Genomic DNA, 144179 nt, shown 5'->3' with positions numbered 1-144179 from the left:
GATACGATCTGATTTATGTCTTAAAAGATCACATTGACTGCTCTGTGCAAAGGGCTTTGGGGCGGGGGCAGGAACTGGGAAGCCACTTAAAAAACAGGAACTGGGAAGTCACTTAAAAAACATTATAGCCCTGGCAAGAGAAGATGGTGGCAGGGACTAGGTGACAGCAGTGGCAGTGGTAAGGAGTGATCAGGCTCAAGATCTATTTTGAATGTAAAGCTGACAGAATTTGCTAATGGATCAGTTGTGGGGTATGAAAGGAAGAAAGAAATCAAGGATGGTCCTAGGAGTTGTGCTTGAGCAACTAGGTGTATAATTGTGCCTCAGAGATGGAAAAGGTATGGAGAACAGCTGGTTTGGAGAAAGGGAGGAGGATTCAGGGTTCTGTTTTGGACATGTTAGGTTTAAGATGCCTATTGGAAATCCAAGTGGAAATGGCTATCAGGCAATTCGATACATGATTTGGGAGCTAAAGACAGATGTTGGATTGAAGTCATAAATTTGAGGGTCATCACCATGTATAGATGAGACAATGAAATTCATAGAAGGGGGAGAGAGAGAGAGAGAGAGTGCACAGGAGAGAGACAATTGAGTTGAACCAAAAATTCTGGAGCACTTCTACACTTATACGTCAGGAGAAGTGGATGAGCCAGCATTGGAGATTAAAAAAGAGTAGCAAAATAGAAAAAACACCAGGAAAAAAGGAAGGCATTGAAGCCAAGCGAATGTTTCAAGAACTGGTCAATGGACAAATATGAGAAATGCCATTGCATTTAGCAGAATGGAGGCAGCCTTGGCAAGTGTTGATTCTTTGAAGTGGTGGAGAAAGAAACCTGATAGGAGTGGTTTGAAAAGAGAAGAGGAAGTAATGACAGCAAATACAGACAACTCGTTCAAGCAGCTTTGCTGTGAAAGGGAGCAGTGAAATAGGCAGATATTGAAGGGAACAAGGAATGAAAGGGAAGGAGCGTTAAAATGGGCGGTATTGTCATGCTTGAGTGTCAGAGGGAATGAGCCAAAGAGAAGGGAGTGGGGAGATAATTATAGAAATGTGGTCCTTGAGTGGAGGAAAGGACATGGGACCAGAGCAAAATCAGAACGTCAAGAGAGTGATTCTGGATTTCCAGTTAATAACTCTAATAGCATCTTGATCAGTTAGTGGAAAAAATAATTATAACTGCATGTGCAATTTTAGTTCTGCATGATAAAAGCACCTTTCATGTATTATCTCACTGAATCCTCACATCAGCCTTATGAGGTCACTACTATTATTATCCCGATTTTACAGATGAGAAGATACACTCGATGAGATTAAATAAGTTGCCAAGGTCACAGAACTAGTAAGTGGTAAATTACTGTTAACTTGTGGTAAACTTATTAACATTGGTAAACTACAGTACTGTTAACAGCGGCATGAACAAGGTGTTATGCAGGAAGGTAAATGAGGCCACAAGCAATAGAAGAGGTCAAAAGAAGATGAGTGGTCAAGGGTGAAAGTTAAACTCATCCACCCAGGGCTTTTATTTATGGTTTTTTTTTTTTCTTTCATAGTCTGGTGTTCATCAGTTGCCACATTCATTCTATAAAGAAGTCCCTTCTTTGGTTATCGTCGTTCTAACCAGGTGCTCTAAATGAATATGAATGCTAACTAATAAGGATCCCATAAAAATTTCAAGCGAATTTATTTACATACATATTATTTTAAAAAATTTTTTCTCTTCTCACCATCAGTTCTGAAACATGCAAGAAATATAATTGTCCAAAAACTCAGATTCTATCAAAATCTAGACTTGTCCCACCCTAAACAGGACATCTGGTCATTGTATTAAAACAGTCCCTTTTTACAGGCAGAAGGAAACAGACAACCAAATCATCCTGTAGACATGACTGCAATGTTTTCTATCAAATCTTTAAGAAAGACCACTAGGGCTTCCCTGGTGGCACAATGGTTAAGAATCCGCCTGCGAATGCAGGGGACAAGGGTTTGAGCCCTGGTCTGGGAAGATCCCATATGCTACGGAGCAACTAAGCCCGTGCGCCACAACTACTGAAGCCCGCGCTCCTAGAGCCTGTGCTCTGCAACAAGAGAAGCCACTGCAGTGAGAAGCCCGCGCACCGCAATGAAGAGTAGCCCCCGCTCGCAGCGACTACAGAAAGCCCGAATGCAGCAAGGAAGACCCAATGCAGCCAAATATAAATAAATAAAATAAATCTATTTAAAAAAAAAAGAAAGACCACTAAATTCTGACGAAGTATTTTCAGGGAGGCAACCGGACTAGGCCAAACTGACCAGATCCAAAGGTGATGAAATGAAATTTTGTTTCTAGCCTTGCAACTCCACTGGATATCTGCCTTGATATACTTTTTAAAAGAGTGCTTCAAGAAAAAACTGTCATCAATTAGGGTTTTATAAAAAAAAATAAGGTCCAGAAAAATACGTTATTTTTTTTCTTCTCACTTCCCACACGCCAGCTAAAACCACTTCTTCCCTTTATTCAAAGATGTCTTCAAATATATCCTCTCCAGAAAAAGAAAGCTGCTAAACCATTACCTTCTGTATAATCTCACTTATATTTCTTTTTTCCTCCATATTCACTGATACATCCTTTAGATGAATTAGTTTATATCTTGTCACAAAAAGCTATAAACTGTTCTTTGTAGCATTTCTTTCTTTTCTTTCTTTTATAAATTTATTTATTTATTTTTGGCTGCATTGGGTCTTCGTTGCTATACGCAGGCTTTCTCTAGTTGCGGTGAGCGAGACTACTCTTCATTGTGGTGTACGGCTTCTTATTCTGGTGGCTTCTCTTGTTGCGGAGCACGGGCTCTAGGCACGTGGGCTTCAGTAGTTGTGGCACTCGGGCTCAGTAATTGTGGCACACAGGCTTAGTTGCTCCACGGCATGTGGGATCTTCCCGGATGAGGGCTCGAACTTCCCCAGGGAAGTCCTCTTTGTAGCACTTCTTGTTTTTTGTTTGTTTGCAGGTGTATGTGTTTGTGTTTGTGTTTGGGGGGTACTCATCCTTCCTTCTTCACTCTTAAAAATACATCCTCGGGCTTCCGTCGTGGCGCAGTGGTTGAGAGTCCGCCTGCCAATGCAGGGGACACGGGTTCGTGCCCCGGTCCGGGAAGATCCCACATGCCGTGGAGCGGCTGGGCCCGTGAGCCATGGCCACTGAGCCTGCGCGTCCGGAGCCTGTGCTCCGCAATGGGAGAGGCCACAACAGTAAGAGGCCCGCGTACCACAAAAAAAATAAATAAATAAATCCTCTCCTACTTTTCAGTTTATCTGTAGGTATATATACATATATGTATATGTATATATACCCATTCAGTCATTGAATAATTGTGTGTTGTGTATTGTTTGTAGACACTGTTTTGGATGTGTGACATATGGTAGTGAAGAAAATAGGTAAAGTCTGCCCTCAGAAATCTTACAGCTCAGTAGGATTAATAGGCAAAAATAAAATATCATAAAGAAGTAGATATATAGTATAATGTCTAATATGTGTAATTAGATATACAGTATTGTGATAAGTACTGTATTAAAAAATAAATCTGGGCAAAGGCAGTGTAATATTGTATTTAAAAACAGCAGATAAGAGACTATAGGACTATATAGAATATGACACTGGAATTAAACTGTTTTTTTTTTTTTTTTTTTTTTTTTGCGGTACACGGGCCTCTCACTGTTGTGGCCTCTTCCGTTGCAGAGCACAGGCTCCGGATGTGCAGGCTCAGCGGCCATGGCTCACAGGCCCAGCCGCTCCGCGGCACGTGGGATCATTCCCGGACCGGCGGACGAACCCGTGTCCCCTGCATCGGCAGGCGGACTCTCAACAACTGCGGCACCAGGGAAGCCCTAAACTGGGTTTTAAACCTGGCTCTGATACTTATGAGCTCTGTGACCTTAGGGAAGTTACATAATCACTTGTGTGACGCAATTTACACCTGTCCATCTGTAAAGAGGGAATGTACAATGTATACCTGTAAAGAGGGAATAATAATAGCACCTACCTCAAAAGGTTGTTGTAAGGATTAAATGATTTAAAATATGGAAAACATAAACCAAAAAATATGGAAAACAGAGATATGTCTGGGATATAGTAAATACAATCAATGTAAGTTATTAATATTATTAAGAGGACTAGGGAGTAATGAGAGGTACTATTTCAGGGAGAACGTTTTCAGAGAAGACCGATGTGAGGAGGTGAATGGAATGAAGGAGAATCTCCTGTGATATCTGGAGAAAGAACCTATCAGGCAGAAGGAAAAGCAAGTGCAAAGAACAGCTAGGAGTTTGGTGTGGTTTGAGCAGAGCAAGTGGGTAACAGTTGAAAGAAATGAGGAGGGAGTCAGGGGCCAGATGAGCTAGGGCCTCGTAGGCACAGAAGAACTTCAGTGTTGCTCTAATGGTGGCGAGAAGCCATCAGAGGACTTCCAGCAGAGGGAGACCACAACCAAATGTTTAGAAGGACCATCCTAGCTGCTACGTGGAGATGAAGTTACAGAAGGGAAAACAGCTGGTGGTGAGACATTTACCGGCATGTCACTGCACAGCATTCAAGATATATTAGTAAGCAGAAAAAAGCAAGGTATAGGACAGAGTGCATGGTATATTTCTGTTTGCATAAAAAGAAGAAAAGTATATATGTGTGTGTTTGTGTATATGTACAAACATATTTATATATACACATGCATTTCACTTATATATGCAAACATTTTATACATATAATATATATATAATCTAAGTAATTGTATGTGTGTTTTTTGTGTGTACTTACCCTATCTTGGGAAGGCTATGTAAGAAACTGGTAACCATGATTGCCTTTGCACATGACCTTAGCCAAAAGGCCAAGAATCATTCATGGTTGCTTTTGAAGATGGGAACTAGGTAACGTGAATAAAAAAGAGACTGACTCCTGCACTTTTTGAATTTTGTTCCATGTGAAGGTACTATTTAGAAATAGATAAAGAAACTTAAACGCTAAAAGGGAAGAAAAGAATCAGAATCATTTTACCCAGATGTTTAAAAATGGAACCAGAGGTGAGAGATAAAGCAGCAAACAAAGATACTGAAATGTATTGGATGCTTGGGAGGAAAAAACACAAATGTCACCACCAAAGATACTAGTATATGTATACTTGAAACAAGACAAAAATAAAATGTTTTCCTGTTGCCTTTTTTGCTTCAATGACTATTTGACTAGTGTCTGTCAATCACACTTTATTTCCTTGATTTTATAGGATTTTTCTACTGTCTCCTAGCAGTAAATATCCTGTGGAGAAGTCTGAAGCTAGCCTCAATTGTTTTTCCCTTTTTTACATCATTTTTTTCAACCTGTCTCTTCAAAAGTTTATTTTTCTTTGAAGTCAAATAAATTTATTACAATGTATCTTGTTATAGATGCAACACATCCATTTTTTTCTGTCACCCTGTTAGGATAGGCTAAACTATTATGATAGATCCCAAATGAAATGGTTCTAACAAAATAGAAGTTTATTTCTTCCTAGGGTAACAGTCTACTACAGGTATTCCAGATCACAGGACAGCTCTTCCCCACACTTATGGCTGAGCCATATGCCCAGCTCTTTGAAAAAAGGGGAGAACTATATACCCTGTGATGTACAATATATCCTTGTAGCAACATCTGAAATTTTTATTTTCTTTTCACTTCTTTTTTTTTAATATTTATTTATTTGGCTGCGTCAGGTCTTAGTTGTGGCACACGGGATCTTTTGTTGCAGCGTGTGGGCCCTCTAGCTGTGGTGCGCTGGCTCTAGAGCACACAGGCTTAGTTGCCCTGTGGCACGTGGAAACTTAGTTCCCCAACCAGGAATCCAACCCAGGTCCCCTGCATTGGAAGGCGGATTCTTAACCATTGCACCACCAGGAAAGTCCCTTCTTTTCACTTCTCCCTGGGCCCTGCTGTCTCATGTTTCATCAACGTGAAGAAAAATGTGTCTTCATGTTTTTATCTTATCTCCCCTGAACTCACATATTTCTGCTTTGTGCCCTTGTTTTTTTGTTTTTGTTTTTTTTTTTTTGCGGTATGTGGGCCTCTCGCCGCTGCGGCCCCTCCCGTCGCAGAGCACAGGCTCCGGACACTTAGGCCCAGCAGCCATGGTCCACGGGCCCAGCCGCTCCGCGGCATGTGGGATCCTCCCGGACTGGGGCACGAACCCATGTCCCCTGCATCGGCAGGCGGACTCCCAACCACCGCGCCACCAGGGAAGCCCTGTGTTCTTGTTTTATACTCATGAATTTTATAGAGATAACTTTTTAAAACTTAATTCATGGCAATTTGTTTAGTCTCAATTTTTTCCTGCTCCATGGTGAGAATTCTTCATCTGCCATTTGTTTTGCCTTGTTTTCCCCCCTCATTCTTTCTTATCTCTTTTTATAGTTCCTACAGTAGTTGTTTTTTTTTATATTTGCTTATTCAACTTTATATAAGTTAAGTTCCCCCCAGACTACTTATTTACTGGAGTTTTGTGGGAGAGAGTCCAGGATTGCATTCAAGATCAGTAGAAACTGTCCTCATAACACAGGGTTATGTGTGTGAGTCAGTCCCTTTAGGTTTTTCCTTTCTGCAGCCTACTTGAGGTCAGCACCAAAGGGATGTCACAATGCATCTTTCTCCCTCACTCTCCTCCCTCAACAATAGACTGCTTCCTGAAAAACATGATTAGTCTGTGATATTTCTTGCTCAAATCCACTTCCTCAATTTTTTCTCGGTACTAAACTGAGTCCAGAGAAGTTCCCACCACCAGAACTTCATTTCATTGTTGCAGCAGAGGGATTATTGATTTTTATCTTAAGCTATGCACTTTATTATTTTTTTCATAAATTTATTTATTTATTTATTATTTACATTTGGCTGAGTTGGGTCTTCGTTGCTGTGCGCAGGCTTTCTCTAGTTGTGGCAAGCGGGGGCTACTCTTCATTGTGGTGCACAGGCTTCTCATTGCGGTGGCTTCTCTTGCTGTGGAGCACAGGCTCTAGGTGCGCGGGCTCAGCAGTTGTGGTGCACGGGCTTAGTTGCTCCGCGGCATGTGGGATCTTCCTGGAACAGGGCTCAAACCCGTGTCCCCTGCTTTGGCAGGTGAATTCTTAACCACTGCACCACCAGGGAAGTCCTATGCACTTTACTTTAGAGTCATGGGTTCTGCTGTCTTTTTCTCAGATTTGCAGCTCTGGGCTCCATTCTTCTCTGTGTCTCTGTTCAACCCTTGCCACTTTTGGCAATCCTTCTTCCTATTCTAGCTTCAGATGCCTTCCCATTTCATTAGATATGGAGTTGGCATTACTGTTTCTCACCCTCTGTTACTTATTGGTGGTTTCTAAAAGAAGAGGCAGCAAAACCCCAACTTTTGTCATATTAATACCTGGATACCTTTAGAAGATAATTTTATATTAACTCTGCCTGGCATTTAGTAGGCCCTTTCAGTCCAAGTCCCTCTTTAGTTCTGAGAAATGTTCTTTCCTTATTTCTTTGATAATTTCCTCCCTTTTATTCTCACAGTCCTATACCTACAGTTTTAGTTATATTTATCCTCTATGATTCTTAATACTACTTTTCTTTCTCCTTCCTTCCTTCCCTACTTCCTTCCTTCCTTCTCTCCCTCCTTCCTTCCTTCTCCCCTTCCTTCCTTCCTTCCTTCTTTTCTTTCTTTCCCTTCCTTCCTTCCTTCCTTCCTTCCTTTCTTTCTTTCTTTCTTTCTTTCTTTCTTTCTTTCTTTCTTTCTTTCTTTCTTTCTTTCTGGAATACCATTTTCAAAGAATCTTTCAACTCAGTTTTCTAACTCAATGGCATATTCAGACCAACTTTTGGGTTTAGCAATTATAGTTTTAAATTTCCATAACTTCTGATTGTGTTTCATAGGAATTGTCTCTTCTTTGAAGGTAATATGCTTTCAGGTAACTCTGAGGATATTAACTACTTTTAATCTGTTTCCATTAACTCTATATTTTTTAGCATGAGCTAGTTCCGTATGTTGAATTTGGTGCTCTCTTTCATGCTGTTGATTCCCCCGAAGAGGTTGACTGGTTCTTAGTTTTCTACTCCTACTTGTAGGTGCAAGTCTAGACTAAACTTTATTCATAGTTGGAATGCATTTCCTCACTTCAAGTGAGAACTCTTGTTTACCTGGCAGTGAATGCATGTTTTAATTATAGGAATCTGCCTCATGGGATTGTGGAAGGACAGGGTTCCTATGCAGGTAAACTTCTCTTCTTAGCATGGGTTCCCTGACCCTCCAGGCATTGTCCTTTCACTCTAATCTTAGCTTACTCTGGAGCAGTGGTATGTTGGTAAATGTTTAACAACCAGCTCTGGGGTGGAGGGAGTGATAAATAACTACTTCAGAAAACTGTACCCGTGACTCTTATCTGAGTCCATACCACAGAGCCAGCTGCTGTGGCAACAACTCCAGGAGTTGGCGAGTTGGTAGAGTTTTATGGGTCTGGCTCAACTGTTTTTCTCTTTTGTTAACTGCTCGAGTACGCTGTTACCTGTAAGTGTTTTAGTTTCTTCTGCTCTGCTAGATTTTTCTGTCAATCAATCTCATTTCTTTTATTCTTTTTGAAAATTTCTTGCTATATTGATCTGCTGGAAGCACACTTTTTGGTTTTGCTGTCCTTCTTTGAATTTATTTTTCTATTTCTTTGCCATTTCAGTGAGAATTGGAGAAGGAAAGGCAAAGCAGAAGTCCTTCTAGTTCATGGCTTCACTTGTTTTCATCAGAAGTCACTTCCTCTTTTTTTTAAAAAAAAGAAATTTATTTAATTATTTATTTATGGCTGCATTGGGTCTTCGTTGCTGCACGCGGGCTTTCTCTAGTCGTGACGAGCGGGGGGCTACTCTTTGTTGCGGTGCGCGGGCTTCTCATTGCGGTGGCTTCTCGTTGCAGAGCACAGGCTCTAGGCGCATGGGCTTCAGTAGTTGTGGCACGTGGGCTCAGTAGTTGTGGCTCGCGGGCTCTAGAGCGCAGGCTCAGTAGTTGTGGCACACACACTTAGTTGTTCTGCGGCATGCGGGATCTTCATGGGCCAGGGCTCAAACCCATGTCCCCTGCATTGGCAGGCGGATTCTTAACCACTGTGCCACCAGGGAAGTCCCAGAAGTCATTCCTCTTATATCTCAGCGGTTGATCCTCCTCCTACGACCAGTAGTTTTCCTACAAGCTCACTGTCCCCAGTGATGGTTTGACTAACCAGGGCCACTGGCTCTCAGAGATCCCTGCAGAAACTTGGCTATCTGATTGAGGTTGTCTGCCTTTCCACCCGGGCTCCAACTGGGGAGCACGCTGCTCTGTTCATGGAGGCCATTCATACTGGCCGGAGAGGAGCAGCCCAGCAGGTGCCCTGTCTCTGAGGTGGAGAACAGCGAGTGGCCTGGGGTGAAAGGTGTCTTTCTCAAGTGGCCAGAAGCAGAAGGATCCAGGTCAAGTGACAGGGTTGCCAAGATTTATTCAGAAAGTAGGTGAAGGTGCTCGGCCCTAGATCTCTTCCATGTGACTCTTTGGTTGATGACACTTAGACCTCAACACTTGGAAGTCCCCCTCTGGCCAGGAGCAACTTTTACTTCACCCTGGAAACATGGACAGGTGGGCACAGAGCAGAGTCCCAGAATCCTCTGTAGGTTAACTATGTGGCAGGTACCTTTCTGAGCCTTTACATAAGTTAACTCCTTTAATCTTCATGACAATCTTCTAAAATATGTATTATTATTATCCTCAGTTTACAGATGAAGAAACTGAGACACAGAAAGTTCACACAGTCAGTAAGGGGTTGAGGCAGGATTTAAATCCAAGAAGTCTTATGATAGCTGTGATAAGTCAGCAGAGGTGGCAGCTTCCCGGTAGGTGTGTAGCTAGGTATGCAGTTGGCTTCCTTTCTAATGAAAAACTCCCAAAGCACTGTAAAACAATCAGGTAGCAGCAGTTCCCAGGTCATTCCCAAGTGGGCAGGGTCATCTGTGGGTTCAGTAGACTATGTACCAGGTCACATTAAAGAATCAGGTTTACAGCAAACTTACTTCCTTGTGATTGAATGCATGTTACAAACACGGGCAAAAGAATATCTCCCATCCCGCATGTTCTTATAACTTTGACACTCTTCCCAATGAGAGGTGGTATCTGTTTCCTTCACCTGAATCTGGGCAAGATTGCGACTACAGTGAAAATAATGTTATGTGACTTTTGTGGTGAGGTCATAAAAAGCTGTACGACGTCTATCTGATTCTCTTGGGACACTTGATCTTGAAACCCAACCACCATGCTGTGAAGAAGGCCATGGCCCATGGGAGAGGTCCAGAGAGCCAGGAATGAGGCCCAAAGAACACATTCCCAGCTGGCTTCCAGTCAACAGTTAGAACCAACTCACCAGTCATTTGAATGACACATCTTGCAAGTAGATCCTTCAGACCCCAAGAAGCCACCCCAGCCAATGAAATGCCCAGCAGAGATGTGCTTCCCTTCTAAGCCCTGCCCTAACTGCAGATTCACGTGCAAAAGAAAGTATTGTTGTTGTTTTAAGCCACTGCGTTTTGGAGTGATTGATTTGTTATGGAGTAATAGATACATTCCTGGATAATACCTGCTTGTCTCCATAAAATCCAAAGCTTCAGTCTCACAGGTGGTGCTTATACCAAAGGCTCTGGTGGTGATCAGATTTCTTCCACAACTTCTGCCAAATTGTTGAGTTGTTTCAGGAGAAGGAGAACATAAAGAGTATATTTATAATCTTCCCCTGACTTCATTTTTTACTTTTAAATCTCTAATCTCTTTAGAATACATTTTAGTTTAAGGCATGATACAGGGATCTAACAATTTTTACAAGTCATCACACAACTGCATATTACATTTTCCATCATTTTGTTATTGATTTAAAACATCACCTTTATCATAATTTGGGACCCCAAAGGCAATATTATCAAGGCAAAGGTGAGCAAGAAATAAACCTGCTGGAAAGAATGAGATAGCAAGGAACCTTGTGAATTTTGACCTACACAGTGGATGAAGAGGGCAAATCTCTGCTAAAAATTCATAACCACAAGCTGGCACTTACATGAATTTGTAGCCACGCTACCTTAAAAAACAAACAAACAAACAAACACCTGAAGCAGAGAACTTATTTCAGTGGCCCTGGGTTACTTACATGCCAAATAAGTAACAGAGGCAAACAAAAACCCTCTCCTGGGGACAATAATTTCAACCCATGCCTCAAGAATTTCCACAAATAAAATTCCAAAAAGAATAAATGCTGGAGAGGGTGTGGAAAAATGGAACCCTCCTACACTGTTGGTGGGAATGTAAATTGGTACAGCCACTATGGAGAACAGTATGGCGGTTCCTTAAAAAGCTAAAAATAGAACTACCATATGATCCAGCAATCCCAACGCTGGGCATATACCCGGAGGAAACCATAATCCAGAAATATACATGCATCCCAATGTTCATTGCAACACTATTTAAAATAACCAGGACATGGAAGCAACTTAAATGTCCATCAACAGAGGAATGGATAAAGAAGATGTGATACATATATAAAATGGAATATTAGTCAGCCATAACAAGGAACAAAATAATGCCATTTGCAGCAACATGGATGGACATAGAGATTGTCATACTGAGTGAAGTAAGTCAGACACAGAAAGACAAATATCATATAATATTGCTTATATGTGGTATCTTAAAAAAGGATACAAATGAACTTATTTACAAAACAGAAGTAGAGTCACCAATGTAGAAAACAAACTTATGGTTACCAGGGGATAAGCAGGGGGAGGAGGGATAAATTGGGAGATTGGGACTGACAAGTATGCACTACTATATATAAGATGAATAACTGATGAGGACCTGCTGTATAGCACAGGGAACTCTACTCAATGCTCTGTAATGGTGTATATGGGAAAAGAATCTAAAAGAGTGTATATATGTATATGTATAGCTGATTCACTTTGCTGTACACCTGAAACTAACACAACATTGTAAATCAACTATACTCCAATAAAAATTTAAAAAAAATTCCAAGGAATCTGAGAGTTAATTTAAAAATCACAAAACACAAGGAAACCAGGCACCATAAGTGAAAGAGATACCAGAATCAGACACACAACAAATTCAGATATTGAAATTATCAGACACAGAGTATGAATAACTAAGTTGAACATATTTAAAGAAAAAAAAGAGAGAGTAACGAGCAAAGAATTAGAGACTATAAAATGATGAGATCTGAAAAAGAATCAACTAGAACTTTTAGTTTACTTTAATAAAACAATTAAAACTTAAAACTCAATGGAGAAATAAATGGCAGATTAGTCAGAACTAAAGACAGAATTAGTGAGTTGGGGGATAGTAAGAAAGAAAAGAGTCTCTGAGGACAGTGAGGAAGAGATAAAAATAGCTAAAGGATAAAAGATAACAGAGTGAATTCTAACAAACTGTTTAATGGTAGTTCCAGAAGTAGATAAGAGATTAGATAAGTAGATAAGAAAAGATTCACACACACACACACACACACACAAGAATGAAAGAAAAGAAAAAGGAAAAGAGATGATTCACTATTTTAAAAGAGAATGGATAAAAATTATTAATGGGGCTTCTCTGGTGGTGCAGTGGTTGAGAGTCCGCCTGCCGATGCAGGGGACGCGGGTTCGTGCCCCGGTCCGGAAAGATCCCACACGCTGAGCCTGTGTGTCCCGAGCCTGTGCTCCTCAATGGGAGAAGCCACAACAGTGAGAGGCCCTCGTACAGCAAAAAAAAAAAAAAAAAAAAATATTAATGACATAAGCCTTCAGACCTAGCAATCCATTGTATCCCAAGTAAGATAAATTTAAAATATTTCCACACTCAGATTCATCATGGTGAAATATGCACCAAAGACAAAAAAATTTTTTAATACACACACACACAAAGAAAAAAAGCAGCTAGACTAAACACTGAATTCTCAATAGCAACAATATAAAGCTCAAGAGACAGGGATAGTATCTTCAATGTGCTGAGTGAAAATAAATGTCAACCTGAAATTATCTACCCAGCCAAAATAACTTTCAAGAAAGGAAGCAAAATTAGGAGATTTTTTTTTTTTTTTGGACAAGTAAAAATAGATTTTACTACAACAGACCCTTCCTAAGGAAATTCTAAAGTCTGTACTTACGTAAAGAATGACTTTAGGGCTTCCCTGGTGGTGCAGTGGTTGAGAGTCCGCCTGCCGATGCAGGGGACACGGGTTCGTGCCCCGGTCCGGGAAGATCCCACATGCCGCGGAGCGGCTGGGCCCGTGAGCCATGGCCGCTGAGCCTGCATGTCCGGAGCCTGTGCTCCGCAACGGGAGAGTGCACAACAGTGAGAGGCCCGCGTACCGCAAAAAAAAAAAAAAAAAAAAAAGAATAACTTTAGACAGAAAATTCGAGATACGAACTAAAATGATAAGGAAAGATAATATAAGGATAATATGATATATGGACAAATCTAAACAAAAGTCAAATATATAAAATAAATATAATGTGTATTTTATGGAGAAAAAAAGCTAAAACACTATTCAATAATGGGACATAAGTGGGAGAGGGTGGTGATCAGAGTTAAAACATTCTAGGGTCTAGGGATTGTTCCGAACAAACTGATTAAATATCATTGAGTGGGGCTTCCCTGGTGGCGTAGTGGTTAAGAATCCACCTGCCAAGACGGGGGACATGGGTTCGAGACCTGGTCTGGGAAGATCCCACATGCCACGGAGCAACTAAGCCTGTGTGCCACAACTACTGAGCCTGTGCTCTAGAGCCCGTGAGCCACAACTACTGAAGCCTGCGCGCCTAGTGCCTTTGCTCCACAACAAGAGAAGCCACCACAATGAGAAGTTTGTGCACCGCAACGAAGAGTAGCCCCCACTCACCGCAAATAGAGAAAGCCTGCGCGCAGTAGCAAAGACCCAACGCATCCAAAAAAAAAAAAAAAAAAACTGTGAGTGACATGTTAGGTATGCATGTTAAATAGCTGAAGTCACCATAAAATACTAAAATTAAAGGATGTAACTGGGACTTCGCTGGTGGTCCAGTGGTAAAGAATCCGCCTTCAAATGTAGGGGACCTGGGTTTGATCCCTGGTCAGGGAACTAAGATCCCACATGCCGCAAGGCAACTAAGCCTGCATGCCACAACTACTGAGCTCTCACACCTCAACTAGAGAGCCCACGTGCTACAAACTACAGAGCCCACGCGCTCTGGAGCCCACACGCCACAATTAGAGAGAAGCCCACATGCCGCAAGGGAAGATGCCGCATGCCACAACCAAGATCCCACGTGCCGCAACTAAGACCCGACGCAGCCAAAATAATAAAGAAAAAATTTTAAACAATAATAAAGGATACAACTTTCAAATTAATAGAGAAAAAGGGATTAAAGAAAGAAGAAAAATGTTCAATCAATTTGAAAAAAAAAGGTCAAGGAGAGAGAAAAAAGAGAAAAGAAAGGGAACACTGCGGGGAAAGATAGAAAGTAGAGATGAATCTGTACATAACTCTTTGGGTTTAAAGACAAAAATTGTCAGACTGGATTTTAAAAGCAAATCCAATTATGCTTTCTAACTGCTATTTTTAAGTGACATACATAAAGATAAGGAAAAACAAAAAAAAAGATGGAAAATACACCAGACAATACAAACAAAAAGAAAGCTAGTGTAATGAATATATTTATTTTAATTGACTTAATAATTTATTGCAATGATAAAAATTTAATTCCCTGAGATATGATCATGACCTATACTTTATATGTACCTAACAACCTATCTTTAAAGTATATAAAGCAAATATTGACAGAGCTACAAAGCGAAATAGGAAAACCCACAATCATAGAGAGAGATTTTAACTTACCTCTCTCAAAAATGGAAAGATCAAGCAGTAGGCCCAATGGATCCATGAACCCACCTGGAGTTCCCTTCGAAGACTCTACATTGGAATAAACATACTTGAGAGTAGTTAAAGAAGCCCCAGTGGATTGTCTGAATGCCAGGACTATGGCTTCTTGCTTCCTTCCTTTAAGTTTAGTGAGATTCTTCCTGTGGACCCTATGGAAGCATCTCCCCTCTGGGAAACAAGATCTCTAGATCCACAGAGCCTAAGACTGTGGGCAGCAGGAAGCACAGATTTCCAGGTGGTCGCTGGGAGTGATGGTGTGTGTGGCTGCTCCCCTGGCTTCTGCTCTGTTGGGGCATCCGTCTCAGCAATTGCTGGATGGGGCATTGACCATCGGCCAAGGGCAAGGCTCCAGAGAAGAATGCAGCTGTGGGCTGTTCTCAGCCTACCTTTCGTCAGCTGGGGGAGGGCTGATTGGCTTTGAAAAGAGGATCTGCATGGGCACCAATAGAGTCGGCTATACTGACTGACTGCTGAGTAGAGCTTCAGGAGAGAAGGTTTAGTCCACTTTACCAGCTTAAGTACTCCAACATGCTGAGGTACTGGCTGGCTGACAGTAAGGGAACATGGAATGAGCAGAGGAGGAAAGATGTTATACATATCAACTAGCGCCCTAACAAGTTGAAGAAAAAAAAAATAGAGCAGGCTTCCCTGGTGGCGCAGTGGTTGACAGTCCGCCTGCCAATGCAGGGGACACGGGTTTGTGCCCCGGTCCGGGAAGATCCCACATGCCGCAGAGCGGCTGGGCCCGTGAGCCATGGCCGCTGAGCCTGCGCGTCCGGAGCCTGTGCTCCTAAACGGGAGAGGCCACAGCAGTGAAAGGCCGGTGTACAGAAAAAAAAAAAAAAAAAAAAAAAAAAATTAGAGCAGCCACCCTTGTTCTCTTCCTTGCGTTGTTATTAGTATATTGTGTATAGTAACCAATTTTCTTTCCCCCCACTCCCTTTCTGCTGTTAATCAGTACAAATTAGTGAAGATAATTTTAAAATTTGTTTCTTAGGGTATAAGATATCAAAGGTACAGGCGATAGCAAAAATTTTTTTAAAATCTGTTCGGAAATCCAATTGGGTTTTTTGTTTGCTCTAATTCTTTGAGCCCATCTCTGAAGCAAATAAATGCTTGCTGAGGCTTTAAACCCTCAGCTTTAAAGGATGGGGGAGGGGAGGTGGGGAGGAAGGTGGCAGAAGAGAGGAGAAAAGAAAAACTTATGCTTAATATTACCAAATTTTAACTTGACACATATTATAAAATCAAAAAAATTTTAAATGCATTGATTCACATTGATATAAAAGAATAAATAATGGGAAAGAGAAACTCTTCCTTGTAATACAATGCCAACTAAAAAGATGTTGAAAAACACATTTTGGCAATCCACATAGTAATAATTGACTTAGGCAAGAATAATCAATAAATGCTAAAACTAGTGGGTGAAAGTTTAATGAGAAACATGATTTGCATAATTTCAAATATCAGTCCACAAGATACTTATTAATTGCAAAGGGGAAATTAGTAACTTTACATCTGAGAAATGTGGTAGATAGCACCTTAAGAGATCCAAGTTGACATCACTCATAACAGTACAAATTGGCATAATATGTCTCCTAATATTACAGTATTTCTGTCAAAAATGAATATTTCTGAATCTAACAGGAAGAAAAAAGATGAACCCAAATGGTGGAACATGATATAAAATAATGGGTTTATCATATTCAAAAATGTCAGTGTTATGAAAGACATTGGGGAATCTTACCAGATTAAAAGAGAAAAAGGGGGGCTTCCCTGGTGGTGCAGTGGTTAAGAATCTTCCTACCAGTGCAGGGCACACAGGTTTGAGCCCTGGTCTGGGAAGATCCCACATGCCGTGGAGCAACTAAGCCCGTGTGCCACAGCTACTAAGCCTGCGCTCTAGAGCCCACAAGCCACAGCTACCGAAGCCCGCGTGCCTAGAGCCCGTGCTCCGCAACAAGAGAAGCCACCGCGATGAGAAACCCATGCACTGAAACGAAGAGTATCCCCCGCTCGCCATAAATAGGGAAAGCCTGCACGCAGCAACGAAGACCCGATGCAGCCATAAATAAATAAATAAAATTTACTAAAAAAGAAAAAGGAATGTCACCTGAGTACAATGAGTAATATGGGAATTTTCTTTTGTTATAAGTTACATTATCAGGATAACTAGTCAAATTTGAATAAGGATGCAAATTAGATCGAAATTTTGATCATTTTCCTGTGGTCATGTAGAATATTTTAGGACATACATACTAAAGGATTTATGGATAAAAGTGCATCTGTTACTTACACTCAAATGGTTCAAGGGTAAAAAAGGAGTATTAGTTACCTACTTCTTTGGCCAAATTACCCCAAAACTTAGAGACTTAACAATATTTACCCATTAATATTTATCCAGGCGCATATTTTATGTTCACACAAAAACCTGTATGTGACAGTTTACTCATAAAGTTTAGGAGTGTTAGCCATAATTTCCAAAAACTGGAAACAACCAAGATGTTCTTCAACAAGTGGAAAAATAAATATACTGCAGTATCCCCATACAATGGAATACTACTTAGCAATGAAAATTAGTAAGCCATTGATTTGTACAATATGGATGAATGTTAAAAGCATTTTGCTAAGTGAAAGAGGTCAGACTCAAAAGGCTATATACTCTATGATTCCATTCATATGGTATTATTGAAAAGGCAAAACTATAGGGATGGAAAACAGATCAGTGGTTGCCAAAGCTTGGAGGAAGGGAGAGTAGTTGACTACAAAGCAGCTGCATGGGGAAATGTTTTAGGGTGATGGAACTGTTCTGTGTGGTTTGGGGGCAATGGAGAAATGAGTTGTTACATTTGTCAAAATCCATAGAACTTTCACTGTATGCAGATTTAAAAAATGAACCAGGATGCTGGGGAAGATGGGAATCAAAGACTGAAATGCAGGTTGAGACAAGTGACTCAAACTGTATTACAAGTGTATGACATAACCTCCCTGAACGGGTTGGAGGCAAAGGAGCTGACCTAAGTAACTTTGGAAAACGGTTTTATGACTGAATGCTGTATATAAACATTGGACTGTAGTAAGTTGTTTCTCACAGTGGTACGGGCTAGTAATTCCAAAACTACTGTACATGTTTACTAGAGTTGAACAAACAAGTAAAGCCATTGAAGATAACGGGAGCCAGGCTTATTACTTTCAGAGAAAGAAGTTATAAAGAATCAAGGCAAGAGCAGGAGGGAGGACGAGAATGAATTCAAGTTGGAGATATCATCATGATATCCTGACATTAACTTGATGGTAAGTTATCATGAAGACATCTACAACTCCACTATTTTTCTATACTGATACAGAAGTAAATACAGACATGTGGTTATAGGTGGGTTAGTATACATGCATTTATTTCTTTGCTCTGTCCACTGAGAGGATGTAGGAACAGTAACACGCCAGTAGCAGTTAGCACAACCAGCACCCAGCTCTTAGTTTTTAAATGCCATTCTCCAGTAAAAGGAACCAGGTCTCCTTGGAGAAATAGCTGATTCTAGGCCTGGGGCAGGAAATAAACAAGATGAGCCCAGAGTATCACTTATGGACAGAAAGTAAGTGCTAAAGATAAAAATAAAAAAGGATCGGGGCATGTTAAGAGTACACAGAAACCAACTTGAAAGTGTTCCCAATGGTCAAAGCTGAAAGAACTTGAGCCACAAAACAGTGATAGTATTAACCCAAAGGATAAAACAAATATCCACGAGTTCGTACTGATATAAATAATTAAATATATACATACATACATACATAGAGAAGGGTCACATCTTCCTTAGAGAGAAATTCCAAATAATACATGTAGATAACGTCCCCTTCTGGGAGGTGAGGTTTAATTCCTTTCCTCTTGAGTGTGGGCTGGACTCAGTGACTCACTTCCAAAGAATGGAATATGGAAAGAGAAAAATAGTAACTTGACTACAGAGAAACTGGCTGATATCACCTTAACAAAGAGATCAAAGTTAACATCTCTATAGTGATGTCATGTTGATATCAAGTATTCCTTGATATGATGCAGTGAGAAGGATACTTCACCTTTGTAGAAGTCTTCAAAAAAAAATCCACAACCCCAGTTCAATAATGGGAAAACATCGGACAATTCAAAATTGAGAAGTATTCTCCAAAGCGCCTGACCAATCTACTTTAAAATTTTCCATGTAGAGACAAATGAGGAAAGACTGAGAAACTGTCAAAGACGGGAGGAGACTCAGGAGACATGATGACTAAACAAGTGTGATACAAAAAATGAAAATGCAGACAGGACAGGAAAAGATTTATAGGTTAGATTGGGGGAGTGAGGAGAGGCCCTAGTGGGGAGGTGATACCCACCCTAAAATATGAATGACCAAATGGCACCAGCCATGTGAGTAAAAAGGGAAAAACAGTTCAAACTCAGGGAACAGAGTGTGCAAAGACCTTAAGGCTTTCCTCACTTTCTGTGTTTGGGGAACAAAGGGCCAGGGTGGCAGGAGCTTGGAGAGAAAGTTAAAGGTGAGCTAGGAGGTGTAGGAAGGGGCAGAAGACAACACAGAAACCTGTGAAGTTTTGATTTGGCCCAAAAGAATTATAGGAAGAAAAAAGTTTTTAATATGGTAAGTACTTCTTCAGTATTGGGCCAGGCTAGTTATTCAGTGTGGGAGAGGACCTTGGTATCACAGGGAACAAAAACATCTAAAAGGTAGGGAAAGTTCTTATGTACATTTGAGTTTATGCAAGCTCTTTTATGTTTCCTAAGAAGATAAGTGCTTTCTGAGACATCTGTGGGTCTTCCTAAACTACATAATAAAAATATTTTTACTGGGATACTAATTAGATGTTAAATACAAAGGTGCAGGAATTTAAGTTTCAGCCAAATGGCATAAGAAATAGAATTTGTTGTAGGAAGTTTGTTCAAGTAATAGTAAATGAACTTTATTAATATAATCCACCTGCAACTATTTAAGTTATGAGTGACTTCTTGTAGATAGAAAAATTTCAAATGTCCATCTCCCTTTCACCAGATTTGCAAATGAGATCAAATAGTAGCTGTAGAAGATTAGAAAAAATAAACACTATAAAGTAACACTTTCTTCCGGCAATATAACTGGAATAGCAATTCCCATGAAGAAGCCAGAGATGTCCCAGCACAGAACCCTGGCCCAGCAAAAGACCTGAGAGGTAGGGGTTGTTAAATAACTCTTTTTGGCTGGATGTCCAGGGGCACTTAAGGAGCTCCTGTCTTTATTGATCTTCTGTAATTTGGGGTCATGATGATCATTCCTTTGGTCGAGTAAATTACAAGACTTAACCAAATTAGATGATGGGGTAAGGACTGGTGGCACCTTGTTCCTTCATGAACCCTGAGTGGTGGGCTGGCTATCCCTCATTTCTTTCCCACCTCCACTCTATAGGCCAGGTTAGGAAGTGGGGAGATGCTCTTCACACTGTGCAGTCATAGCTCCTGTCCTTGGGACTCTATGTTGTGGCATAGCAAACCCTACAATGTGTCAGGAACAAGTGACCATAAACAGATATATTACATCAGGCCTTTGGACAACAAGTGCCTGAATCAGTGTGGGACTTTATCTCTTACCTAAAAATGAGTGTCAGTACAGTATTTTTGTTAAAAGCATGGGCTCTGGAGCCAGTGACATGTTCAACTATTTGAGTTTAAATCCTGGTTCCACTACATATAACTTTAGTTTCCTTCTCTATGAACGGGAATAATAAAACAGCTGACTTCATAGACTGTCAAGAAAATGAAATGAGTTAATATACATAAAGCACTTAAACATTGTCCTCATTCATTCAGTCATTCATTCAACAAATATTGTTGATCATCTACTTTTGTTTCAGGGATTGTTCAGGGCGCTGAAGACATTCAAGCAAAAAAAATATACAGAAGCCCCTGCTCTCTTGTGACGCTTGCATGTTAACTATTCAGTTCTTAATGTCATAAGGGAACTTCAGGTTCCCAAGAACTCTCTAGGTCCTTGCTAACTCAAAGTAAGGTCCATAAACAAGCTGCAAGGCATCACCGGGGAACCTGTTAGAAATACACAAACTTAGGCCCCATCTAGACTTACTGAATCAGCATCTTAATTTTATCAAGACTGGCAGGTGACATGTATGCACGTTAAAATTTGAGATGTCCTGCCTAGATCACAATCCCTGTCCTTGGACTCAGGGAAACATTTCTTGAAGATATTTTTGTGTTCGAAGGGAGAATGGCATTAACAATTTTCAAGATTATTTTCATGTAAAAATTTCACGTTAATTGAGGTGAGCTTAAGGGGTGGAAATTTTCTCCATATATATATACATACATATATATATATGTATATATATATTTATGTTTTATGTTCTTACAAAATACTGTACTAATATTCTAGGATTAATATAGGTCAATGGCTCCATCTAGTGGAAATATTTTGAATTTATACATTGTTGGGTATCGTTTAAGGTAGTCCTAAAAGGATTTCAGGAAAACTAAAATTTGTTTTAAGAAGCTTAAAGAAAATGTGCATGACTACAGTTGACAAAAGGAATGAGGCTTAACAAAACAGAAATGCTTGTAAAATCCTAGCAGACATGGAAGAAAGGCCTAGTAACTATCAATTCCTTCCTTTTCACATATAAAGAGTGGGCCTTTGGGGAATTCCCTGGTGCAGTGCTTAGGACTCTGCACTTTCACTGCCGAGGGCCTCGGTTCAATCCCTGGTCGAGGAACTAAGAGCCTGCAAGCCGTGCAGCGTGGCCAAAAAAAAAAAAAAAAGAGTGGGCTTTTCAGCACAAGGTAAATTTTTCAAAGATAAGGAAATACGTGTTAAGAAGACATCTTATATATACTTTTCTATTTGGGAAAATGTGCCTTCAAAGTGAAAATGTAAAAACAAAGTACTTAGAGAAGTTTATCAATAAAGATGCCAGGTGAATATAGACGTATATTACTTTGCCTTGCAGGAAGTATTGGATATCTCAGAAGTTGAACAAGAAAAGCTCTCATGGATTTTTAGTCCCTAAGTATGTTGGATTGAAATGAACTTGAGCTAACACATCTATAGTGTTACCATAAAGTTGACTGATTTGATTATAAAAGATGAACTTGCTGGAAAAATAAAAATAAAGGGAGGTCAGTATGCCGGTATATGGTTACCAGATAAGTCTTCTCTGGTGCTATGAAATTATGTGTGAAATATACATGAGTATACATTCATGTACCATTTAAGGAAAAAAATGTACCCACCACCCGAACTCTTCATCATTGCACCCTCAGCTTTCTTTTCAAGTTGTAACCATCTTAATTTACACACTTCTGTGTGCATCTCTATGTATTTTTTAGTTTTATCTGTTTTTGAATTTTATATAAATGGTTTCACTGTATTTTACTGTAACTGGCTTCTTTTGCTGAGAACTATTTTAAAAATTCATCCATCCTTGGGACATTTGGATTATTCCTTTTTATTCTTTGCTATTACAATGCTCATATGAAGATTCTTGTGTGTTTTCTGGCACACATAAGAAGTTGTTCCAAGGTATATACCCAGTAGTATAATTGCTGACTCAGCGTATACAAGTGTTCAACTTTACTAGGTAATGGCAAACTAGTTTCCAAACTAGTTTTACTAAATCAGAGTTGTAAGAGTTCCTGTTCCTCTATCATGCATCTGTAACAATTGGTATTTTGTTTTTGTGAATTTAGTGACCGTGAAAAGATATGTAGTATCTTTTCGTTTATGAGCTATCATATTGGTTAAGTACTTAGGGGATGATTTATAGGTCAAAGAATGCATATTATTTATAATTTTGATGTTTCGAAATTGCCCTTCATATTGTACTAATTTACACTCCTACTAGCAGTGTATGAATTCTGGTTGCCATGTTCCCTAGGTGTGTCACGAAGCCTTTCTGACCTTTGTCAATGTGAAAGCAATCTAAGTGTAAATTTTCTGTGAACTCAATAGTCTTTGCCTATTTTTCTATTAGGTTGTCTGACTGACTTACAGCTCTTTATAATTTACAGAAATTAATCATTTTCTGTAAAAGGAGCTGCAAAATTTCCCCTAAGTTTTTACTTTGTCATGAAGAATTTTTAGGCTTTTTAAACCAATCTTTTCTTTCATGACTTTCAGGGTTTGTGTCATTCCTAGAAATGCCTTCTCCACACTAAGATTATATATAAAAAAGAAACTTTAAGGTTTCATATTGTACTTTAATTTAGAGCCATCTAGAGTTTTTGGTACACAGTATGAGGTTGAGATAGGAACCCATTTTTTTTTAAATTAAAACAAATGTCTACCCAGTTTTCCCAACACTTGTAAAATAATCCATCTTTTTTCACTTAAGTGCCATATACCAGTTTCATGTGAAGCATTTCGATGTTACCAGACTCAGTTCTTTTGAGTTGCCTATGTATGAATCAGTAGTTTTCACTCCTGTAGCCATAATTAAAAAACAAAAACAAATCCCAACAACCTGATTGGGACCCTCCGTCATTACTACCTTCTTTCACAATTTTTCTGGCTTCTCTGACTTTTTCATATGAACCCTATAATAATCTTTGAAGCTGTTGCCAGTCTTTGGGGATATTTTAAATTTAGACACTACACACTGGTAATCATTTAGGGAAGTAATCTATCCACTCTCGCCTGTTCACTTCTCACAAGCTTCCACATTTCTTGAACAACCCAGTTTTTAGAAAACTACAAAGCTACTTAAAGTGGTCTTGACGAAAAGGGAAGCCTATGGTCTCTCAACCCTTCTGGAGGGATGGAGACGATAGCTCTCATTCTGATTCTACAGCCATAGAAGTCTGCCAAAACAACCTCCAGGTTGCTAAATGCAAAGTAAATTCTGTCTTACTTGTTCTATACATCAGAACACCATGCTTTAGTTTTCTTTCCTCAAGCCTTAATTGTTGGAATTTCATGTTTAGTCCTTGCATCTTTCATTTTTCCTGTTCTCAATGGTGTTATTCAGTTTCATGGTTTAAAGCACATTTACACCCTTCCGATTTTCCATCCGCAGCCAGACGATCTTCCCTGAACTCCAAGTGCCTACTCCACATTTCTTTAGATGGCTCAACCCAAATGTCAGATTTTTCATATTCCAGTTAACATTTCCATTCTTCTAGCTGCTCAGCCCAAAAACCTTAACAGCCATCTTTGGTTTCTTTCCTCAAACCCATTTCTAGGATGTGAGCAAATCTAGATTCCTCCTTTAAAACATATCCAGATAATCCTACAATGGTCCTTTAACTTTACTCAAGGGCAAAACTGACATTCCAAACATTTTACTGTCTCAGGACATTCGTCCTTATTGTTCCCTTTACCTGAAATAGTCGCCCCCAGACGTCCATAGATTTGTTCCAAGTTTTTGCTCAAACGACACCCCCTCAGACCTTCCTCTATGTCCACTCACCCCATTTAAAATAACAAGTCTCTTCATCACCTCCCATCTCACTGGCACTCGCCACCATGTAGCACACTATGTTACTTATCTGCCTTGCTATAATAGAATGGAAGCTCCGTAAGATTAAGGAATTGTGCCTGTGACATAAAACTCGGATATCTATTAAATATGTAATGTGAAAGTATGATTTTTGTATATAAAATTCCCTAAATACAAAGTTAGAAAATCATGCTATTTAAATCACAATTTACAGCACACATGGTAATACCCATTGAAGTTACTGCTGGGTATGAAAATTAGTATAACTTTCTATGAAAGGAAATTGTAGTATAACCATCTCCTTTTGACATTGGCAATTCCAGAGAAATCGCTGCAGATGTATGCAAACATTTAAGCATGGGGCATTCATCATAACTTTATTTCTAGGAGTAAAAAATGAGAAATAATTTCTGAATGTCCAACAGTAAGACGGCTGTGTAAACTGTTCACAGAACGCGGCATAGCTATCATGTACCTTAACAGGCAAATTTAGATACTAAAAACAATGCACAAATTTACTATTCATATGTGCACAGAAACATCAAGTTATTCTATCACTGGGCAGTTGTATTAAATCCATTTAAAACTGTTCACTTGTCTTTCTTGAATTGTTTAATGAAGCTCTTCAAAAGGTAACATAAAGCTAGAAAAGGAATACATAAAATTTAAACTGTCAGAGCAAGATGGCTATAATATGCACAGAAATGAATTAGATCAGTAACTGGCACAAAAACTTTAAGGTTCTTAGTGTAAGAATTTTTCCGGTATCACTTTTGCCAATGATTTAGATTCTGTTGAATTTCTAAACTGTAACTTGCAAATTGTGTTGAACTGAACACTGGAGATCTATGCGGATGTTTCGGGAGTTTCTTTTACGCCAACACAAGACTGAGACTAAGGACAAGATGACAGTCGCTGCTTCTGTATTCACCATAGCAATGTTAAGTTCAAGCTCAGAGCTGTGGAATTCAACTGCTGTTAATAGTTTTCCAATCATTCCTAAACAATCACATGTAATGCTAATGACTGGAGTCAGGTTGATTATGAACTCACAAGATTAAAAACACCAGTCTGTTCAAAAATAGGTATAAAGTGAAAACATCTTAAAAGTCTGTACTTTAATTTCATTAAAATGTTAAAGACTTACAAAAGATTTTTAGCTACAGGCACATTCTAAGATTGCTGCAGCAAATCAGAATCATGAATAACTAATGATTAGGCTGGTTTTGATTATCTTCTTCCACAACCTAGATCCTAAACCCTGGAATCTTAAACTATTTCTTGATGACGTGCTTCAGAACATGATACTCAGGTGTCATTTTCCCCCTCCTCTCCAACCCAAGTGAGGTATCCCAAATGTTCTCATGTGCAGGTAACGAAAGGGAAAAAAACCCCAAGTCTCATTTCCCTTGAAAGTTTTCTGGGTTGCACTAATCTCAGGCACTTTCCTTGTTGTAAATCCCCCACCCCCCCAAAAAAGAGTACTTGACAGTTCTGCACACACTTCCTCTGAAGTATATTAATACATTTAATTTTAATTAGTAACATGCAACTATAATAATGGATTACAACCTGAAGAGGAAACTACTACTTTTGTAAATATTTCCAAAATTACAAGTCTTATTTTTTTGAAGGATGACCAGAAAGCCTTAATAGGCCACAGGTTCATACACATTCATGCAATCTACCCTTTCAATGTTTTATTCATGACTTCACTTAGTTTTAACTCCTTTTTTTGCAGAGCAGTATCTTTTTCCTCTCACCAGAAGCTGAACCTAGAATCAACTGTTTAGAAATACATAACAGGATTAAAATGTGGGGAAAACAGGTTTTTTTTTTTTTACTACACTATACAACTAAGAAAATACTCAATTAAAAAAAACAGATGATGTCAAACAAGAGTCCACTAAAGTGTAAGCTAAAAAACCCTCTCAAAACAAACAAACAATAAAACAAAACAAAGAACAAGACAACAAGACGACCTATCTGGACCCAAAATGGGATGGGGGAACAGGGGGGAAGAAAGCTCATTTCCTTCCATTAAAAATCAGAGTGAAACATCTATAGTTAAACAACTTTATTAACATAGTCAAGCAGTGATTAACATTCACATCTATTATGTCACATCATACAAATGTAAATACAAAATTACTACAGTACAATATATATTCTCTGCATGATCCAAAATATTTGGTGGCCCCAAAAAACTCTCTTTAAAATTCAGCAGCTTATCAAAAATTAAAACCGTATTCTATTTAAAATGAAGATCTGTTAGCACAGAGTTTGACTTCAAGAAATATCAATTTAGTACAGTTTGAGAAGTTGCAGGAGGATGTTTGAAGGACACATTCTAACATAGTGTGGCAGGTACAGGAAACATCAGATTTAAAGCTTTTAAGCATAACTCATACAACCTAAGTTGTCAGCAGAAAGATCCAGTTATTTATAACTAAAGCTAAAACTACTAAATTATTGCACCCAATATTAACATGAATATTAAGTGTAAAACTGTTTTATAATATGAAGTCATCAACCACGTTTAAACATCTCTTCTCACAGATGATAATCTATTAAGCAAAATTACTTACACAGTATTGCCTTATTATTATCTCCATAAAATTCATCCAATCTTAATTTGGTTATATATCCACAGAGGAAAAACAACAATGAAGCAATATGGGGAAAGTACAGCAGAACCCCTTTATGAGGCTGGTATTAGGAGGGAACCAACACTGCCTTATAGGCTAACCATGTTACAGTAAGCTTTTAGGAAGATAACTGAACTTGCAAAATAGCTAACTGTGAATAATACCAAGCCATAGTTAAGGGGATTCTATAGTAGATGAACAAAAATTGTAATAAACGGGAAAATCCTATTTTCCTAATTAGTGATATAATGCTTGGCAAATAGATTTGGTTTGACTTTAAAATGTACAAGAGGTGAAAAAAATAATCACCATTTTAACTTCCCTCAAAATCATGCATACATTAAAAAAAAATAAAAACAATACATTCTGGGATACAAATCACAATAAACAGTTGCTATAATTTAAATGTATACCTTAAAATTAATAAGCATAATAATTAGGCATAAAGATAAAGAATCCTCTACATATAATACCAATGGGGGAAGATCTATATAAGACTGAAAAAATTAGTCACAAGTCACCTGGAAAGTGTACAAGTGAATGAAACTTTCACGTAAAATTGAATTTTTAAGAGGCATTAGAAATATCTCCATATTTAATACAGTATGACTAGGTACTAAGTAGGTATGCAATGCTCTTGCATGGTATTATTACTAGATAATATTGTTACACAGCTCTTTATTGATCTGATTTTTAATCTAGATTTTAGGCCCTTAATCTGAAGACCACAGTTTTCATCAAGATTTCAATGCCTACATTTCAGTAACAGTACTAGTAGCGACAGTTAAATGTTTTCCCCCCTGTATTACTCGCAAAAATAATTCAATAAGCAAAGCTGTGTGTAAAGTACTACTAAAGGAAGGACTTAAATTGCAGTTATGCACGATACACTCTTCTCTTGGGAAGAATGTTTTTGCACCGTTATCTGTTAATACATTCAATATGAATAATATAGGTTAACTATATGAAGCAAAAAATCCCACTTTTTTCTTTATGGCAAAGGATTTAAATTAAATTTAGACTAAAAGGTTTAAGACATAGTTTAATTCTGGCATTTCAGCTATGCAGGGTAATTTAATATATGACAGAAAAAATTTCCACTTTCCTATCTTAAGAGTTTGGAGAAAAGGAGAACCAAATTGAATTCTCGCCAGGAAGGACTTATACCACCACAGTCTGCAAGAATTAAGGATTGGAAAATCAGACTAAATGGAAAGATTCTTCATGAAATACACTAAAAAAAACAAAGACTGTAAGTATGATGACTCTTTATAAGCATATGTCACCAAAGCAAGAAGGATACAAGAGTATTCACCTGAGATAAAACTTGTATCTGAATATTTAATAACTGAGTAGACAAAGCATTTCAATAGAGGAAAGTCAGTTGAAATTATTTTAAAATATACATCTGATCCTATTTTACAATATATGCAATTTAAGCAATTCAGGTCAATGAAAAAGTCTTAACAAAAAAAATCACAGTGTTTATCAATATGTTAATTACAAAATGTATGCTACTTATTTTGTTTTTAAGATGTAATGGCTTGGTTAAGTGTTTTAAAATCTATTCTTCTGAAATCCAACCTACATAACAAAATCAAGTAGCAGTATAATGTAAAGCATCAGAACTGGCTCTTAAAGATTATTTACATGTTGATTATTTGGAAAATAACCAACCAAAAAATATAAAAAAGTGATTTCTTTTTTACACAGTATGAAGTTATTAAAGAGATTAGACAATACAAAAAGCAAAATTCTTTCCTGAATAAATGAATATCTGTGGCACTAAGTTCACTTACTAATGGACTGTAACACGGAACTGCTAAACATGCATTTAAATTATATTAAATACACTTTCTGTTTCCAACTTAGGTTGATCAGCAGCTTTTGTTCTGTTAGAATCCTTCAAAGAGAGAAGCTCAAACAGGAAAAAGAAGGCATATATAAAACAGTAAACACTGACCTCCTGAGGTTCCTACAACATAAAAATATTCAAGTAGAAAATCTACATCACTTAGCAGCGGCTATTTCTGTAGTTGGGCACACTAACAGCACTTTAGTGTGTAAGGAGCAGATGAAGTAAGCCGTGCTTTTAAGCATGCCAAGAGGCAGAAACACTGGAATGTAACAAAGACAAACTCACAATTTCATAGACATTCAGTCAACATTCAAAACTACTAAGACTACACCACAAGAATTAAGTTGCTTTATATATATATCCCATGATGTATTAAGTTTTATCAGAATGCTAAATCAGAGCTTACCTCAAAAGATAACTTAAATGGCTTCTGCAAATTCCTATGTTATACTATGTATCTGAAATATAATTCGGAAGAAACTATAACCTCAAGGGGGAAAAAACCCCCAAAAAACCCAACCCCATCTCAGGCTGTCAGTCATATTTATTTATATTTTGCATTTTAAAATTATATTTCCTTTTAATTTAAAAACACGTTAAGTGACTACAAAAGGGCACATTCTTATGTTACATATCTGCTTAATTAGAAATTAATTTTTCAATCCAATAGGTAACAACAATGCTTTTCAGTCAATAGAGAATTGGCAATCACAGGTCCAGATAATTTTACTGAAGGTTGTTTTTGTACGTTCATTTTAAAGTGTCCAGGAGAATTCTGAATTTAAATTTCTTTCAATTTAAAATGTTTACTACTTATTCCAGAATATTAAAATATCTCCCATATTAAATTCTAAAATGTTTTGGAAAACTACAGTATATCACTAGAATTTAAGGATAAAACAGCCACCGTAATCAGGTTTTAAAGACTAACTAGGAAGCAAATTTTGAGCTCCCAGTGAGGCAATGGTACTAGAAAGCAAAATGCTACATACCCTTTGGATCCAACTTACAATTTTAAAAAAACTGTACAGTAAAAATATGATTTAATTTCAGGCTCTACAGACTGAAATTTGCAAAGCCAAAGTAGAGGAAAGAAGGTGAAAGAACATGTTAAAAAAAAAAAACACACACACACACAACAAAAACCTTTCTGCATGCTACCATGCATCTGAAATTTTTTGAAATGGTATTCATAAATTCACACACATACAGCTCAAACTTCAGTGCAATGGCTGTATCATTCAACACCTTTAGAGGAACAGAACCATGCAAAGAGGAGCAACTGCTTACAAAAACGGTTATTCAGTATTTATTCTGCAATGCGAAGGTGACGAACTAAAATATAAAAAGGTTGTTATGGCTTAACATTTCTGTTGCAGATTAAATATGCAGCATTGAAAAATGGAAAGGTGTGGCTTCATCTCTGACCAGCAGAGCTAAAAAGAAAAATCTCTCCATTTTCCTTCATCATCATGGGATACACTGTTCAGGCAATCCAAATTAATAAAGACTTGCACTTTCATATGGACACAAGATCAAGTGTACCAGTTAGGTTTTCACATTCACAGTATATAAGAAAATACACATGGAAGGAAAAGTAAAGGGTTAACTTAACAAGGATTTATTCACAGGAATACATGTAAGTAGAGAAAAATAACAGAAAAGCTAAACAAATGAAATGAAGAGGATCCAAACCAACTTTCACTCTGTAGCTTTTTACTTGCACCCTGTGTGCATATATCTAGGGCACAGAGGGCCACCAACATGCGCCAATACAGTGTAGGAACCCTGCATTACATCCATTAACTTAAACATATCTTTAAGATCATGCTTTGAACAAAAAAAGAAAGCTTAGAAGGCAATATGTTGAGTGGGAATAAACATTGAAATATAGCAATCATGTCTTCAACTTCTACAATTGTCTTTATGTGCCAACTAACATTTATGCAGCCTCTTACAGATCCTTTACCATGTAATTTAAGTTTTAGAAGTTTTGATAAAATCACTAGTAGTATATAACCATGCAGAAAGCACATCACACTGACAGCACAGAGGCAAAGATTTTGCACAGGTATATCAGCTTTCCACATTGTGCAGGTTACACACAATACAATATCAATCTTATTCCTAACAGATCCTAAAAAAGATATTTCAAGGCCTAGCTGTAAACTACAGTACTTTATATCTATATTCTTAATAAAAATAAAATCCACAAATCTTAAAAAGGAATTTTAAATGCAGGGCTATATTGAACTGGTAAACTGCAACACAAACTGGCGCAACAGAGGTAACTGAATACCAATCTCACTCTATGTGATGCAAGCATGCTACTCTCCCACTAATTTAAAGTACTTTCAATCACTATGAGCCAGAATGCATGCCTGAACCTTAAACTGCACTTTAAAAATAACATCTTGGCCTAGAAATTAAATCTAATGAAGTACAACCATCAAATTATATCCACTACATTAATGTCTTAATGCAAAATCAAGATGTCAATCTTTAGTTTGATATGTCCAACCCCATTTATTCCTCCCTCCCTGCCCACCCCACAAAGGTAAAAGGAGTGACTCATTTGGCATTTCACAGGGTGCTTCATTGTTTATATTTGTTTTGTTTTATTTCCAACTTTTTGGGGTACCTTAAATTGTAACTTCCAAGAACCTGCTTCTACTATTATGGGTAGGCAAGCTGATTTTAACTCTTATTAGCTTTCATTTGTGTAGTTCTTCATCAGCATGCAAAAACAAGTCCCCATCAATGTGGGAAATTTTATAAAAACCTTTAAATAAAAAAAAAAAAAAAAAAAAACCCTCAAAACTTACTGTCTTCTAATCCTCATTCTTAGGTTTCCTTTATTGTGCGCTATAGAATTTTTCCTCTTTCTCATCCCTATGCATCATTTATATGGTTCTTGTTTTGGTACAATTCCCCATAATATTCCAGAATGTACTGTTTTGTGAGTAGATTGAATAGCTTTTTCTTTTTTTTTTTTTGCTTCTTCACATCCAGTGCAGAGTTGTAATTGGAGACAGATTTCCACCCACAAAGGCTCCAGATGTTAAAACGTTTCCCAACAGCGACTTAATACAGTGACGGCAACACCTCCCTCCCGCCCCTCCCAGTAGGGTTGGGATTGTACTGTATTCCCTACTGGTTTACCCTTCCCCCCTGTAAAGGGTAACATTTTCCCTGGGTGCAGAGGCTCCCTCATAGTCTCCAAGACTGAAGGACCTGTAAGAAAACAAAAACAATTTTATACGTAAAACTGTTTTTCTTTTAAAGCCAGTGGAACACAAAATTAATCAAGTAGCAATGCCATCTCTACCTAAAGAAAATGAGAAACTGTACAAATTGCCTATGATCACACTTGTCAATGAGAACCATGTTGCTCCCTTCTCCTGCAGCTCTCAACTGTCACCTGCATCAGATACGAAAAGTGACGCCTAGCTGGGGACATGCACAGAGAGGTGTGCAGCGCTTTATACAGATGAAATATAGATGAAATATGCCTTGTAGATTGCCATCAGTCTAATTACCTATCCTCATTCACACAATGGGTCCCGATGGGAGCTGATTATTTCTTATATAACAAGTGGCCTTGCTTTCGTCAAAATTAAGTTAGCACTTTCTTTAGGACAATCACTTTCCTTAGTGAGAATTAAAACATTATCATTTTGGCCAGTATTCCCAATGTTAAGCAAAAAGAAAGAGCGTGACTTATTTTACTCAGTCATGTCCTATACTCTCAGGCCTCTTGATTTTCCTGATAAAGACTTTTTCAATGCTAGCACAGTTTTAATTACGAGAAGATTAAGAAATAAAGGTAGATTACTGGGAGACTGTAACTAGTACCTGATAGTTGTCCTTTCACAACAAAACTTTTAACTACTCCTGCGAAACTTTGGACATTTATGAAGGTCACCACAGTTAATTCATAGCTGGTGAAATGACACAGACCACATAGGGTTTATTAATCAGATTTATTAACCCGAAAGTGCTCAAGACTCAGCCCACTGTTGAATAATTTAGCCCTTGATGCTAAAAGTTATTTCTCATCTACTGCATTCTCATGATTTAACGTAAAGTGAATCAAGCACTTCTCTAAAATGCTAAAGCCACAAGACAGCCATAAGGACTCAAGACCACCGTGGGACAACACACACAAAGGGCTCTGAGATATTCCAGAGGCTGCAAGCCCATTTCTACTGCCCTTTTAGGCTAGTCAACTTAGATGTTGAAATCTTTCCAGGTTTAAAATCTAGCTCAGAGTAAAGAAGCAAGCATGCAAACAGAAACTCCAACATACAAGGTAATTCAAGTAACTTCATGCCTTCTCAACACACACTGAGTACACTCTCTGACCCTCCAGTTGAACAGGTCTCAGTTCATGTCCAAAAACTAATGAAGTGCGTCCTGGCTCACTGTACTAACCCATATTACTGATATTTATTGAGCCAACTTAGTGTATTAGGCAATATACGAAGTCCTGGCACCACATATAGAATCGTATTTAATCCTCAAAATAACCTAATGAGGAAACTAAGGCTAAAAGACCAGAACTGTTAGTTTGACTTAAGTCAGAAAAACTCAAAGACAAGAGTGCAGGTGGACTTACCCCTCTACCACCCCAAACCAAAAAAGAATCTTCCAGTGATCTTTTAAAAACACCGTGCTGGGAACGAGGAAGGTGCTCAATAAAATATGAAGAATAAATATTAAATATTCCTATTTACTGAGACCAAATCCAGTTCCAATTCTACTTGGGTTTTCCCTAAAGCTCACAACATAGGAAGTCCTTGATATATAAGAAACTATAAATTCATGCTTTAAAAATGAATCTCTACCCTGTCACAGTGAATGTCAGTGACCTCTTAAAGGGCAAAAATTAAAAAAAGGATTGGTTGAAGAAATGGTAATCCAACTAGTACACCACCTTGGATTTCCTTCTACCTAGGATTCAAAGTGGAACCATGTATTTTATCTTGCTTGCTGGCTCATCAATCAATCAGTCTCCAGCCTTCATGTAAGTAATTTTAAGTCAAATATAACATGATACTGTTTTACTCAACCTCTGTGGAAAACAAATAGCTTTTATTCTATTCAGTAGTTTTAGACTGAAGTCCTAACTTAAGTTTCTTCATCCTGGAAAATTCCAAATTTCTTACAACTTACCCCTAATTATGGGACTGCAGCTTAAGTGTACGACGTTAAACACCATAAAAAGCTGCAAGACGCTCTTTTAAGGGAAGCGGAAACTGGTCAGAGAAACGCCTCCAATTTTCATCCCCAACTTGATTTTTAAATCCATGAAGGATCTGCAAAAAAGTAAAAAATCATTATCAATAACAAAAGAGAAACTCTCATATCTGCGTAGCTTCTGAAATCAAACACTACTGATTTTATTATTCTAAAATTTTACCCCTATTAAAGTAGTTATTCTCAAACTTCGTTGAATTCTACACCTTTCCATGTCTTGCCTAAAATCACCTCATAGAATATGCTGCACTTTGCTTTGAGAAGGTTAGAATTCAGCAAGTGTCCTAGTAACAGAAGTACTGTAAGCAATCTGACATAGTAGTAATGAAAAGCAAGCAAAAAGGTATAGCATTCACCCAAGGGATTAAAAATTTTATGCCTTATTAAGTTTATTCAAATTGAAAATATACAAAGCTTTGGGGGTTCATAGTTGCAACTATATAGTTCACTAATTTTAATATTAGGTAATTCAAATGTGTAGCAGCATTTTATTTCTTATTTTGTTATGGCTGAGGGCTGACTGGAGTTAACCACAAGGGGCATTACTAAAACAAACACACAGGTTTAATCCTTGCTGTGACCAGTTAGATTTACTTTGTTCAATAGATTATATTATACTCCAATCTTAGTCAGCCATCTTTGAAAATACATGCTATTTTGCATAGGTGGGATAACAGGACTTCATGAATCAGTGGTAGTGCTTGAGAAAATATTTTTAAAATACATGCTCTATTGATACAAAGTCACTACTGTATATTAAGAAAAGATCAAGTCAACTTCTTTATTACCAAGAACAAAAGTTATATAGTCTACCAGTACTGATTTGAAGAGTCTAAGTTTCATATGAAATAAAAACATAATTTAAATTTCCCAACTAAGTAACAGTCACATGATGTGCATCATAAAGACTTTTTAGTTACCTTACAGAACATGTCTCGCAGATCATCTTTTGGATTAATCCATGATGCAACAGCATCACAAAAAAATATAAAATCCTATAACAAGCAAGAAATACATCTTCAATTGATACTGTATTTGTCAAACACAACAAAAGCTACATGTAAACTTCAGAATATATATCAACAGAATCCTAGGTAAAAAAAAAACCAACTTTTTAAAACAGCTATAATAAGGAATTAAAGTAATTTCTTAATGGTTGTCCCTGTTACTCTACCATCAAGGAACCTCTAACTTATTCAGTTTATACCGGAATTTAGTGCTACAGGAAAACCCAAATGAACTTGTTGGCCAACCCAGTATTTAATCTTACATTACAAAACCCCAGTCTAGTAAATGTGTAGCATCAGCAAGGACTGAAAGCATCAAAGAAGCACCAGTTTAAAAAATCTTCATTTATGGAATTATATAAATTCAATAATTTTACAGTTCTGATTGGCCTAGAAATAATTCAAAGCTAGTTAAGTATATACCAAACAAGTTTGACTTAAAGCATAGGAATTCATATATCTAAATTTCAAGATCCACCTCCAGATAGAAATGTAAATGAAATGATAAGTTAGAAGAAAAATTATGTAGTTACAAACAGCACCCAGCCCAACCCAACTCAAACAAACAAAAAAACCCCCCAATGCTCAGCCTATTATTTAAAAGATAATCACGTTATTCTGACTAAAAGAACAAGGTGATGACAGGTATATGCTTGAAATACTTCATTTAAGTATTTTTCAAGTTCGACTATCTTACTGAAACAACAGTTCAACATACAACATACAAGATACTGCTGATGTACAACTACTTTAAATTTTACTATTAAATTCAGAAAACCTCATTAATTTCAAAAAAAAATCACTAATACTAAAATATGTGCATAAAACACATATTCAAGCAAATAAAATACCACGTGCCCAAAGTTTATGGTTTATTCAAATTATGATTCCTGTGTCTTCTGAATATCAAAGTCTGATGTTAAAAATTTAAATTATATATACATGTAGAATTTGTGATTAAAAATTTAAACATAAATAAAACTTCATACATTTTCTTTTAACCACACCCAAATAAAGTATGTGAAAAGTAGAAATTTATACCAACTTTTTAGTAGAGATTTCATGACCACACGTGTTACTGTCACTGTCTTAAATGTTAATGCAAAAGGAAAAACAACAATAACAAAAAAAAAAACCGCTGTATGAAAATGCTCCTTCTTAATATGGTATATACCACATCAGATACCTCTAAAACGTATTAAAGGGGACACAAAGTTCTTAAGTATTGGAAAAAACCCGGAAACTCAATGCCAGGAGGTTATTTTGCAACTAGGGACCATCTTTTAAGACAGTAATGGCTTGTTTTAATAGTAAGTTATTAATGTTATACAAATCTAAAATGAGCCAAAAGATTTTTTTCCAGTTCTACTTCATATGTTTTCAATGCCTATCACCTACATCAATTTTGAATTTTCTAAGCTGGTATTTCACAATGTTTCTAAACCTGAATTAACAAACAACACAGTAATCAACGTAAGATAGGAAGTATCAAAAGGTCTCAGTTAAAAAATGTTCAAAGCACCTATCCCTTGAAAGTGAAAGTTTATTTTCTGGAAAACCCCTCCCATACTTTCTTTTCCTTACAATTTATCTGTTGAGGAACCTGGGACATTTAACCTATAGCCCCACAGCCTGCATTTTGTTGATTTCATACATATGGTGTAAATCAACACATCCTTTGATGCTTTGTGTGTCAGCTGGATCCAGAGGTTTGATCAGATTCACGTTTAGTACTGCTGCCAAATAATTTTTTAAAGGCTAAAGACATCTAAATATAGTATGAAATAGCGTAAGAAATGAAATTAAGGATGAATAAATCACTAAATCATAAACTCTCAAAAGTTAAAGCAGTTTCAATGGTTGATTCAGTATTCTATTTTATTCACTACCGAGTTTCTGATCTAAGTAACAGAAAGAGTATCCTACTATTTGATCACCCTCTGAAGTGTAGAGAGCCTCAAACTCAGCAAATTGATATTCACAGTTTTAGGAAGCATTTACAAAGTAAATAAATGACGTTTGAATGTGAATGAAAGAAGCTTTGGCTTAATTCAAGTCAAGAATATAACTTTTATTCTCCCAATCTGCTGTTATTATATGTCAGGACCAAAAAAACATTTAGGAAATAAAAATAGGCATCATCATTTCAAGATGTTAGGAAATACACATTTAAAACATAATTTGTTTCAGTATCTTCAGTAAAAATAGGTAATATTTTTAATAATTATAGTTTAAACTTTAAAGTTTCATAATTTAGAACATTAAAAGTTAAATCCTTTTGAACATCTTACTTGGATTACTCCACTGGGATTCACACTGATCATGGTACAAATCCCACGAAATGCTGAATCCTTTTCCTCATTGTCCCTTATGTTTCTCAGAGAGGTGCACCTATTAAATTATAGAATTGAGTTTAGCATTTAAGTAAAAAGCAGGTTCAACTACAATACTAATGGACAGTATTTAATGGAATAAGCACCAGAGTAGAGATAATGTTTATATTCAAAGAATTTTCATAAAGCTTAAGTTTCTCACACTTACTATATTATGCTGGGCCCATCTAATCTCAATATAGTGAAAACCTTGAAATTCACAATTCTTACTAATAAATTGCATCTAACTAATAACAACTGATTTTAATTTCTCATTTAAACTATTAATGAGCTTGATCCAAGAGTAAATTACCCATTTTTAAAACTGTATTATGACTTGTATTCCATTAAACACTACTAAAAATGTCTTGATTTGAAAGACTGTCAATCGAAAGAAGCAGAACATAGGATATACTGCCACAGTAGAAACTATTATTATACAACTTATGATGTAGATGTTTAATTTTTACATTAACAAGCAAATAAGATTTTTATACATAACAAATTTAAACATGTATTTCTTAATGCAATCCAAGTTTTCAAATTAATTCTAAAAAAGAAACAATGCAAAAACCTAAATTTATAGAATTTGCATGCATCTTTATTTTACTGGTGGATATTTAAATGCTTTTTATGTATAATCAAGCTTTTTAACACAGCAAGCATGTGACAATCTTATCCCATGCATCAATTAGTCGTTAGCCACAACATAAAATAAATATGACGATGCTACTGAAAAACCTCACAAACCTGATAGGACAAGATTAGTCACATGGTTGGCAATGATAAAGGATTGTGATTTTTGTAACCAACTGAAAATATATCTAAAAGTGAGATAGAAAGAGAAAGAAAGAGTGAAGAAAAATGAATTAAAAAAAAAGATTGAATAATACACACCAGGGTCTTATAAACTGCTGTAGCATGGGGGCCACCTCTTGAGGACAAACGTAACCAAGACGACCAATTGTTATTGCTAAGGTAACGCAATCACGGTTATACACCACCAAACGCCAACCAAGACATGAGCAAATGAGGGGGAAGGAGAAAAAATAAAGAAAAAACAACAAATAACTCAGAAACAGAAACCAACAGAATTTGTGTATGATAATAAACATAAGATTTCACCAGTGCTGTTTATTACCACCCCCTATAATAAGGGGCAGCAACATATATGGCATACTCTTGGAAAAAGGAAAACAAAAGGAATTAAAAAAACTTTAAAGATTGAGAGAACACCAAAAACCGTGATGAACTGCTTTTCTCGCTCAATCGTCAAGATATTCTGTTAATAAAACGATGAGCGATTAAACAGATGGATTTAGATTCTTCCTTCAAAGCCAGTTGAAATTTCAGTTTAACAATGAAATCTAGGTTTTCTCCCCCAAGAAATACTAGTAAATGTAAATTATTACATTTCTGAATTGTCTATTCAAACACATTTCTCAGAAGTTAACAGTTAAAAGCTTTCTCACTTCTTTACGTAGCTTTCTATGTGATTTCCATTCTTTGAAAATTATCTAGGAATCTGATCAAAATTTTGGTATAATTTTGGTTTGTTTGCCAGCATTTCCAAAACAAGCCAGTGGACCATTTGTTGCCTGATATCAAAATCAACTATTAAATTTTAGGTGTTGTGGTACATACTGAATAAATGGATTGGAAAATTGCTGTGCTATGTCAAATCCCGTTCCAAAAAAAAAACCTCTGATGGTGATGATGATAACAACTCAAACAGTCCACTAATTTCAAACCCTGTTTGACAAAAAGGAAATTTAGACAGTCCACTGTAATGACATGTGACATGTGGACCAAAGGAACAAATATTCTGTCCTTGCTATAAAATGCACAGCACATGATAATAGATAATAAAACATACTGATTACATGCTAATATTTTATTTTTAAAAATTTGAAGTGGGAATTAATCAAACATATATTCACCATCAAAATTCAGTTAAGTCCTTAAATTTACAAAGAGTTAAAAACAGGTGCAACTCAGAACTGCATTCTGCAATTCAAAGGTACATTACATATAAATACATTTATACACAACGGGAAAAAAAAAAAACAAACAGAAAACAAACCATGAGGTGCTTTAATGGTGTTCTCTCAAAAACTTACAGGTTAACCTTTCATAAAAAAAGGGTGGGGGGGTAAAGAAAAATGTTTAAGGATTACTTGAAGCAAACTACACAGATAATACTAAAATCCAGCAGATTCATATGAAGCAAGAGAAAGAAAACCTATGTTCAAAAGACACAAACTATGCAACATTCTCATTAAACAGGCAAGTATGAACAACCCAATGAAACATGCGATAAAGCAGATGATGGTCCATTGAAAAAGTTCAGTGTAGGATATACTAATTAGAAAAAAAGCAAGTAACTGCATATACTAAGGAATTGGCTTTATGAAATATTAAGATAATGGTAATTAAGTTGCTAAAATACACAGATATTACCCACTAACAATGATTTTATTTTAATAATTATCCACCCCCCTCCTTTGGGGATGGAATAAAAGAAACATTTTCTGCAGTCACTTGTGATAAGAATAATACAGTGAATCCCAAGTGTGTTTCTTAATCATATCAATTCAATCCATCAACTTGAAGGGCATTATCAACTACCTTTTGATTTACTTAGGGTAGATTCATACTTAGAATATATTCTTATATATAAAGCCAATTTGTTCAAGGAACTATAACAAATTCACCACCTGATATCCCACAAGAAACTTTAATATACATTACACTCAACATTTATTTGCAGTTATGCATTCACATTTAAAAATAAATAGGAAGTTTCTTAAGGTTCAACAGTAATTTGATAATGGCCAAGTGTTCCAAATCTGAATGTCATGTATAGGTACTGCATTCTAAAGAGATAAAAACCTGACAAGATTTCATAACCATCCTATACATAGCTTTTTATACTTTTCAGCAAGAAAATCTAATTCACTTCATGATATAAACAGTACCCATACAGCCAAACAGCCATATAACTGTTTCATAATTAAAAGATTTCCTTCCATACCAATAATCACATTAATTATCACATTAGGATATAATAAACTTTCTATAATTAAAAAATGTAAAATTAAAATACCTTTGAAGATAAATTTTTATTTAGAAAAACTTATTTGTTTCTTTGTCCAGTATATTGGTAAGGCATTCACTGACTATGAATATACTACTGGAATTGTCTTAGTATATAAAGAAAAAGATGTGCCTGGTTGAAAACAAAATTTACATTTTAAAAAATCAGGGAGGGGTGGAAAGAAATCACCCTGAAATGTGTTTTATAGTATGGAAGGTACTCTTTAATATAAACATGCTCTCTATAAATGCAAAAGAGAAACAAGCCTCCTGAATAAAAATCCCACAAGATACTGCTTTAAGTTCCCAATCTGAAGAAGAATATACAACAAAATACAAAATACATATGCCATTATTAACGAACTAGCCACTACAATGCAATCTATTTTTGGCTACATTTTTACAAATTAAAAAAAAAAAATTACTCCCCAGCTGCCAGGTATTCTCTGAATTAATGTAAAAGTAAAATTCATATCATTCAATAGTTATTTTAGTTGGGGCCCATTTTAGGGAGTATTAAAACACTATAACAGGGGAGAAAGTGGTTTTTTTTTTTTGAAAGTTTCTGAAAACTGGCTGTGGAATGAAGCTAAAACAGTACATTTCATTACTGAGAATACAAATTAGCTGTTAATTAATAAGCTGGGTTTCTAAAGCTAGCTTTGCTTTAGTTTCTCTACACATCTTAATGTAAAATTAAAAGGCAAATAATTTTCTCTTCACCGTAACAGTTCAGTCATATGGTACCTGTATTCTCTAACAACGTCTTTGGTGTGTTGGGTCTGTTAATGATTTCTACAAGCTGGTGCAACACCATAGGAATATAAGGCTGCATCTCTATACCTAGATCATTCCCAAAAGAGAAAACAAAAAAGAAAAATTTCACTGTTAAAATATCAATGTAAAATATTTTTGCCCCCTTTACTGTGATATAATATTCATATATATAATGCTCATTATAAAATATTAAATTATCAAAAATTTATGTTTTTAAAGGGGAAAAAAATCTTACCCATTTGAATGGAGATTTCTCCAATTGCCCATGTAGCATTATTGCAGACTGAAATGAACTCTGGATTTAGGTTGGTTCCCAATATTGGCATGAAATCAGCTAGAAAAAAAAAGTTTTTAAAAACTATGTAGTAAACTTCTCAATAGCAGTGTTTTGTGCTTTAAAGGAAATCTACCAGATGGAAACTGAAATCTAGGCAAGAAACAGCCTTTAAAAAAAAAAAAAGCTGTTGGTAATAATTATCTTAAGAAACTGAAGGAAGCAATATCTGGCCACTGAACGTTCATGTGAAATGTATCAGGAAGCCCAAGTTTTGGTTTTAAGTATCATTAAAAAGAGCTGGTCAGAGTAATCTCTCTTGTCATCAGACTGAGGAAATTTAAAATAAAGTGAGGAAAACACGATACAATAGAACTTTCTTCAAAGCTGGTTTTTCACACTCAGAAAAAAAATTTAAATCAATGATTTTGGCTTTTACAGTAACTTTTATCCTAGTGCTCAGATTGTGGTCTCTAAATATCACTTTCCATTTAAAAGGAAAAAGGGCTATCAGAGAAATGTCCCATCGCAGGCTAAGGGCAGGAAATGCACAAAACAAGCCTGGACTATTTTTTCATACCAGAAAAGACTCTGGACCCAAGTTGGTAAAGCTCCTGTTGCCAGCGGTAGGACAATTTGAGCATCATGAGCTCATACTGACAACTCTAACAAACACAAACTAAACTCTGAAACATAATATAGATACCTATGGAAGATGCTGGAAATCAATTATTATTTTGAAAACTGGTAAATAAAGAGAAAGAATCAAGTAATTATCCTGCCTCTTCTCCTATATGATTTGTACCTCAGGGCAATAATTTATTGATATGGGAAATGTCTCTATATATGCATTCTCACTACTAAACGAAGAATCAGAATATCATCTTTTAACCCCTAATAAACCAGTCGATCTCACAGTTTCTCAATCTCAGCAATACTGATAATCTGGGTCAGATTATTTTATTGTGGCGGGGGGCTGTCTCATGTGTTGTAGGATGTTTTGCAACATCCTTCGCCTCTACCCACTAGACACCAGTAACACACCCCCAGTGTTAAAATGTCTCCAGACATTGCCAAATCGCTCCAGTTGAGAAACACTAACCTGGAATATAATCATCATGGTTGGTAACATTAAAAACAGGGAGACAACTAGAAACACTGTACCTCCTGAAGAAGGTACATGATCTATAAAGTCATAAAATAAAAAAAGAAATGTAATCTTTCATACAAGTTTAAACTCATAAAAACTAAATCAGGTGGGCCTTCCCTGGTGGCGCAGTGGTTGAGAGTCCGCCTGCCGATGCAGGGGACGTGGGTTCGTGCCCCAGTCCGGGAAGATCCCACATGCCGCGGAGCGGCTGGGCCCGTGAGCCATGGCCGCTGAGCCTGCTCATCCGGAGCCTGTGCTCCGCAATGGGAGAGGCCACAACAGTGAGAGGCCCACGTACCGCAAAAAAAAAAAAAAAAAAAAAACTCACATCACAGCAATAGAAAATATTCTTACCTATACAAGGCTTAACATGCTGAAAGCAAGCTTTTGTCAGATCACCTAACAGGGCGAAGGAACTCTGTCGAACCTCTGGCATTTTATCCTGCAAGAAAGAAGAAGAAATTAACCCCAATGTGACACAGAGAACCAGGTTTCAATTCATTTCAATTTAATAAGTCTCACCTGCATGCACTGATACATTAGTGTTAGAATGTTACTTCGGGCTACTAGCTGCTCAATGTTGCCTCCAAGTCCTTCAGCCAGGCCACTGAGTAAGTCAAGAGCCACGATCATAAAATCTTTATCTGGAGCCTCATACTGATCTGGTTGAGCATTGTTCAGCTGAAATTAAGACAAAATTTTTTGAAAACTTACTTTGAATCAATTATTGAAAAAGTTTGTATACATTATGCCTATCCTTAGAAAAATGTTTGATGCCAAGAAGGGAGAGAGAGAAAAATTTTAAAAAATACCATTGCTTGTGCAAGAGTCTTCTGTACTAGGTTTACACAACGCTGATACACAGGTTCACAGTATGGAAGGAAGCCAGACTGCAGGGCTGTGGCAACTGAAGATAGGCACTAGAAAAGGATAACGCAGATGTGTAAAACTTCTAGGTATAATTGAGATTATGATAAACGCTTCAAAGTGTACTCAATAAGATTCCGGTCACTTATGAGCCTGTTCTACTAGTCTATAGCATAGCAGGTTTACCTTTTCAAACCTCTCCTTTGGATGCCATTCATTGCTGTTAAGTTTACTAGCTGGTCAGGGGAGGTTTCCTCAAAAAAATGTAAAGGTTTCTTTAATGAACATTATCTTTCAGGAACAGATTTAAGTATTCTGTATTCCTATTTTTTCCTCAAATGTAAGAGAGACATTTATTTATCCTCCCATCCTGGTCAATACAGTGGGTGGACTTTACTGGGCACATTCTGAGCCCCTGCCTGGAAGTAAATATATCTAGTCATAATAATAATTCTTGTTTTGTTGGGCCCAGGATTAGCCATTGCTCTGTCACAGAAGTTTTTACTTTGCTGGTTAGGGACAATCCATGGCAGAAGTGGTGACCCCTGAAATGACAGGGGGACAAGAATGACTGAACTGGCTCTACCAATATCAATTCATCTAGGTTTAAGTTACCACATGTGAGAATGTATTCAGTTATTTGAAGAGCATATAAATTTTGGGGGGTTAAAAAAAGCATTTAAATACACAAGAAAACAAAACTTCAAACTAGACAGAAAAGGTATAAAGTGAAGTCCCTCCCATCAGAGTCCCAATGCTACTTCACATGAGTATATGTATGTATTAACAATAGATAATAGATAAAAGAATTTATGTCGATTATGACATGGCTATATATCCATATAAAGAAATAGTTAAATAGAGATGGACATATATATGCTGATATGGAAAGATCTCCAAGCTAATTCACTATCAAATAAGTAGAGCAGGCTAGAAAACATACACAATTCAATCCATTGTCTACTTAAAAAAAAAAAAAGCATAACATCCATTACATTTTTTCTGTTTCACAGTATTTCTGTGAAAACAGAAAATTTTAGATGTACCATAATTAAAGTTACGGCATGTTACATATTTATTCAGCATTTTAACAGAAATGGTTCAGAATGTAAATTAACACTTACCGCATATACCCATTTTAGATTTGAACACGTGTTTTTTGATGAAACACAGATTAACTAAATGTTACCAGCTTAGCATACCTCAAGTAAAGGGAAGAGATCTTTATCTTCATCCTTTAACATGTTCCATTTCTGGATCAGTGGAGGCATTAGCATCTGAATATATTCCTAATTACAATGATGAAAAACACATAAAGCTCCACTACCATATGTAAACTAGTCCATTTTGAGTGTATGAAAATTAAAATCCATTTACAGTAATTGTGTAAAATTATTACTGAAAGAATTTTAAGACTCATTCTTTGAATTTTTTTTTTAGTCCTGGGGCCTGTGACATGTAATGACTCCTGCTGAGTAGGTTATAAATGACAAGTAAACTTATTAAAGACATTTGCAGAAAAAAATTCATAATCATTTAAATGTGCTTACTAAAACGGAAGAATTCACGCAACCAAGTCAATAAACATAGTAATCATGTAAACAGGAGCACAGATTCTACATGGTCTAATCTAAGATATTAGGAATCCCCCCACCAAACAAAACCAAAACCACCAACATCAAAGCAAACCCACAAACAAGTGTCCTGCACCAAGTTTTAAGTATGAACACAGACATTTTCTTATGATGTTTCAGAGAGTAATCATAAACATGAAATCTGTTCTTCAGCAGGGAATTTCGAGCTATATTAAAATTCTAATATTATTTAAATCGTATTTAAACAAATCAAATTCCACCCATCTCTTCTATTCTTAACAGTACTAGAGACAGAGTCTGGCTTCCTAGCCACACTTCTGTACCACTATTTAGCATTTTAACCTATTACCCTAATTTTTAACTATTTTACCTTAGTGTATTCCTCATACTTGTAAGTTCCAGTGAGAAAACACAGATGTCTAGATGTGGTACTCTAAAGCTAGTGTTTATTAAATGAGACACAAAACTACTTGGAATTAAGTAAAAGTTGAAATCCAGAGTATAAAACCTTTATCCTCTTTCCTTTAGTCCCTCTAAAAAGTGTTGGTGCATTCATGTCATATGCTCCTGTAATCTTCACACCCTGCACATATTTATTTTTTAAAATACTACTTAAAAGGTGAATACACTTGCTGTCTTTTTCAGCTCTACATTCTTAAAGCAGCAAACACTAAGTGTTCACATCACCCCAAACATGTTAATTTTCAAATATGTTAACCTTTTGATTGTAACTATACTTTATATTTAATTTTTTCGTAACAGTTCATCATAGGTACTTACAGGTTTGTTTAAGTGATGTCCTACTGAATCTGCTAATGTTCCTATGGCATCATAAAGAATGAGCAGGTTTTTATGCTGGTATTTACTAAATGCAAAGACCAAGGTATCAAGTATATAAGCAAGGTAAGGAACAAGTTCTGTACAAGCCTCCTCTTCCAGGGTAGCAAAGGCACTATAATTTAAAAAAAGAGAGAGATCACTGTTGTACAAAAGAAACAGTTTACAATAGAGATAGGAATCTAAGTCTACAGTTTATAGAATACCTATTACACTTTACATGCATGTTTGCCTACCGTACCACACCAGATGCTTATTTTTAACCAGTTCTTTCCCATTCCTTATGCTGTCACTTACGGGCATTTGCTTAACTACAATGGTAAAATCTAAAACTACTGTTGGTTCATTCAACAATTTATTTGCTGTTTACTATTTATTTAGTGACTGAGTGCTGGGAACATAGCAATGAACAAAACAATGTCCCCATTCTCGGGGGGTTTACATTCTAGTGATGTTCCAGATTAATGAAATCAGAATTGAAACTGTTAAATGGTAGGAACATTTTTTAACACTTAGGGTCTTTGAGATGTATGAGAACATAGCAGTGTGACGATCTCTCAAATGTTTCTCTCAGTGGGAGGGGGAAATGGGGTGCTGGAGGTCAAAGGGCACAAATTTTCAGTTATAAGAATAAATTCTAAGTGGCGGGGTTGGTGGGGGTAGTGGGATGAATTCGGAGATTGGGATTGACATATACAATCCTAATATGTATAAAATAGATAACTAATAAGAACCTGCTGTATAAAAAAAATTCAAAAAAAAAGAAAAAAAGGAATAAATTCTAAGGATCTAATGTACAGCATGGTGACTATAGTTAACACAGCACTGTATACTTGAAAGTTGCTGAGTACATCTTAAGCATTCTCACAGAAAAAAGAGTTACCCATGTTCTATAGGATCTTGATTTTGGTAACTGTTCTACCATGCTTACGTATATCAAAATCAACATGTGGTACACTTCAAGTATATGCAATTATTTTTGTCAATTATTCCTCAGTAAAGTTTAAAATTTTCTCTAGGCTCCACACTATACATTAGAATGCACAGTGCATTTGTTATTATACATTTGTTTATTTGAAGCTTATTTTTTAGGACAAATATACAAGAAATGAACAAACTCCAGGGCCTCAGGGCAATTACTTCAATTTATACCTAAATGTGTCTCGACTTTAAGGTGTATCTGGCCCTTCGTTTGTAAAATTAAGGTTATTTTCTTCTGTTTTAGCCAGGTAAGAATTTCCTAAAATGACAGGCTTAAGCCATTTGTTAACTGAAGTCTTATTCATTAACACTGAGCTATATCTATTTCCTTCATGGCACCTTCCACAAATTATAATTATATAGTTGTTCAGTATACCCTACTAGCCTGTAAATTTTAAGACGCAGAGAATGTAAGCTCGGCATTTAATATATGCCTAACAATTAGTAGAGAACTAAAAAAAAAACTTGCTGAATGAATAATCTACAGGAAACCAAGCATAATTGGTATCCTCCCCCCGCTTGAAAAAAAACTGAGTGCTATTAATTACCAAAGCTCCCTTGTTTAACTTTCTTTCACATTATTACGAATTAGGACTCTTCCAGACATTTTTGCTTCAGATCTGGTAAAGTCCAGCTACACTGAAATTTACTTTCCTCTCTTTCAACAGCTATTTCTTCTTATTAACAAAGTCAACAGTAAAAGCAATTTTATTTGAAAAGTTAAGAACTATAAACATTAGGTGGCAAGGCTTTTTAGAACATGAAGGTTTGTTCCAGAAAACGGAAATGCTGGTAGTAATGAAACTAACTGCTGATCTGATGTAAAAACAGAGACAGCCCCAAATGCAACTGATAGAGTGGCTACTGGAGTTGAATCACCATGTGGCAACTTGTTATCACAGTTGACCTGTCGACTAATAATGTCACTCTGCTCAAACTTTTTTATTCCTTCAAGAGTAGGACCCTTGCCACTTCCACTCCAGATATCTGTGTGGGAATTAGGGTGAAAGATGATGCCACTGTTAAAGCCACTAAGGAAAAAAAAATGTGAAGAAACAGTAAATATGGATGTCTAGGTAGAGTCTCATTTGGATTTATAAAACCATCAGGTCAAAGATACAGATAACAAAGAATGTCTCACCTGCAGGCAGCTTCTTGTACTCTTTTGTTGCTATCCAGGATACGCTTTAGCAGTTCCGTCATTAATGGCTTCAGGTACGTGTCTGGGGGCTGGCTGACTACCCAGTGTGCATAGCGGCTAAGAGTCCAGCACGTTATGGAACGCACAAGAGCCTTTTTATCAGAGAGGCACTGAATAAGGTGAGGAATGAGCTCAGGTAGGTACGGAATCATGCCCTGCATGCAACCTAGGAATAAAAACCACAGAACTATTTCAGGAAGTGCTGAAATTTGGTTAAAACAAAATTATTTCAGTTGAATACTAAACGGATACGTGCATCCATGAAACATATTCAGATCATCTCCATTCCAATAAATATACTGCAATAATCTGTTCCAAAATTATTTTAAAGAAATAACTGAAATGAGCGCTAACTGCTCTTTAAGTATCTTTCAGTAGGGTTAGGAAAGCTCATTTTACTTCTGCTACAGAAATTATGGCTTTCAAAAATGCCTGTAAAATGCTTCAATTTCTTGCAGATAGATGTTTACAGCTAGGACAGAATAATGATCCTTTATAGAGGATGATGACACGACTTACGTTTCTTACACTTACCTATAGAAGTTATTTTTCTAGCAACAGGGATGCTTCTGACATCAGAATCCTCTCATTTTGTTCTCTCTTTTTTTTTCTGTTCTCTTTATTATAACAAAAGCATTTGCAAAATATCTGGCTGGGGTTATAAGTAAGTCTATGGTTGTTTACTAATAATTAACTAGCTCAAAGTAAAAACTTATCCTAAGATGGCTTTTAGACTCAAATATCGTTTTTAAGGTTAATGTGGATCATAGTCTCACCTACTTCAATAGTCTTATTAGCAACACAAGACAGCAAAGTACGTAAACAGTTTCTGCTTATAGAGTAACAAGTCCTTAAAGTAGCCTAGTCACATTAGCACCTATTGAGGACTTTACAGTTCAAGTTTGATTTAGACTTACCTTCAGCAATTGCTCCTAAAACCAATATGCCTGATTCTTTAACAACCCATTCATGATGAAAAAGTAATTCTTTCAAAAGGGGCAAAATATGTGGCAAAAGCTCATCACGATACACATTTGCAAGAACATCTAGGGCAGCCGCAGAACATTTTCCTAAGGAAATATTTAATTCAAAGACATTACATTAACTTCCATTATCATTTATAGTTATATATCTATAAATCTATCTGTATCTATATACAGATAAAATTTGTTGTATGTACAACACTTTATTTTTACCTCTACAAAGTTTGAAGATATTTAATCCTGTATACGACTGCCCCCTTTTTTTTTTTTTAAATAAAGCGGTTACGTTGGCCAGAAATAACACCTTACTCATCAAAAGGGTCTTAGTTATACTTAGTTATACTTACTGTATGGTAGACCCATTCATATGAATATTATACTGCCAGGAAACAGAATGAAATATTTATGTACTGACACAGAATGAGTTGCATGATATATGGAAAAGAATCAGCAGAGTACATATGATCTGATTTCACTTCTAGAACATCAGCCTTCCCTCCTAAAAAGAAGACATAGGCCTACCTCAGATATTGCAGGTTCAGTTCTAGACCACCAAAACAAAGCGAGTCAATTGAACTTTTTGGTTTCCTAGTGCATATAAAAGTTATGTTCACACTATGCTGTAGTCTAGTGAAGTGTGTAATAGCTTTATGTCTATAAACCATGTACATACCTTAACTAAAATATACTTTATAGCTAAAAAATGCTAACCATTATCTGAGCCTTTGAAAAACTGTAATCTTTCTGTGGAGGGTCTGGCCTTGATGTTGGTGGTGGCTGACTGATCAGGGTGGTGGCTGCTGAAGGCTGGGGTGGCTATGAGCAGTTTCTTAAATAAGACGACAGTGAAGTTCGCTGCATGGACTGACTCTTCCTCTCGTGAACGATTTCTCTGTAGCACGCAGTGCTGTTTGACAGCATTTTACCCAGGAGAACTTCTTTCAAAATTGGAATCAATCCTCTCAAACACTCCTGCTGCTTCATCAACCAACACTATGTAATAGTCTAAATCCTCAGTTGTCATTTCAACAATCTTCACAGCATCTTCACCAGGAGTAGATTCCATCTCAAGAAAAAGCAGTTTCTTTGCTCACCCATAAGAAGCAACTCCTCATCCATTAAAGTTTTCTCATGAGACGCAGCAATGCAGTCACAGCTTCAGGCTCCACTTCTAATTCTAGTTCTTTTGCTATTTCCACAACATCTGCAGTTACCTTCTCCACTGAAATCTTGAACCCCCTAAGAAGAATCAACTTCTTCCAAACTCCTGTTAATGTAATGCTGATATTCTGATCTCTTTCCATGAATCACAAATGTTTTTAATGGCATCTAGAATGGTGAATCCCTTCCAGAAGGTTTTCAATTTACTTTGCCCAGATACTTCAGAGGAATCACTACCTATGGCAACTATAGCCTTACAAAGTGTATTTCTGAAATTACTCCTTGATCCATGGACTGTAGAATCAATGCTGTGTTAGCAGATGTGAAAAAAACATGAACCTCATTGTACATCTCCACCTGAGCTCTTGGGTAGCCAGGTACTTTGTCGATGAGTAGTAATATTTTTAAAGAAATCATCTTTTCTGAGCAGTAGGTGTCAAGAGTAGGCTTAAAATATGCAGTAAACCTTGTCATAAACAAATGTGCTATCATCCAGGCTTTCTTGTTCCATTTACAGAGCACAGAGTAGATTTAGTGTAATTCTCAAGGACTCTAGGATTTTCGGGATGGTAGATGAGCACTGGCTTCAACTTAAAGTCACCAGCTCCATCAGCCCCTAACAAGAATCAGCCTGCCCTTTGAAGCCAGGCACTGACTTCTACTCTCTAGCTATGAAAGTCTTCGATGGCATCTTCTTCCAACAGAAGGCTCTTTTGTCTACATTGAAAATCTGTTGTTTTGTGCAGTCACCTTCATTAATTATCTTAGATCTTCTGGATAACCTGCTGCAGCTTCTACATCAGCATTTGCTGCTTTACCCTGCATTATGTTATGGAGATATAAAGACTTTTTTCCTTAAACCTCAAGAACCAACCTCTTCTTCTGCAGCTTCCTCTCCTCTCTCAGCTTTCAGAGAACTGAAGAGAGTTCGGGCTTTGCTCTGGACTAGGTTTGGCTTAAGGGAATGTTGTGGCTGGTTAACCACAAAAACTTTCTCCTTATCAGCATTCAAGCTGTTTTGCTTGTTTTGTTTTTGTGTGTTCACTGGAGTAGCACTTTTAACTTCCTTCAAGAACTTTTCTTTTGCTCACAACTTGGCTAACTGGCGCAAGAGGGCTGGCTTCTGGCCTACCGCAGTTTCTACATGCCTTCCTCACTAAGCTTAATCATTTCTTTTAATTAATTAGTTGACTGATTTTTTGGCTGCGATGGGTCTTTGTTGCTGCGTGCAGGCTTTCTCTAGTTGCGGTGAGCAGGGGCTACTTCACTGTGGTGTGCAGGCTTCTCATCGTGGTGGCTTCTCTTGTTGCGGAGCATGGGCTCTAGGTGCACAGGCTTCAGTAGCTGGAGTTCGCGGGCTTCAAGTCCCAGCTTAATCATTTCTAACTCTTGATTTAAAGTGAGAGACGTGGGGCGTCCCTGACGGTGCAATGGTTAAGAATCCGCCTGCTAATGCAGGGGACGCGGGTTCAAGCCCTGGTCTGGGAAGATCCCACATGCCGCAGAGCAACTAAGCCCGTGTGCCACAACTACAGAGCCTGCACTCTAGAGCCCGCGAGCCACAACTACTGAGCCTGCATGCTGCAATTACTGAGGCCCACATGCCTAGAGCCCGTGCTCCGCAACAAGAGAAGCCACCGCAATGAGAAGCCCGCGCACTGCAACGAAGAGTAGCCCCCGCTCACCACAACCAGAGAAAAGCCTGCGCCCAGCAACAAAGACCCAACGCAGCCAAAAACAAAATAAAGTGAGAGACATGCAACTAACTCTTCCTTTCACTTGAACACTTAGAGGCCACTGAAGGGTTATTAATTGGTCTAATTTCAATATTGTTGTATCTCAGAGAACAGGGACACTGAAGGAGAGGGAGAGAGATGCGGAACGGCTGTGAGTGGAGCAGTCAGAACACACACATTTACTAATTAGTAAGTTTGCCATCTTATATGAGCATGGTTCACACAGCCCCAAAACGATTACAACAGTAACATCAAAGATCACTCATCACAGATTGCCCTAACAAATATAATAACAAAAAAGCTTGCAATATTCCAAGAATTATCAAAATGTGACAGTGTCACAAAGTGAGTAAATGCTGTTGGAAAAATAGCGCCAACAGACTTGATCAGTGCAGGGATGCTACGAACCTTCAGTTTATAAAAAATGCAGTTATCTATGAAGTGCAAGAAAGCGAAGCGAAACAAAAGCTGGTTAAGCCCGTATACCCGTTTTTCTGTATCTGCATAGAAAAACTTCTGGAAGAACATAATGATGGGTGGGATGTGAAAAGGAAGTATTCCCCCCCCCCCAATTCAACACACATTATTACTTTTGCAGTTATCTACATTAAATCTTAATGCATGCTCCCCACCAACCTTAAAGTAGGAATACACTGGGAAGTAATTCTGTGGTAGTAATGAAGACCTTGGGTTCTCTTGTTGTGTGAGATTTGGGTTCCAAAACTACATGTGCCACCAGTACTAGCTAAGCTAACCATAGGGAGTTTCTCTTTTTGCAGTATCTTTACCTACCCAAGGCTGTTGGAAAGATTAAATGTGAAAGGCATACAAAGTCCTTGGCCTAGCGCTGGGCACGTTAGTCACTCTAAGGAACCGTTAGTTATAGGAAACTAAATGGGCAGTAATCAGCATAATTCCAAATAATTTACAGAGTTCAGGCTGATGATTCATGTCCTTAATTGCTCTATCGGTTAGTTACTAGAAATCTCAACCCTCTGAATCACAGCGTGGTTCTTAACTGGGGGTGATTTTGTGTCCCAAGGAACACTGGGCAATGTCTCAAGACACTGCTGGTTGTCACAGTTTTGTGTGTGTTCTCCCCCCACCTCCTGCGCTACTGCCATTTACTGGGCAGAGATCAGGGCTGCTGCTCAAAATCCTATAATGGACAGGATGATCCCACAACAAAGAATTACATGGCCCAAAACGTGAAATGTGCTGTGAACTAGAGCAGCAAGATTTAAAAACCAGCACGCAAGCAAAAGCAAAACACAGGTGTCTAGATTCTCCCCAAAGTTATCTAATTAGTATGTGGCCCAGAATGCAGGCTTAATATATGATGTGGATTTGCAAGTAAGGTTGAAAACCAAGATTTTAAAAAGCATATTTGTAAGTCTGAATATGACAAAAGCAATTTATATAATTTTGGAAAACTGCATGATAATCAATATTCATGCAAATTATCACACAAAAAAATAAGTTTATGTTAGGAAAACAGGAAAAGTTGTTTTCTATGGTCAATGTTTCTATTTCACAGTATCAAACAAAATATATACCCCTTTGAGAAATGACAGTGTGAGATAAAGTCTTTTTAAGGAATAAAATGACAAGTAAATGAAGAGCAGACCCATCAGGAAAATACAAAAACAAACCCACAATAAGATTATCACTTCACATCCAGAATGGCTATAACAGAAAGAGACAACCAAAAAGTATTGACAAGCATGTGGAGAACCTGGAGCCCTAAGACACTGCTGGGGGGAATGTAAATGGTGGAGCCACTTTAAAAAACAGCCTGGTAGTACCTCAAAAGGTTAAACATAAAGTTACCATATGACTCAGTAATCCTACTCCTGGGTATATACCCAAGAGAATTGAAAACTTACGTTTACACATCAAACTTTACATAACTTCACAGCATCATTACTCACAATAGCCAAAGGGGGGAAACAAAATGTCCATCAAATGATGAACAGATAAGTCAGTCACAAAGGACCACTTTTTGTATAATTCCATTTGTAGGAAATGTCCAGAACAGTTCCTAGAGACACAATATAGATTGGTCGGTGCTTAAGGCTAGCGAACTGGAAGAAAATGGGAGTGACTACTAATGGGTACAGGGTTTCTTTTCGGGGTGATAAAAATGTTCCAAAATTTACTGTGGTGATGGTTGCACAACTCTGTGAATACACTAAAAGCCACTCAACTGTAACCTTTTGTATGGTATGTGAACTGTATGCAATGAGGGCACTGTATGGTATGTGAATTATTTCTCAACAAAACTGTTAGCAAAGCAAGCGACTGTGCTTCTCCCTCTCTGACTTACTTAGATTCCAGTCAGAAATTGTATCATCATCATCAATTTCATCGTCATCATCATCTTCCTCTTCAATTCCATCTTCATCATGCTGCTGAGCCACTGTCCTTGATCGATGAAAACGTGGCCTTATGTCCTGTTCACTATCAGGAATTGTTTCATCTTCTTCAACATCACCCTGTATATTTTTTTTAAAGGAAAATTTGGTTATATTCATTATAAGCTAATATGTATATCAGTGAAAGAATGAGAATATTCAGATGGGGTTATGCATATTATTTTGAAATACAGTTGACTCTTGAACTATATGGGTTGGAACTGTGCGGGTTCACTAACATGCAGATTTTTTTCCAATAAATGAAGTCTTAACACTACTACATAATCCATGGTTGGCTGAATCTGCAGATATGGAACCATGGACACGGAGGGCCAATGTAAAGTTATACAGGGATTTTTGACTGAGCTGAAGGTCAATGCTGCTAACATCCCATTTTCAAGGGTCAACTGTATACCTCTTCATTAAGAACCACTCCCCTGGGGAGAAAATATTTCTTTGTGAAGGGGAGAACAGGCTATCACATAACCCATGTTAGATATCAGGCACTTTCAAACCACATTATATGGTTTCCCACCAGCTGGTATAATCTAGAGTATCTGAATCAAGATCAGAACGTATTTAACATATTTTAAAATAAACTCCGAACAATCTGAATTAACAGGAAATGGATGCGAACTCTATTAGTGTCACCGTCTAGTTAGTTCCAATTAAGCTAGAATCTATTACCACCCAAATTCATTATCTTTGAACTCCATAGCATACTATATAACAGAAAGCCTATTTACATAGGGCCTACTCTGAATAAATGTTCTGTTAGTCAAATCCAAAGATCTACTAAGTCAATAAAAATAATCTTCCCTATTCATCAGGAAATAGTTTCCTTACCTTAAGTAGGATGATATCTATATCTGAGTACTTCATGCCATTCACTAACACAGGAATCAACCTATAAAGAAATGAATTCGTGAAACAAAGATCTAAAGATCTCAAAGTCTTAACAACCTCATGAATACTAATAATACCAATACAACAACCACCACTGCTAATATTGCCTTATAGCATGTTCTTTGTCTGCCCTTCTCAGATGATGAATACTCCCAATATATATCTCAGGCCTTTTAAATACTCATGCATGGGATCTACTGGATGGAATCTTAGTGGGGATAAGATAGCTTACTTATCAAGAGTGCTTAGAAATAAAAACAATAATTTTTTTTTCAATTTTTCCCCTAAGAATTTATCTCAAATATATGAACAAATATTCCCAATTTTTAAAGACCAATGTTCCCTGATGCAAGAACAAGAACAATGGAAACAATCTAAATTTCCATCATTAAGGGCTTGGTTAAAAATAAATTACAGTTGGGAATTCCCTGGCAGTCCAGCAGTTACAACTCTGCACTTTCACTGCTAGGGCCCTGCAGTGTTCAATCCCTGGTCGGGGAACTAAGATCCTGCAAGGATCTTATTTTTGGATGCAGCATGGCCAAAAACAAACAAACAAACAAATTAAGTAAAGTTGAAAAAACAAAAAGCCCTCTACGTGTAAAACACATAAAGCATATTTCCATTTAAGATAAAAATGATGAGAGATTCCTAGCCACAGCAATCAGAGAAGAAAAAAAAAATAAAGGAATCCAAAATGGAAAAGAAGTAAAGCTGTCACTGTTTGCAGACGACATGACACTCTACATAGAAAATCCTAAAGATGCTACTAGAAAACTACTAGAGCTCATCAATGAATCTGGGTAAAGTTGCAGTATACAAAATTAATACACAGAGCTCTCTTGCATTCCTATACACTAACAGTGAAAGATCAGAAAGAAATTAAACAAACAATCCCACTTACCATCGCATCAAAAAGAATAAAATACCTAGCAATAAACCTACCTAAGGAGGCAAAAGACCTGTACTCAGAAAACTATAAGATACGGACGAAAGAAATCAAAGATGACACAAACAGATGGAGATATATATATACCATGTTCTTGGACTGGAAGAATCACTAGTGTCAAAATGACTATACTATCCAAAGCAATCTACAGATTCAATGCAGTCCCTATCAAATTACCAATAACATTTTTCACAGAACTAGAATGAACACTTTTACAATTCGTATGGAAACACAAAAGACCCCAAACAGCCAAAGCAATCTTGAGAAAAGAAAAATGGAACTGGAGGAATCACGCTCTCTGACTTCAGACTATGCTACAATGCTACAGTAATAAAAACAGTATGGTACTGGCACAAATACAGAAAAATAAATCAAAGGAACAGGATAGAAAGTCCAGAGATAAAACCACACACCTGTGGTCACCTAATTCATGACAAAGGAGGCAAGAATATACAATGGAGAAAAGATACTCTCTTCAATAAGTGGTGCCGGGAGAACTGGACAGCTACATGTAAAAGAGTGAAATCAGAACACTCCCTAACACCATACACAAAAGTAAACTCAAAATGGATTAAAGACCTAAATGTAAAGCCAGACACTATAAAACTCTTAAGAGGAAAATACAGGCAGAACGCTCTATGACATAAATTGCAGCAAGACTCTTTTGATCCACCTCCTAGAGTAATGAAAATAAAAACAAAAACAAAAGGGATCTAATTAAACTTAAAAAAGCCTTTGTACAGCAAAGGAAAGCATAAACAAAAAAAGACAACCCCCAGAATGGGAGAAAGTATTTGCAAACGAAGCAACCAACAAGGGATTAATCTCCAAAATTTACAAACGGCTCATGCAGCTCAGTATCAAAAAAACAAACAACCCAATCCAAAAATGGGCAGAATATCTAAACAGACATTTCTCCAAAGAAGACATACAGCTGGCCAAAAAGCACATAAAAAGATACTCAACATCACTAATTATTAGAGAAATGCAAATCAAAACTACAATAAGGTATCACCTCACACCAGTCAGAATGGCCATCATCAAAAAATCTACAAACAATAAATGCTGGAGAGGGTGTGGGGAAAAAGGAACCCTCCTACACTGTTGGTGGGAATGTAAACTGGTACAACCACTATGGAGAAGAGTATGGAGGTTCCTTAAAAAACAAAAATAGAGCTACCATATGATACAGCAATTCCACTCCTGGGCATATATCTGGAGAAAACCATAATTCGAAAAGATACACGCACCCCAATGTTCACTGCACTATTTACAATAGCCAGGATGTGGAAGGAGCCTAAATGTCCATCAACAGAGGAATGGATAAGGAAGATGTGGTACATATATACAATGGAATATTACTCAGCCACAAAAAGAATGAAATAATGCCATTTGCAGCAACACAGATGGACCTAGAGACTGTTATATTGAGTGAAGTCAGTCAAAGACAAATATCATATGATATCACTTATATATGGAGACTAAAAAAATGGTACATAGGAACTTATTTACAAAACAGAAAGAGTCAGGGATGTAGAAAACAAACTTATGGTTCCCAGGGAGGAAGGGGGACAGGGATAAATTGGAAGATTGGGATAGACATATACACACTATTATATATAAAATAGATAACTAATAAGGACCTACTGTATAGCACAGGGAACGCTACTTAGTAAATACTCTGTAATGGCCTACATTGGAAAAGAATCTAAAAAAGAGTGGATATGTGTGTGTGTGTGTAAATATATATGTGTGCGTATATATATATATATATATATATACACACACACATAACTGATTCACTTGCTGTACATCTGATACTTAACACAACATTGTAAATCAACTATACTCCAATAAAAATTATTTAAAAAATTAGATTACCTATACAATAACTTATATACAGAGACTATCTAGGAAGGCTATACAATAAACTGTTGTCTTCAGAGAGGTGAGTGGGCTAAAAAGGGACGGTATCCATCTTCTACTTTATTTCTAAATGGTGTGACATTTTTACAATAAGCCTACATGCAGTATTTGTATTCCTTTTAATAAAAGAGATGACAGTGTTTAAAATATAAAAACAGTAAACTTAAAGGAATTAATCCAAAAGAAATAAATCAAAAAGGAAAAAAAGAGCTCTACCGACAAGGTTATCATAGTCTGATAAAAAGTTTGGAAATTTAAATTCTAACTTCTTAAGACATTAAGAACTTAAACTTCCAATAAGAAAATAGTTAAATAAATCAGAATATTATATCTAATCTGAAATATTATGTTGTCACCAAAAGGGAACCATAATGTCTGTAAACATGGAATTCCAGGTATACTGAAATATTTATGACGACTAGTTAAAAAAAAATATATCAAAACATGTTAAGTAAAGGTCAAAATACTAATTTCAGTTCCTTCTGTAGATATGATGGTTTTATCTTGGACAGCTTTCTTAAACTTTGGTTTGTTTCCTCACTGTCCAATCATACACACTGAAATGAGTCTACTGAGGACAAAAGGTATGAGAGAATACTTTGGAAACACGTTACAATGTCCACAGTCCACTGCTTCCAAATTCTACCTTTCATTGTTCTGGGGGGCATGGAAAAAGTGTGAATAGGCAAAAGAAACTCATACTCATGAGTACCAGCTGTGGGGTTATTAATAAAGCACCTTCTTAATAACCTAGTGAGAAAAGTATCATGATCCCTATTTTACAAACGAGTAACTAAAGCTCAGAGAGGTAATATTATTTCCACAAGGCCATAAATGTTAAGTAAATTTCCTTTCTTTACCCCAGATGTAAGAATCTCTGTCCACATTAATGTCCTCAGTGTTTGCTGTGGCTTTACTTCAAATAGTCACATGCTTTAAGACACACTAAATAAATATGTATGAAACCAATGTTAAGCACACCTCTACTTTCAATGAGGTAATTTTGCAAGCCCTCATTAACCAAAGGAATACTAACAGTAAAAAGGAAGCAGTGGGATTTCAAATTTGTAAAAAGGAAAATATGAGCGACCCAAACTTTCATGTTCAAAGTCCTTCTAAATTCTAAAATAGATTAACGGTAGTAATTCAACATTATAGCTAGTATATCATAACTAAATAAAATTATAATACACAGAACCATACTGTGTAAGCTACAGGGATCTTGCAAGAGAACCAACTCCATCTGGATCACCAACAGTAAAATCATTTATGATACCTGTCAATAATTTCACGAAAATGATGAGGATGGATGGCAGACCATAAAATATTGAAGAGTTCACCTGAGGTGAGGTAAAGAAGTAAAGACAGTGAGCCCCATCTATTCTTTGAATCTTTTTAAGATGAAAGAAACTGCAGCAAGCTAAAAAGTTAAGGCAGCAGAGAGGGAAAAGTTTAAAGAGAGAATTTATCTATTTGATAGAGTGAGGTCCCTAAGGATAAGAAAAAAATTATGCTATCCAAGACCATAAATAGAAAGCCTGGTTAGGAAGAAGATAATTCACATGAAAATGTATCTATAAGTTTTGGGGAAAACGTGAAGGGTCACCTGTTTTCCCTACAAAGCAGAAGTGCTCAAATTGAATGAAGAGAACTTCAGAAGAGTGATAAAGGTATCAAATAGTTGCTCTGGTGAATGGAAGATAAAAGCTGATCTGGAACAGGAAAAATTGGCAGATGGTATGAAGGGTCCACTTGATGTTGAAGACCATGGATTTCTATAGCCACCAATCCTCCTAGCAGTGTAACTTTTCCCAACAGTATTTAAGAAGTAGCAAAGACAGTTCGATTAATCCAGAGCAGGGGGCAGCTGGAGGTTTATGGTCAGTACTGTTGATTTGTGGATCATGATATCTGTGCCAGATAGAGAAAGAATAAGAAGATGTGTAGGAAATAGGGGACTGATAAGGCGGGGAAAGTCAAAAAGTGAGGTAGGAAAGAGATATTGGAGTTAACTGTGACCACGTGGCAATATGGCATGTGTCTGACAAATTCCAGTCATACAAAGCAGATCATTATTTTTTAACAAATCTAACTCTTAAGAAGCTTTCTCCTGAAGCTTCATGTAGAAAACAAGAAGAGAATTTTAACGCAACATCATGGAAAGGCAATGATGTTAATACCAACAATGAATGTTTACTGAGTACTTAAGTATATGCCAAGCACTGGGTTAGTTGTTTTACATGGATTAATTCATAAATAAGCCCCAGGAGATATTAATGTACAAGAATAAAGGTGGAAAAAAAATAATTCAGGGGAAAAAAAGAAGACCCGTTCTACCAGATAACAAAATATATTAGCAAATGTTCAATAATCAATAGAGCATAGTACTGGCTAAAAAAAAAAAAACAAAAAAACAAAAAAAAAACAGAAAAAGGAAAAGAAAAAACAAGAATACACGACACAGCCCAGAAAGATAAAAGAGTTTAACCTTACTCTTTATTACCTTAATGCTTTCTATGTGAATTCATTTTAATAAGAAAGATCTCATCATATTAACAATTTTGATTCCTCAGCAAACATTTTTTGCTCATACTAAACAAGAATCTGGTTAACAGATCTAGGAAAAACAGTTCTTTTACTGTGTTTTTAATCTCCGGATCAGACTGATGTTGGTATTTTCCCATCCTCACAATACACTATTTGAACCAAAAATAAAAGCAGTCTTGTTTAATCTAAAAATGGTTCCCAAACCAGTGGTTTGGAAGACATATAAATCAAATCCATTTATCACTGGAATGGGTTGTTTAATGTTCGCACATAGCACACAACTAAATGGGAACTGCTGATCTTTTAGCCTGCTACCAAGTTCTTCATTGCTTACCAATGTTTAGATTTTATTAGGGTAATAAAAGAGACCACCAACCTATAACTGCTCTTATCATCTCCTAATGTTACAGCTTAGGTTTTCATTAATAAAATCTCTTCAGTTTTATAAGAATGTCTGTTTATATAACTTTTAGGATTATATGATCCTATGGTAAGAAACAAGCATATCATAAAACTGCAATCTCAAATCAGGGAGAAGAGAATAATTAATATATGAATTTCCTAAGGGGGGAAAAATCCATTTAGCACATCACCTTGCACTTTACTCCCAAATAAATTCTAGATTGACTGGAATAAGACATAAGTGGCTTTGTTTTCTCGGTAGGGAAAGAATTTATTGGAAAAGAAAAGGAACTTAACTGACTACATGAAAATAAGAATATCCAAGTACCCTAACTTCTGAAAAAAATGTGACTCCACTAATACAACAACATATTAAAACAAACGGTTTTGTTTTTTGCTCATCCAGAGGGCTAAGACTGGAAAAATTATGATTAATGGATTGCAAAAGTTGTGACAAGATGGGACCCTGCTGGTGGGGTGTAAACTGGTATAACTTCCCTAGAGAACTATGTGGAATATTTATGAAGACGCTTTAAAATGCTCAGGCCCTTTGACCTTGGTAAAAATCACTTCTAAGAACTCTACTTGAAAGAAATCACTACTTATGGACAAAGAAAGATGCTCAGTCCAGGATTATTTATGAGTTAAAAAAAAAAAAGGGCAAACAACTAAACATTCAACAAAAGAAGAAGAGTCGATTATATATACATGGTACACACACCATGATGGAACAGTACTGAAAGTTTAAAGACTAATGACATGGAGGAAAGTGCACAACTTACAATAACTGAAAAGAGCCAACCACAAAATAGTAAAATCAAATATTTAAGCATCAACTATAGCCAGATGTCACGTACATACTACCAAATTTATTTCTTCCCAAAACACTCTGAATATATCACATTTGGTATATGGTACTAACAGAGAAAAACATTAAAAGACAACACACCAAAAATACTAACAATGATGACTCAAGGGGGTGGAAATCCAAGACATTTTAAGTTTTCTACATGTTAATTTTCTTTTATGAGCCTGTATTTTATTTATTTTCAAAAGAACATGAGCATTACTTTTTAAAGTAACTGACTTTAATATATGAAATCATTATGTTGTACACGTAAAACTAATATGCTGTTTTATATCAAATTCAACTTATCTCAATAAGACTGGAAAAAATATATTAAAAAAAATAACTGATTTAACAGCATTCACTGGGTTAGAAATAGGCATAACAATAGATTGACCAAAAATTGCATAGCATCACAACTAGTAGGAAATCCACGAGACCCCATAGTCAAATTATAAGATTATAAAAAATTGTGCCATGGATTATCCAAAATTAGTTATAATTCAGCATAAACCACCCTCATGTAATTTAGAAAACAAAAGTAACTGCTTCTTTAAAAATGTCTTTACTTATAGCATCGGTAAAATTAAGTCGTACTTCTTTAGAACTTCATTACCTGATGGCATAAGAATGTAACCTAAAAATATGAAAATGAGGAATCACTGCTAAATTTAACAACAAGGGAGTATCTGTAAGAAGGAACACTTACTTGGGAAGATGCCTCATGAGTACATCTTTGCATATTGGCTGCTCAGCCAAAGTGAGCCAAAATTCGCAGGCTTCTAAAGCCACATTTTCATCTTGATCTTGGGTCCTCTGCAGCATGTACTGTAAACAAAGGAGGCTTAGTATTAATCAGTTTAAATCATACAATTAAAATAAAACTAATCTAATTTCAGCAAGTTAACGGTCCTTTACTATGGGTCTTGCACTTTTACAGTGGTTCTCGACTTAGGCTTTGGATTTTTTAAAAAAAGCTTCCTAATCAATTCTGAAAAGCAGCCAAACTTAAGCACTACTGCTTTAGAATGTTGCCTAATGTAAAGTGTCCAATTCATATTTATCTGCTTCTATATAGGCGTATATTGTTTCATGAAACCACTGAGATTTTTAAAAAGTATTAATATTCAAACACTGTCTTCATAGATGCATCAAAATAAAAAGCACCATTAAACTGTTCATAAAATGGACAATCATTTTTATAACATAACCACCCAAGCTGTCTTATAATTACAATTACCCCTTGAACAGTGAGGTTGGCATGCCAACCCTCCAAGCAGTCAAAAATCCACCTATAACTTATAGCCAACCTTCTATATATACGGTTCCTCTGTATCCAGTTCCTCATCTGCAGATTCAACCAATCTTGGGTTGTGTAGTACTGCAGTACATATTTAGTAAAAAGAAATCTGGGAATGAGTAGACCCATGAAGTTCAAACCTGTGTTGTTCAAGGGTCAACTGTATATACTTCCACATATTTAAAAAGATATATAGATATTATACAATTACAAAAATTAATTTTTTTTTAATTTGGAAAAAAGTAGTGGCATTTCTTTGTCAACTATATAATTTCTAGTTGCCAATAAAATAGGTTTATCATGTCCTTCATGTCCTTTGAACATACCAAGCCAAATTCACTCTTAAGTTGGAGGTACATTTCTGATCTCCAAATCTATCCAAATCTACCCTTCTTTTAAAAATCTAACATACCGGGAATTCCCTGCAGCCCAGTGGTTAGGACTTGGCGCTCTCACTGCCAGGGCCCTGGGCTCGATCCCTGGTCAGGAAACTAAGATTCCGCAAGGTGCACAGCGTGGCCACCCCCCCCCCCCCAAAAAAAACCTTACATGCAAAAACAAAATAAACATAATCAAAGGCATGAATTCCCAATGTACCTGGGACTGAATCTGGGGTCAAGTGATGAATTCTTGAATGAAACATCTCACACATCAAAATACAGCAACACAACTGCTGTGACAGGCTAGCCCCTACCATGTTCTACTACTATGCTGGGTATTGCTGAAGAAAGAACTGTAGCCTTGTAAATTAGGTTCCCCAGCTGTGACGTGGCAAATGATTATATGTCTTTCTTAACTTTCTGGTTAACCCCGAACTCTCACTAAACTCTCAACCAACCTCACCTGATTCTTCTAAACACTTTACAGAGAGAATATCTTTATCAGAGGGAAAGTAATTTATCCCCATCTTTTGCTTCTACATATCCTTATCACTACAACTACCTTTCCTAATGTTTTAGAAAGGGAGTTACTGAACATCATGAATGCTAGCCTTCTTCTAACTGGTCTTAGATGCCATCCTTTAAGTACAACTATATTCAGCAATATGAAAACTAGGTATGACTGTAGCAATAATGAGTATTGCCCAACAAATTACTTTGTCCTAATAATAATTATGTTATTACGTATTCCTTCCTTTAATTACAACTATCTGTGCTCAACATACTTACAATATCCTAGTAAAATTATTTTAATCACATAAGGACTGAAAGAGAGCCTTTTAAAATCTAAATGGTCTGCTAGAACTCACTATAATGGTTACGTATTTTCTATTCAGAAATTGTTACCACTGTTACCATAAATCAAAAGTTGATCAGATCAATTTACCAGTTAACGGGTCAAAAACAAACTCTTTTAAGTATTATAGTTTTATTAGCCTAACCCATATCAAATAAATACAAATAACCTAAATATTTCTTAGTTACACTGGTTAAAAGCTATCTACTCCTTTAAACAACATTCCCCTCTATAACATCTTATATCTCATGAAAGAAAGATCGCCATAAAGATAATTTTTAACTTTAAGATGATAACTAATTTTTATAGTCCCCCCCCCGCAACAAATGTGACAAATAAATTGGAAGACAGTGGCTTCACACTACACGTTTTGTGCCCAAGATTTTTCTTGAGGGGAAGATGAGGAGAAAGCCTTTAAACTGCTTGTATTACCTCAACTATATTATGCATGTGAGGAAGCAGGCGATCCATTCGAACTTCAAGCAACATCACAAGTGCCCGGCACACATTTTTCCGTACCTCTGGTTCTTCATCACCAGCCAATGCAAAGAGATTCTATTGCACAAGAAATATTTTCTTCTAGTTAAGTATTCCAACACACTAGAAAGATTTATACATAACAACCAATAATCTGCAAGGTGGCAACATTTAAAGAAACCCTAAGAAGATACTGTACAGATAAAGGCTTATGAATTAACTGGCCCTACTAATACTTTATAGCATTAGATTATAAAGTAAGACAGACGCAGGATGATAACTGCCAAAAACTATGATTTTGGTAAATGATCTAAAGCCATTTTTCGGAGTATGAGTGGTTGCATCTTGAAGTAATCTTTAGTTTATGAGAATAAAACCATGTCCCTAGGACATAGGAGCATTCACCCAGATCACCCAGAATTAGAGATAATCATTAAAATACAGTTTGATTTACTCTTCAAAATTACTGTCTGTTAAGAGATTATTCCTACCAATACTGATTCTTAATAGGCATACATTCTATAAAAGCACCAACAATTGGGAAATATACACTGAGTTTCCAACAATGTGACCCTAAACTGCTGTCGTTCACTGAGTCAACTATTGAAAAAATGGTAATAGTAGCAATCGATCTTATGCTTTATGCTGTTAAGTTTCTCTACAAGGTTTAAAAAAAAAGTGGGAATGAACAATACTGTTTCAATTAACCTTCTCAACTCTAAGATGCTGCTACTCAATTTTACAAGTTTAGACGTTATATAACGTGCTAGCAAGTGGGGGAATCTGAATTTGGTTTTCACAAAATCATGGGTGAGTCCACACTCATTTCATTATACCAACAAGCCTCCACTAGAAAAAGCTGTCTGTTGCAGAGGTTCAAGTGGAGATGTCAGAAGAAAAAACAATTAAGCCTTCCCTATCTCACTCCTGAGGTTTTACTTTATTTACACACAACATACACACACATATTGAAAGCAGTAAAAAGAGGATTAAAATAATTAAGTAAAATCCAATGCGTCTCATTGTCTCTTCCCAGGACCACAGAAACATCTCCAGAGAGATGAACCTGAAATCATATTACAAGAAACGGGTAAGACAATGGAAAAATTTAAGTATCAAATGTGACAATATGTGAAGTACTGTTGTAGTAGCATTTTTAAAACTTTCATTTCTCCAAGTCCTATCTCTACTTCTGAGGCTTTCAAAACTCTGTAGTTGCTCTTTTTATTTTACATGGTCAGAAAGAATACGGTTTTTCCAGCAGGTGCTGCGCATATAAATCCTTCGTGAAATATGATGTTCTCTTAAGTATGAATACCCAGCTTTGCCAAGGTATGTTATAGCCAAGTATTAGTAACCAATACACTTTTCATCAGTGCCAGCACATGTAGCAGGCATGATTTCAGCCCCCGATAAAAACACTGGTGACTGAAGAAAACTAACCAGTTATTGATTTAGCAAATAGTTACTGAGAGCCTACCATGTGTCAGGCGCCTCCTCTGGAGGTTTACTACTCTTACAGGATGAAGAACTGGGTGAATCTTACTGGATTACCAAGTAGCACAGAAGTGTTAATACGGTATTTAACGCTAATGGAAAATATCATTAAATGTCAGGAAACGTTCTTGTTCCACTTGCTGAGTATGGACCTGTGGAATTTTTATTTTCAGAAAGAATTTATTTTATTCTAAATTATATTTCTGTATAAGATGCTGGTATGTCTATTACTGTTCTCTTTAATAAGTCACGAGAGAAGAACACTAATGTTGTTATAATTACAACAAAAACTACTACTGCTTCTAAAAATAATAGCAGTAGCTAGCATGTGGAGTGCTTACTTTGTAGCAGGCACTGTTCCAATTTATTTTTAGCCAATACCTTTTTTAACAATCCAACAAGGTAAGTCTATTATTAGCTTTACTTTATAAAAACTGAAAATACCAGTTAAATAAGGTGCCCAAGGTTAACAAGCTACTAAGCTGTGGAGCTGGGATTTGAACACAGGCAGTCTTACTCCAGACTTCTAATACTGTCCACTACCCTCTATACCAAACTAGACTGAAAACACCTTGAAGCATAAAATTTCTTTATGTATCCTTACCACCAAGCACAGTGCCTGAGTCACAGTATGTATTCAGTAAAATGTATTTAAGATGCATGTTTTCATTTCAATTTTCAAATGGCTTGAGGATTCTAATGGCTACTACTTGTAGTCTATTGGTAAAAGATGTTTAGAAGAAGCTTGTCAATTTAAGTGATGAGAAAAAAAAGACATAATTTCCCCCACTTCTTTCTTGTAATTTCCCAACAGGAATACCAGAAATATGGTCTCTGAAGGACTTTTTTTTTTAAAGAAGAGCTGAAAAGGAATAGACTATTTAAATTTCATTTGATGAAAATAAAAGTGAAGTGCTAAAGGAACTTTAATAATCCTTTCACAATCGCTGTTATCAAGCAGAAGTTCTGAAAAGAAATTCTACTGCTTAGGATTCAATGGCCAAAAAACTATGCTCCTGTTGTCTTTCTGCTTTTATCAAAAAGTTAAAAAGTACCATTAGAAATGCTCGCTGAGCTTTAACAGCCAATTTTCCCCCCTGAAACTTCTCATTTTACACTGAAAACCAATGGAAAAAGAGAAGTACTATCCTTTTAATTTATACCTTCAGATTCTTTATCAAATTAAGTTTATTCAACCTCTTCATGTTTCTAATATCACAAATGAGCTGGGAGATTTAATGTCCATATGCAATTTGAACAGTATATTGAGGTAGAAATTTTTATAATCAAGATATTAAACACAGACATACCATAATCAATGTTTGCACAAGTAGAAAACTCAGTGAGAGGAAAAGTACTTTTATTTTCAGTTAACGAGAATCACAAAGTTTATACTGTACCCAATTTTAATACTATCAGAAATAATTTAAATATTGACAGCTCATAATTATAAATTATCGTATTTATAAAATAAAACTACATGCAATGAACAGTTTCTAACCTCCTCAAAAATAAGGTGGGGTGGGGGGAGGACAAATCTTACCTCAATAAAGGAATCAATATGCAACATCAGAGCTTGAGTTCTACTGATGATAAACTGATTGACACAGGCAACAGCATGAGACCTAGAAACAAAATTCAAAATACACTAATTGAAGAAGCTCTGCTCCATTTACAGAAGACTGGCAAGAATTTAAACGTTCCTCCATAATAATATTACAGTGTATGTACAGCCATGCGTGCGCACGCGCGCACACACAAACACACACACACACACACACACACAAACACACACCCCCACACCCCCCCCCCCCCCAAAAAGAATGAGTCAAAATTCCCTATGTATTAAACATATCCTTCACATTCTTGCCGTGTTAAGTGAAAAATGCAGGTTGTGGAGCAATATGTTAACGCTACTAAGAAAGTGGAAAAGCGTCTGGAAGGACATGTTCGCTCTCAAGAGTGTGAGGTTGGATGGGGACATAATGGGAATTATTTTAGATTTTAAAATAATGGGTATGCATTCCTTCTGAAACTGAAAATGCGGACTGTTCTACAGCCTATGTGTTCTGACATACCTAATCTAATCCCACAGCAATTCTTAATGGCACTACTGTTAAAAATATACCCATAATCTAATCACTTACTACCTCCACTTCTCCTCTAGTCCAAACCATAATCTCCCATCGGGACTATGTCAAGAGGCTCTAACTGGTTTCCCAATTTCCATTATGCAAAACCCCACTACCTGTTTGACACACATATAAGATCACATAATATCCTTGTTCAGATTGCTCCAGTAGGAATCTACTTTTCCTGCCAAACGTCAAAAGGTAAATATTTTAAGCTTTGTGGGCCACCTAAGACCTCTGTGGCAGCTTTACTACCCACCCACCCATTTCAACCTTTTAAACTATGGAATCATTTGTAGCTCATAAGTCACGCCTGAATTTGGCCACACGGGTCACAGCGTGCCGATTACTGGCGTAAACACGCCCCTGTAATGTGCTACTCCCTACCCCTCTAGCTTCATTTCCTACTGTGCTACAAAATCGTTTTCTTCTGTCACCCTAAAAGGTTTCTTCCTAACTCCAGGGACTTTGTACTGTTGTTCCCTCTTAAGTGATCTTGGCTTTGATCGTTCAGAAAGCCTTGCTACTTTACTTTGTTCAGGGTTTCTGCACAATTGCTGCCTGTTACAAAGAATGTGCTGCATAACACACCTGTGAATCACTACCTAACCCCTTATGCTCGCTATTTTTCCACAGTATGTGTCAACCCCGACAAGCTCTGCAACACACTGAATTTCAGCCTCACACAAAGGACTTTAAAAGCCTGACTGTTAACCATTATAAATGTAATTAACCATGCAGATGGTGGAGAAGTGTCATAGTTAACGAAAATTTCAGCAGAGTGACATTTCACAGGCTGTCATTAGAGGAGTAGATTTCAATTATCAAGTCCACCTCTATAGAACAGCCAGTTATCTTCTGCCAATCGCAAAAATACTAGGTAGTGCAAAATAAGGGAGTGGTCAGGTTCGTATCCGTTTATAAATTAATTTAATATTGGCTGTATAGATACCTTATTTTTGGACTACTGTGCTTGAAGAACTGTAAAAATTTAGGAATCATGATGTTGAGAGGACGATCTAAAACATCACTATCTAAAATCTCAGCAGAATCTTCACAAATCTTCTGAAGGGCACCAAATGCTCCCTGTAAAAGACATTTCAATGATTAGAATTAAAAATGAAGCCATTTTAAAAGCAAACTGAGGAATATTCACTAATTTGTATGGATTAATGTTCCCAGTTTGCATAAAACCTGCATCATAAAATCCATACATTTAATCATCAGCTATAAAAGAAATTTATTATACCACTGAGTTATTTAAAACCTCAGTTTAAATATAATGGTACATTTTAATTTTAGCATTAAATGTCTTAGAATTAGAATTTTGATCGTCAGGGACTGTAAATAATATCATCTAATTTAAAAACTTAACTTCTGCAGTATTCTTGCCAATTTTACGTCAACAGTAATTTTTCTCTTATTAAATACCAGTTTGCTAAAACAATGTAAAACTCTATGTTTACGTATAAGTGCATTTAACCATTGTACCACTTCTCTGTTTGAAGCACAAATGGAGGTCTTAATTATCATCAAAAAATTATTTATATGTAAACCATTCATTGACAAAAGTTGTTAAAAGGGCAGGCAATTCAATTTGGTAATTTCCCCTACAACCACTTTACAACCAAGTGGCTTACCTAGAGAGCTCCTGTATATAATATCTAACCTACCAGTTACCTCAACCACCTACTTTACTCTGCTTATAATTCTATCAGCAGCATCTTGGGACTTATTCTCTACACTACAGGTTAATTTAAGAATCCTGTATGACTTAGTAGCTCCACAATTTCATGATTATCAGTTTAAACTTTTTATTCTTGGAAAGTGCTTGCTTAAAATTTTGGCTTCCTTTTATGTTATCATTATACCAAAGCACTATTTAAATTTTAATCAACTGTTACCTGATGGCTAAATATTATTATTTTAGTTTTTCTGTAACCTTCCAAGGCATTACTAGAAAATGTATATATGAGAATGCAAGGTTGTTTTCTTTTTCTTTGAGGGAGGGAGAAGAGTGACTTTTTAAGATTCCTTTTTGCTAGCTTTCCCTCTCCCTGGTCCTCTCTTCCCCAAGTCAGATCTGACAACAAAATGTTAAGTCAAAAAGACCACCTGATTCCTTTTTATTAGGTTATTTTTGTACCTGCCCTGCCTCCAAGCCTTGCTCTTTTTTGAGAGGGAGATAAGTCACTGCCTTAAGAGAGGCAAAACACCTAAAATGATTTCTATTTAAAACAGATTTCTATCCAAACTGGAAGCCTGCTAATGAAAGAAATGCTTAAGGTACTCATTAAGAAATTATAGGAAAAAAATCCATACAGATTCCCTTTCATTTCCCCAAATGGAAAGGTTGTTACTCATTTGATCGGTGGCAAACAAGAGATTATAATTAATATATAATTAAAACGATACTACAGGGCTTCCCTGGTGGCGCAGTGGTTGAGAGTCCGCCTGCCGATGCAGGGGACATGGGTTTGTGCTCCGGTCCGGGAAGATCCCACATGCCGCGGAGCGGCTGGGCCCGTGAGCCATGCTCCGCAACGGGAGAGGCCCGTGTACCGCAAACAAACAAACAAAAAACTATACTACATATACCTCAGACATACCATACAACAAGAGGCACAAAAACAACTTAGAGACACTGAAAATGTACCCACAGTCTGGGAATTTGGTAAATTTAATTAAGTCCATCTTCAAAAAATACCACTTCACCTGATTAAGCTTGACAATTGCTCTGCTGATTACATATACACACACACACAAGAATAGTTTTAAAATACAAAAAACAGAAGATATTTCCTTGTAGGAAATATAGTAAAGAGGTTTTATAACTTAACGGTCTTTAAACAGTAAGATACACGATCACTAACAGAAAACAAAAAGGTAACTTTAGGCTTCTAAGTTTTGAAGTTATATGTTTCAGAGGAATTATTTTTTCTCAATATTACTAATAAACATGAAAAGAAAAATAGAAAAGAAAAATTATATATGAAGCAAAAATCCTTACTTCACAAGTGTTGTAATCTTCAGAATCCAACAGGCTACAGAGTTTTGGTAAGAGGTCAGGCCAATTCTGCAATTCTCCCTTGGAGGCTATAGTTGTAATCAAAATACCTTGAAAGAAAACACACCCCTTTAGGAAATCTGCCTGCATTATGTTAGATACTGCCTTGTGAACCACCACAAGCCAATGTGAGTGCTCACGTTTGCACGTGCGCGCACACACACACACACACACACACATACAGTTTAAATGTTCCAAATCAGTGTACGACTTGCAAACCATGTCAACAGTAACATTCACCACGGATCACTGTATCACCACAGTACATCTGTGGAAACTCCAACATAAATCAGATCCATTTCTAATCCTGCTTGCCAACACTTCACCCTCTTTGTATTTTTTTTTTCCCTCTTTGTATTTTTAACAAGTACCTGTACAAAAGACTACAACCTGCTCTTCTCCAACAATAGGTCTACTAATTAAAATTACCCCTATTTTATAAAAATTATATACAAAAGAGTAGAAAGAAATACACCAAAATGTTATTAGCAGCACTTATCACTGGGTGATGAGTATGAGTCTGTTAGATCAAATAAAAACACATAAAAGAGGTAAGAACAGCTCTCTGACTTAACCTAGGATCAAAGCCATGACTCAAGGCAGGGAGAGAAAAAGTAGATGAGCCATTAGCCCAGAACATTCCAAGGATGAATCACTGGCAAAGTGATCTTGGATCATGGAGGCTACTGGCACAGGCTGACTGATCATGTCACTCTGACTGGATTATTTCAACTGTGCTATGTGGCTTAGCTGTAATAGCTAAGGATCATGCAAATACAGAAATATGTATGTAACACAAAAATTTTGTGTATTTTCTCTGCCTTAGTAAATTTAGTATTAGTAACATAATGTAATATGCCTGGTGATTACAGATCTTTTAGCACCTTAATTAAGAGTATAAACAGTAGGCAAATAATATGTAATTCAAAATACTCTGTATTTTTTACTCTGTAAAAAAAATTTAAAAGAAGAGAAAAAGTTCTCTCTTCATAGTTATTTTGAGAATACAGTGAGATAGGCATACAAAATGCCAGGCATATAGTAAATACTCAATAATTATTATTGAACAGCAAATTCTACTGTCTGTGTATATAAATTCTCTTTAAGTTTTCCATTGTTAGTTTTGAGAAGGTTGCTCCCAATGGTAAAGAGTTAAAAAATGTAAAGAGTAAAGTTGTTAGCCAAGATTTACTCTCCACTAAAAAAATTAAATTACATGGTAAGGGTCTTAAAATGATAGCATTTTTAAGATATAACCCGTACAATTAAGTGGCCTTCTGGTAAGATCAAAAAGCAGCGAGACTAATAGATCTGTTCCTTCTTGCCATGTATTCTTTCCTGAAGTTAAAACATGAAAGAATTGAGGGAAAGAGAAATTTCTGGATCTGCCTAAAGGAAACCAAACATGTCTTAAAACAAGCAATAATAAAAATTAAACACAAACTAAAACTTGGTACTAAGAGTCTGCTGACATTCATGACTTCTGCTGAGAGAATATTGAAGAATGTTGACAGACTGACAAATTCAAATTAATTTGGCCCCATATAATCTCATCCACTCTCAAAAAATATTCTAATGCCAATGCAGTTGCAAAAAGTGAAAAATTGTAATTCTCAGTGTTTCAACAAAGATGGGAGTGAAAACTGATGTGCTTGGCAATACCTATTAAAATTTTAAATGTTTAAAAAACACACTCTGACCCAGTAATACCACTTCTACGAATGAATTCTATAGAAACTTTCTCACCTGTGTATGAAATACATAAAAGGATGTTCACTGAAATAATAAAATTACAAACCATACATTCTTTAACAAGGAGAAACAATTTTACACCTCTCTAATGGATTACCAGTCACTGAAATGTGGTCCTTCCCAATACACTTCCTTGGCAAGATTTACCATATGTACTGTTAAGATTAAAAAAATTTTAAGAAGACTGGTATACACTGGTACACCATCCATTTTACCACTGTCAAGAGTCTGGTAGAAAATCAGGAGTATATGAGGGTCCATGAGAATAACCTAGGGAGACCCTTTCCTCAAATTATAAATGCCCTCTACATATCCTATTTAAAAATCAGCGCTGGGCTTCCCTGGTGGCGCAGTGGTTGAGAGTCCGCCTGCCGATGTAGGGGACACGGGTTCGTGCCCCGGTCCGGGAAGATCCCACATGCCGCGGAGCAGCTGGGCCCGTGAGCCATGGCCGATGGGCCTGCGCGTCCGGAGCCTGTGCTCCGCAACGGGAGAGGCCACAACAGTGAGAGGCCCGCGTACCGCAAAAACAAAACAAAACAAAACAAAACAAAAAAAATCAGCGTTAATAATGGCAATATTTAATATTTGGAGGGAAGTTACAGAGCCTCTGCTTTGTGAATAAGAGATGAACTGGGGACTTTTCAAACCTACCATGAGACAAAATATACAAAGGCAGAGAACTTTTAATGAAAATGATTGGAGGTTCTTAACTGAATTCCATTTAACCAACCTGCCAGAGGAACAGAAGCTTTCCAGGTCCTTGTGAAACATAGCTGCTGAAACCCCATGGCATATGGAATCTACCCACTGGTGGGCTATTGTGCAGTACATGTCTATTTCCACTTCTACCAGATGATGTGTGTGCTTACCCACAGTCAGTTGTATTGGCTCCCAAACCTACTTATTCCAGTTACTATGAACTAAGCATTTTAACAGTCTTTCATAAAATGGTAGAAAGTTGTTCTTTCACTAAAAACAAGTTGAACACTGAAAAAGACTCAAAAATTACTGTAATTAGGTACAGACAAGGCAAATATGAATTAAAAACAAGGGGGGGATATAGTGAAAATCTAAGGTCCTGCACGGAAGATGTTTTACAAAGAAGTTTTTCTTCACATGTAAAAGAAAGTGAAACTGGAAATTATACCCCATGTATGACACAAGGAAGACATAATTAAGGAACCCACAGAAAAAACAGTAGTCCTAGATGAATATCACTTGTTAATGCCCCACTGTAACCAACTTTGATTAAGCAACTACTAGTGAACCTGGTCTCACTGGATTAAGAGAGCTTTTAGTAACATTATTTCAAAAGCAGCAATGAAAAATTTTCCCCATCACAATTCAACATGAAATGGATGATAAAAATTCCAATGGAAATGGTCTGCCGTATCAGAAACCAACCCAGTTAAAAACACGATAAGCAAAATTGTGACAGATTACTTACCTACAGTAGCTCTAATCAAAGGAGAGGAGTCACCGATATTGTTTAAACATTCACTCTTAATAAAGTCTGTTACACCATTTGGGAAGTTCTGAAAGTGTGCTTTCACATTATTCTTCAAAATTAGACCACTCAAAGATCTTGTGGGTTCATCTGTAACAAAGTAACAACAGCACTGAGTTTTAAAGTAGTTTTCATTTCAAAATATACCAAGAACGGTAACTTTAAAAATGTATTCAGAAACTGATTGTAACATTTCATTAATTTGCTATAACCAGGAAAAAAAATACCATAAATGATTATCCAAGGATTAGCTCCATGATTTATAGTTCAGGGTTTCTCAACCTTGGCACTATTGACATTTTGGGCCAGGTAATTCTTTGTTGAGGAGTGCTGTCCTGTGCACTGTAAGATGTTTAGCAGTATCACTGGCCGTAGGTGCCAGTATTACCTCTCCAAGTTGTGACAACCAAAAATGTTTCCAGATAATGTCAAATGTCTCATTGGGCAGCGGACACACACACACACACACACACACACACACACAAAACTGCACCTGGTTGAGAACCACTGATTTAATTTAAGTTAATTTAGTTTATATATGGCCAATGTACTCAAGCTTTATTGGTACCTGATATAAACATCAAATTACAGATCTGAAAGTATTAGTCACTAAAGATATCCTATTAAAAAATTAAGTGGACAAAGAACATATGGGATCACCTTCACATACAAATAACTGCCGTTCATTTATATCATGTCTTTCACTTGCCTCTGAGCTAAAAAAAAAAGGGGGGGTGGGGAGTAAAACAGTATTTAAATTTCCAGAAGTTTTTAAAAAATACAATCTACGTAAAAGAAGTTTAATCCGTAGATAGTACTAACAAATTTTCCAAGAACCAATTTAATATTAGAATATAACCAATGCTTTAACAATTGGCCTCATCACCAACAATATTAGCAACAGTTAACATTTTCTGAATGTTTATTAGGTACTAAACACTGCTAAGTGTTTCCAAGTAGTTTGCATTTAATCCTCACAACCTCATGAGACAGCAGTTGTTATCTCCACTGCACAATCAAGGAAACTGAGGCCTTTGCCAAAGTCACACAAGGCTACGAAGTGGGGAAGCCAAAACATCAACCTTAGGAGCCTGGCTCCAGAGCCTACACTTGATGCATGGTACAGGATCACCCTCCTCAAAGGGCTGGAAGACATGAACAGCTGGTGTATTGAACACAATATGCTGTTTCAGCACTACTGTTTTACATGCTTTATTAAAAAATAAAACCACCCAAGCTTGTTCTAGTTAGTAGTATGCTCTCAAAGTCTGATTGGCATTGAAATGTTCAGGGGTACAGGACAGGAGGAGGCAAAAAGATAGTGTTTCCTTGCATATAAACCCCATTCAAGCCATCACAGCAATAGAGCCTACGAGCTCTTTATGCCACCCTCTCAAAATTTCTTCCTGGTTTCAATTACCATCATTCAATCAGTAACTTATAATGAAACAAAAACACTTCTAAATTCTCTTGAAAGTTTAAAACTTCCATAAAATAAATGAATAGATTTATTTAACTTTATAAATTTAACTTCCTCGAGCAATAAGCTTTTCTTAAGCCAGCCATCAATAATTCAGTCATGTAATTTTTAATGGCATGTGTATTTGTTTATAAGAAATACACTATATCATTTTTACAATTAAGATTACAAGATGAAGTTTCAAAAAAATCACGAGGTGTGGGCTTCCCTGGTGGCGCAGTGGCTGAGAGTCCTCCTGCCGATGCAGGGGACGCGGGTTTGTGCCCCGGTCCGGGAAGATCCCACATGCCGCGGAGCGGCTGGGTCCGTGAGCCATGGCCGCTGAGCCTGCGCGTCCGGAGCCTGTGCTCCACAACGGGAGAGGCCACAACAGTGAGAGGCCCGCGTACCGCAAAAAAAAATCACTAAGTGAAATGATTTAAAATTAAAAACATAAAACATTTTATATCAAAATACTTATTTTAATTAAAAATATCCCCAGTCCCAAATTCATTTAGAAGAGCCCAAAATTAACCACGTCCTCTTTTTAAAAAGACTACTTTACTAGGTCTCAATTCTCATCTGTAAAGTGAGGGAAGTAGATGAGCTAATCTCTGAGGTCTCTCCACATCTAAAATTTTACTCCATGATTTAGTGTAAACAAATTCACATGAGGAATGGCAAAAAGGTCCCTAAATAAATAAGCATTTTCATTTCAAGAATTTACTTACGTTCCTTCTCTAATATGGATGGCCACAATGCTAATTTTTTTAAATAGAAAACTAGATATAGCAAACTTGTGTCCCAAATAAATGAATAAACACAGGAAGAAATACTAAGTATTACATAAAATCCTTTCCAACATTTTGTGGTTTTGTAATTAATAGGTCTTTTGGGAGGCAGTTACACACCCAACCTCTCCTGCTATTTGAATTGTAAGTTTGTCTGCTTTTAAAAATACTTGATGTACCTCATAGCCCAAGAAAGTTTTAAGAAAGAGTATAATATTATACCAATCTTAATATTTGGAATTCAGGATGAAGACATGACAGAATAGATGACTTGGTGAAAACAAACTTAAATTTTTCAAGTTAAACAACATAGTTTAGAAAAATTCATTTACTAAATCTTTAAGTCCTTATAGAATTATCTGATTACAACTACGATGTGGGAAAAATAAAATTTCTATATTAAGAAATAACACATCATATTAACGTATATTTATCAAACTAGGAATATTAATTGCTGAATGTAAAGATATGTTGAAGGACTTTCTAGTTTCTTAAAATTTAAAAATTTAAAGTTTCTCTTACATGCCTCAATCACAAATTAAAATCCCTAAAATTAACTAGAAAATTTGAAAATAATTCAAAATAAATCATTATACTGTGCATGAATTATTAAAATCTGAATAAACACAAGATTAGTGAGATTTTAAGGCCGTTAATCCACTCGCTAGTGCTTGGAGTTGAAACCTTATGGACGGTCTGATAGGCTAACACAGGCATTTTGTAGCTGAAAAAAGCAAGAGAGGTGAAATGAGTGTCAGAGTCTAAGACTTATTTCTCAGCTCCAAGTGTAGTAGTTTTTACTAATTGCACTATGGCTTCTGAAAGGGTATAGTGCTTTCATTTAGAGGCCAGTCAGTTGCTCAAAAAATACTTGAGTGCTTCTGGGTGTCTGACAATGTTCCAGGAAGGGAATACTCAAATAACTCTACGAAGAACACCTGTCACTACAATGTAAGCGCCACGAGGGCAGATTCTCATTTATTTTGTTCACTTTTATTGCCCCTGAGCGAGCAAACTGCCTGGCAGAGAAGAGGTGCTCAATAAATACTTGTAAAATGAATAAAGTCGAGATGGACACACTACTTGTATTAGAAACAATCAAATGATCGTGTCATTTAAAAATCAGATGATCATGTCATTTAAAAATCAGGCTGTTATAGAGGTAATTTAAAACTGTTGTAGAATAGTTAATGAAAAAGTTTCATGTATACTGTTACAAGGTTTAAAAAAGTTACAGGAGTCTATAAATAGAACTATCCTTTTTCTGGTTAAAATTTAAAACAGTACATAGCCATATAAAGGAGTATAGAATTAAGAGATTAACAATTGTCTCTGAGTGATGGGATTACACATGACTTTTCATTTTGGTTATATGAACTTTTAATCATACAAATATGATCACACATACAGTCAGTTATTTAGCAAATCCTGCATTCAATCTGTGTATTAAAAGAAATCAGTCTCTATGACATTCATGTAAAAGGACTGAAGCAAAACACCAAAACACCAAAGTAGACTTTACAACATTCTTTTCATTTGCAAAGAATGAGTGAATTTATTACAAAAACACTCAATTAACAACTGAATGCTCATTAAGCATCCAAATGCTTAGAGTGATAGTAACTCTTTCATTCCACATGTTTAAAGCAAGTGGGTTACTACAAAGTGAAATCCTTTGAAATAAGTAACCCTTCGAATATTTTAACACATCTCAAAGACAAAATCTGAAGTGTAAGAAACTTTTTAGTTACCACACAAACCCTACTTACCTTCAGATTTTAATTTTGTAAGAACAAAAATCAGGTAGTTGTTAAAGTCTGGATATTGATTGAGTTGTTCCAGTTTCTAGAACAAACAGTAGTTAAGGAAACTTCTCAGTGTAATCTAAGGAAGGAATTAGGCAGTTTTAACCTAAAATCAAGAACCTCTTTTGTTATTTTTAGCCTTGCATTTTTTCCAGTAAGAACAAAAGTTATCTTATTAAAACCATCAATATGCTATTCAAGAACACACCAATGGTCGTGTTAAACCTCTTGTGCGCTTTATGGCTGAAATATTAATATTTTACATCAATTATATTCAAGACAACATAAGCCAAGCTCCACCTTCAGCAAGGCGCATATCATATGAAAAACATTTTCAAAACAATTTCTTTGATTTATCTGAACTTAAAAAAAAACCCTAATCAGAAAGGTATTTATAAAATAATGACAAAAATGAAAAGCATCTCAAAGAAAGAAAAACAAGTCTCTTAAAGATCACTTAGGGAAATTAACTTTATAAAATCGCCTTTTAACTTAAAGTACTTTTATTAGACTCATTTGTTCTTTAGAATTCAAAAAGTTAAGATAAAATGCTATTTATGTGCAAGTCTACACATCAAACCTTATAACAGTCAGCGTTATAAAATTGCCACACTGCAACAGTTCTGCAGTTCTGCCCCCCCACCCCCCAACAAGACCTAACGTTTCCAGTGACACCAACGTGCAGGTATTTCATTCTGTTGGCAGGCAACAATGACATAATGCTCTACTATGTCTTTCTTCATGCCCTCTAATCCCTAACATGCTTTTTAATAACACCTCTAATTGTGTTTTATTAGACAGAATTTTCTCAATAGACCTAAATCTTTAAATTAAATCCACGATACACACTCTAGGAACACCATATTAGCTACTTATTATACACTAGAATACTCTCAGTGTTCAGTGCTCAGAACATAAATTAACTATCAAAATACATTTCTCTAGAAAAATTCCAAGGTGTACTTTCTTTGACCAAAAAACCCTAGTGATTTATTTCTTTAGTGAACAGCCAAGATTAACAGCATGCTGATAAGCTAATAATCTTTTATAAATATTTCCTGATAAGGTTCACTTTCTCAGGACTTGAGCTATCTATCCATAATAGTATAACGGTCTTTCTGAAAGTGCTCAAGCCTATACAAAAACAATAATTACATTCCCTCCAAAGGAGACATAAAAGAACAAGGTCGTTATTAGGCACTCTGAAAATATAAAGCAGTGAGTATTTTTAAAATACTATTAACCTTTATCTACTGAAATTTAATTTGTTCCTTATGCAGAGGGCATACTATGCTCCAGGCACACAGAATAAACCGTAAATTTGATTCCTAGCGCACGCCTAGTACTGAGCATATAAAAAGTACTTAATAAATATGTACTAAAACAAAAAATTATGACATACAGTGCTGTACAAGAAATTACAATGCAGTTTTGGGATTGGCTAACTTAAGAAATTAACTGTCACATAGCACCTACAATTCATCAACTATCAACTTTTATCATTTCTACAGCTATGACAACACAAATTAAGACTGAGCCACAACAATGTTTCAAATACAAGCTCCAATACACCCCAAAACGACTATTCTTCCCTCAGTACTAGCAGTATACAAGCGAAATGGCTTAAAAAAAAAAACAAACAAACCAAGTAGACCTAAATCATTAACACCTCCATTTTAAAATAAACAGTATTAATTAACCAAAAGGCTAGATACTTACCTACTGAAAAGTTTTAAGTTACAGCAATGTAGTACTTCTTTGAGAAACTTATTTACCAGAACTTCTCAAGTAACTGTATTTAACTTAACGTTTATAGTGTTTTAAATTTAAATACGTCCAAACTACGCCAAAAGAGCTTACTTACCAAATGCCATACTAAGCAATCTTCCGTTTATTAACAATAAAAATTAAGAGTTGTTTTTTTTTTTTTGCAAACAGCAGACTTAAGTTTCCTAAACAATTAACTTCGTCTTAAAATAAGAGATAAAACGGTTATTTCTGATCGGGTGAATTTGTTTCCCTTATTGGATGCAGCAAGAGCTCTCCATTTGACCACAGTTTAGGGCACTACAGAAAGCACACAGTAGAGGTTTTGCTTCTTCTCTTAAGCCTTTCTGCCTCTAAATCCGTAGTAAAAGGACCAGCAAACTCGGTAAAGACTTGGTAATTGAGCAGACCGTCTTGAGCCAAAGATTTAAAAAGAAAATCTCACTTGGGAGGCAGGGAGCTCGCAACAGGTGTTGGCACGAACAGACCCGGGGTGAGGCCCGAGACCCCTCACTTCTTGGTTTCCAGCCCTTCCGGGCAAGGGCCTGGCAGAAACCCCAGGCCCAACACCCAGGCGGTTCAAACCCCGCGCCAGCTCCACCCCACTCAGGCCGCCGATCTCCGCCGCGCATACAGCGCTCTGCCCGCCGCCCCCTCCGCGCATTGTGTGGGCCGGGGCGTCGGTCGGGGGTCAGCGCCGGCACCCGTCTGCTCCGCTCTCCACCCCCGTCAGCCGGTCAGCAGCGGGCGGGGACGTGACGGGCGGCCGACTCACATGTCGCGATTGCGGGCGGCGGCCAGCAGCCCCCAGCCTCCCGCGGGCCGGAAGCCGGCGGGCGCTGCGGCGCTCCGAACCGGAGGCACGAGGGCCGCGTGCGCGAGGCGGCGGGCAGGGGCGGCGGCGGGCGGGCCTCTCCTCACGGGCTGGCGGACGGAGGGCGGAGGGATCCGGGGAGCGGGAGGAGGGGGAGGGGCGGCGGGAGCCACCCGGCCGCCGAGAGCGGGCCCCGCGCAGGGCAAGCTGCGCGGGCGGCGGCGAGGCCTCAGAAAGGATACTTGTTGCACGGTTCTCTGGATGGTGGTGTCGGGGGACTGGGACTCCTTCAGCAGCTGCAGGATTTGCTGAAGCCCTTGCTCGTCAGGTTTCCACTCATACTCCATCTTGGTTTGCTGCAAATAAAGCCAGACACAGGAAGAGACGGAGCAAATGTTACTCCCCGTGCATAGGCCCGAGGGTTTCCCGCGCCAAGCACCCCCCTCCTCCCCGCAGAACGACCCTTGCGCTCCCCGGACGCCTCGGACCTGCCTGGGGCGCCCCGAAAGAAGTCTCGGACGCTGAAACACGGGGAAACTGATCCTAGCAGCTCGGCCGCCAATGTCTGCTGCTGCTGCCGCCGCGGCCGCCGAGCGCAAGGAGCCGACCAGACTGAGTCACCGCGAATTTGCAATCTGGCCCCTAGATCCGCTCACGGGAGCCCCCTGGGTCCTAGTGCCACGCAGTTTTCTCCAACCCAACTCTAGTTCCATCCAGATTATTACTGATTTAAGGGCTAATCAAAAATCAAGTCCTTATCAAAATCCCTGCGAAACACCTGAAGAGATCTGATTTTGGGTTTCAGTCATTTTAAGTTAACATGGTTAGTAATTAAGAATGACTGTAATAAGGAAAAAAGCCTGATAATTCCCCCCGACAGCTGAACAATACTTGAGAAGAAATAAAAATGTTTACATTTCAGTTTGATATATAAAGCACTAAATACTAATATTTAGTCTAAAACATTAAAGATGCATTGCAATCACAACCCACACTTCGATAAACACTACATGTTGCATTTACATTTGCATAATTTGACCGAAAAAATGCATCCTTTCATAAACTTCAACTTTTGAACTCTTTATTAAGAGTTCTTTATTATAAACTCTTTATTAGTTTATTTCAGGTGAAATAAACTCCACCTGAAATAACTGCATTTCACAACTAATGACTTTGGGCTGAAGAAATAGAAGAAAAATAACGCAATTTTACAACTGGATAGTGTTGAATTCTATTAACGTGTTTTCACATACATTTTCTCATTTTATTATCACTCCGACCGGAGGAAGCATTATTTGCCCCCATGTGGCAACTATGGAGCAAAAAGATCAGAGGAAATTACAACAGTTAATTAGTTAAGATTGGGAGGACAATATAGGTTTCTTAAACTACCATGAGTTGCATCTGCTACAATCAATGGAAACTATCATATCAATGAGTTTCTTTAAAACTAAATGCTTAAATAGAAACAAAACTTAAGTATCAGGCATGAATTATTGTAAAAATCAAACTGAATTTTCTGAAGGAGAAGATGTTTTCATATGGATCTACTACTACTTGATGGTTTGACAACTGAATTTAGTCCCTTCCTAGCAGGGGTTAAAAAAAATTACCTGACCTTACAGTACCTCTCTAGTTAGCAGTGTTTTTCTGTTTTTAAAAAACCTTTTCCTCTCTCCTTCTTCACCTTTATTTTCTGCTTAATATCCTGTAATCTGGCTTTGCTCACTGAATTCTACCAACTTCCTAAATGATCCAACACCCAAACAAAACCCCCCAAAACAAAAATGATATCTGGACATAATATCTATTAATAATATTGTAGTGTTTTTATTCCAGTCTCCATTCTGTGTGTTTATATGTTTTATAATAATGGGATTGTCTTGTTTCTTGGCCAATTCCATATATCATTAAATATTAAAAGTATTTTTAAAAGAATTATTCCATTGTATTGACATGCCATAATTTTAATAAACTTTCAATTGATATAATATATACAATAACCTGTACAAATCATAAGCATACAAGTAGATGGATTTTTATAAAGTGAATACCTGTGTGACCAACATCCACATCAAGATAAAGATCATTACCAGTACCAAGGTTTCTCTTGTACCCATTCTCGGTCATCAACCCATGCCATAATCCCTATTATAATTTCTATCACTATAGACCTCTCCCCTTTCCCTCTTGACTTTTTTACTTCAGAAACTTCAAAAAAACTTTACAAAAATAATATTACAACAAATCAAACAACATGGTTGTACAAAATAGTTAATTCAATTTCATCACTAAGCTTACCTCCCTGACAGAATCAGTTTTAACAGTTTGATATGAATCCTTCTACACCTTTCTCTATTCTCAAACATACACATAGCTCTGGTTTGTTTTTTAGGATCATGCCACATACTACACTCTATTAACTAAAAACTTTAAAACACATAATATCGCATGGCCATCATTCCAGGCCACTACATATAGATTTAACTTTTCACTTTTTAATAGTTGCACATTGGTCTTTAGAATGGATAGAACATAACTTGTTCAACTATTTCCTGATTGGCTTCCAGGTTTCTTCTACTTTTTTGTGACTACAAACAACAAGGCAAAACACATTCTTGTACTAATGTCCCCCTACCCAGTAATGGCAACCCAGTGCGATTATTAGGCCAAAAGTATGTGTATTTAAAAATTTCTAATAGTTATTACCAGGTTACTTTCCAAAAACAGTTGCAATCCACACTCACCAATAATATGTTTCCCATATATCCACCAGCACGTTCTTTTAATTTTGGTTAATCTAATGGGTGAATATTTTAAATTTCTCCTGTTCCTGGACGGGGGAGGGAGTGGGTGAAGAGGGGGTGAGGAACCTTAAAGTCTGAGCCTTAGTTATGAGTTGAGCTGCTACCATGCATATCCCACCTGTTGAGGTGACAACTGGATACCTACTTAACTCCTTAGCTGCCTTTCTGAAAAAGAAACTAATGCCAGGGGCCAAGAGCAGCCAAGTCCAAAAGATACCTTCATCATACCTATCCTGAGGATGGCTGCCCCATATCATTACCATGCTTCCTTCTTTATCCCTGCATCAAATAAACAGAAGTCTTTTTCTTTTTGAATAGCTTAGTATTAAGAACATTTAATGTGATCAGCCTGTGATGATGAGATAGGAAGAACTGAGATAAACTGTTCCCTCACACCTTACTCAAGTTATCTGGAACAAAAGGCTCTCAAAAATATTTGATTGTTGGGCTTCCCTGGTGGCACAGTGGTTAAGAACCTGCCTGCCAATGCAGGGGACACGGGTTCGAGCCCTGCTCTGGGAAGATCCCACATGCCGCGGAGCAACTAAGCCCGTGAGCCACAACTACTGAGCCTGCGCATCTAGAGCCTGTGCTCCACAACAAGAGAAGCCACGACAATGAGAAGCCCGCGCACTGCGATGAAGAGTAGCCCCCGCTCGCCGCAACTAGAGAAAGCCTGTGCACAGAAACGAAGACCCAACACAGCCAAAAATAAATAAATAAATAAATTTATTAAAAAAAAAAAGAAAAATATTTGATTGTTAATTGCTTGATAAGAGATCTCAGGCCACTTTGAACTTCTATACCAAATTTTTAAATTGTGGTAAAATATACATAATATAAAATTTAGCATTTTAACCATTTAAAGTGTACAGTTCAGTGGCATTAAGTACATTTTCATTGTTGTACAACCATTGCCACCTCTATCTCCAGAACTTACCGCATTTTAATAGCCATTAAAATTAGGAAGAATCTTATCCTAGGGTAGCCAGAGATATCCCAGGGTTATTTACATAATGTCTGAAGTACTTCAAGCTAACCAAGCACACCAGAATTATGAGGTAGAAATCGTTTACTTAAACAGTAAACTACATCTATATTAATTAGAATATCAAGATTAATATTAAATTTTCTTAAAATAGTTACTATTCTTTTCGTACATTGAAGACTCAGAAATGTTTCAGAAAAGGGAAACAGCGCTTCAAATTTTTCTCTTTTAGAGTACACAAATCATGCTGGTTGGCCCATGACATTCAATGGTAAGTCCCCGCGCCCCCACAAAAGGCATTTCAATAAGCCAAGACAGTTATTTGAACTATCTGTACAGAAGCTGGCACCAGAATAAAAAGCTTGCAAGAGGTAAGTTACTGTAAGATAACATCTTGGCCTTCAGAAGACTAAACTTACTCTAGTCCTAAACTGTTAAGAACTTGAATTTACATTAAAAATTTGAATTTACTAGAGTTTATGAGAGATAAAGAACCCAGACTGGTTGAAGTAAAAATAAGGCAGACAGAAGGTCTGGACTCAACCAACCTAAATTTAAATCCTAGTTCTTTCACTTAGTAGCAGTGAAAACCTGGGCAAGTTAATTAATCTCTCTGAGCCTCAGTTTCCCAACTATAAAATGAGAACATACTGACTCTGTAATAGGATTATAGATACTTGCCTGGCATACAGTATGGTTTGAAATTTAGAGGCTGTGTTTGTTACATCAATCAATGATTTTCTGCTGCCTGCAAGATGAAATCTAACTTCTTTTTCATGGAAGAGGCTCTTCATGATCTGGTCCATCACCTCCAGGGACAGCTTTATCTCTTACAACTCAACCTCCAACTTTTATGCTCCAGCAATACCAGCTGTGCCTCTCATACCTCTGAGCCTTTGAATAGGGACTTTCTGTCTGGAGTGAACTCTTTAAATTTGACCATTTGGCAAACTCCATCTCACTCTTCAGAGATATGCTCCTCTACTCAGTTTCCAGGTATTTACTGAGAGTCTTCCTTGGCACTATGATTGGTACTGGATACTACTATTTCTCTTCTCTAACATTACTGTAGGACCTCCCCACAAGACTTAAGTATTTTTTTCATTACAAATCTATAGTTTATGGCTATTTCCATTTCACAAACTGTCATATTATAATTATTTCCAGGTCTGTCTTAGCAACACATCATGTGTTCCTTGAGAGCAGTGATAGTATCTTTTTGCCCCTTTGAATCACTCTAGCAGAGGGGTTCAATAAGTATTTGCTGAATAGATACTATTATTGTTCATTACTCAAATACTATTATTGTCCATTAATTCAACTGAATAAATATTAAGCTGAGCAACTACCATGTACTCAGTGAGCATTAGAGATTCAAAGGTAAGTAAAATACTGTTCTTGCCCTAAGTTCTCATTTAGTGACAGAGACAGATGCACTACCTATGAATGAAGTATGTGATTGAAATGCAATAGGAAAAAAAAGAAAATATTTTGCCAGGAAGAAAGATGTGCTTTTCTCCCATATGCTTCAGAGTCTTTCTTCTCTCCTAATTTCAATTAAATTCAAACAAATATTTACTGAGCAGTCAAATGTTTCCACCTATATGGTGAATCACCATGAATGTGATAAATGTTGCCATCAGTGACATGATTTCCCAAAATGGTGAACAATTCTTGGTAGAGTTCCAAGCAAAACAAGGTACAATCTTCCTTCAATAATACAGTAGTTTTATTCCTGGAAAACTCAACATTTAATTAAAATCCTGCAAAAAATTCCATGTGCATATGTGAAACTAAGACTCTAGGCTCTGACAGCTATGAACAGATTTTTTTCACCTATGTAACTCCCTAATGGGACATTCAAAAGTCATTCAGGGCTCCAGACAATTCTTAATGATGAACATCTAGTACCCCTCAGCTCCACCTACTAAGTGGCAAGAGCACCTCCCAATTACTAGGACATTCCCCTCCCCCCTCAGAGAGTGGCGCTGCCTCAGTGGAGAATGACTGTGGTAGGGGATAGTACCAGGGGCTGTGGGGACATTATGCTAACCCAGTTAAGAAGTCAGGAAAGGACTTTCTTGAGGAAGTGACTTTTTACCTGAGATCTAGTAGGACTTACTAAAAAGTGAAAGTGAGAGGAAGGCAGGGCTAGGAAGACCTCACAGACTATGTTAGGAAGTTTGACTCAAACCCAACTAACCTTGTTCCAGGGTCCAGTCTCTAAGCCCCTGATAAACTGCCTTTTAAACAGAAACATCAATTTCTGTAAACTGGGAAACTAATCATAAAGAAAACCATTTGTATACTAAAGAAATAAGATGTATTTGATACCTTTGTAGTGAGGTAGAAAAGTAAAAATCGTATTTCACTATTATAAAAATTATAATAGATCTAAAAAAGCAGTATGTATACAGTGTGAAAATATAATAAAAATGAGATATTTCAAGTATTGAGTTCAAAACATTCTAAATCTGATCTTTACAACATCCCCTTCTTGTAAGTAGGTGGCAAGTATTATCTTCATTTGACAAGCAGATAAATCAAAATACAGCTTAAGTCATCTGCTGAATCATTTGCTGAATGTGAATCAGATCTTCCAAAATAAAATGTCTCTTACACTGGTTTTTTACAAAAAGATGTTATGATGAACAAGAATGAAAAAAAAAATCAGAGATGTCTAGAGGGCTAAAAAGAGCATGCTATTTTTTTAAAAGTTATTTAATAAAACTTTTATAAGAAATTGAACCAAAATTCAGGTATGAAGGGAAAGAAGGGAAAGTCTAAAGGCAGATGATTATTAGTAACTTTTTAAAAATGAGGTTTTTTTTTTAATGTCAAAGAATGAAAATGTCGACAGGCTTGCTAAATAATAGATATCAGTAGAACTAGAAGGTTCTTCAAGAGATTCTATAAAGTAATCAGAGATTAAGGATCAAACAAAAAAAGGGAGGAAAAAGCAAAAGCAACCATTGAGCCCAAGCTACTTGAGGAAATGAGCTCAACTAGATTAAAGGGCAGGGACCACAGCATATGGATCCTCTGATGTTACATGGTGCTAGACACATAGTAGGTTTTAAATTGTTCTTGACTGATTGATTAGGGTGATGGATCTCATTCACCACTTGGAAGAATTATGCTAAGAGGTTAAAATTATAATCCTCTGGCATCACAATTTATTGTCGCCTAAGAGCTGAAAGATTTACAGAAAAAAAAAAGAAAATGAAAAATAAGTACTATGGAAAATTTAAATAAATGTATTCTTAGAGTGCCCTTTCAGGAAGACCTCTGAAGACGACTAGTCATGAGACTCAAGTGCTAAAGTTTACAAACAAACATTTTTTTAAAAAGACTAGTATCAAACTGAGCAGGTTACAAGAAGGAAAACTAGATCTCAAAACTCACTCCAATCTACAATCAGGTACTTCCTATATAATTCAGTTCATTAAATATTCACAGCAGCACTATGAGGTAGATATTAAACTCTACTTTATATTAACTGAGGTTGAAAGAGGTTAAGTAGCTTGCCCAGCCAGTACGTGGCAGATTGAGCATTGAAAACAACATCTGTGTAATTCCAAAGTCTGGACTGTGTCTAGTAAAAAAAGCAACCCTGCTAGCATTTATGGAGCACTTCTATGTGCCAGTTATTATACTAAGTGATTTAAATGCATGATCTCATTTAATTCCATGAGTAGGGACTACTATTACCTCCATTTCATAGAAGAGTAACAGGCTTAAGAAAAGTTGAGTAATGTGTCCAAGGTCACAGAAATGGTAAAGAACAAAGGCAGGACTCAAGCTCAGATGCACCCAACTCCAGAGCCTGTGCACTGATTCATGCTGCCATATTATTCTCATTCTGCCACTTCCATGAACATGTGACTAATCCTTAACAGAACTCTTGGGTAGAGTTCATGGGTAGGCTTATCTTTTTCTTTCTATTCCATGCATCACCAAGAACTCAAAAGCTCTCTTATTTAAGGGTATCCATTCTTTAGTTCAGGTGTGATAACGGCACTTTGCTTTTCAGAATTCAAACTTCTTATTGTACATCAGAATAAAAAGCTGATAGGAGTAATACTTCCCATATATTTAACTTTTGGTCACATAATTTTCATCATCAAAACACCAATTGTCTGTTTATTTCTAAGACAGATTTAACTGTTTTAACTCTTTAATATCACAATTGGTCTCACTCTCCATGTACCTTAAGCTATGTAAACCAGTGGTTCTCAGCCCTGACTGGGCATTATACTCATTAGGGGCTTTAAAAAAATATGATGCCTGTTCCCTATGACCCCCACTGATTCAATGTAGGAGTGGAGCCTAGGCACCCGGGCATGGGTATGTTTAAACAACTCCCAGGTGGTTCTAATATACAGCCAGTTGAGACTCTTTGTATTAACTCAATAAATCTGCTCCTGGCAACTTTCATGAGTTTCTTACTCTAATGAGCAGCAGTGTCCTAGCTGTACCAGAAATGACAGAAAATAGAAGAAAGTGGAAGCGAATGCAGACTGTACTGATTAACATGGAAATATTCTAACCACTAGAAAAATGTCTTTGATGAAAACCAAAACATAAGAACATGTTGTTTAAAGTCACATCATAATTTGTACTACTTGGTAATGACTGCATGTGTTGGAAGCTATTAAGTACAATGGTCATTTACTTCATTATTTATCAGTGACAGAGGCTGGGTAAGGAGTTGTACTTACGTTCTTAGAAATGGAAACTTGGGAAAAGTCAAGATACGGGGGAACAACAGAAGTTGTTATATAAATTAAATACGTTAAGTAAATTATAAGTAAAACATACTAGACAATTATGGTCCTTGACCAGCCAAATACAATTTAAATTCATATATCAAATCAACTTATCTTGCAAGTAATAACCACATCTTTCTTCAGATGGCAATATTAAGACATTCATAAAATTGAAAGAAAACCTTTCTAAATAATAAGCCCACACATTAAATACAAATATACAAAATAAGTAAATTAGGTCCCTGATTCTTTTAGCATTGTAGCTTCATTAAAGAGCTTTACTAGAGATCTTCCCAATGCTACATTCAACTGACTATTCTCATTGAATGTGTCAACCATACTCTAACACAGTTGTCATTTCTGTGACATTGATTTAAGAAAAAATCCTCTTTTATTAACATGATTGTAAATTCCATTTCAGAATGTAAATTCCATTTCAGAATGTTCACTGATCATTGCCTAGTGGTTTCAGGTAAACACAGTGCTTAATAATTTTCAAAGTACTGTTACACTTTATTTATAATTTTCAAAACTAAACTGTGAGTTGAGGAAACAGTTTCAGTTATGTTAAGCAACTTGCCGAAAGTCAGTTGGTTAGTAAATGTTAAGACTTGGGTTAGATTGCTGAAAACTTCTCAAATTTGGGGAGAGAAATGAACATCCAGATCTCAAATAGGTTAAACCCTAAAAAGGGCTACATCAAGAATTTATTATTGTCTTAAGTCAAAAATAGAGAATTTTGAAAGCAGCAAGAGAACAGCAACTCTTCACATAAAAGGGAGCCCCCATAAGACTATGAGCAGATTTCTCAACAGAAACTTTGCAGGCCAGGAAAGAGTGGAATGACATATTCAAAATAATGAGAAAAAAAACCCACCAAAACTTGTCAGCCAAGAATACTATACCCAGCAAAGTTGTCCTTCAGTAATGAAGGAGAGGGACTTCCCTGGTGGCACAGTGGTTAAGACTCCACACTCCCAATACAGGGGGCCAGGGTTCAATCCCTGGTCTGGGAACTAGATCCCACATGCATGCCACAACTAAGAGTTCTCATGCTGCAACTAAGAGTTCTCGTGCCACAACTAAGGATCCGGTGAGCCGCAACTAAGGAGCCCATGTGCCTCAACTAACCGGCAACCACAACTAAGGAGCCCTTAAGCCGCAACTAAGAAGCTCGCCTGATGCAACTAAGGAGCCCGCGAGCCACAAGTAAGGAGCCTGCCTGACACAACTAAGACCTGACGCAACCAAATAAATAAATAAATATTAAAAAAAAGAAAGAAAAAAGAAATTAAGGAGCGATAACGATGTTCCCAAACAAACAAAAGCTGAGGGATTTCATCACCAGTAGATCTGCCTTACAAGAAATGATAAAAGAACATTCTTCAAGTTGTAAAGTAAAAGAATGCTAATTAACATCCTAAAACCATATAAATGTATAAAACTCACTGGTAATGGTAAATATATTATGAAACACAGATTCTTTGACATTGTAATGGTTGTATTTAATTCACTTACAACTCTAGTTTAAAAGTTTAAAAAAAAAGTATTAAAAATAACCATAGCTACAATACTTTGATAATGGATAAGCAGTATAAAAATATGGATACTGTAACATCAATAACCTAAAATGTGATAGGGAGAGAAGTAGAAGTATAAAGTTTCTGTATGTTCTTGAAGTTGTTATCAGCTTAAAATAGGATGTTATAAGATATTTTATGTAAGCCTCATAGTTACCACAAAGGAAAAATCTGTAGTAAATGCACAAAAGATTATGATAAAGGATTCAAAGTATAACACTACAGAAAGTCATCAAATCACAAAGACAGCAAGAAAGGGTCAAAGGATCTGCAAAACGGAAAACAATGATCAAAATGGCAACAGTGAGTCATCACCTATCAATAATTACCTTAAATGTAAATAGATTAAATTATCCAATCAAAAGACAAAGAATGTTGGAAGAAATAATAAAAAAAAGATATAATATGCTGCCTAAAAGAGACTCACTTTATCTTTATGGACACACATAGATTGAGAGTGAAGGGATGGAAAAGATATTTCAAGCAAATTGTAACCAAAAGAAAGCAGGTGTAGCTATACTTATAGCAGACAAGATAGACTTTAAACTAAAAATGGTCTAAAGAGACAAAGAAGTTCATCATATTATGATAAAGGAACCAATCCATCAAAAACATATAACAATTGTAAACATTTATGTATCCAGCATTAGAGCACCTAAATATATAAAGCATATAATACCAGAACTAAAGGAAAAATAAACAGCAATACAATAATAGTTGGGGACTTTACTACTCCACTCTTACAGAGAATCGATAAGGAGACACTGGACTTGAATAACACTAGAGAGTAAATGGACATAAACACATACAGAACATTCCACCCAACAGCAACAGAACACACATTCTTCTCAAGTGCACACGGAACACGTTCTAGGTTAGATCATATGTTAGGCAACTAAGTAAGTCTCAACAAATTCAAGACAGAAGTTATATCAAGTATCTTTTCTGATCACAATGGTATGAAAGTAGAAATCAATAACGGGGAAAGCTGGAAAATTCACAAATACACGGAAGTGAACACATTCCCGAACAACCAATGGATCAAAAAAGAAACTAGAAAAGGAATAAAAATATATCTTGAGACAAACTGAAATGGAAACACAACATACCAAAACTTATGAGATGCAGCAAAAGCAGCTCTAAGAGGAAAGTTTACAGCCATAACCACATACATCAAGAAAAATAAAGATATCAAATAAACAACTTTAGCTTATACCTCAAGGAAATAGGAAAAAGAAGAACTAAGTAATCCCAAGTTTAGCAGAAGGGAGGAAATAACAAAAATTAAAGCAGAAATAAAGGAAATAGTGAAAAAGAAAATAATAGAGAAGATCAACAAAATCAAGGGTTGGTTCTTTGAAAAGATAAACAAAATTGACAAAAACCTTTAGCTAGCCTAACCAAGAGAGAACTCAAAATTATAAATGAAAGAGGAGACATTACAACTGATACCACAGAAATACAAAGGATCACAACAGATCACTATTATACACCAATAAATTGGACAAACAAGAATAGATAAATTACTAGAAACATATGACGTACCAAACTGAATCATGAAGAAGTAGAAAATCTGAACAGACCAATAATGAGTAAGAAGATTGATAAGATTGAATCCCAACAAAGAATAGTTCAGGACCAGATGGTTTCACTGGTGAATTCTACCAAACATTTAAAGAAGAATTAATATCAATTCTATAACTCTTACAACAAAATGAAGAGGAGGGAACACTTCCAAATGCATTTTATGAGGCAACAGCATTTCCTTGATAGCAAAGCCAAGTTAGGACACTAGAAGAAAACTATAAGCCAGTATCTCTGATGGATAAAGATGAAAAAATCTCAACAAATTACTAGCAAACCAAATTCAACAGCACATTCAAAAGATCATACACCATAATCAAGTGAGATTAATCCTTGGGATGAAAGGATGATTCAACACACACAAATCAATCTATGTGATACACCACATTAACAAAATGAAAGATATGAATCATATGATCATGTCAACAGAGGCAGAAAAAACATACAAAATTCAGTAACTGTTCCTGATAAAAACTCTCAACAAACTTGGTATAGAAGTGGTATAGAAGAAACATACCTCAACATAAAAAAGGCCATATATGGCGAACCCACAGGAAGCATCATACTCAATGGTAAAAGGTTGAAAACTTTTCCTGTAAGATCAGGAATAAGATAAGGGTGCCCATTCTTACTACGACGATTAACCACAATACCAAATAACCATGCAAGATAAAAGTAGTAAAAGGCATCCAAATTAGAAAAGAAGTAAAATTGTCTCTGTTTGCTGATGGCATGATGTTACACATAGAAAATCCTAAGGATTCTACCAAAAAACTAAATGAATTCAGTAAAGTTACAGGATACAAAATCAACATACAAAAACCAGGTGCATTTCTATACACTAACAACAAATTATCTGGAATAAAAAACAAAACAGTTCCATTTACAATACCATCAAAGAGAATAATAAAATACTTAGCAATAAATTTAACCAAGGAGGTAAAAGGTCTGTACACTGAAAACTATAAAACTATGATGAAAGAAACTGAAGAAGAAACAAACAAATGGAAAGATATCCCATGTTCATGAAGTGGAAGAATTAATACTATTAAAATGTCCATAATACCCAAAGCCATCCAGAGATAATGCAATCTCTATCAAGATTCCAATGGCATTTTTTTTTTTACAGAAATAGAAAAAACAATCCTAAAATTCATATGGAACCACAGAAGACCCTGAATAGCCAAAGCAATCCTGACAAAGAAGAACAAAGCTAGAGGCATCACACTTCTTGATTTCAAACTATATTACAGAGCTAAAGCAATCAAAACAGTACTAGCATAAAAATCGACATACAGACCAATGGAAAAGAACTGAGAGCCCAGAAATAAACCCATGCGCATGCAGTCAACCAATATTTGACAAGGGAGCCAAGAATACTCAGTGGGGAAAAGATAGTCTGTTCAATAAATGGTGCTGGGAAAACTGGATATTCACATGCAAAAGAATGAAACTGGACCACCTTCTCACTCCATTTACACGAATAAAATCAAAATGGATTAAAGACTTGAATGTAAGACCTGAAAACATACTTCTGAAAAACACAGGCAGTACCCTCTTTGACATCAGTCTTAGCAATATTTTCTTGGATCAGGCAAAGAAAATAAAAGCAAAAATAAACAAATGAGATTCATCAAACTAAATTCCTTTGGCATGAAAAGGCAGCCTACTGAATGGAAAATGGTATTTGCAAATGATGTATCTGATAAAGGGTTAATATCCAAAATATATAAAGAACTCATACAGCTCAACATCAAAAAAACCCAAACAACCCAATTAAAAAGTGGGCAGAAGACCTGAACAGACATTTTCCCAAAGACATACAGATGGCCAACAACACTGAAAAGATGCTCAACATCATTAATCATCAGGGAAATGCAAATCAAAACCACCATGAGATAACACCTCAAACCTGTTAGAATGGCTATTACCAAAAAGAACAGAGATAGCAAGTGCTGGTGAGGATGTGGAGAAAAGGGAACCTTTGTGCACTGCTGGTAGGAATTGAAATTGGTACAGCCACTATGGAAAATAGGATAGAGGTTCCTCAAAAAATTAAAAACAGAATTACTATATGAGACAGCAATTCCACTTCTGGGTATATATTCAAAGGAGAGAAAAGCACTATGTCAAAGAGATATCTGTATCCTCACGTTCACTGCAGCATTATTTACAATAGCCAAGACATGGAACCAAGGTATGTGTCCACTGATAGAAGAATGAATAAAGAAAATATGATAGACACACACACACACAGGAATATTATTTGGCTATAAAAAAGAAGAAAATCCTGTCATTTGTGACAACATGGATGAACCCTGAGAGCATGATGCCAAGTCAGATAGAGAAAGACAAGTGCTGTATGACTTACTTATATGAGGAATCAAAAAAACCCTCAAACTCATAGAGAGCAGACGGGCAGTAGCCAGGGGCCAGGGGAGGGAGGAATGGGTGAAGGTGATCAAAGAGTACAAACTTCTAGTTTTAAGATGAATAAATTCTGGGGATGTAATGTACAGTGTGGTGACTATAGTTAACAATACTGTATTATATATTTGAAAGTTGCTAAGACAATAGGTCTTAAAAGTTCTCACCCCACGTCCCCCAATTTTTTTTAACTTGTAACTTACACGAGATGATGGATATGTTAACTAACCTTATTGCAGTAATCATTTCTCAATATATACATATATCATTACGTTGTACATCTTAAACTTACACAATGTTATATGTCAATTATATCTCCATAAAGCTGGTAATATATAAAAAATAAATAAGACAGTTTTACTACTACTTCTACAAGAAAACAAAACACGTTGGGTTGGAATGTATGTCTTTCTGGTCCAATGTTTCTTTTACTTCAAACTGCTTCTTTAATTCATAGTTCATAAAATATTGAAGTATAATTAATTAAAAGAACAGCTTGTCTTAAAGTAACATCACTCTACACTGATTATTTACTTGATGGTTCATGTGTGGACATACATGCAAGATGGAGACAAATCTGTAGGTACCTTAGCAAGACTATAATAGCTCTTGCTAAAACGCTGGTAATGAATGATTAAAAACGTATCAGCACCAGGCAAGCTATTGATTATAGCTGCACTTACTGTATTTAAGACGATGGTAAAAAGGGCTATAATGCAAAGAGCCAAGTTTCCCATATAACACATCTGAAATTATAAGTAAAAAAAAAAAAAAAAAAGGTATGATTCTCTATTTTAGTATCTACTTTAAAGTGAGACATGCCTGTATAGTTGATAGGGAGCTAAGCTGATAGTTCTTTGAAAAATTAGATAGCACATGGGGACAACCATTACAGATCATTTTGGTAACCACAAGTATACTGTTTCATTACAGTTAGAGTCCTCCTAAAGTTCTGAAGTGAGAGGGCCCTATGAGTTTCTCATTCATGTCCAAAACTATCTTTGATTGTTAAAGTGTAATGGGCTGATTCAATATTTCACATTCATTATTTCACATTCAATATTTCAACAGAAAAAGGAACATAGCACAATGCTCACTGGCCAGGGCTGAATTGGTAAAAGGGTCAGAGCAGTTTAGACAGTAAAACAGAAAGGTGATAAGTGGTAAGTAGTCAGTAGGCTGATTACCATTAGTTTTTATCTAATCTTTCCTTTGTTCATTGAAATCTCACTCACACATACAGGGGCATATATCATTCAGATTTCAGCTGTGGGAAGACAGACACAGCAGAAAAAACTCATGAAAGGAAATCAATTTTTATTCAACACAATGTTAGTGCCTGAGCTGAATACTGTTCTACACTATTTTTGTTGCTAAGCAGGAAGATAGAGGAAAAGCATGGGCTCCAGAGTCATACATACAATCTCAGTTCTGCCAATTGTCTTTTTTAGGAAAGTAGCTTAACTTTCAGAGCCATAGTTTAGTCATCTGCGAAATGGTATTGATGAGAAGATTAACTGAGAATGTAAAATGATGCAATAGTAGGTACTTAATGTTCAATCCCTTCACACTTCACCCCCCCCACTAAAATTATCATTAAGACACAGTTTTACTGATGATAGTTTGTATTGTCAGATAGAATTAAGATGAAGATTACTTAAATTATTTTTGTATGATCAAAGAATATGCAACAAAATGGGCTGTTTGACCTGTCATTTTTTTTAATGACCTGTCATTTAAATGAGTTGATATTCTAAAGAAATAGAAAAATCAAAAGAGAAATATTGGAGGAATAGAGGAACAAAGAAAAGAACCAGAAATCAAGTGGTGAATATTAAATCAGATATAAGTGTAATCAGGCTGTAAAAATTTTATAAGGGTGAAAACTAAGTAGGTGATTAAGGGCAGTCTTCTATTGTTTTATTACCATGACAAAGAAACAATGAGGCTCAACCAAGACTGACACATAAAAAAATTAATGAATATAAAACCTAGAAAAAAATGTGAGATGGTAAGGAAATCTGAGATTACACTAGACATAAAAGATAACACTAATCTCTTACACATACTAAGGAAGTGTTCAGTTTATAAGAATATACCCTTAAAAACTGAACCTTGGGTTGAAAAGCTTATTGTTATCTTATAAACAGAGACACTGAGTTATCTATCAGCCAACTAAATATCATGTTGTTATCACCATCCATCCCCCTCATCCCACGAAATCGGAATTTATCAATTCAAACTTTAACTGTAATTAGAAAATAGCGATCCCAACATCTTATCTCCAAAATGAAAACAGCATTAGACAACATCCCTATCTTGTTTTTTTAAAAATGGAGAAATCAAGACCCAGAAACCAACATTACAAATTAATTAAGAAAAATAATTTGATTTCCATTTTTAAAAACATAGTAACAACACCCAGTTCTATATTATAAGGTTCTTTTCCCTCTTTGTTTTTGCATAGTGCACTGATTTTCTGATAATTGTCAGTAAAACCAAAGGCTCTTTCTAAAGGAAACTGAGTAGCCTACAGCCCATGTCTAACCAACGGTTCTAATGGCAAGGTTGATACTTTGTGATTGCATTTCCTAAATGCAATTAATTAAACCAGGATTGGGCACCCAACTCTCCACATGATGAATCCCAGCACAAACAGATAAGCTAAGTCAATTGAATTTCCTTTCTCAGAAATATAAACAGGAAGTACTAAGATCATTTAAGCATTTACCAGTTCTCAAAGCAGAAGCTAAAAGGTCACAATGTGGTAGGCAAGTGGCCATCATTCGATTCCACACACATGACAAAATTATAAAGAGGCGGGAATTGTAAGCAAAAGCAGAAGAGAATGGACCAGCACAGAGAGGAAGCAAGGAAGCATTGAGCAAGATTACATGGTCCACCAGAGTGACAGTATCTGCTTCTTGGAGCTGCCTTGCTTCCAGATGGCTTTCTATTTCCACAAATGACTTTAAAAAAATAATAAATCTCTCCCTTTCTCTTAAGACAATCTGAATTAAGTTTTCTTCCTTGGAACCAGAAGCACTTAATCAGAATAGAAATAGTAAATAACTATTTGAATATATAATCACATAATTTTATATATATATAAAAATAAACTATTCCCAAAATGTATTTGCTTTAAGTAGAAGGAACTGAACTTTTTAGGGGCGTTCTCTCAGAACTGTAGGGCTCAGAACTAATGAAGGCTGATGACTATCATGTAAGTCAATTTCCTCAGACTGAACACCAGAGTAAATCTGAAAGCTGGCATGGAAGTCTCTGAGAGCTAGTGAGCATAATGAATACACCCAGATGGGCAAAGAGCAAACTGAATAGGAAGAATAGAGAAAGCCAAGAACAAAGCCAGCTGCCAGTTCAGGTGTGCACCCTCTTTACAGACAACAGAATTCCTTACACATCTACTTCTATTCCTCCTCTCCCTTCTCTTGCCTTTTTCAAATTATATTACTTTGGTTCTGAGCACTGGCCATCACTGCCTCTGCTGCCATCAAGGGAAAAATAAATGCCTCAAATTCATTTTATTAACATTTATACTAATGGGATATGTAGGGACAGTAGTAACATACCCTCACTGTGATGCCAGCTTTCAGGTAATACTTGCTTCCCAAGACTCAGTTCACATCTCAAAGGACCTAAAACATCTCTTATCATGATTTCCAGGAGGCACCACTGTTTACAGATATGGTGGATAAACACACGCTTTATTTGAACAATTATAGAAGGGAGCTCCTAGCGTATTTCAGCAATACAAACTTAGGCGATCCAACAAAACAGTAATACGGTTGGCCCTTTCTATCCGCAGGTTCCACATGCCAGATGTGGAAGGCTGTCTGTTCTACACCACTTTATATAAGAGATTTGAGCGTTGTGCATTTTGGTATGGGTGGGGGTCCTGGAACCAATCCCCTGCAGATATCAAGGGACAACTGTACATTAATAACTTTACTTATGTGGAACACTAATTTAGAACCAATAGATAACACATGAAAGAAAAATTCACAAGAGGAAATACAACAGTAAACAAACATGGGAAAATGCTGAATCTTACTAGTAATCAATAAATATAATAATGAAGTAATGTTTTTAGACTAATTAGCAAAGATAATTTTATAACAATATCCTATGCTGCTGAAGACATGATGAATCAACTCTAACAAATTACTGGTGGTAGTGTAAACTAATACAACCTACTGGAAATCAATTCAGCAATCTATATCAAGAGCTATTATCCATTTTTATACCCTTTGCCCTCATGATTATATTTCTGAGACTGCATCCTAAGAATCTTAATTACAGAAGAGAAAGCATTATTCTCGAAGATTTTAACCCAGGAGTATTTCTAATACAACAATAAATATATGGGTAACTAAAACAACATTCAACTGAAAAAAGATAGTTAATTTCTGTAATGACATGGAAAACGTTTATGATCAGAAAGTGAAAAAATGATAAAAAGTTGTATGTAGAGAACAATTATAGGGAATTCCTTGGTGGTCCAGTGGTTAGAACTCCATGCTTTCACTGCTGAGGGCCCAGGTGTGGCCAAAAAAAAAAAAAAAAGAGAGAACAATAACAAATATGTAAAAAACATGTATAAAAAAGACAATTATTAAATGGAAAAAACTGGAGGGAAACAATGAAAAGCTCGCAATGTATTAGGATGTTAAGATTATGAGTCCTTTTTTCTTTTCTCTTAAAAAAAATTTTCAATATTGTGGTTATATTACCTTCATAATGAAAATAAATAATAAAAATCTCCAACAGTATAATTACTTTAAGTCATAAATAGGGCAGGAGAAAAGACCCCGGAGAACGTAACTATATTATGGTATGACGCTTGCTACTCATAATAATGACAGAATTGTTAAAAAGTTTAAATTATACCTCTCCTGCTTTTTAAGAAGGTGTGAAACATAGTTTAGAAAGTTTTTTGTGAAAATGCTTAAAGGTTATGGTACTTAAAGTGTTAAGTTTTAGTTACAGAAAAGTGATGCACTTGCAGCAACTTTTTCCCAGATCATGCCATTAAAATGAGTAGACACAATGACATGAAGATAACATTGAAAATAAGAGTATCTTCATAGTACTGGGGAAAAACACATTCAACCTTTGGAAAGCAAAAGAACTGTACCAAACCTTATACTAGAAAACAGTAAATGAAAACTGTTTATTTAAGATTAAAAAATTGTTTTATGATCCCAGAGACCTAGTCTCAGAGAAAGGCTGTCCTGAGAATTAGAGCACAGAAGTTTTACTTTTGCTTAGATAATGGGAATTATTTACAGATTCCATACTTGTGATTAGTTTTTTATTATGGTTTTAATATCTTATACGTATGGAGATATTTTTTAACAGTGCTATAGTAACAAATTAACGTTGAGACATTTAAATGTAAAGATATACAAAAACAGTAAGCCTACTACAAAATTTACAACAAGAATACCATAATTCTTTAATATAAAAAGAATTTCAAGCATCTCTCATCAACTTCCTAATTTTTCAAAACATCGATACATAATTCTGGAAATATCATTTAAGAAAAAAATCAATAAATAGCTCAATTAAACCATACACTGAACTAGAAGAAAAAAAATCCCACAAAAATGTAAAAGCCAAAAGCAAATTAAAATGAATTTTACCTTAGAAAAGAGGATCTACAATTCTTCTACAACAGTTCTTGAGACTTCTGTACTAGTAAGTTCTATTGATTTTCCCAATAATTACAACTATAAATATTTTAAGCAAAAATTACTAATGAATAAGAAAATTTTGACTACAGAAATAAATAAATGACCATATACCACAAATAATTTAAATTTGTCATTTAGCATATACTGAACTGAAAAAGGCTGGAGTTCTAGTACTTTTCATTTTGTTAGTTATTTGTGTCATTTACTATTTCACTCTTTAAGAAAATAAATCATAAATCATTTAAGTAATTTAAAATTAAGATCTTCAGAAGTCAGTCACACAGTTTACATGTGGAATCTAAAAAAATGGAACAAATGAACCTACTTACAAAACAGAAATTGAGTTACAGATGTAGAAAACAAACATGGTTACCAAGGGGGAAAGGGTGGGGAGGGATAAATTGGGAGATTGAGACTGACATATATACACTACTATATATAAAGTATATAAACTAATAAGAACCTACTGAATGGCACAGGGAACTCTACTCAATACTGTATAATGACCTGTATGGGAAAAGAATCTAAAGAAGAGGGGATATATGTATATGTATAACTGAATTACTTTGCTGTACAGCAGAAACTAACAACATTGTAAGTCAACTATACTCCAATAAAAAAAAAACAGAAAGAAATAAAATTAAGATCTTTAGAAAATAAATGAAAACTGTTTCATTTAAGATAAAATAATTATCTTAGAATCGTCCACAGATTCTTCTTAATATATTTTTCTGCCTAAGGAAGCTAATGTAATAACTAAGATAGGGTGGGAAAAAATGCTTACAAATTATAACTTGACACTAATGGTATAGCTCTGTGTGTCTATTTAGTCTATGAGATGGATACCATCCATGATCATACACTTATAACTGGTAGACACAGGAGTCTAATGAACTGCCTTAAAAGTATACACTATTTCTACTACACTAAACTGATTCTTAGAAAAATAAATTCATTTATTATAAAACAAATTTTTCCTAAATCATTTTCCTGCGGTAGGGTTGGGGACATAGAAAGCAAAATCTTTGTCTTAAGTCATATAATATTTCAATTTTAGAAAAAATGTCACAGGCCACTAATCCATATTATTTACAGTTAATAAAATACATAGTCTTCATTTAACTCTTCATTATATACTCTTACAGGAGTAATATGCATATTCTAGAAGGAAGAAACTCCAGAAATTAAATCAATAAGCAAACATTTATTCAGCACTTGTAATAAGCTGGATTTTATAGCTGGAAACTACAAATACAATAAAAGCCTGGAAGGAGAGAGATGAACTAGGAAATTCCTAAGATTTTTTTATGTTATTCAATTCAACAATTCAATATGTGGCTAAGGTATTTTGATAAACTTGATTCCAAAGCATTTGAGATGTATGGGAGTTTGTATTTCCCAATAAATAATAATTCCCAAATGATAATTTTAACTGAAATCACAATTTTGTCCTGGTTGCTGACAGGACAACTCTACTAGAATCTCACTGGTGAATGTGTAGATTCTGTTTTACAAATAAAAATACCTGCCGTGCACCTTATCAGCAAGTAACAACACCAACACAAAAGCCCCTAGCCCACTGGGATGTAAGGTTAAAATAAAGCTAGGCTTTTTATTAGAGCCTTTTCCTTTTTATGCTTCAACTTTTTATTTCTCTACTGGCTCTTAACCTTCCCCATCAAATTCCTACATTAAATCTTAAACTACTATACCACTCTCTTGATTCTGAGCTTACTACCTGTGCTAAAACAAGACTCCAGAAAAACCTCCTATCTTTACAGTTTCTCCACCGTTTCATCCTTGACTTACGGTGGGGTGGTGTCAGACCAAGGGAAGGATGACATGTGGGGAGGCGAAACAGACACTTCAACTCCCAGCCGCAGTGTAACCTCATGGGACAAACTGCCCAGGTCTTTAAGTCTTCTGTGCCACAATGAGCCAAAATAACATCAGGAAAAAAGGCGTGTCAGAGATCTGGGGCTCTTGTCTCAGTTCTTCTCTGCACAAAGAACTGGCTGGGCAATCCTGTACGAATCATTTACACTCATTTGGTTCATTTCCTCATTTATAAAGCAACTAAAGACCATGCTCCTTTTCAGCTTCTAGAAGCAAAACATTTAGAAAATAATGAGTCTGGTCATATTCTACATACAAAAGCCAGCCTTACTTCTTTTCTTTATACTTGCTACTGAAATTCTCCAAGTCTTCAGGGAAACTTGTGTTCAACTCAATTGTTCAAGTGTAGTTCTGGGACTACTAAATTACCTGAGTGAGAGCTTCATGTCATTTGATTCTTTCAGCAAATACTTGGGCTCCTGTGAAAGGGCACAGTACTGCACCAGGTTTAGGTCATTTCTTACCGAAGTTATTCAGTAGTAAGAACAATCTTTAGCTGAAAATGTTATGTACAAAAATTTTCATCACAACTTGGGTTTCTACCCAACAGAAGTCTTTACCCATTATCCCCTCAAAACTGTGTAACAGAAAACTGTGTAACAGAAAACTGTATAAAACATTATTGAACTAAAAATCCAATGGAGCATTCTAATTCCTGCTCTGGAGCATCTGTGGTTTCAATGATTCACTGTTTAACGCTCTTTTCCTAAATTAAGTCTCCTAATATTTTCTAATAAAGGTTTGACAAGCAGCATTTTTTTTTTTTCCTGGTACGCAGGCCTCTCACTGTTGTGGCCTCTCCCGTTGCGGAGCACAGGCTCCAGACGCCCAGGGTCAGCGGCCGCGGCTCACGGGCCCAGCCGCTCCGCGGCATGTGGGATCTTCCCGGACCGGGGCATGAACCCGTGTCCCCTGCATCGGCAGGCGGACTCTCAACCACTACACCACCAGGGAAGCCCAGACAAACAGCATTTTATGAGCTGAAACATATATCAGGACTCTTCAGTCCATGTCCATATATACTGTCAACTAAACTTTACCACAAAAGAATTAACCCAAGTACTTCATTTTACCTTTCTAAACAATCAGCAGCAGTAACTCTGAAAACATATCATTTATACTGAAGTCTGGTAAAATTTACATATGAAGTGTAAATATCTTCACTTTCCTTGTGCTTTCCTTCTGCCCTGATGCTCATCAAGGTGACATACTACACTCTGATCCACCATTACAAAGAGTTATAATCCAGATCTAGAAGTTTAAAATCATCCTTTTAATATAAGAATCAGTGCCTCTGATCTATATATTTGACTTCTCTGCCCACTTCAAACATGGAATTTCAGATTTTTCCAAGCACTACATGGGAGGCACTGTTGTATAGAGCTTAAGAGTACAAACCCTGGAGTTCCTTGGCTTGACTTTGAGTTCTTGCTCTGCCACTTATTAGTCATGGAAAGAATCATTAACCTTTGATCTATAAAATGATATAATTAACAGTACTTCTATCTCACGGGGCTGTTATGAGGAGAAAATGGCAAAGTTCCATTAAAAAAAAAACTCTTTGTCTAAAAAGATGACAACTAAAAGCAGTATAAAACCCTAGACTGGATCCTGTACTGGAGGAAAAATGTTATAAAGGATGTTACTGGGACAAGTGACAGAATTGTAATACAGATTGTAAAAAACTAAATTTCCTGAATTCGATAACTATATGTGCTTTCAGAAGAGAATATCCTGGCTCTTAAGATATACAGACTCAGGTTAAGGAGAAGAGGGGCAAGATGTAGGCAACCTACTCCCAAATGATCAAAAAAATAATTACTTGTGTATGGGGTGGGTGGGAAGAATGTGGCAAAACGTTAAAAATTGGTGGATCCAGGTAAGGGGTATATGGGAGTTCTCCCAATTATTCTCACAACTTTTCTCTAACTTTCAAATTATTTAAAAATATCTTTAAAAACCAGCTTTGACTCCATTTACCCTCCACTATTGCTCAATTTCTCAATTTCCCTTCCATTCACAGAAACATCTTGAAAGTTATGTACAGTCACCATGTCCCCCTCTTCACTCCACTCCTCAGAGACTGAGATTTCCTTGTTGCCAAACCAAATGATTTCTTCTTGGCCTCATCTTAATTTCTCCACAGTGCTGAAAATGGGCAACAATTCCTTCACCTGTTAGCCTGTGGCATCACATCTCCCTTGGTTTTCCTTTAACTTCACTGGCTGCTCTTCGTCGGTCTCCTTTGCTGGCTCTCCCACCCTTAAATATCCCAGGCACCTTTCTCCTATCTACATAATCTCATCCAGTTTGTGCCACTGAATAGCTCTCTGAATTTCAGACTCAAGTAACCAACACCTTATAAGACATATCCACTTGTTTGTTAAATGGGTATCTCAAACTTTGCTGACTAAAACAGAACTCTTGCCCATCCCAAATCTGCTCCTCCTCCAGTTGCCTATTATCACTAAATGCAGTTATTACGGTTCATCCAGTTGTTCAGGCCAAAATACCAAGGACTCATCCTTAATTTCTCTTATATTCCACATTTAAACCATCAGTCAGTACTGTCAAAATATGCCCTTAAAATATACCTTCAAAATATACTCTGAATCTGACCATTTCTCACCTTCTCCACTGTCTACCCCAGTCCAGATACCATTTTCTACAAAAGCATGGTCTACTACATTTGGTTTCCCAGCCTTCTCTTTTGTTCACTTACAGCCCCATTCTGAGACAAAGCAGCAAAAATGATCAAGTTAGAATTGGAATTAAATCATGTCTTCTCTCCATCAAAACCATCCAATGGTTTCTCATCACACTTAAAAATAAAACCTCATATTCTTACCATGGCCTACAAAATTGTTCCTAATGTGGGGTCCTCCCTACTAGCAGACTCTGCCCCCCCTTTTCCACTATGTTCCACGCTAGTTTTCTTGCAGTTCCCTGATGTTGTTATGCTTTTTCCTACTTAAGAGTCTCACTTTTGCTTGTTCTTTCTTCAAATATTCATATTGCTCACTCCTTCTCATTCAGATTGCTGGCCAAATATGACCTTTAAGAAAGGCAATGTTCTCTTCCCTCTCTCTACACCCCATTACTCTCTATTTCTTCTCATTGCTTTAGTCAGTACCTATTTTTCCCCCTTTCTCTTCATTAAAAGTATCTTTAAATGAAAAATTGATGTTACTGCTTCTCATTGTATAAAAAAAGTAACCAGTACAGATGAAATTCAAGTTCTCTTCAAGTACCTCTCCTAATCCTGGTCTCCTCCCCAAAGGTACTCTAATATTCATTTGATGTGTATCCTTACAGAGCTGTTTTTTGCTCATTTAAATCGTATGTTTCTGTCGAAATAAAAAGAATTTTATTTCTGTTCTATAAAAACTCATCCAAAATATGCCTTAGCTTTCCTACTCATTGTATATATAGCTCTATTTCATTATAATTTTATACCATTACAAGCAATTCATTCATTCAACAAATATTTACTGAGTGCCTATATTCTAGGCACTGTTCTAGTTATTGCAAATAGAGCAATAAATAAAACAAAGATCTTTGCCGTCCTGGAGCTTATTCATGTGGGAGGAGAAAGACAATAAACAGAATATTTAGTGCTAACTTCCCTGCAAAGGCCCAGAAGGTAAATATTCTGGATTTTGCAGACCACCTTCAGGCCAAACAGTAAGAATAGTCTGTTGTATGTTCTTTGTTTTTGTTTTACAATCCTTAAAAAAATGTAAAAACCATTTTTAGCTCATAAGCTGTACAAAAACAGGCCACAGAGCAATGGAGCTCTAGCTTGCTGATCCCTGCTATAGTGTGTTAGGTGGTGTGTGCTATGCACAAAGTAAAAAAGAATCCAGGATAAGGGGGATGGGGGGTTAGGATGCAGTATTAAACAGAGTGTTTAGAGAATGTGAGATCTGAGCAAAGACCTGGAGGTAAGGCCAGTGAGCAAGGAGGAAAAGTGGTAGTAGGAAATGAGGTCAGGGAAGTAAGGAGAAAGGGGCGTGGGCTGGGCAGACTATGTAGAGCCTTGTAGTCTACTGTAAGGACTAGATTTTCTCTGAGTGAAAGGGGGAACCATTGCAGGGCTTTGAATAGAGGAGTGACAGAGACTATCTTAATTTGTGAAAGGTTTGCTCTGGCTACTATACTGAGGGAAGACTACTGGGAGGAGGGTAGGGTAGAATAGGGAGACCAGGTAGTAACTTATTTAAGTAATCCAAAGAGATACGATGGTTGTGGCTTAGACCAGGGTGGTGGCAGTGGAAAAGGTGAAGCATGGTAAGATTCTGGATATATTTTGATGATATAGAAAAAAACTGGTCGCCCTGAAGGAATGGATCTAAAGTGTCAAAGAAAAAGCAAAGTCAAGAACAACTCCAATATTTTAGCCTGAGGTACTGAGAGGATGGAGTTGCCATTGACAAACCAAAATAGGGAAGTCTATGGGTAGAGTAGGTACTGGGGAGGAAGTTTAGGAGGTAAGTTTTGGACAAGCTGAGTTTGAGGCCTATTATTAGACATTTAGGTAGAGATGTTGAATAGGCAGTTGAACATGTAAGGAATTAGGGAGAGAGGCTAAAGATCTAAATTTGGGCATTGCTAGCATTTAGATGGTAATTAAAGCCATGAGACTGAATGAGATTACCTGAGTATTTACGAAAAACAAAAAACAAGGATTGAGCTCTGGGGCTCTCCAACACTAAGAGGTCTGTGAGAAGAAAAGCAAAGGAGAATTACAAGGAAGCAGGCAGGAGATAACCAAGGGTGTAAGTATCCTGCAAAGCAAAGAAGAAAGTGTCTTAAGAATAAGAGAAATAGCTCTGTCAAATGTTGCTGATAGGTCAAGTAAGATGAACAGAATCAAGGACATATGGCATTTGGCAACATGGAAGTTACTGGAGAAATTAAGGAGCTGTTTTAGCAGGAATGGTGCACTGGCCTGATTGGAGTGGGTTTAACAGAGTATGGGAGGAGAAACCTTGGCAATAGCAAATTTAGACAACTCTTTCGGGGAATAATGGGGCAAAAGGAAACCAAAAATATGGGGAAACAGGTGGTGAAGAGTGGATCAATTTTTTTAAGATGGCAGAAATAATAGCTTGTCTGTTTGCTGACAGAAATAATCCAGTAAAGAAAAAAATTGATGTGGAAGGACAGAAGCTGAAGCAATTCCTTGAGCAGATGATAGAGGAGAAAGGATGGATCTAGTACAAAAGCACACAGAAGAACATAAAACAGTTCATCTAAGATGAAAACCCAGGAAGATAGCAAGTACTGACACAGATGATGGTAGTTCATGGGGTGGTGGGAGTGTGTGGAAGTTTTCTGATTGCTTCAATTTTCTTAACAAAATAAGAAGCAAGGTCATGAACTGAAAATGAAGATGGGAAAAGTTATATTGGAGGTTTGAAGAAGATATGAAACAGTTATTAAGGGAAGTAGGAAAGTGAACAGACTAGGAAAATACAGTATAATCAACAGGCAGCATTAACAAGTAATGTGAGATATGTGGTCATATGTGGTTGTGCGTTTCCTTCCAGCCATACTAAGTTATATAGGGGCAGGCACAAAGAAAGCAGAGAGTTGGTTTTAACCAGGGTATGGTTCTACTAAACAAGCAAAGAACAAGGGAGCTATCCAAAGGAGTGATTAACCATGGAATTTAAACTGAGTAAGAAAGGGAAGTAAAAACATCAAGAGGGTGAATAGCATGGACACAGTAATAGGATCAATGGACTGGAGATTCCACTGGGGTAAAAAGAAGGTTGGGGCTGAGATACTAACTAGAAGGAGTGAACTACTAAAAAAGGAAGTATGGTCAAGGAGTAGAAAACATGAAATGGTAACCATAGAGGGCCTGTAGTTATTGACAATGCAAGAGGGTATCACTTTGGGAGTGAATGACTGAGATAAGATAGAACAGATGGGAAGAACACCGGAGGGAAGATCAGGTATACTCATTTTAATCTCAACATAAAGACTGAGATGGTATTAGAGAGAGAGGCAATGAGCCTGGAGCTAAAATAATTAAGAAATGAGGAGGAATGACCTGAACAGTTAGCAGTTGACAGCAATCATGAAGGGTAGTAGTCACATAATCTGATGACACAATCCAAAATAGGATTTTCAGGGAGAAGGGAGGGAGAACAGTAGCTAGGTTGAGACTGGATTTTGTGGATGACTGACTGTAAATTCCAGTGGGCACAGTAGAAGAATATGAAGAGTTGTTAAGCGGTTTCAAAAAAAGGAGACAAATATAGACCTTTTAATGATTTAGAATGCAGGAGATAAAAGGTGACCTGGGCTTCCCTGCTGGTGCAGTGGTTAAGAATCCACCTGCCAATGCAGGGGACACGGGTTCGAGCCCTGGTCTGGGAAGATCCCACATGCTGCCGAGCAACTAGGTCCATGTGCCACAACTACTGAGCCTGCGCTCTAAAGCCTACGAGCCACAACTACTGAAGCCTGTGCACCTAGAGCCCATGCTCTGCAACAAGAGAAGCCACCGCAATGAGAAGCCTGCGCACCACAACAAGAGTAGCCCCCGCTCGCCACAACCAAAGAAAGCCCGCGTGCAGCGACAAAGACCCAATGCAACCAAAAATAAATAAATTAAATAAATGAATTTAAAAAAAAAAAAAAGGTGACCTGGAAGTCTGGAGGTTCTGGGGCAACTGACAAAGATATTTTTGAATATACATGATTCCTGATATACCCCTATGTTTCTCTAACAAATGGAAATTGCTTAGGTCGAAAATGTTTTTACTTTAAAATTAAAATGGCTATACTGATTTATTCAATGTTTGAGTTTCCCTACAATCTTATCGATACATACTAGTAAAACTTTATCACTTTTGCCAATATGATGGGTAAAAAAAATTTCACTGTTTTATTTTGCATTTCCCTATTGGTGGGGTAGAGCATTATTTCATTATTGGCTAGCTGTACTTCCTCTTCTGTGAATTTGCCCACTTAAAAAATTGGATTCTCTTCTTAGTTTATAGCAACTAAAATTAACCTATTTTTCTATTTCTCTGCTCTTAATGAATCACACAAATCAACGCTGCATATTTCTCATTTCAAATCTTTCAATGGCTCATGCTAGGGCAACACAAGGCTTGGTAGGTACCTCTTCCTGAAATCCTTCTAGTATATACTTTAAGAGATTCTCTACTTAAAGCCCACCAATCAAATCTGGCCACACCTATTAGTTTCCATATTGTCTATGGCTGCGTTTGCACAATGGCTGAGCTGGCCTACAAAGCAGAAAATATTTACTGGGTGTCTCCTCAGATTCATATCATAAGAGCTTTATCTACACTTCATTGCACCTTTTTGTTTACATCTCTCTCTCTACAGTAGTATCTAAATCTCTTGAGGACAAGGGACAATGTCAGCACTAAAAATGCTTACTGAATGAATAAAGGGCACAAGTCCTTCATAATTTGGCATGTTTCTCATCACCTTCCTATGCTCTAGCTAAAATAAACTATATTTTTACTTCATTAAGTATTTTTCAAAAACATTTCTAATGGCAGCATAATGATCAATGTTTTATATTCATTTACTTACAATTTTGATGGATACCACCTATTCCTAATCACTTATTTGTATCTATTTTGTACACTCACAATCTGCTGAAGTATTTCTCTCCCCTAATTCCTTCCCTAGTGAAGACAAAAGCAATGGAATCTTGGCCTTTCTGGGATCAACCTTTTCATCTATGGTGGTTACTTTGGCACCTGAGGTTTCAGGGACTTCACTGATAATTACTTCACTAATGGCTTCAGAGTGCTTCAAAGTCAATTATAAAACACGACTCAAAAATTTTTTTTTTGCTTTAGTTTTCAGTATAAAATTAATCTCACACACCTTGTTGGTAGTCTTATTCTCCTTAACTTGTACATCTCAATTATTTATTTATTATTAAGATTTTAGTTTACTTTGCCAGGCGTTTCACTAAACATATTTTTCAATATAGTTATTTACTGGGCCTTTGTCACTTCTCTTATACCCTAATTTTTTTTTTTTTTTTTTACAGGCTCTGGATGCACAGGCTCAGCACCCATGGCTCACGGGCCCAGGCGCTCCGCGGCATGTGGGATCTTCCCGGACCGGAGCACGAACCCGCGTCCCCTGCATCGGCAGGCGGACTCTCAACCACTGCGCCACCAGGGAAGCCCTCCCCTAAATTTGATGGATTTGTTTTTTTCTCCTCTATCTGTGTTGAGGTCTTTACAAAGAGTGTTTCACCCACAAATGCTTACTGCAATCATTTTAGAAACCAGCTTTATATATTCATTACATTCATTACATACATACATATTACATCTCATCCAGGTAAGGAGTTTTTTTTTCCTTTTTAAAATATATTTGGATAGTTAAGCCTTACCTGTTTTAACTTTGTAATTTACTCATTCATTACTTCCAGCTCAGTTTCACTATCTTAATAATGTGATCTACAATCTACAGTTAATAGATTCACTGTTACAGTGAATTATAAGATTCCTTTAAAGATTTTGTATTCATTCAATGTATACATATTTATTATAAGATTCTGAATATGTGTATCACATAAAACTTACAAAGTTTTGGGTTTTGTAATGAGGCAGATCTAGACTCAGATCCAGCCTTGAACACTCTTGAGTCCTTGGGCAAAGTACTTACTTACCGATACTTCAGTTCTCCCATCCAGTAAAATGGAAGTAACTCTCATGTGTAAAGCAACATAGGGCTAGGATAATGAGCATAATGTACATAAAAGTAACAATGTATGCTAAATGCCTACAAATGATGCCCAGTATGTTATACAGAAAAAAATGTTAACTCACTCTCTCTTCCCTCCCAACTCAAGCAAAAGGGCAATAAATGCTGTGCTCCTCAACTTAGGTCCCTTATTAAATTCCCTTAAGTAAAAGCAGTTTGGCGATATGAACCATGAGCTCTGGATGTTCATATACTCTGACTCAACACTTTCACTTTGGGAAATCTATTTTAATGAAATAATCTAAAACACAGAAACTGTTTTATGTATAAGAATGTTCACTGTAGTGTTTCTTACAACTGCAAAAAGAAACTTGCTAACTGTCCAACAGTAAAACGTTTACTTATGAGAAATTCACAAAAACATTGTGGTCATTTGAAAAGATGCTGATGAAATAATTTACTAGCAAGAGAAAGCTTATGGTGCTAGGTGAAAATAGCAGAATGCAAAATTGTTAATATTAAAGTCTCAACTGTGTAAAGATCAAATAAACTGAGAAAAAATATTGGAAGGAAATGTATCAAAGGGTTTACAGTAGTTACCTCATGGTCCTGATATTAGTGATTATTATTTTATGGTGTTTTCTATAATACCAATGATCATGACGATGATAATAATAGCAGTTATTATGTATGAAGTGTTTACTACATGCCAGGCCAAGTTCTAAGAGCTTAGTATTAACTCATTTAATCCTCATAAGATTAATTCCTTAAAAGATGAGATAACTGAGGCACAGTGAGATGAAGTAATTTGTTCAAGGTTACACAGTTAATTATGGAAGGTGCCAAGACTTGAATCCAAGTAGTCTGGCTCCAGAGTTCCTGCTTCTGCTATACTACACTGAAAAGACTTGCTTTGTTTAAAAATTTTAACCATTGAAAAGGCACATGCCAATTCAAACCTTGTGGCCTTTCAGATATGAGATTTCTTTCAGCTTTCCTTCAGTTCTGAATTCAAATATTTGCTTTGCCATCAGGTGCCATTTTGGAATAAGATGTAGCCACCATTCCTGTATAGGTTCTATCAACTCCAGAAAATTCTAAGACAAATCTCCACCCCTATTTCCTGTTCCATTATCTCATTTAACCACTGAGACTCTGGAACTCTTAACATTCTTACTTATTACACCTACTGACAGTACTTCAAAGAATTCTTCTAGTAAGGAGGTCTTAGAGCCAGCAAGGGTGGCTTCTAGAAACTCTTTCCCACACTAACACCCATCCATGTAACTACAATTACAGTTTGTAGTTGTAATTGTAGTGGTAAATCTACAGTTACCACTTTTGCAAACATTTGTCTTCCATTGTAAAGTTCTCACCCTCTGCCACCCAGGAGACCCCTCTTACCTGCCAACACTCACCAGATAGCTACCATAGCACGGGCTGAATGGAACCAACTAAGAAAGATTTTCAACACCTGGGGAATTTAACTGTCTCTCAACCTCCTTTCTGAAGGTGGCATTATTCTCCACTGTTTTTAAAAACTTCATCAGTTAATCAATCACCTTGACTTCCTCAGCTTTCTCACCCTTTTGCTGGTAAACCAAATTGTTTTTTTAGGAACAAGGTCTTTTTGGCACCAATACATATTCAAATATCAATTCCAGGAAAAAATATTCATAATTTACACCCTGGGCAATAAAAATAACTTCCACTTACTGCTGTGTTCTTCTCTGCAGTTTACATTTGCTAAATTTATTTCATTACGTATGTCACTTGGTTTGGCTTCCTTTATAACCAAATTCCTTTTCTTAAAAACAGTATCTGCAGAATCCAACATGGTTGACTGCAAGCAATTCTTCTAAACATAGTACATTTATATTTCAATGCAGTTCATTTACAGTATTTAGAAAAACAGACTCATGAGATGGCTTTAACATTATATAAAGAAGAAAAACTAGTCATAAAAACAATGAATACAATAACAAGTGTTGATAATGGAAAGATTTACAACCAGAATCATACATATTTTTACCAAAAGCTTATCCTGCTCACAATATGTAATGATAATAAGCTCGATTACCTTAAAATATTTTTATAGATATTTCAGTGGGAGGAATTTAGTAATTCCCTGAATATCTAGGATGAAGATGTAACTACATCAAGGCTAATCTGGTGGGGGCCCCTTTTAGGAAAAAGAAAATGGAGCACTAATAGTTCATTAGGCTCCCATTAAATTAGGTGAAGTAAAAACCGTACTGCCAAACTTACACATTTATGCGTTGCATATGCTGAGGAGTAAAGAAGAAATCTGCACCTTCAAGCTAATATTTCTCTTTTGCAGTTGCAAGTTTTCAACTTGGCGGAGTCACTCTCTAAGAAGAATGGGGTGCAGGAGGGAGTGAAAGTGGAAAACAGAATCATTTTCAAAAGACGGAATCCTCCCCTGCTTCATTAGGCATAACTTATTTACCATTCTAATATGAAAATTTAATAAAACAGAGAAACTTAAAATCCAAAAGTAACTTGTTATCCTAATAATGAGCATGTCAGGACAGCCATTTTACAACCTTACAGTTTCAAATACCTATTCCACGATACAATTTGTATTTTAAAAACATCTTTCCTTTAGATTAAAAAAAAAGAAAAGCACCATTTATGCACTCATCATTGAAGTCATGAGCTTCAACGCAGGATCGTTACTGAGCTTCTTAATACAACTGTCAAAATCAATTTGTGGATAGTCTCCAACTTTAAATTTCTACATTTTTATCTGCTGAAGAACCGAACTGATTAGCGATTATTAAGATAACGGACTTAAACTGTAAGCAATCCTTGCAAAATCCAGTTGATTTTTAAAATCAGGAAACGAATAACAGGCGATTGTTTTCGAAGGGTGAAAGCCATGCCCAAAACAGGTTGACTGTGGCGTGGGTCCGCTTCTCAGCAGCAGTTCCCTGTGGCGCGTTCGCGTGAGAGAAGTACAAAAGGGCAAAAGCGCAAAAAACACAAACCCACGCAAAACCCGTACAGTTACAAACATTAAAATTATGTACACATGTCGTGAAACCATGAGTCCCCAAGTGGAAAGAACCGCCTGGAGAAAGCGATCAGACAGCGGAGTGTGGTGGCGATGGTCTGTGTGGACCAGGGACACCCGGGCAGAGGGGGCCGGGCGGGGACAAAGACCGGGCATCCGGGGCAGCGCCCGACAGTGCCCAGAACCCTCGGGAAGCAGGTGTCCCAGGGCAGCGACTGCGGTACCCAGGGCCCTGAAACGCCGCGGTTTAATGGTCGGGGGCAAAGGCTCCCCGAGGAACACACCCTCTTCCCACCGCTCCTAACGGGCTTCAGACCCTAACCTCGGACACCTGAAGAGCCGCCGCCAGCCCCCTGTCCGGATCCCCAGGGACGCCCGGGCGGGCAGCTGTTGGGCTTAGAACCGCGCCGCCGCCGCCGCCGCCGCCGCCGGGCTCCAAACGGCAGGGCGGGCACCGAGAATGCGGCGGCGGGTCCGGCGCCTCTCCCCGCGGCCCGTCAGGCAGCTTCCGAACAGCTTGCCTCCGTTCCCGCCCTCCAGTCCGGGGCCGCGCACCCTCACGCCACCTACCCGGTCCCACACCATCCCAGAGGCCTCCGGCGCTCGGGCCCTCTGCCGAAGCGGCGTTGCCTCCCCTCCGGGGCCTGAAATGGCTGCGGAACAAAGAAAATCTGGGCTGCAGCTAGCGCCGGTCTGATTGGGCGTGGGCGGGGCCTGCCGCTGGAACGTTAGGCGGCTGTCGCCTTGGCAACGGCGGCGGGGCTGGGAAAACCGTGGCCGGGGCTTGCGGGGCCTATGGATCTACGCCCGGCGGCGCGTGGCAGCGGTTTCTAAGCCCGCGCTGCAGCCTCGGGCTTCGGCGCGCCGCCGGGCTCCCGCTCGCGCCCCCTGCGGCCGGCGCGCGGGCCCGAGCCTCTGGCTCGCTGGAGGAACCCGCACGGACGCTGCTCCGCCCTGTGAGGCCTCGACCAAAATGGCCTGTAAGTGTGGCTGCCTCTGAGCACGACGACCCTACCCCAGCCCAACTTCCATACCTCAGGACCACCTCCAAAGTGACAGCCCTTCCCTGGGAGCCTATTAAACACCGAAAGTGCCACATATTCCACAATAATACAGTTCCATCGCCGCTGGTAAAAAATAGAAATGGCTTCAGTGGATAGATTCGGTGGACGGTCCTCTGCTAATATTGCAGGATAGCTTTTGAGGTATGCTGTTTCTAACACATCAACTGCTTTGTAGGTGAAATTAAATGCCTTCTAAAATTAGGTTTTACGTCTCCAGGCGTGTATTCATATAAAACTAGGTTCTTGCTCTTAGAAATAACAAGTCCTCCTCTCGGTAACCGGCCATCACGAGAAATTAAAATGTCTTCTATTTTCCAAACAGAAAATAATTCAAAATGGGAGAGGTAGACTTTTTATATACTCAATTATAATAATGGTAGTGAATAGATAAAAGCAGTGCCCTTACCCCATAGTATTCTTCTATATAAATTTACTGTATGTGAATATTTTAAATTTGCATCGCTAGATAATTATTTCCTAGGGTGATGATGCCGCTGATGATATTCTTCCTCACATGGTCAATGTGTCAAAAGGCCAACAGTTTTGACTATCCTACTTGCAAGTGCTGTATATATTATGTTTTGAAAATGTGTAGTGATTGTTGCCTTCCAGGCATATTCTAGATAAAATTAGAGTACCAATACTAGGAAGTGATTTTATACTGAGCCATCTTACTTGTTAATAATTTTCGTTTGCAACAACAATCATTTTACGAAAGAACAAGTTTATTTAACTTAAATTTTGAGTAAAATTTAAAACGACCATTTCTCCAGGACATGGAAGCAACCTAAGTGTCCATAGACAGATGAATGGATAAAGAAGATGTGGCACATATATACAATGGAATATTGCTCAGCCATAAAAAGAAATGAAATTGAGTTATTTGTAATGAGGTGGATGGACCTAAAGTCTGTCATACAGAGTGAGGTAAGTCAGAAAGCGAAAAACAAATACCGTATGCTAACACATATATATGGAATCTAAGAAGAAAAAAAAAAGTGAAGAACCTAGGGGTAAGACGGGAATAAAGACACAGACCTACTAGAGAATGTATTTGAGGACCCGGGGAGGGGGAAGGGTAAGCTGGGACGAAGTGAGAGAGTGGCATAGACATATACACACTACCAAATGTAAAATAGATAGCTAGTGGGAAGCAGCTACATAGCACAGGGAGATCACCTGGGTGCTTTGTGACCACCTAGAGCGGTGGGATAGGGAGGAGATATGGGGATATATGTATATGTATGGCTGATTCACTTTGTTATAAAGCAGAAACTAACACACCATTGTAAAGTGTGTCCAATAAACTCGTTAAAAAAAAAGGACCATTTCTGTCATTAGGAAATTGAACATGGCAAGAAAAAAATTTTAAATAACTAAAATATTCGTAATTATGATTTTAACATTTTCTGATGGTAATTCGATAGCAGTTGAATACAGTAGTGTACAGCAAAAAGAGGCCCCCCAAATAGGAATAGATTACCAAGAAAAAAATCTTAATGTAAACCTTCCTAAATGGTAGTTCAGTGTATCTGCAGGGATATGTGTCCAAATAACAAACAGGGTTTATTTCTGCATTTGAAAATTTCCATCATGGAATAGGGAGCCTTGTTCTGTACAAATGAGAGTGTATGTGGTATCTGTATTCTACTTTGCTAAAGAAAAATAACAGGAATACTTTTTAAATGTGTAGGAATAGCAAATAATGACCGATGTAAAGAACTATTGATTAAGTAATTAGTAAGGAATTCACCTGATTAATAGTTTGGAAATAATTGAAATGGATTGGAAAGAAGTGAAGTATTATTTAGTGTATGCGAGAGGATTTATTGGCCAAAATTTTTTGAAAGAAAAAATACTGATTACCAGTATTTTGAAATTAAGACTAGGCAAATTAAATATCCATTCTTTTATAAAATTTAAATGAAAGTGGATTAAAATTTTAATATAAAATAGTTCTGCAATGAATAAAGAGATACTTATACATGTAGCCTTTTTATCTTTATCCTTTAGGTTAAATTAAAAATACATGTTTTAAACAGTAAATCTTCTTATCATTAGCAAGGATTTATTAACACAGCTTATTTTAGTTTATATTTCCTGTTATTTGTTTTCTCTTGGCACAGTTTGTGCATGAAGTAGCAGCTACCCAGTAGTGTTTTCTCTTTATACCCAAATACAGGCCTGCAATGCTTATGTGATAAAACTTTGAAGAATTGTCAGTACTTTTTAATGATATATACTGAAATTAAAAACAGTAAATAAACTTTGAGTTTAACTTCAGAACCTATTACAGATATCTTATATTTTAAATTTCTGTATTAAAATTTGTTTCTTAGGTAAAAAAATTGACCAAGATAAAAATCAAAGAATGGTAGAAATTACAAAATAGCATTAAGGGAGAAAACATACCTATAAGCTTTCACCTTGGAAGGAAAAGATGCTTACTCTGTAGGATGTAGCACTGTCAAAACAAGCATGAAGCTGGGAGGCAGAGGGCTTGTATGTACTTGCAAACACTTTCAGTTCAGTCCTTCTGAGCTTCACTTTCCTTGCTTTAAACAGGATTAAATATGAAAGTATATTAGGAGCGCATTAGCAGAGTGCCTGGCAGATAGTTAGAGGGCAATAAAAGACAGCATTACTAGGTATTAATATGTATAAAAGAGCAGATATTTGAGAAGGAGGAATGGTTATTGAAAAAATAATAGGACTGGAAATCCATAAGTTATTAAATAAATATCTTTAATAGTAAATTATTAGTGAGTATATAGAAACTCAGTAAGAGAAGTGAAATAATCTATTAGATACAGGTAAGCTTCTAAAATAGAAAACTTCTAAGAAATGTTGTTTCCATCTTATGCTTCTGGAAAGTTGGGAATTCTCATTCATTCCTTTAACACTAGGCAGTTTAAGGAATTGCCTTCCATTGAAATATGTTCAGATTGGCAATAAGGAAAAAAACATTTAAAAAGTAATTATTTAGAGGAATTTAATTCAAATATTGGAAGAGGACAGTTGTAGTCAATATTCAGAAATGTGTATATAATCTATAAGCATTTGTCATTTAAAGCAAACCCAAGATATAGTTTGAATGTACAGAAGAGATACACAAGGGAACTATTATTAACTGGGAGAGGATTAACTTCAAAGTTCCTTTAACTATTAATATCTCCTAGTGATTAAAATATGATTCTATTTATAGAAAGGTCTACTTAGACTTCTGCTTCTGGGAAGATGGAGTAGACCTACTTTTCCCTCTTCCTCTCACTAAGTACAATGAAAAACCTTGAATATTACACATAAAACAAACATAAGACTCTGAAAGATGGAGAGAAGACAGACCATCTAGGGCCCTGGAAACCCAAGGAACATGATGGGTAGTTCCCTGAGTTTTCTTTTTGCCTCATATGTTCCAGACTTGAAACTGAAGAAGCTGGCTACCTGGAAGTGCCAATGGTACAGACAAAAAAAGGCCCAACAAAGTATTGCTCTCTTTAGCTGAAGGACCAGTAAAGGGGCAGTATAGCAGATAGAAAACATTTAGACAATAAATGCTCTACTCCAGACAAAAACTATGAAAAAAACCCAAATGTGACACCCCCCCCCAACTCATGCCAGCAAAGGTCTGGTGGAAAGCCTAGACTTCCACCCTCAGCAGGCTATAACAAGGTGCCCCAAACCCCCTCCCCTCTTCTCGTGTCAGATAAAGTTAAGTAGGGAATTAGAACTTTCATCCCACTAGCCAGTAATGAGGAGCCTCCCACCTTGGGTGTCAGTGGAGGCCAAGTGGGGAACTTGGACTTCTCCCCCAACCTGGCAGTAATAAGGTAGTGTATGCTCCCCAACCCCACTTCCACTTGCATTGCTGTGTCAGAAAAAGCCAGCTAAAACAAAAGATTTAAATAAGATCTAAAATCTCATGGCACAATATCCTAAATGTCTAGATTTCAATTGAAAATCAATTGTCATGTTAAGAACTAGGAAGATTTCAAACTATATAAAAAAGGCAATAAATGATAAAACCAAGATGATAGAGATGTTAGAGTATCTGACAGATTTTAAAGCAGACAAAAATGCTTCAGTGAACAACTACAAAAACACTTGAAACAGAGAAAAAATAGAAAATCTCAGCAAAGTAGTAGAAGATATAAAAAAGAACCAAATGGAAATTTTAGAACTAAAAAATACAATAATTGGAGTAAAAAACTAAGTGGATGGGTTTAACAACACAATGGAGGAGTACAAGGAAAGAATTAGTGAACTTGTAGAAAGAAAAATAGAAATTACCCAATCTAACAATAGAGAGAAAATAGATTTTAAAAAAATGAACACAGTCTCCTGGAGTTGAGTGACTATAACAAAAGACCTAACATTTGTGTCATCAGAGTCCTGGAAGGAGAAAGGAAAGAAGGTGGGGCTAAAAATACTCAGAGAAATAATGGCTGAAAACTTCTGAAATTTGACAAAAGACATAAACCTACAGATTTAAGAAGATGAGCAAATTTTCAACAAAAGTGCCCAAACAACTAAATGAGGGAAAGACAGTTTTCAACAAATAGTGCTGGGACAACTGAGTATCCACCTGCAAAAGAGTAAAATTAGACCCCTGCCTCATACCATATACAAAAATTAACTCAAAATGGATCATAGAACTAAATTTAAGAGGTAACACTGTAAAATACTTGGAAGAAAACATGGAAGTAGATCTTTGTGACCTTGAGTTAGGAAGAGACTTCTTAGATATGACATCAAAAACACAAGCAACAAAAGAAAGCACTAGATAAATTGGACTTCAACAAAATTTAAAACTTTTGTGCTTCAAAGGACACCATAAAGAGAGAAAGTGAAAAGACTACCCATCGAATGGGAAAAAAATATTTGCAAGTCACATATAGGAGACTTTTTCTAGAATAAAGAACTCATATCTCAATAATAAAAAGACAGATAACCAAAATAAAAATGGGCAAAGAATCTTTATAGACATCTCTCCAAATAAAATATACAAACTGCCCATAAGCATTTGAAAAGATACTCAACATCATTAGCTATTAGGGAAATGCAAATCAAGACAATGAGACACAACCTCACACCCACTAAGATAGCTATAGTGAGAAGCACAGATAATAACAATATTGACAAGGATGTGGGGAAGGGGGGGATGTAAAATGCTACAGCTGCTTTGGAAAACAGTTTGGCATTTCTTCAAACAAACACAGAGTTACCACAACATCCAGCAATTCCACTCCTAATGGAAATGAAAACATATGTCTACACAAAGCTTATGAACAAATGTTCATAGCAGCATTATTTGTAATAGCCAAAAAGTGGAAACAACTCAAATGTCCATCAATTGATTAATGAATAAACAAAATATAGTATATCCATACAATGGAATATTAATTGGTATTTAAAAAATGAATAAAGTACTAATACATGCTACAATTTGAGTGAACCAGGAAAACATTTTGCTAAATGAAAGAAGCCAATAGAGAGGACCATGTATTGTATGATTACATTTATATGAAATATCTAGAATACGCAAATTTACAGAGACAGAAAGTAGATTAGTAGTTTCCAAGGATTGGAAGAGGGGAAATAGAAAGTGACTACCAGTATGTATCAGAGGTTTCTTTTGGAGAGGATGAAAGCAGTCTAAAATTAGACAGTGGAGGTTGCACAACCCCATGAATATACTATAAAGTTTACTTTATGGTAAACTTTAAAAGGGTGAATTTTATGGTATATAAATTATATCTCAGTAAAGCTGTTATTTAAAAAAATAAGACAAATGAAACCCAAATAAGATAAATCCAAAAAAAAAAATCCATGCCAAGACACATAGTTCAACTTCTAAAAATTCAAAACAAAGGAAAAATCCCTGAAAGCTTAGGGAACAAGAAATGATGCCTTACCTATAAAAGCTTATATGAACGACAGTGAATTTCACACCAGAAACCATGGAGGCCAAAAGGAAATAATACTGTTTTTCAAGTGTTGAAAGGAAAGAACTATCAACCCAGAATCCTATATTCAGCACCAATATCCGTTTAGGAATGAAGGGAAAATCATGACATTCTCAGATAAGGGAAAATTAAGAGATCTTGTCAATAGCAGACTTTTTCTAAAAGAATGGCTAAGGGAAGTACTCTAAGCAGGAAGGAAAGTATAGAAGAAGGAATATAGGAACAGGAAGAAAGAAGAACAGATTGAGCAAAAATACAGGTAAATATAATAGGTTTCCCTTCTTCTTCTTGAGTCTTCTAAATTATATTTGGTGCTTGAAGCAAAATTTATAACATTGATATGATTCTGAATGTATGTAGAAGAAATATTTAAGACAATTGTACTTTTAAATGGAGAAGGTAAAGAGACATAAAGGGAGATAAGGTTTCTGCACTTCACTTGAACTGGTAAAATGACAACACCAGTATACTCAGATGAGTTATACATACACTATATATATTATATATCATATATAAATATATGTAATTTAAATATGTATATAATGTAATACCTAAAGCAACGAGTAAATAAGCTATATAAAATAATACACTAAGAAACATTATAGGTAAATCTATATGCAATTCAAAAAATGTGTGAATAGGGCTTCCCTGGTGGCGCAGTGGTTGAGAGTCCGCTTGCCGATGCAGGGGACATGGGTTCGTGCCCCGGTCCAGGAAGATCCCACATGCCGCAGAGCGGCTGGGCCTGTGAGCCATGGCCGCTGAGCCTGCGCGTCTGGAGCCCGTGCTCTGCAACAGGAGAGGCCACAGCAGTGAGAGGCCTGCGTACCGAAAAAAAAAAAAAGTGTGAATAATCAACGGGAAAGCAAAAAAGCAAAAAATAAAAAAAGAATGACAGAAAACAAGAAATGACAGCCCTAACATATCAATTACATTAAACATAAATGGTCTAAAAACATCATTGTATTTTGATTGGCAGGAGTGGATTAAAATTATGACCCAAGTATTAATATATGCAGTCTACAAGAAACTCACTTCAAATATGATATAAGCAGGTTGAAAGTAAAGGGAAATAATAAAGATAAGAGCAGAAATCACTGAAACTGAAAACAGAAAAACAATAAGGAAAATCAATGAAACAAAAAGCTGCTTGGGACAAAAAACAATATAATTGACAAACCTCTAGCAAGGCTGAAAAAGAAAGAAGACACAAATTACCAAAAACTCAGGAATGAAACAGGGGATATCACTACAGACCCTGCAGAAATCAAAAGGATGATAAAGGAATATTATGAACAACTCAGCACACATACATGTGAGAACATAGATGAAATGCCAATTCCTTGAAAAGTACTAATCACCATAACTCACCAATGTGAAATATATAATTTGAAATAGTGCTATAACTATTAAGGAAGTTGAATTCATAATTTCAAAACTCCCCCCAAAAGAAATCTCCAGGCCCAGATGGTTTCACTGGAGAGTTCTACCAAACATTTAAAGAGTTAATACCAGTTATACACAATATCTTCTAGAAAAAGAAAAGTGAAAACACTTCCTAACTCATTTTGTGTTGCTACTGTTACCCTGATACCAAAACAGACAAATATGGTATAAAAAAGAAAACTACAAACCAGTATCTCTCATAGATTCAAATATAGACTCAACATAGACTCAAAAATTCTTAACAAAATATTAGCAAATAAAATTCAGTAATATATAAAAAGAATTATATACAATGACCAAATGGGGTTTATTCCAGGGATGCAAGGCTAAATCAGTGTTCGAAAACCAGTCAACATTAGCCATCAGAGTAATGCAAATTAAACCCAGGTGATGAGATATCACTACACACCCCTCTGAATGGCTGAAACTAAAAAAATAATAGTAAATAATAACAACACCAAAATCTGATGAGAATTCAAAGAAAATGAATCACTCATATGTTGCTATTGGGAATATAAAATGGTCCAGCCCCTCTGGAAAACAGTTTGGCACTGTCTTAAAAAACTAAACATGCGACTACTCTATGACCCAGCAATTGCACTCTTGAGCATTTATCCCAGAGAAACAAAAACTTACTTGCACACAAAACCTGTCCATGAATGTTTATAGTAGCTTTATTTGTAATAGCCCCAAATTGGAAACCACCCAGATGTTCTTCAATGGATGAATGGTTAACAAAACTGTGATATATTCATACCACGGAATACTAGTCAGCAATAAAAAGAAACAAACTATTGATACACATAACAGCTTGGATGAATCTCCAGAGAATAATGAATGAAAAAAAGCTAATCCATGATTTCTTCTAGCAAAGTTCATTCTCTCTGCTTCATCTTCTTCTAGCCTTCTCTAACCTGTATCTTCAACCTCTCGCTCTCCACTGGATCCAAAACTTTTCCAGAATTAAACCGGTTATGATTTTAATGTTTGTAAGAGTTGTGGGATTCTAAGTTAAGAAAGAATTCAAGATTCCATCCCGTTCAAAAGTCTTTTTAGGGTTGAAGGGAGAATGCATCTGTGTATCTTAAGAGCCAAAGAAACACAACATCCAATCAAGTCATCAACCAGAATAAAAGATGCAGACCTCAGTGATAAACTAGGGCTCCACTAAGTGGAATTTGGGTGCCACAATGAACAATCTGCCAAGTTATGAAGAACATATTATAAACTATAAATAGGGACCAGTATGTTCCATCAGTGTTGCTGAGAAGACTTGAGTCAGTGTTGTGACCTGAAATTTCTAATGATTGTGCAGTCTCAAACAAGCTAAGAACGAAGTATGTTAGTTAGGATTATATTCAGCTGCAAGTGACTGAAAACTTATAACAAGATAGTAATTTATCTCTCATGTAAACAGAGGCAGTTCACATCTGGTCTGGAAGATTCATAATTATCAGGGATGTAGGCTTCTCTATCTTGCTACTTTTCCATCCTTAATATGAAGCTCCTTTCTCAAGGTCTAATATGGAATACCAGATTTCAGCTTAGCCATTTACAACCACATCCCAGCCACTGGGAAGGAGAAAAAAAAGGAGAGGTATAGGACCCTCCCTTTCAGAAAGTTTCACACACCACTTTCATTTGTCATTAGCTAGAACTTTGTCACTTGTCATATGACACATACGTAGCTTAGCATCTAGGCTTAACCCCACTCCCAAAGAAAAGTTTGTTTTCCTCTCATTCCAGTCCAAGGCCTGACTCCCAGAAATTGGATTCTGTCATTCTGAAAACTTCCCCAATGGCTTCCAATAACTCCTAGAATTAAATCCTTATCATAGCTATAAAGCCCTACTTGATCTGGCCCTCACCAACTTTCTGACCTCATCTTCTAACTGTCTACTGCTTTCTGACTGGGCTCCAGCCACACTGTCCCTCAAACATAGTGAGCTCATCTCCACCTTAGGCTGTCTACACTTGCTGTTTCCTCTGATAGATTGCTATCCCCCCAGGACTTAACACAATGATCTCTCTTACCTCTTCAGATCTCAAAGATCCTGGTAGATATTATTCCTTGACCACCCTATTAAACCTCTATCTTCTTACCATGCTTAATTTTATTCATAGCATGTATCAGTATCTAAAATCACATTCTCTATTTGTTTGAGGTTGTCCATCTCTTTCACTAAAATGCAGACTCCATTAGAGTGGGAACTTTGTCTATCTTACTAATAATCACATTCTCAGTATTAAGAACAATGCCAGGCATAAAGTAGGTACTCAATAAATAGTTAGTGAATGGAAAAATAAATGGATGAATGGATGACTAGCTTGGTGAAACATTAAGATAACCTAACTCCTTGGATTTGTTTCCATGCTACTAAGCAACCTTCTGATTATAACTTCACTTCCCACATAAACTTGATGATTGGAGAAACAACATTCTAATCGTATTTGGACATGGACTGATACTCTGGTTCTTATGCATGTGTCTCCCCACATTTTGTTAACGAGAGTTTGGTCCTGAAAGGGAGATGTGCCTTTGGGTTTAGACTCTTTCCAGATGACCCCTTATCTTGCTATGCACCTTCTTTTGGAACAGTACTAAGGACCCCCACTACTGGGCCGTGGTAACCCTATCAATACCCTATCAAGTCAAGGGCCCTGTGTGAGGCTCTGTCTAGGAGAACAGCTCTGCTCCCTTTGTAATATTTCTAGGTCTGTATTTATCTTCAACTTAAAAAACTTTTGAGGAGCACATCCATCAAGAGACACATATTACCAGTTTACCATTTACTCCCTCTCCTGTACCCTCATAATACAACTTTGATTTTCTTTTAAAATTTTTTTAAGAAGTAGTGACCAGGGAGATTAAAGGCAAACCTTTAGTTCCAGGCATATCTAGATTCAAATCCTGGCTTTGTCATCTTGGAGATGTCAGTTGACCTTTGGAATCCTTGGTTTCTTCATCTGTGTGATGAAAATATTAGTTGTACCAGGCTTCCCCGGTGGCGCAGTGGTTGCGAGTCCGCCTGCCGTTGCAGGGGACACAGGTTCGTGCCCCGGTCCGGGAAGATCCCACATGCCACGGAGCGGCTGGGCCCGTGAGCCATGGCCGCTGAGCCTGCGCGTCCAGAGCCTGTGCTCCGCAACGGGAGAGGCCACAACAGTGAGAGGCCCGCTAGAGCAAAAAAAAAAAAAAAAAAAAAAAAAAAAAAAAAAAATATATATATATATATATATATTAGTTGTACCCACTGACTAGGGTTGTTGAGAGGATTAAAAGAGACTATGCTTGTAAAGGTTTTGTCATAGCACCTACTACAAAGTAAGCACTCAATAAATGCCAGCTATTTGGAAAGGGTAATAATTTTTCCAGGTGAATTGAAAATAATGCTAATTATACTAACATTATTAGCAATATGATAGAGGAATGTGAACTTTTTTCTTTAAAAATGTTTATTTTTTGATACATGTTTTGAGTGTTTGTGTTATACTCTACTAAAGAGGAATTGGGCAGATTGTCTAAACCCAGCAAGGCAGAAATAACGGCAAATAGTGGCAAAACTTAGTGCGAATGCTACCTAAAGTTACCTCAGATCCAGCTTTTTTATGGATGGAAAAGACTGGGTTAGTCCTCTCACCTCTTGGAGGATATTAATCAGAGTTACAAAACAAAGTTTTCTTCTATTGCCTGCATTCTGCCCCTCCCTACCCCCCAAGTTCTTTTTATTTTTGTCTCTGCCTTTCATTTTGGAGCTTTCCTTAAATGTCTGGTGAGACTTGGCTCTCCATCCAAACGTATTTAAGAGTAAGGCACTGAAAAGCAGATTGTAGGCTCTGTTGTGATGGAGGAATTTGTGGACAGGTGGGCCTCTCCATAGTGCGATGGGGCACTGAGACAGCTTTTGTGTCAACAACTTTTCTGATGTCTTGATTGGGGGAAATAAGCCTGGCTCCTGGTGTTCTGTGACCAGGAACAGGTTTTAAGGATGGAAGTGGGAGGTCTCATTGTTCATTATGCCTAACCCTGTTTAGTCCTTTATTTTCATTTTGGTGCCATCCTTGTGTTCTACTGTGCCTGGAGTCCTCAAGTCTGGGGCCTCTTTGGTTCACTTATTACCATTTTCTTAAGGTGAGACAAGAAGGAGTAGTCATCTGGCTTCATAGAGGAGGGGAGGGTTCCAGTGTTCTCTTCAACCAGTTCTCCTGTTGTCAGGGCCACTCTGCGTCTCTGCCTTTTTTAGTACCTCCAATTCCTGAGCCCTTCCTGGGCTCTATGGAGAGACTCAGCTTGCTTCAGTTTGGCATTAGGCACTTCGATTTCAGATTTCTCTTCTCTTTTAAGCCAGTTTCCACTTCTTCATCTGCTTTCCATCTCCCCGAATTTGTTAACTATGTCTAACAAGTTAAACTAGAATTTTTGATTCTACTTTTAAAAAGTAGCTGTTAGATGTTATACTGGACATGGTTTCATTTTTAATTTTGAGTAAGAAAGAGAGTATTTCAATGTGTGTCATTTTGAGTCAGTAGGTTAGCAACTGGGAATTAAGTATTTTAAAATTAAATTTAGGTTTAATTCCAGTCATATTTTAGGAGTCAGTGTTATGATTTTGTTATAGCCCATAGGGAATTACATGAAATTGATCCAAATAAACTGCCATGTAATTTTTCATGTTTGGTATGTCATGAAAATTCTTCACAAAATTAAGTTACAAATTGATTAGCAGCTTTAATAGAATAAAGACATTCTGTCCAGAAAGATTTATATTTTTAAACACAGATTATTAGAGTAAAATTTCTAGATAAATGTATATTCATAACTTTGAAAATAAATCATCCCTTGAGACAGAAAACGGGAAAGTCTTTTTCTAACTTTTAATTTATGCACCAGAAATTTTGGGGTCATAATATCCAAGCATCCAAAGAATTTCACCAAACCATGAGGACTTTCTGCTACAAAGATATTTATTCATAAATTTTAAAGCAATAAAAGGTATCCTTATGAAATTTTCTCTTGGGGCTCTGAAGTTACATGTATGCTGGACTGGCTCCTTTTCCCCCTGCTCCCTCTGCAGTTTTAGTTCAGTTTGCAACTGCATCTCTCAGCTATTACTTTTGTTTTGTCCTTAATGCTCACTGTTGTTCTTTCAAGAGTCACTAGTTGGCAGTTTGTCAAAAGACCAATTTGTGATTCTGTATGCTATGCTTTTTCTAGCCCTCCTGGTGGGGAAGATTTAAAGAATTCTAAAATGAGGGCTGTCTCTTCTCTAGTTGGCCTGAAGTGGAAGTGGTAATTTGGATTTGCTTTGCTTATACTGGTAATGATTGTACAGTCAGAGAAATGAATTTTAAGGCATGAAAGCTCTGCCTGCATTGCACAGGACTTGTGTTGCCTATGGGGGTAAACATATTTCATGGTCCCTAAGGACTGAACAGAAGATTTCTCATCTTGGAATTGGATTTTTCTGAGGGGATAGATATTCACAAAAATTAGAAAGAAAAACCATTAGGGAATTTTGTTATGAAGAACATATAAGCCAGTAAGACATCTAAAAAAATCAAAACAAAGGACTATTTCAGTAATAGTTGTGGATAAGCTATTAATTCATATCCCTTAATACCTTTCCCATTTTCTCATTAACTCTTTTTTTTCTATGCTGGTTAGTAACATTTTTGCTCAAATAATTTGTGTATTTGTGTTCCTTCCTCAGAAGGGTTTTCCAATACTATGTGGAGTGCATATTTACATTGTTACAAATGGATGTAATACTGGAATTTGGATTGCTGAGGAGACAGGATGCCATCACACTGCTATTTTGATGATTTACCATGATTCTAGTATATCTTAAGTTGTTTGGTTCAAAGGATTATTTCTTGTAAAGTATCACACATCGTTTTTTTCCTCTCAATTCAAGATCTGAGTAGATGAAATTAAGATCCATCTTACAGGTGCAACAGAATATATATATATATATATATATATATATATATATATATATTTAATTGTTTTTACTGAACTGTGTCTATAGAATTTTCTTTTACAGGAAACTATAGTACTCCTGTGCAACAGAATCTGAAGGAGAAAGGCTCAGAAGTGAAATAAACAAGCTAAAAATATCTCTAAGTCATACAGGTCAATTTTAGCTGGAGAAAGTATATCGTTTAGTAGTTAAGCTAATGGAAATCTTTCAATTTAAAAGAATGGAGGAATGTGAGCAGATGACTCAAGGCAGTATTATAGAAGTCATAGAGATGGACAGGGCTATGAAAGAAGCAATCATCCCTGGCCGGGAGATTATCTGAAGATGAGAGAGTTCAATTTATTTGGATAGAAGTTGTGTTACTTTAGATTTGGGGCTTGGGGAGGAAGGCAAGCAAACCAGATTTTGATCACCTAAGGCAAAAAGAACTTATTGAAAGTATACTGGATTATTTCTCAAAAAAGAGTTGAACAACCTATTCTAGTGATAGGAATACAGCTTGTCTACAGGACCAGAAATGTCAGACTCTCTGTTTGCCTTTTGTTTATATAGACATCTTTCCCATGGGGAACATGGCTGCCCGGTATACCCAAGGTTTACATTTTATGGCTTCAAGCATTAGGGACCAACTCTCCATCTTTTTCCTATCTAAGACTTAAATTCCTGGGGATGGGACGTACTGGCCTTGACTGAGTGAGAAACCCAACTTGGACCACAAGTAATTAACTGTGGCTAGAAGGAAGGGTCATGTTGCAGTAGGGCTGTCCTGCTGTGGCTGCATTGTAGTGGGAGGGGATAAGAGAGAAGGAAGAGCAGTTTCTAGAATAAGCAGAGGGGCTAGGGAGACTACCTTAGAGTTCTCCACTGGAGAAGTACGTCTCTAAATCATTTGATTCATGGGATTTAACTGGAAAAGATGATCTGTTGCTAGGGCACAAAAATCCCACCAAGCTACCAACATATTCTGGTAAAAGAGCAGTGCCTGAAGGTTTACCAAGGTTTATTGTAACTACTTAGATATAAAAAGAATAGTTTATTGATATTGATTTTATGTATTTTCTCTAATAAATTGTTCATTTGGAATTGCAGCTAGAAGGCATTGATAAATCTAATGCAGTTCTCTCATTTTAGAAAGATGAATCTAAAAGGATAGATAACTTGACCAAGGTCAATGGTACATTAAGTGAAAATATCTAGGCTGAAATCCAAGTGTTACTTCTTATCTAGTGCTGATATTTTGATCTTATTTGCTTAGAAATAGTTTATATTTTGCTAAAAAAAATTAAGGATGATGGGTTCTTTTTTGCACAATCTCTGAATAAAAGTATATATAAATCCCTGGTCTCACTGTGTCCAGTGGGTAGCAAAACTTAACAGCAGGTCAGAACTTTAGCTCAGAAATTGAGGAATATCAATTCCATGCAGTGCTCTCGCCTGAGTGAAAGACCACTTCTGCCCAGAGATGACTTGCAAATAGATCTGCAGGGAAAGCCAGGATTTAGGGAGTAGATTTGGATTCCATCAGCTCTAAGATAGTTCTATAACGTTAGATCAGGGTATATCACAATTTAATATGGCAGTGATGATCTGATCAGTAAGGGTTTCAAAGCAGAAATACCAGTAAGGGCCCCATACATAAGAACAGACATAAACATGTAAACAAATAAACAAGATAATTCCTGACAGTGATAACTGCCATGAAGAGAATAGAATAGGGGATGTGATAAAGACTGATGAGAGGCTACTCAAGATTAGGGCATCAGGGAAATTCTCTCTGAATTAATGAGTAATTCAATGAAAGAAAAACTATCAAAATTAAAACCACATATCAATAACTTCAATAATAACATCATACAGTCATATCAATAAAAGCCCCAAGTGATATTTGATAAAATTCAATATCCAGTCTTAAACACCTTGAAAGTGAGAAATAGGGTTGTTCTTTCTTGATATAAAAAAGGAAAAACTAAGAATTTGAAAATAAAAGTTGATTTTGTAAATGGTAGAGCAAATCTAGCCACATTCCCTTTTAAAAAATGAACAAAACAAAGGTGCTGTTTTTCACTATTATTTTCCATTATAATGCTAGAAATTTTTTTTTATCCCAGTACAATCTCCAGAAGAAATGAAAACTAAATATTGGGGTGGGGGAGAGGAAACAAAAATGTTATTTTAAGAAATAGAAGACCTAAATTAAGCCATTCCCATCCTCCACAAAACTATTTACGATGTTAAAAGCATTCAGTGCAATGGGAAAATACAAGATAAATCTGTAAACATGTATATCTTTCCTAAATATCAGTAAAAACCAACTAGGAAAGGTAACTAAAAAGAGATCATATTCACAAAGTCACTGAATTATAAAATATGCAGAAGTTAATATAAAATGTTCAAGGCACATAAAATAAACTATAAAAAAACTTTAATGAAAGAATTCAGAAAAGCAAATGAACGCAGAGACATAGCATGACTGTGGATAGCAGAAATGATATTTCCTGAATTAATGTATAGATTTAACATAAGCCCATTAAAAACCAAAGAATACTTCATAGAGCTCAATAAAATGATTCCAAAACTGTTTTGGAAAAACAAATTGGCAGAATTATCAAATATTACACTATGGGGAAGAAAAGAACAATGAGGAGGAACTATCTTTGCTAGGTACTAGAATTTCAGAGGAAACGTATGGAAATGACATGGCATTAGTTCAAAAATGGAGTAAAGGGTAATGGAAAGGAATAGAAAACCTAGTCTGCATATAATGTAAGTTTAATATATTAACTCAGTCTACCCAAATGATGGAGAAAGTAGTCATATTTAAGAACTGGCAAGGAAACCACATATTAATGTGAAGAAAAATAAACTTAGACCTCATACTACATTTTTATCCCTTCTGCAAGAAGCTGCCCATCAGGACTTTACTGTTTTTGAAAGCTGGCATTAAATCATTTACAAGTTGCCATCTATTTTCTTCTTCTGGGGTGGAGTCATCAATTCGTCTTTGGAAAAGACTTTCTTTGTTTTGGGAAAATCACAAGAATGGATCTTTTTACTTACACAAATGTAGAACAAACACTCACTTGTTGCTTCTGGAGGAAATTGAAGTCTCCCGTAAGCTGACAACTTTGGGTTTCTTGGCTGGCGTATGTCTTTTTGGAATCAGAGGGGAAAAATATATCTCTGTGTCTTAGTCTGTTTGGGCTGCTATAACAAAGTACCAGACTGAGTAGCTTATAAACAATAGAAACTTATTTCTCACAGTTCTGGAGGCTGGAAGTCTGAGATCATGGTGCCAACATGGTCTGGTGAGGACCTTCTTCTGCCATGCCAGACTTCATTGTATCTTCATATAGTGGAAAGGGCTAAGGATATCGCTAGAGCTTCTTCTATAAGGCACTAATTCCATTCATGAGGGCTCCTCCTTCATAATTTAAGCACCTTCCCGTAGGTCCCACCTCCTCATACCATCACATTGAGTATTAGGATTTCAACACATGAATTTTGGGGGGATTCAAACATTCAAACTATAGTACCCTGGAATATGGATTTAGGCTGAACTGTCCTTGCAAAATAGTGTTTATTTTGGAAAACATAGAATAGAGTAGAAAAAAAAAAGAAAGAAAGAAAGAAAGAAAGAAAAAGAAAGAAAGAGAAAGAAGAAAGAAAGAAAGAAAGAAAGGATGTTTTGTCCATCTAATTGTTTACAGGAGATTGTCATACTGGACTATGCCAAGAGGGTTGTGTAGACCTGATGCTGGAGATTAAAAGTGTGAAAGAGAATCAGTAGGACTGGACTTGGTACACTAATATTTGGATTGGACCATTACTGCCTTTCACATAGTGTTATTTAAGACAGAATAACTCAGACCTGGGACATGCACTGCTGACCTTTATCATAGCCTTGTTTGAGCCATGGGAGCCAGATTATACTCTCTGGGTGGGTGTTCCTACTGTCAGTTATTTAATTTAACTCACTTAATCTTCATAACAGCCATATGAGACAGGGCATGGGTTTGAAGAGGAAAGCTCTCTCTCTCTCTCTCTCTCTCTCTCTATCTCTCTCTCTTCTATGTGTGCATGTATGCACACACACACATGCGCGCCTATGCCCACAGACACAAGCACAAACACATTCACACTCCCACTCATACTTCCACCACAGGGATTCTTAGGGCCAGTATTCCAGAGTGTAGAGATGCCTGGAGATTTTCTCTTGGTGGGGGTGAGCTAGCCATTGCCACATTGGGTGTTCTAACAGGAATTCCTTCTAGCAGTAGTACACTGTATTGTTATTTCATTCCTGAATCTGCAGTAGATTTTGTTAATTGTTTTATTATTATCTTAGCTGTGCCTGGAGAAGGAAGGGCGATATCTGTGTCCATGCTAGCAGAGAAACTGGCTGGGCAGAGTGTTGCTCTGGAGAAACTGGTTATCACGTGGCAGGAGGGACCTGCTAGACTCCAACAGTGGTGCTAAATGATCAGGAGAACTGATTTAGGGGGACGTGTAATAGGTCTGTGGGAAGGAAATCCCAAGGAAGAATGGGTTTCTTAAAGCTTATGGAATGTAGCTTCATGGTTTTTGTGATTTGGCTGTTAAAGAAAATGTGACCTTATTATGTTATCCCAGATTTGTGTGGTCTGTGGACTACTGAGGCCAATTCAGTTGTTCCTTTACTTACTCATACATTCCACAAATGTTTATTGGTTGCCTACTACGTTCTGGGACTGGGTTAGGCATGTAGTTACAATGATGACTAACAGTCTCTGCCTTTTAGGAGAATACTCCTTGAAGTTAAATATTAACAAATCAAATTGTAAGAAAATAACAAGGAAAATAAGAGCAGAAACAGAGAAGTGGAAAAAAAAGATGGATATATATTACTGTATAAACATTTTAAGTGTCTATAAAATGAAAATCAATGAAGGAAGCTGAAAAAGGAAACAGGCTTAGGGAATTACTTGTACTAAATATGACAAGTGAGCTAATGGAATTTTAAATACATCAGCCTTTAGTCAAAGGTAAAGCCTAACACCAAATCCCTAAAGAACAAAAGGACACCAACAGCATTCAAATAAGAGGAAACTTTAAAAAATACCTTCAATAGCAATTAAATAAATTTGCATTAAAACAACAATAAGCTAATATCTCACACTTAATAAATTTAAAAGTGTGTGTAAGAGAAGTATAAGAAGCAGCAGAAAACTTTGAAAGAGGCTATGGAAAAATAAGCACCTAGACATTGCTGTTGTTGGTATAAATTAATTCTTAAATCTTAAATTCTCAATTTAATTCTTAAAAAGTGACTTAGCATTAAACATTGAGAGCATAAAAATATAAATGCCCTTTTACAACTGAAGATTCATCCTAAGACAAGATTTCACTTTTTTTTTTTTTTTTTTTTTTTTCGGTACACGGGCCTCACCATTGGGGCCTCTCCCGTCGCGGAGCACAGGCTCCGGACGCGCAGGCTCAGCGGCCATGGCTCAGCGGCCCAGCCGCTCCGCGGCATGCGGGACCCTCCCGGACCGGGGCACAAACCCGTATCCCCTGCATCGGCAGGCGGACTCCCAACCACTGCACCACCAGGGAAGCCCAAGATTTCACTTTTAATAGTAATCGCCACCTAGAATGCTTACTCCATGCCAGGCACTTTTCTAAGTGCTTGATGCATTTAATCTTCATTGCAGTCATATGAAGTAGGTACTTTTATTATCCCCATTTTACAGATGAGGAAACTGAGGGACACCAAGATTAAATAAATTGCTTCAGATCACATGGCAGAGCTGAGATTTGAAGCTCCTGGGACTGGACTCATAATCACTACGTCATGATGTTTCGATGAAAGAAAAAAGTTCTGTATACAAAGATGCTTATAGCATTATCATTTATAATGTAAAAAAAAATGGGGAGAAAACGACGTTCCACAAGGGCAATGGTTAAATATAGTACATTCATTCAATAGATAATTATTCAACCAGAGTTGTTCAGAACTTTTCTTGGTATAGGACACCAACTTCACAAAAGTATTACCTGTCCTTTTGCAAGCCTTCTCTGTGTCTCTGTATCTTTGAGCCATTCATAAAGATCAGGAGGTTCTATCCCAATTGGACACTCTATTATTTTCTGCTGCAGCAGCCCATGGCTCCATATATTATGTCACTAGTTGGGCGGAGTGTGGCTGAGTGAAAGTTCCTTAGGAGTATAAATTACCATCTTCCCTGGATACTTTAGACACATTTAATGAACTCATACATTTCTTTGACCTCATATTCTCACCCTTGTTACCTCACCCAAGTAAAGCTGTTTTTTACCGTAAATATATATATTAACATAGTTATCAACACATTTCTTACATTAACAGGCTGTGAAGATCTAAGTAGGGTTTTGTGTTGGAAATGTTAGTAAAAGAGTTTCAAAATATTTAAAATAATTTTATTCACAGTAGTAAAAGAAAAAACGAGAAAGAAAAGTATGTATTTTAGCACGTCTCTTCATATTTTTCCTATTAATTACAAAAATAATACATCCCGTTTATTAGAAATCTACAATGTTCCAGGAACTATGCTAATCTTACTACATAATTTATTGCTTTTAATCTTCTGAATAGCCATAAAAGTAGGTATTATTCATTATTACCATATCACAGATGAGAACACAGAAGCTGGAGAAGTTGAATAACTTGCCCCACGTCACACAGTTTATAAGTGGAAGAACCAGGACTTAAACCCAGATCTGTCTGAATCCAGAAATCAAGCTGTGATTCATCCCAGCTTGAATCATACTGATACTATCTTTTCTTCCTCTTCTTTTCCAAAAATAAATTTAGATTTACTTTCTCTAATGTTTAGTTCCATGATAAAGTTCTAATTCTGTGGTTACAAATAACATTATAACCAGTTGCCTAGGAAATGAAGAGGGTATCATAAATTAAAACTAGATGTGACTTACAATATTGAATATGAAAAAAAGGCAAAATTATGAAGTTCTTTGAAGAGAACCTTGCTGTATGATGAAATAAAGAAGAAAAACCAAGTAAAGGAATGTAAAGTGGAATATGGAAACTTACATATATGTTTTACAAATATGTTTACTAAAAAGGAATATTGTGTACAATAAATGTTAATGCCAGTAGGGAATGAAAATTTGAAATTATCTAAATATGTACTGAGTTCAACTTCAACCCTCTTCCAGAAGTATCCTTTTTTTCCTTCCTCTGCTGGCTCAACCATATAAAGTACAACTGTACACACAGAAATCTCACTCATACCAAAGACTTTGTCATCTAACTCAAAGGCTGGCACCTGTTTCAGAGTGGCCAATTTTACCATTTTGACACCATGAGTAGCTTCCAATAGTTCTCTTACTTTTTCCTTCTTTATCTTATTTTTGAACTTGAGAAAAAAAAAAAAACTTACGAATGTAGGAAAAGACTGATTATTCTGAAGCTGTAACAGGGGTGGAGCCTGCGCACAGCCTGACCATTAGCACGGCAGTAAGAAGTCCCGCTCCGCCAACAGGCAGCTCCACCAACCTCCAAGGGCAGTGCTCCGAGGGGCAGAGAGTGCGGTGAGAGGTGGAGCGCGGCCTCCTCCCTGGGCCCTGCAGGCGCTCGGGCCTCGGGACTGGTGAGTGTGCTGGGGGACCTGGAGACAGGCTGAAGGCTGTGTCCCATAGAGCTCCAGAGCCCTCACCACGGCAGCCCACTGACCGGGCCCAGGCCTTGAAGCAGCAGCAAACCTCTGCCCCATCTCTATCTCTGAGACCAAATGGCAGTGGTGGGCTCCATGGGTCGCAGTCCGTGGGACCTGGCCCGCTTTGGGCGGCCTTAGGAGCCTGAGGGCAGCTGGGTCCTGGGCGCCTTGCTCCCTTAGTGATGACAGCAGGGCAGGGTCTGGGGACCTGGCCCTGAGGGTGCCACCCACTGAGATCTGCCTCTTCAGCCAGGCCTGGGCACTGGTAGGAGGACCCAGACTAGGTGCTGGACGAACGCTCCCGGTAAGGGTAACTGGCTGGCACAAGGACGCCCTCCTTAGTCAGGACTTAGACCTTGGGGGGTGAAAGTTGAGCCTTGGGACCTTGCCCTTTCTTGCCAGAACAGAGAATAACATTTGTTTTGGTGGAGGTTTATAGGAACATCATGACCTGACCGTGACCTGACCTCAAGAACAAGGATCTGACACCAAGAACTTTGCGACCATTAACCACGCACCTCCCTTACCTTTCCTATAAAAAGGCTTTGCTGAAAGCTTTAGGGGAGTTCAGGGTTTTTAAGGCATGAGCCACCCGTCTCCTTGCATGGCCCTGCAATAAACCTTTCTGTGCTCCAAATTCCAACATTTTGGTATTGTTTGGCCTCACTGTGTGTCGGGCGCGTGGACTTGCATTTGATAACAAAGCCATGAAACAAGTAGCCACCTTAATTAATTTAAAGCCTGTTCTGTCATATGACTCACCTTGGTAAACGCACTTTTACAAGCCAACCACTCTTGTCAGTCTCTCACTTCTGAAAGTCAGCCTATCAAGGACAGACTCACTCCAATAGCATGCCTCTGAGTGGTACGCAACCAACAATAGTCTCACCTGAGTAACTATGCTTCTACAAATGATGTCAACCCATTACACCTCTGAGAGTTCACCAGTTCCTGAACTTCATGCTTCCCTAAATCCTTATATAATAAGATCGACGATGTATTCTGATTGAAAAGATTGTCTGACTCGCATCTCTTACTATAATAAGCAATAAGTTAGCTTTGTCTTTTTATTTCAGATGTTGAGTGATGGTCTCATTGGACAGTTTTGGAGGTTCCACCGAGATTGAAGACCCTCATTTAGCAGCATTCCAGGGAAGCCTGAGGCCAACAGGTATACTCACTGGGCACATTGTGCCAAAATTCTATTTACTTTTCAGATGTGCTGAGTCAGTTTCAACAATAATCTGATCTCTGACTAGTTTCACTGAGTTCATGTTGCTGATTTTATTTTGTTATTCTAGGATTTGTAACCAAATATGTCTTTGTTTAGGCCTAGATTTTTGTATAGAGCAATTAGATCTCTTGATTTAGAGATGCACCATTTACTAAAATAATTAAACCTAGGTCTTTGTATAAGATCATTATACCTTTTATTTTGGAGGCATGCCATTTGAGAAATGTTTTTTTGCCATTAACCTACTTATTCTCCTGCCGCTTGCCTTGCTTTTGCTGCTGTTTGTTTATATGTACAAAGTCTTATTTCCTGTGCTTTTGCTTTGACCTAGGTTGTTTTGTTTCTTTTTTCTTTTCCTTTTGTTCTTAATTTTTTATTGGAGTATAGTTGATTTACAATGTTGTGTTAGTTTCTGCTGTACAGCAAAGTGCGTCAGTTATACATATACATATATTCACTCTTTTTAAGATTCTATTCCCATGTAGGTCATTACAGAGTATTGAATAGAGTTCCCTGTACTATACAGTAGGTTCTTATTAGTTATCTATTTTATATGTAGTAGTGTGTCTATGTCAATCCCAATCTCCCAATTTACCCCTCCCCCACTTTACCGCTTGGTAACCATAAGTTTGTTTTCTACAGCTGTGACTCAATTTCTATTTTGTGTTTTGTTGCTTTTGAAGGTATAAGGGAGTGTTCCATAGGGAACAGCTGGGAGCATAAGCCTGATGAGTTTTCAATTCAATGCAAGCCAGACTTGAGGGCTAATTGGAGATCTGTTGGACCAGCAATCAATTTGTGAAAAAAAGAGTTTGTCAAACTTTATATAGGGTCCCCTATAAAACCTTCATGAAGGTACCCTCTTTCTTGTTAATCTGTTCACTTTGTTTTGCCCACACTCAAGCGTCAAGGATTGTCAGGTTGTTGACTGAATGGCCCTTTCTTAGTCTCTGCTAGGTTCGGCAACCCAAATACCCTTCAAAAACCCACACTATAACTGACTCTAGTGGCCTGTCTTTCTTGTGTGTTATGGGTTTGTCTATGCCAAAATCTCATCCGTCCCCTTGGAAGAGCTTCTGTTTCCTTTAAGAAGCACTGTAATCTAATTTCACACTTTTCTTGGTAAACAGCAAAAAATATTTTTGACTTAAAATAATAATGTCATGTTTGACATGTCCAAATCATTAAATTAATATCATTAAGAAGAACTTAAAAAATATTAGGAGACAAAATATATAATCTAGTCAACTTGTTTAATTATCATGCTAATGCAGAAAACTATAAGACACTGATGAAAGAAATTAAAGATGATACAAACAGATGGAGAGATATACCATGTTTTTGCATTGGAAGAATCAACATTGTGAAAATGACTCTACTACCCAAAGCAATCTACAGATTCAATGCAATCCCTATCAAACTACCAATGGCATTTTTCACAGAACTAGAACAAAAAATTTCAAAATTTGTATGGAAACACAAAAGACCCCAAATAGCCAAAGCAATCTTGAGAAAGAAAAACAGAGCTGGAGGAATCAGGCTCCTGGACTTCAGATTATATGAGAAAGCTACAGTAATCAAGACAGTTTGGTACTGGCACAAAAACAGAAATATAGATCTATGGAACAGGATAGAAAGCCCAGAGATAAACCCACGCACATATGGTCACCTTATTTTTGATAAAGGAGGCAAGAATATACAATGGAGAAAAGACAGCCTCTTCAATAAGTGGTGCTAGGAAAACTGGACAGCTGCATGTAAAAGAATGAAATTAGAACACTCCCTAACACCATACACAAAAATAAACTCAGGTTCTTTAAAAAACTAAAAATAGAACCACCATAGGACTCAGCAATCCCACTACTGGGCATATCCCCTGAGGAAACCATAATTCAAAAAGAGTCATGTACCACAATGTTCATTGCAGCTCTGTTTGCAATAGCCAGGACATGGAAGCAACCTAAGTGTCCATCGACAGATGAATGGATAAAGAAGATGTGGCACATATATACAATGGAATATTACTCAGCCATAAAAGGAAACGAAATTGAGTTATTTGTAGTGAGGTGGATGGACCTAGAGTCTGTCATACAGAGTGAAGTAAGTCAGAAAGAGAAAAACACCGTATGCTAACACATATATATGGAATCTACAAAAAAAAAAAAAAAAAAGGTTCTGAAGAACCTAGGGGCAGGACAGGAATAAAGACACAGACGTAGAGAATGGACTTGAGGACACGAGGAGGGGAAGGGTAAGCTGGGAGGAAGTGAGAGAGTGGCATGGACTTATATACACTACCAAATGTAAAATAGATAGCTAGTGGGAAGCAGCTGCATAGCACAGGGAGATCAACTCGGTGCTTTGTGACTACCTAGAGGGGTGGGATGGGGAGGGTGGGAGGGAGATGTAAGAGGGAGGAGATATGGGGATATATGTATATGTATAACTGATTCACTTTGTTATAAAGCAGAAACTAACACACCATTGTAAAGCAATTATACTCCAATAAAGATGTTAAAAAAAAAAGTTATCATGTTAAGACCTCAAAAAATTTCTAACTCAAGACAGTTTCTCTCAGAAACTTTGTAACCTTTTCAAACCTATTCACTTTGCATTTCTCTTTTATTTTCTACTCAGTTTTACTTGACTTTCTAAATGAGCTATTCTTCTTTCAGGGTTTCCTCAGGGAAAGAACAATTATATTGTAAAATTTCTAGACCATAAGGTTGAGTTAAAATTCTTATCTAGAGCCAAGTTAAGGGACGTAATTAAGGATTTTCCTAAACTTTGGAATACAGGCAGAAATTTGTTAGAGTTTAATATTTTGTTATGCAGACATGTCAGGAATATTTGATTCCTTGCATATCTGTACCAAGGAAAATGCTTAATAAGCTGAAATATAGAAAAGAAAACATTTAAATCACCCAGTTATATAAACTTAAAAATATTGTCTTAAGAGAGCAATGCAAATTTTAAAATTGACTGCAATAAGACAATTTCAGAAACAATTATTTTAAGGGAAAAATTGTAAAAAAGGCAGAGGGCAGACAGCAGAGGCAAGAAGAACTAAAATCCTGCAGCCTGTGGAACAAAAACCACATTCACAGAAAGATAGACAAGATGAAAAGGCAGAGGGCTATGTACCAGATGAAGGAACAAGATAAGACCCCAGAAAAACAACTAAATGAAGGAGAGATAGGCAACCTTCCAGAAAAAGAATTCAGAATAATGATGATCCAGGACCTCAGAAAAAGAATGGAGGCAAAGATTGAGAAAATGCAAGAAATGTCTAAAAAAGACCTAGAAGAATTAAAGAACAAACAGAAATGAACAATACAATAAGTGAAATGAAAACTACACTAGAAGGAATCAATAGCAGAATAACTGAGGCAGAAGAATGGATAAGTGACCTGGAAGACAGAATGGTGGAATTCACTGCTGTGGAACAGAATAAAGAAAAAAGAATGAAAAGAAATGAAGACAGACTAAGAGACTTCTGGGACAACATTAAACACAACAACATTCGCATTATAGGGGTCCCAGAAGGAGAAGAGAGAGAGAAAGGACCAGGGAAAATATTTGAAGAGATTAGAGTCTGAAACTTCTCTAACATGGAAAAGGAAATAGCCACACAAGTCCAGGAAGCACAGAGAGTCACATACAGGATAAACCCAAGGAGAAACATGCCAAGACACATAGTAATCAAATTGGCAAAAATTAAAAACAAAGAGAAATTATTGAAAGCAGCAAGGGAAGAATGACAAATAACATACAAGGGAACTCCCATAAGGTTAACAGTTGATTTCTCAGCAGAAACTCTACAAGCCAGAAGGGAGTGCCATGATATAGTTAAAGTGATGAAAGGGAAGAACCTATAACCAAGATTACTCTACCCAGCAAAGATCTCATTCAGATTTGATGGAGAAATCAAACGCTTCACAGACAAGCAAAAGCTAAGAGAATTCAGCACCACCAAACCACCTCTACAACAAATGCTGAAGAAACTTCTCTAAGTGAGAAACACAAGAGAAGAAAAGGACCTACAAAAACAAACCCAAAGCAATTAAGAAAATGGTCATAGGAACATACATATTGATAATTACCTTAAACGTGAATGTATTAAATGGTCCAACCAAAAGACACAGGCTTGCTGAATGGATACGAAAACAAGACCCATATATATGCTGTCTACAACAGACCCACTTCAGACCTAGGGACACATACAGACTGAAAGTGAGGGGATGGAAAAAGATACTCCATGCAACCGGAAATCAAAAGAAAGCTGGAGAAGCAATACTCATATCAGATAAAATAGACTTTAAAATAAAGAATGTTACAAGAGACAAGGAAGGACACTACATAATGATCAAGGGATCAATCCAAGAAGAAGTTATAACAATTATAAATATATATGCACCCAAGATAGGAGCACCTCAAGACATAAGGCAACTGCTAACAGCTATAAAAGAGGAAATCGCCAGTAACACAATAATAGTAGAGGACTTTAACACCTCACTTACACCAATGGATAGATCATCCAAAATGAAAATAAATAAGGAAACAGAAGCTTTAAATGACACAAGAGACCAGATAGACTTAATTGATATTTATAGAACATTCCACCCAAAAACAGCAAAATAAACTTTCTTCTCAAGTGCGCACGGAACATTCTCCAGGATAGATCACATCTTGGGTCACAAATCAAGCCTCAGTAAATTGAAGAAAATTAAAATCATATCAAGCATCTTTTCCAACCACACACTATGAAATTCGAAATGAATTACAGGGAAAAAAACTGTAAAAAGCACAAACACATGGAGGCTACACAATATGTTACTAAATAACCAAGAGATCACTGAAGAAATCAAAGAGGAAATCAAAAAATAGCTAGAGACAAATTACAGTGAAAACACGACAATCCAAAACCTATGGGATGTGGCAAAAACAATTCTAAGAGAGAAATTTATACCTCTACAAGCCTACCTCAAGAAACAAGAAAAATCTCAAACAATCTAACCTTACACCTAAAGAAACTAGAGAAAGAAGAACAAACAAAACCCAAATTTAGCAGAAGGAAAGAAATCATAAAGATCAGAGCAGAAATAAATGAAATAGAAACATAGAAAACAATAGCAAAGATCAATAAAACTAAAAGCTTATTCTTTGAGAAGATAAACAAAATTGATAAACCATTAGCAAAACTCATCAAGAAAAAGAGGGAGAGGACTCAAATCAATAAAATTAGAAATGGTGCTCGCTTCGGCAGCACATATACTAAAAAAAATTAGAAATGAAAAAGGAGAAGTGACAATAGACACTGCAGAAATACAAAGCATCCTAAGATACGACTACAAGCAACTGTATGCCAATAAAATGGACAACCTGGAAGAAATGGACACATTCTCAGAAAGATATAACCTTCCAAGACTGAACCAGGAAGAAATACAAAATATGAACGACCAATCACAAGTAATGAAATTGAAACTGTGATT

The 144179-nt window shown here is 36.8% G+C and overlaps 1 protein-coding gene across 6 annotated transcripts; it reads right to left on the bottom strand.

The window, feature by feature from the left end:
* Positions 1-26444: 26444 nt before the first annotated feature.
* On the bottom strand, positions 26445-116003 carry TNPO1 (transportin 1). 6 transcript variants are annotated; one of them, XM_019929874.3, is made up of 26 exons: positions 115873-115996; positions 114534-114637; positions 82025-82138; positions 79166-79241; positions 75087-75236; positions 71828-71934; positions 69770-69903; positions 68229-68310; positions 65144-65266; positions 62885-63003; positions 55445-55505; positions 54511-54679; positions 49222-49374; positions 48245-48470; positions 46066-46237; positions 44893-44979; positions 43636-43743; positions 43346-43504; positions 43178-43265; positions 41635-41733; positions 41370-41465; positions 38424-38499; positions 37446-37545; positions 35068-35142; positions 34064-34206; positions 26445-32122 (listed from the first exon to the last, which is right to left on the bottom strand). In XM_019929874.3, exons 3-25 carry the CDS (start codon positions 82127-82129, stop codon positions 34099-34101), a joined length of 2673 nt encoding a protein of 890 aa, XP_019785433.1. In that variant the 5' UTR covers positions 82130-82138; positions 114534-114637; positions 115873-115996; the 3' UTR covers positions 26445-32122; positions 34064-34098. The 6 variants fall into 6 exon arrangements, with proteins under 6 accessions (XP_019785433.1, XP_019785431.1, XP_019785432.1 ...); XM_019929872.3 differs by lacking the exon at positions 114534-114637 and having other exon boundaries at positions 115873-116003; XM_019929873.3 differs by lacking the exons at positions 114534-114637; positions 115873-115996 and adding an exon at positions 82271-82423.
* Between the last annotated feature and the right edge of the window lie 28176 nt (positions 116004-144179).

The sequence above is a fragment of the Tursiops truncatus genome, chromosome 3 (genome assembly GCF_011762595.2).
Source record: "Tursiops truncatus isolate mTurTru1 chromosome 3, mTurTru1.mat.Y, whole genome shotgun sequence".
Lineage (NCBI taxonomy): Eukaryota > Metazoa > Chordata > Mammalia > Artiodactyla > Delphinidae > Tursiops > Tursiops truncatus.
The sequence above is the reverse complement of the archived record's forward strand: the minus strand, read 5'-3'. Positions and strand labels throughout refer to the sequence as shown.

Coding starts and splice junctions, on each gene's coding strand:
- TNPO1 (XM_019929870.3), bottom strand. CDS start 81,632: ATGCGCGGAGGGGGCGGCGGGCAGAGCGCTGTATGCGCGGCGGAGATC. Junction 49,375..54,510: donor AATTTCTGACTGGAATCTAA/GTAAGTCAGAGA, acceptor ATATTTCCTTAG/GAAAATGTTCTGCGGCTGCC. Junction 38,500..41,369: donor GACGTTGTTAGAGAATACAG/GTACCATATGAC, acceptor GCGTTACCTTAG/CAATAACAATTGGTCGTCTT.